General features: G+C 51.5%; 3 protein-coding genes across 6 annotated transcripts; 1 reads left to right on the top strand and 2 right to left on the bottom strand.

Moving 5' to 3' along the window:
• Positions 1–27,206: 27,206 nt before the first annotated feature.
• RAB3C (RAB3C, member RAS oncogene family) lies at positions 27,207–76,418 on the bottom strand. Of its 2 annotated transcripts, none has more exons than XM_080688752.1 (5): positions 76,037–76,418; positions 64,921–65,148; positions 41,639–41,757; positions 31,941–32,065; positions 27,207–27,876 (listed from the first exon to the last, which is right to left on the bottom strand). In XM_080688752.1, the coding sequence occupies exons 1-5, from the start codon at positions 76,052–76,054 to the stop codon at positions 27,689–27,691; spliced, it is 678 nt and encodes a 225-aa protein (XP_080544878.1). In that variant the 5' UTR covers positions 76,055–76,418; the 3' UTR covers positions 27,207–27,688. The 2 variants fall into 2 exon arrangements, with proteins under 2 accessions (XP_080544878.1, XP_080544877.1); XM_080688751.1 differs by lacking the exon at positions 76,037–76,418 and adding an exon at positions 75,017–75,148.
• Positions 76,419–81,731: 5,313 nt separating this feature from the next.
• GAPT (GRB2 binding adaptor protein, transmembrane) lies at positions 81,732–114,767 on the bottom strand. Of its 3 annotated transcripts, XR_013959819.1 has the most exons (3): positions 114,478–114,566; positions 81,979–82,082; positions 81,732–81,857 (listed from the first exon to the last, which is right to left on the bottom strand). XR_013959819.1 is itself a non-coding variant. In XM_080688750.1 (2 exons), the coding sequence occupies exon 2, from the start codon at positions 92,074–92,076 to the stop codon at positions 91,225–91,227; it is 852 nt and encodes a 283-aa protein (XP_080544876.1). In that variant the 5' UTR covers positions 92,077–92,084; positions 94,573–94,623; the 3' UTR covers positions 90,139–91,224. The 3 variants fall into 3 exon arrangements, 2 of the variants coding, with proteins under 2 accessions (XP_080544876.1, XP_080544875.1); XM_080688750.1 differs by lacking the exons at positions 81,732–81,857; positions 81,979–82,082; positions 114,478–114,566 and adding exons at positions 90,139–92,084; positions 94,573–94,623; XM_080688749.1 differs by lacking the exons at positions 81,732–81,857; positions 81,979–82,082 and adding an exon at positions 90,187–92,084 and having other exon boundaries at positions 114,478–114,767.
• A 90-nt stretch (positions 114,768–114,857) lies between these two features.
• On the top strand, positions 114,858–120,172 carry PLK2 (polo like kinase 2). The gene is made up of 14 exons (XM_080688748.1): positions 114,858–115,090; positions 115,293–115,400; positions 115,488–115,604; positions 115,777–115,906; positions 116,140–116,227; positions 116,693–116,788; positions 116,894–117,092; positions 117,176–117,323; positions 117,669–117,766; positions 118,199–118,328; positions 118,569–118,809; positions 118,909–119,038; positions 119,239–119,349; positions 119,456–120,172. The coding sequence occupies exons 1-14, from the start codon at positions 114,872–114,874 to the stop codon at positions 119,645–119,647; spliced, it is 2,007 nt and encodes a 668-aa protein (XP_080544874.1). The 5' UTR covers positions 114,858–114,871; the 3' UTR covers positions 119,648–120,172.
• The last annotated feature ends 22,670 nt before the right edge of the window (positions 120,173–142,842 follow it).

Below are 142,842 nucleotides of genomic sequence, written 5' to 3'. Positions count from 1 at the left end.
TGGAAGTTTGGTATAATAAAAATATCTCCTTAGACCAGTGGAAAATGGTGTTGGAACAACTGAATGAGAAAAAATATTGAAACAAAATCAACTCATTTCACTCATAACTAGTATAAAAAACTGAAAGCTACCTAAAACATAAGGGTACAAAGAGATCAAAAGTGAAAGAATGGAAACAGATATATGAAGCAAACATAAACCAAATAAAATTATATTATAACACACAAATCTTGAAGGCAAAAAGCATGACAATAAATAAAGAAGAGCACTTCAGATCAATAACTTCATTTTACCAGGAAGATGCACATTCACAAGCACTCCATCACATGAAATCAAAGTATACAGAACAGAGCTACAAGGGAAACTAGACAAATTTATAATCATAATACATTTAACACACCTCTCTCACTCAGAGACAGAGCACACCTCTTTCAGAACCAAGAGCCTCCCACAAAGACCTCAGTTGACGGTGTAAGAAACTTCAACAACCTGAGCAGCAAACTATTCACCGTTCAGAGAACCCACTGTACCCAACAACCTTTCCTGCTGAAAGACACGAAGGTGTTATTCCCAAGTTGAACACGAGGTGGCAGCAGAGGAGCACACTGCAAGTATAGTTTATGTGACCATGCGGAACCATGAAGCAAGTTTCAACAAACTGCCAAGAATCGAAATTATATACAGCATGTTTCTTGTTGTCATTTCAGTTAATCTAGAAATCATGAACAGAAGGCACCTAGAAACTCCTAATATTTAAAAGTTATGAAATACACTTGTAAATAACCCCAAAATACATCACAATTCGAGTTAGAAAATAATTTGAACTGAATGATAATAGCACATACCAAAACTTATGATGAAAAAATGTGCACTCATATATGCACATATTAGGAATAAAAGCTGAACATTTACATGCTTTGTATCCGTATCAGGAACCTAGCCTGTCCAGTGTAGCTCAGTGGTTGAGCATTGACATGTGAACCAGGAGGTCACAGTTTGATCCCAGGGCACATGCCAGGGTTGTGGGCTCCATCCCCAGTGGGGGGCATGCAGGAGGCAACCGATCCATCATTCTCTCTCATCATTGATGTTCCTAGCTCTCTCTCTTTCTCCCTTCTTCTCTGAAATCAAGATATGTATATCCCTTAAACAGTAAAATACATGGAGAGAAAACAGAATGAAGGAAATGTGTGCATGTATACATGTCTGAAGGGGGATATACTTAAAACCATAGCAGGTGTTTTTTTTACTCTTGGGATAGAATTTTGAATTAATTTCATTTTTTCTGCATTATTTAAATAAACTGCAACAAACAATCCATTTTCATTTTAGGAAAATATGTTCTAGAGGAAAACATGGGATAATCTATAATAATAAAAGCATAATATGCAAATCTACCAAACGACAGAACAGCAGAACAACCATCCGGACGACCTTCCGGATAACCACACTATGACACGCTCTGGCGCCAGGCCAGGCAAGGCGGGTGCGATGTGATTCATGTGGGAGCCCCATCATCGCCCCACGATCGCCATGCAGAGGGAGGCCCAGGCCACAGACCAGTGGGGTGATTGATGGGATGGGGGGGGAGGGGGGAGGGGGGGCTCCATAATTGCCCCAAAGAGGGAGGCCTAGGCTACCCGGTGGGAGGCGACACTGTGGCAGGTGGGCGGGGCCTCCCTCTGCACAGCAATCAATCTGGGCCCACCCCCCACACACACCCTGCAATCCACTGCCCCACAGAGGGAAGCCCAGGCCACCGGCCAGAGACTCTGTGGCAGGTGTGTGGGCCCGGTCAGTGATGGCCCCTCAGAGGTAGGCCCAGGCCAGCCAAGCCATCGCATCCCAGGCCTGTTGCCTGCAGAGAGAGGCGACCAGTGGGGGACGGGCGGGGGGGGGGGGGGCAGCACCACACAGATGGTAAGCAGTGGCAGCGGCGGGGGGCAGGGCCAGCTGACGGCAACTGGGGGAAGGAAAGCCCCGATAGGCCCTAATCACTGGCCAGGCCTAGGGACCCTACCCAAGGGGTCCCAGATTGCAAGAGGGCACGGACCGGGCTGAGGGACACCCCCCACCCCCCACCCCATGCAAGAATTTCATGCACCAGGCCTCTAGTTTATAAATAATAAGTCTTCCCTTTGCTCCCCAAGCCTGGCCTCTTAGTCTAAAGAGAACAGAAGCTCTTTCTAATTGTTTAGCCCAAAGTGGCTCCTTTCATAATTTGCACTTTTTTGTGTGCAACCCCAGCGGGTCTGAGAGGAACTGCTAAGCGTTGGGTCCCTGGAATTCACCTGAGCCTGGTTCTAACATTTACAAGCGATGTTCTTTTGACCACAGAACAGACCTCTCGGGGTCTCCATTCTGTAAATTCTAAAAGTCACACACACACCCCTTTTTTTGTTAATACTCAACCAAGGATATTTTCCTCAGTGATCTTTCAGAGAGGGAGAGAGGGAGGGAGGGAGGCGGAGAGAGAAACATCCATGTGAAGGAGACACATCGATGGGTTGCCTCCCGTACTCTCAGGGGATCAAACCTGCAACCCAGACACGTGCCCTCGGGAATCAAACCCGAGACCCTTCGGGGTGCGGGCCGACGCTCTAACCCAGCCGTGGGCAAACTACGGCCCGCGGGCCGGATCCAGCCCGTTCGGCTGTTCTATCCGGCCCGCGGAGCCGAAAGAGCGGAGGGTTCTCTTGCTCTCCCCTCCGCTCCTTTACTTTGAATTTCAAACACTCCATCCATGCTTTTGTTCCGGCCCTCCGGTCCAGTTTAAGAACCCATGGTGGCCCTCGAGTCAAAAAGTTTGCCCACCCCTGCCTAACCACTTAGTCACACCAGCCAGGCCGAACCCCCGTTTTATAGCTTTAACATTCGTTGCTGACAGACGGAGCCTCAGCGCCTGGGCTCTGCCTCCGGAGAGACTGCAGGATGGGACCGCGCAGCTCATAGACTGACGGGGAGGCGGCGCTCCAGAAGCTGGTGTTCAGCCGCAGGACGCGCCCGTGAAAAGTGGTCCCACAGGAAAGGCTCCCTGATGTCCACCCGCCTCTGAGTCAGGAAAAACCCTGATGGTCGTCTTTTATCTGCGACCCACTGTTTGCCCCGTGACCCACTGTTTGCCCCGTGTCCCACTGTTTGCCCCGTGTCCCAAAACCAGTGATTTTATGAGGCATGTTGACACAACTGATCTACGGAGACATCTCTATCTTACACAATTTATTGATGGTTGGGGTCATTTACTAACTTTTCTGTGCTGCTCCGTTAATTTACATACACGTTAATGCGAAAAACAATGAGGTAATATTGGAATATACTAGTAAAGGTTTCGGGAAACGGTGAGGCAGGGTGATATTTAGGAAAAGCACAGCGCACTGGGCAGGTTGTTTGTAAGAAAACCCAACCAATGGGACGTGTACGGAGGGGTGGCCGGCAGGCTCCTGTTTGCACCTTAAGGTCTGAAGCGGAGCCATAACGGTCCCTCCTGACCCCAGGCATCGCCATGGAACCCTCTGAGGAAGAAATGGGGACTACAGGTTCTTTCCTACCTTCCTGCCAGTCTAACACCAACCCGCACAGCCACCGCCGTGTCCTCTGCTCCCCCTCCGGACGGTGAGTGACAGCTCCACACCCAGAAGCTAAACCGCAGTCTGTGCGACCTTCCGAGCTCACACCGTCTGCGTGTTCCCCCGTGACCGTCACTGACCTCGGAGGACGCGGGGAGATGGGGAAACCGGACACGGCGGACCTGGGGTCAAAGCCCAACATGGTTGGCTACGGGCCAACCGGTCACGGGGCCATGTTGTTGCGGCTGAAACACAACTTCGTTCCTCAGAGAACGTCCATCACAGCTGCGGGCAGGGACACGCAGGAGCAGCGGTCGGCAAACTCCTTAGTCACAGAGCCAAGCACCAACAGGACAACGACTGACATTTCTCTGTGAGCCGAACACCGACTGCCGCGCACGGGCCACGAAGTCTCAATCGCACTGTACGTGGGCGCCCGCACGTGGTGTTTTGTGGGAGAGCCGCACTCAAGGGGCCAAAGAGCCGCATGTGGCTCGCGAACCACAGTTTGCCGACCGCTGCACAAGAGGAAGCCACAGGAGAGCCTGAGCGGGGACTGTGGCTCCTGAGAAATAAAAGTCACAGCGACAACGGGGAGCCGAGCCTGAGCAGCCTCACCTGTGGGCCCGGCCACTGCGCCACCTCCCGCCTCACACCTGGCGGCCTCTCCTCACCTCCCGCCTCACACCTGGCGGCCTCTCCTCACCTCCCGCCTCACACCTGGCGGCCTCTCCTCACCTCCCGCCTCACACCTGGCGGCCTCTCCTCACCTCCCGCCTCACACCGGAGGCCTCTCCTCACCTCACACGTCACACCCCTCGGCCCCCCTCACCTCCCGCCTCACACCTGGCGGCCTCTCCTCACCTCACACCTCACACCTCACACCTGGCGGCCTCTCCTCACCTCACACGTCACACCTCACACCTGGCGGCCTCCCCTCACCTCACACCTCACACCTCACACCTGGAGGCCTCCCCTCACCTCGCGCCTCACACCCCTCGGCCTCTCCTCACGGCCTCCACGCAGCTCACCTCAGCCTCAGCCTGGCGCCCGCCGGCCTCTCCTTGGGCCGCGCCTCACACCTCAGGACCGGGCCACCCTGCTCCCAGGCCACCACTCCCTCAGGCCCGCCTGTGCCCGCCTCTTACCTGATCCCCGTGTGGCTCCACTTGGGACACCGTCCTCTCCTCAGGTCCACACTCCGCTCCCTCAGGCTCAGCAGCCTCTCGCCTTGGTTCCCGCTCTGCCCGCACCTCACAGCGAGCTGGGTGCACAGCAAGGCCCCGCCCCTAAGCCCCAGACCAGCTCCCGCCTCCAGTCCGCCCCGCCCCCATTCCAACCTGGCCCCGCCCCTAACCCCCAGGCCAGCTCCCGCCTCCAGTCCGCCCCGCCCCCATTCCAACCTGGCCCCGCCCCTAAGCCCCAGACCAGCTCCCGCCTCCAGTCCGCCCCGCCCCCATTCCAACCTGGCCCCGCCCCTAACCCCCAGACCAGCTCCCGCCTCCAGTCCGCCCCGCCCCCATTCCAACCTGGCCCCGCCCCTAAGCCCCAGACCAGCTCCCGCCTCCAGTCCGCCCCGCCCCCATTCCAACCTGGCCCCGCCCCAAAGCCCCAGACCAGCTCCCGCCTCAGGTCCGCCCCGCCCCCATTCCAACCTGGCCCCGCCCCTCCATCAGGAAAAAGCTTCGTGGCTTAGCCGTTTTTTAGTTGTTAATCCTCAGGGGAGGATGTTTGCATTGGTTTTTTACAGAGAGTGGGAGGGAGAGGAGGGGACAGGCACATCCATGGGTGCCTCCCACCTGCAGCCCACCAGGCGGGGAATGGCGCCCTTGAACAGAACTGAACCAGTGATCCTTCAGTCCCGGGGCCGACGCTCTAACCACTGAGCAACACGCTAGGGCTGCAGCCGGACTTGTATCTGTGACCTGCTGCTGGCCTCACGTCCCACCACCATTTATTATGTAACGCACATTTTTCCTATTGACCTGAGGAGACATGTTTATCATACAAAATGTATCTTTGTATTTAAGTCTATTACTACACCTTCTATTCTGTTTCATTAATTTGTCCATTTAGTCCAGCCGGTATGGCTCAGTGGATGAGCATCGACCTATGAACCAGGAGGTCACCATTCGATTCCCGGTCAGGGCACGTGCCCAGGTTGCGGGCTCAATCCCCAGTAGGGGTTGTGCATGAGGCAGCTGATTGATGACTCTCTCTCATTGATGCTTCTGTCTCTCTATCCCTCTCCCTTCCTCTCTCCCTAGAAATCAATAACTCATGTCTATTTTGAAATGTGTCTGTTGGGAAGCAGTGCACTCCTGAACCCTGTCTGGAGGAGGTGGACCAGGAAGGCCTCTCCCCAGGAAACTGGTCCTGAGGAAGCGCTGACTTGGAAACAGCGGGAGAAACTGCTCACAGACTCCAGCTGGCTGCAGGGCACCCCACCCCAGGCACCCCCTCTGGTTCTCAAACACTCGCTGGAACTCGACCCTTATCTCAGGCACCCCCTCTACCCCCCACACTGCCTGCACCAGGACGGAGACATCGCATCCAGGTCTCTCCTCGCCTGTTTCCGCAGACACCAGCTGCCCATGGAGTCGGGACACATAATTCATCTCAAGGTCTCTACTGGCCCTCATGTCCGCTGGCCCCTTTCCTCATGTCCTCTTTCCCATCACATCCTGGCGAAAGCAGGGATGGAAATTCAGCTCCAGGTCTTTCTCCTTTTGCCAGGCAACCGCTGTAACCACACAGGCCGGCTAGAGCTGTGATACAGGGTTCTGCTCAAGGTCTTTCCTGGCCACGGACCCAACAACCACTGTGCTCTTCACGGCGGCTGAAGCAGGGAGGGAGAATGTGCCTGCAGGTCTCTCCTTGCCCCCTGACCCATGACCCCCTTAAAGGTGTGTGGAAAGGGGAAAAGTAATTCGTCTCCTGTTCTCTCCTCACCCCTTAGCCAAACACCTGCTCTGCCCCTCACATACTGCTCTCAAGGCAGAATGGAAATGTTGCCCCAGGTCTACCTCGTTCTTCCCCAGACCCCTCATCTCCTTCGTAGCTGGTTGGAGCCAGGATAGAAAATCTGCCTCCAGCTCGCTCCTCGTCCCTTACCCCAGGACTCTCTGTGCAACTCACACAGCAGAGGACAGATAGGGATGATAAGAATAAACATCCCACTATAAAGGGCTCCTGATAAATAACTGACTTCAAATTTAGCAACAACAATTAAAAAAAAAAAAAAAAACCAGAGCTTCATATTCATTTCTACACGGGGCTTCTCATACAAACCTCAATTCAGGGAGTGACTGCAAATGTCCTACCACATTACACTGACTGATAAAGTCATCTGAACAGAGCGAAGAGATGCCAGGACCAGAGCAGATCACACAGACTGGAGCAGAGCGGAGCTGAGTTGTGTAGTTTGAAAGGGAATTCACTCAGGGCAGCCTGACCCCAGGGCTCCTCAGGGCATGACAAGGACTCCAGTTGGCATTGAGCTAAAGACAAGGACCATCAGTTACAGATACCAGACAGCACAGCCAGGCTCGGGGCCCCAGAAACAGACCCCGGTCCCCACAGCAGACCACGAACCAAACGGTAAACCTCAGACATAAAGCCAGACCTTGGATCATGAATGCCAGACACCAGGTGCCAGAGAATGACACAGGACACCTTCCATCAGGCCCTCATGTCATAGCTGCACGTGGACCCCACACAGGAACTCAGGAAACCAGCCACACCCAAACAGAACCCAGAACCCAGACAAAGAGCTACACACAATGCACCCCGAGACCAGACACTGCCGTCGGAACTCAGATCTGTGTTTAGGAACCCAGGCCCCTAAGCAGGAACTGGACACCAGACACCAGTTACCAGATGACAGACACAGGAGCTGAACCACAGGCCCCAGGCCTCACACTGTCAGCAGGGATCCAGAACAGGGGCACAATGGTTAGAAAATAATTAGAAGTGAATGATAATAAAAATACTACATTACAAGACTTACAGAAAAATGTGCAGTCTTAAGTGCACATATTAGGAAAAGAGAAAAGCTGAATATTTACAAGTTTTACACCCTTCTTAGAATCTAGAATAGTAAATTAAATCCACAGAAAATAGAAGGAACTGCACATGTAGAGTTGTCTGGAAAGGTATGTACTTAAAACAAAAGCAGTTTTTACCTCTTGTGTCAGGATTTTAAATTAACTATATTTCTGAACACTGTAAGTAAGCTGCAACAAAGCCATTTTCATTTTAGAAAAAAAATACTAGAGGAAAACATGGGATGGTTAAAAAGTGTAAGAACCTGGATTGCTGTGGTGAGAACACCAGAGGCCTTTTCTTTGGGCGCCCAGTTTGGTCTCTTGACAGTCAGAGGGGGGAATTATTCCAAACGTTTTAGACCAAATTCGCTCCTTTTCTCATTTGCACTTCGTGTGTAATTGCAGCAGTTCTGATAGAGGGAATTCTCTAAAATTGATCTGAGCCTGGGTCGGCATTTGCAGGCAACAAATCTCTTACGGGCTTTTTTATTACTAATAATTTTACCATTTTTATACTGTCCACATTCATTGTTGAAAGATCTAAGCTTACTAGTAAGACTTGGCTCTGCTCCTGAGAGCCTGTGTGGTTGGCCCTAGCAATACTCACGTAAACTGGCATCAGAACTTTACTCTCCTAAATCCCATGTCCAGTCTTAGGATGTGCTCACAGAAAGGTAGTCCCACAGGAATTCCTCACTTAAATTGGCACCTGAGACTTGTGCCCCAGAAACAGTCCAGGCACACACTCTGGTCCTCACAGGCTGGCTGTACCTGCTCCTCCGCCCCAGCTCACCTCATGTTTGGTCTCACAATCAGGCCCTCCACTTGCATGGATGCACTTCACCTTATTCCACCTCATTGCTCTCCTGCTGTGTGGACTGAGGACTGTGCGTCCTGGCCCAGCTTCTCATCTCAGGTTCCAGTTGCTGTTGGTGACAATTGGCAGGAAGCAGAATCTCAACAAATTGATGGAGAATGGCAGTTTTTCACCAAGTTCTATAAATTACCAATGAAGGAGTAGATATTAGTGGGTTACATGAAATCCATTGGTGATAGATTAGGAAGGCGGGAGAAAGCAAAGAGTCCTCTGGGGTTGGGTAAAAGTAAAATGATAGACACATGCTCTTTTACTTGGGTGGTGCAGGGGAGTTAACAGCCACCAATTAACAGGATAACAGTAACAATGAGGGAAGTTGTCTCCGCCCTGATGCAGTGGTTGTGCCCTGAGGGGTTCGGAAAAGGGGAAGTTACTACCCTGACCTGCCAAAGGTATGTTATCAGATGCAAAAAAGACAATAGGCTCAATTAAGACCAAAGTTGATCTCTGTCAGGACGTGACTACCCACCATAGACTGCTTTTTTTTTTTTTAATGCATTTTATTAATTTTTTTTACAGAGAGGAAGGGAGAGGGATAGAGAGTTAGAAACATTGATGAGAGAGAAACATCCATCAACTGCCTCCTGCACACCTCCTACTGGGGATGTGCCCGCAGCCAAGGTACATGGCCTTGACCGGAATCGAACCTGGGACCTTTCAGTCTGCAGGCCGACACTCTAGCCACTGAGCCAAACTGGTCAGGGCTGCTTTTTAATATAAAAAAATTTCAGACCATCCTTTGTGATTATGTTAGGTCTCTGAGTTTGCAAGGCCTCCATGCAGACCTTCCCTCAGTTAGGTTAGCATGTGGCCCCTTTTTATCCACAAAACTAAAAAAAAAATAATATTTTTTTAATTTCCATATTTTACAATTTTTAGTGATTCACGTTTTACCATTTCTGGCAATTTTATTTTTATTTATTTATTTTCCAGTTTGGACTTTTTTTTTTTTTTTTAAATATATTTTATTGATTTTTTACAGAGAGTAAGAAAGAGGGATAGAGAGTTAGAAACATCGATGAGAGAGAAACATCGATCAGCTGCCTCCTGCAAACCCCCTACTGGGGACGTGCCCGCAACCAATGTACATGCCCTTGACCGGAATCGAACCTGGGAACTTTCAGTAGGCAGGCTGACGCTCTATCCACTGAGCCAAACCGGTTTCGGCAGTTTGGACTTTTTGTCAGAATATAATAATGTATACTTCACATTGTGTCATGTCAAGAATAATGCAGGCTTTGATTACCTTGATTAGATAGCCCCCACTAGATTTATGCATTATTAAAAATGCTTTTGAGCCCAGCCAGTGTGGTTCAGTGGTTGTGAAACCGGACAATCCATGGGTCTGGGTTGCCTGTCACTACTTGACCCAATCAAGCAGAGACAGGGTTGAATCACTTATGAGCGGTTATGCCAATACTGCCGGCAGCATGGGAGAGCAGCAGGTCATTCACAAACATCTGCTCTGCAGCCCCCCATAAGCCAGCTGTTTATATGGAGTAGGACAGATTACACGGGAAGCAGGAATCTCAAGCATGGGAAAGTAGCCAAGGTAGGGGGTGTGGGGGGGGGGCCTGGGGCAGAACTCCATTAGGCAACAAGGTTGTTAATCCTTCCATGATAATAGACAGTTCTTGAATGGGGATGGGCTGTATTCAAAGGTTGACTTCCAGGTACAAGGTGGACTCCCAGTGTGTGTGTGTGTGTGTGTGTGTGTTGGGGGGGGGGGGTATAACTCCCAGCCAGATTAGAATGTGCTTTCTTTAATTAGAACAAAACAATCACAGTTAGCAGATCATGATTAATATTTCTTACTTTATTTCTTATAAATAATAATTAGTCCCCACTATTCTATTTCTGCCCCTAACAGTTGAATGTTGACCTATGAACCAGGAGGTCACAGCTCCATTCCAGATCAGGGCACATGCCTGGATCCCCAGTGTGGGGCATCAGGAGGCAGCTGATCAATGATTCTCTCTCATCATTGATGTTTCTATCTCTCTTCCTCTCCCTTCCTCTCTGAAATCAATAAAAATATATATATTTTAAATCAATTGTAACCAGGTTGTTTTGGTATTTAAATTCCTCAAAGTTGAATAGTAGGAGCTCCTCAATGACTCCATCAGTCTTTTTTTTTTCTTCTTCTTCTTTATAATCATTACTAGTAGCCCATCTCGCGATATCGCGCACAGGAGCCGGCAGGAACCGCAGCACGCCACCGGGGAGCCGCGCTGCTTCCGTGGGAGGCGAGCCTGCCATCTCCTCTCCGGGCCTGCACTCGGCCACAAAAGCGGCAGGCAGGCCCCCCTGTCCCCAGAGGCCCTCTGCGGCCACAGCCTCGCCCCAGCCCACTCCATGCCCACTGCCCAGAGGCCCTCAGTCGCCGCAGCAATGAACCAAGCATTCCGCCAGGCCGCTCATGCTGCCCGCTCTCAGCGGCAGCCCCCCCAGGACTGGGGAACTCTGGTGAGGCTGAGGGAACCGGGCGCCACCATCTTGTGGCTATGGGCACCGCCACCTTTTGTGACAGAGTGATGATTAATTTGAATATTACCCTTTTATTAAATAGGATTATTTTATTATTGCTTGGATTGCCTGCTCTCCCAGAACTTTACATGAGAACAGAAACACCAATCCCAGCCAGAGAGGATATGAGGGTGAGGAGGCATCTGACCACCATCCCCGGTATGTAAACAAACCAGAAAAGGCCTCTGTGGGCTCGGCCCCGACCCCTTCCTCAACCCTTCAGCTCCCAGTTAACATCTAAGTCCTACTTTCCTTCCTGTCTCTCCAAGAGTTTCAGATGGTTTGCCTAGCACAGAAGGACAAGGCACTTTGCCCATCTGGTCTGCTAAATTTGCCAGATCTGTCCAAAGATCTGACTCTCTAACTGTCTAAGATTCTGCCTATCTCACATGGCCTTTATGTTTTTCCTTGATAAGCACTATTCATTCTATAGGTAAATTATATTGTCCCAGAGAACTCCTGTGGCCATTTCCTGTTCCCTGTCATCCTCTCTTTCCTAGTTCTTCTAGCTACTGTGTTATTTGAAGTGGAGCGAAGGATGGGAAGGTAAAACTTCTTCTTCTCCCATTCCAGTGGGAAACTACCGTGGCCCTCCTGTGGTTTAACCTGTTGTCTCTGCCTTGGAAACAGACAGAAAGCACACAAAACACCACATCAATCAGGCAAAGGAGAGCACAGCCATCTGCTCTGCCTTGTGCCCACCATGGAGACAGTTCTCAGGGTCAGAGTTCCCACAGGAGGCTTAGCACAGGCCACACCGAGATGCATACGAAGAACCAAAGGGTTGGACTGAGGGCCTGGACTTCATCAAGAGACAACAAGTGAGTGGGGTCCAGTAACGTGAAGTGGGGGATGTTCTCCAGAATAAGAACTCCCTAAAGCAGGGGTGTGTGAGTGCTTTTTGTTCCCTGCTAAAGGGAGATCCGGGTCTCTGAGGAGCGCCTGGAGTTGGCTGGGTCTCTTGAGAAAGATAGGCAAGCTTCCTACGCATGCTGTGCCTTTTTGCTGACTGGTCCTGTGCACCTAAAGTCCATGGCAGGGTCCTGGGCCTAGAGAACCTCACCAAAAAGAGGAAGGTATGGGATTCCCAGAGACTGGCTTCCACTGGGATAGGCCAACGCCCAATGGGTGGAGCCAAGATTCCCTCAGTTAATAGCACCCATTCAGGTGGCCTGTGAGCATGAGCTTCAGGTGCTGATGGAGGCGGCTGGAGAAAAGGGCGCCACTGAGCTCTGACAAGGAATGCCTCCCGTCACTGTCACTGAGGGGGTCTCTCCGGGGGCATGGACCTTGCTTGCTGCTCCATTTTTCCATATCCTGGCGGGGGTGGGGGGATGGGGGGGTGGGTGGTGGCGGGGATAGGCAGCCCACCTTAGACTTAGAAACCAAATCTCAGGGCTGGAAGGAGCTTGGAAGCCAAACCTGGGCCACCCGATGTCTCAGCACTTATGCCACCTGCCTCCCGCCTCCTCCTGCCCCACAGGAACCCCAACCTGAAGACCTTCTTGTCTGTGGGAGGATGGAACGTTGGTTCTCAAAGGTAGGACCCCTCCCCAGACAAAGCTGGACTAGGAGTGCAGAGGCATGAGGGTCGCAGGACCCCAGACTGGTTCAGCACAGGAGCCAAAATGGCTGTCAGGGCCCCACCTCGTGTACAACCAAGAGGGACTTGCCAAGAGTCGCACAACAGCTGACAGTGGATCTTATCGTTCCTTTTTACCACCTCAGACCTGAGGCTGGATCGAGGGGGGTGGAAAGAATGGGAAACGGGTGGAGAGCCTGGGAGGACTTCCCGGGGTGGGCGGCGTGGGAGCAGGGTGTACAGAGGGGGCGGGGCGCGGCCACAACAGCTCCCATTTAGTGAGTGGTTACTAAGTGTCAGGCACCCTTTCAGGCCATTGTCACAAGGAATCCTCACAGTGGCACAAGGATAGTATATTTATGCCCATTTTACAGATGAGCTCACTGAGACCCAGGTTACAACCTGTGCGAGTGGCTTGGCTAGTGGGTGACAGAGCCTCCCTTGGAAACCAGGGGTGTCTGGCTCCAAAGCACATGACTGGGTCCCACCGTGGCCGTGTCTCCTGGGGCTGTGGGCTCAGGCTCCTGTTCTTCGGGGCACAGAAACCCCCCAGAGAGGACCGTGCCCAGCGTCTCAGCACTAAGCCCTCTTCCATGGTGATTTCATGCCCAGAGTCACAGGACTTTCATCAAGTCGGTGCCACCGTTCCTTCGGAACCATGGCTTCGACGGGCTGGACCTGGCCTGGCTCCACCCTGGACAAAGGGACAAGCGGCATCTCACCTGTCTGGTTAAGGTGATAGTCTGGTACGGGACAGGGGCAGGTAGGCAGACGGGACCAGGAGGGGTGGATAGAACTGTCTCCCACTGATGTCCTGTGAAGGCAAGGAAGAGGGACTGAGGTCTCCATGCTTCGGGGTCCTGGGACCTGACCCCAGAGGAGGACCCGCAGGCCTGTGTCCAGAGACCCCACAGACCAGGAAAACACTGTGACCACGGTGGGGGAGGAGTGGGGTCAGTAAACAAGCACCCATGTGTCATGCCCACTTAGTGGGTGTTACTGTGCACAGTCTCTATGACGGGAGATACTCAGGCACATCCAGGGAGGGCAGCCCAAGCATCTCCAGGGACCAGGGGAGAGCAACCGTCCAGACAGATTGCCCGCAGCACCAGCCCAGGCACGCTCAGAAGTGACACTTGAAGAAATCATGGCTGAGTGTTTCCAAAAGACATCAAGCCACAGACTCAAGGAGCTCTAAGAACCCTTGACCGCTCACTGCCAAACTGGTGAAAAATGAAAAAGAGAGGATTTTAAAAGTAGCCAGCAGAAAACACACAATTATGTTAAATGGAGCAAGAAGCACAACGCTACAACACCCTTCAGACGGGAACACGAAATAAAGATGTTTTTGGATCACTAAAAGGTGTCAGGTTTCTCACCAACTCACCCACACTCAAAATAAACATTAAAAGCTCATCAGGCAGAGGGAAAACTATCCCAGATGAAGGGAGTCAATAAAGTCAGAATAAAGAGTGCCAAACTAAAAGGTAGATAAAACTAAATCAATATTGACTGTGTTAAATAATGTCTTGTGGGATTTAAAACATATATGCAATAGACATGATTTAAAAAAAAGTTGTCAATGAGAACTTACAAATCTGGAATCCAAAGTCTTATCTGAGACCTTGGGGGGCGGGAGGGGGGTGGGAGGGAGAGCACCTCCCAAAATACTGCTGTGCCTACTGCCACCTAGTGGCAGCAGGGTAAACTAGGACAAAAGATTTACAAGGTGTGGTAACCAAAAACCTAAAGTTATCAGTAAACATGGCAGCCTGGCATCAAGTTGTTCAATCAATATTTGTTGAATGACTAGGTCATTGCTATGTTTTCTTCCTGTATTTCTTTTTAAGAAAAAATCACACTAAAATAAAAACTGGCCTCTGTCCATTATAAAGAATTCAGTCAAACATGCTGACATCCCAGAGATGGCGGTAGAAACACAGCCCCAGTCCCAACAGCCAGAATAACCAATCACATTAGGTGAGTATCATTTTGGACAACTTAATATGCAAATACAAAAAGAGAATCATGGGTAATGAACATATGGGTAGAGATACTTTTATAAAACCATAACCATCATATTTCGGATACAATTTTAAATTTAATTTTACTTGAATTTCACAAAAGAAAGAGAAGGTGTCCTACCCTGTTTGACTCAGTGCATAGAGCATCAGCCTACCGACTGAAAGGTCCCGGTTTGAGGGTTTGATTCCAGTCAAGGGCACATGCCCGGAATGCAGGCTTGACCCCCAGTAGGGGGCGTGCAGGAGGCAGCCGATCAATGATTCTCTCTCATCATTGATGTTTCTATATCTTCCTCTTCCTTCCTCTCTGAAATAAATAAATATATATATACTAAAAGAAAACAAAGAGAAGTTGATGGAATTGAATTCATATAAATATTTCCTCTAGACAATAGATACTTCCCCTAAAATTCCCTTCAAGATTAAAAAAAAAAAACTGTGAGAACATTAAAGGTTGAAGTCATTATGATTTTCTCCAAGGACATATTTTCATTTTTGTGTACAGACTGACTTCTTGCTGTGAAAGGTGAGTTTGTTGGCCCAGCCACACGGGCACGAACACGCAGTTCTGAAGATACTGACGCCCTTCTGTACCGTTAGTCAATGTCACCCCTGGACTCTGCCCAGGGCTCCCCCTCTCTCCTGGCTGCCCCCTCCCACCGCCAGGACCAACCCCAGCCCCCGTCTCCCCAGGACCCAGAGCTACAGGGGAAAGGGGACTCTGGTCCCATCTCCCAGGCGCCTTCAACACCCACCCCTTCGTCGAAGCAGCTGGGTTTCCATCTGTTTTATCTAATGGCCTCAGGCAAGGCTTTGTCTGCAGAAAGTATTCAGGGTGAAAACCATTTGAACACCCTGCTCAAGGTCAGCTTTCAGGCCCCTGCAGGTTTGTGCAGGCGGGATTTCAGGATTTCCGAGAATGGAGGCATTTCTCCCTAACACAACAGCTCCTTAGGAAGCCAAGTGCCCGTCTGCCTCCTGTTGTCATTACCTGGCATCCAAATGGGCAACAGACACAGGCCTGCGGTTATGGAGACGACCCCTGACCCCTGAGCTGGCTCCAAATGGGAGGAGGCAGAAGGTGCTGGAGCCCAGGCTCAGGTGGAGGTGGAGGAAAGGAGTGGGCTTGCTCCGTGCCCAGCCCTGTGCCAGGTGCTCACAGTCCAGATCCGCTCCAATCCCATGAGAGGTGTTTCTTTGCTCCCTTCCCTCCCCACTCCTTCCCTTCCTTCCGGATTTACTGAGCACCTGTCTGTGCCAGGCGCTGAAGCACAAAGGCAAAGCTCGTACCCCAAGACCTCATCGCCCCCTGAGAGCGTCATCCAGAAAACGGCTGTAACTGGCGTGGGTGCAGGGTGCAGGGGGTGCCCCAAGGGACTCGGGGAAGGTTCCCAGGGGAGTTACAGCCGAGCTGGGACCTGAAGGACGAGGAAGGGCATTCACGGTGGAGGGAACTGCATGTGCAAAGGCAGGGAGGCAGGAAACAGCCCGCCTGGTCTGAGAGCTGTGGGAGGGCCATGGAGCCCAGGTCCAGGAAATCTGCTGGGTGAGGTTGGGGTCCCAGAACCCACTACCTGGACCCTCAGCCTCCTCGACCTCCTTTGCCCCCAGCTGCCTGGTCAGGAAGAGCCGCCCCCCCGCCCCCCCTCCCCCCACACACACCCCTCTTACCTGCACAAAGGGAGGCTGTGAAGCTGGAGAGAGGGATGAGGAAGGAGGGGCCAGTCGGTGTGTATTTTGGATGGCTTCTCAGAAATCTCCTCCTCCTCCCCCTCTGACACCATGGCAACCAGGTGGTGCCGGAAACCGATCATTGTCTCACTAATTAGAAAGGTGTGGACAAGGAACCTTGGAAGGCTGGTCAACCTTGAAGCTCTGAAAGGTCAGAGCCAACCACTCCCTATCTAATTGAGACAATGGTAATTGAGGCAACTTCCCCATCTTGTAATCATGTAAATCCTTATTGATATGATAATCTGCTTATTACCTGCTTAAGGGCTATGGGTGTTTCCCAAAGCTGCTTAAGGGTAATGGGTGTATCCCATAGCCTCAATAAAAGGGATAGCAAGGCCAGAGCCTAGCGGTAGTCCTCCCACTAGAGGTGGGCTCCCGCCTGGCCCCCCAATATTTCCAAATTAATACTTTTCTAGTCTCTCTCTTCATTTGTGTGCGGCCTTCTCCAGAAACCGGACCCTGAGTGGGCCCTGAACCACGCGGGACGTGAAAGGGGTTCCCACAAGGTGGCAGCTGGGGGAGCCGCCTGTGAGCTGGGCTGAGTGGAGGGGGAGGTGGGCTGGGGGGTGCGCCCTCTGCTCCCCTCTCTGAGCCTCAGTTTGGCCTCTAGAATATGGCACCACATGGCCCCGCCCCCTTGTGCTCAACCCAGGTGCCCCAGGAAGCGGAGGCCCAGGCTGGACTCAGGAGGGGGAAGGCCCGGAGGGGAGGGCGGGGCTGGGGGGCCTGCACCGTCCTGCAGCTGGGGGCTCGGCCCTGAGCCACGTGGCCTGCGCTTCCCACCCAGCAGCCTGCCTGGTGCGCCCACTGCACGGTCACTGCCCAGGAGCCCGGGGAGCGGGAGGCAGGGCCGAGGCACAGACACAGGGATGGGGCTCCCTGGGAGCCCGGCAGGGAGGTCTAGGGGTCCCCCTGCGGGCACAGGGCTCAGCTGCTCCCAGAACCCGGTCAAAGCCCCAGAAGGAGGGGCAGGGAGGGGTCCGTGTCTTGGGGCTGCTGCTCCCGTGACGACAGACTGGCCTCCACCAACAGGAACACGTGCTCTCCCTTCTGGGCCAGAACCTGAGGTCAGGGTGTCAGGGCTGTGCTCCCTCGGAGGGCTCCAGGGGGTCCTGCCTGCCTCTCAGCTTCTGGGGGCTCCTGGCAGCATCCCTTCCATCTCCACGTGGCCCCGAGCCCTTGTTCACGTGGCCCCACCCCCTTGAGACCTTGGATGGTCTCTGTTTCAATGGTGCCACCTCCCTGGTTGCCTATCTGCCTCTGCTCTCACACCAGTCAACAGTCTCTCTGCCAAAGTCCTTCCAGAAAATTGTCTGCGTGTGCCATCTCTTTCCTGCTGGATTGTGACAGCTGGGATCGAAAAGGGGACAGGAGAGCAGTGGCCCAAAGTCCATGCCAGAGGTCCAGAGGTGCCTATGCAGTCCCTGGAAGGCTGGGGAGGGGAGGGTGGGGAGTGGGGGTGCTGAGTCTGGAGCAGAAACCCCTCAGGGCAAATGGGGCACAGACACAATCACCCCACACTCCTGTGAGGAGCAGCTGTGGCCCCTTGTACAGGTGAGGCTACTGCAGCACAGACAGGGCAGCGACTTCCTGGAGGGCGCACAGCAGTAAAGGGGCAGAGCAAAAAAGGGACCCCAGGGCTGCCCAGCCTGTGTCTCTTTTACCTGTGAATCTGGGTAAGCGGCCCCTCACACTGTGGCCATTTGCTCTGATGGGCTTCACCCTTCACCCCATAACCCCTCCTCCTCCCCCAGTGAACAAGGGTCCAGTCATTGCACAAGAGCCTCTGTGAGGCTGCTCTCTTTGTCCTGCAGTCCTCACCCTCACCCTCACCCTCACCCGACCCTGACTCTGACCCAACCCTGACCCTGAACCTGACACTACCCTACCATGACCCTTTAAACCTAACCCTAACTGCCAAAACTGGTTTGGCTCAGTGGATAGAGCGTCAGCTTGTGGACTGAAAGGTCCCAGGTTCGATTCCGGTCAAGGGCATGTACCTTGGTTGCGGGCACGTCCCCAGTAGGGGGTGTGCAGGAGGCAGCTGATCGATGTTTCTCTCTCATCGATGTTTCTAACTCTCTATCCCTCTCCCTTCCTCTCTGTAAAAAATCAATAAAATATATTAAAAATAAGTAAATAATAAATAAAATAAACCTAACCCTAGACCTAATCCTAACCCCTAACCCAAACCCCTAACCCAGTGGTCGGCAAACTGCGGCTCGCGAGCCACATGTGGCTCGTGAGCCGCGGTTTGCCGCTCTGTTGACTAATATGTTTGCTGACCACTGCCCTAACCCTAACCCTAACCCAAACCCTGAACCCTAACCGCTAACCCCAATCCCAACCCCAACCTCAATCTTAACCCCAATCCCAACCCCAACCTCAATCTTAACCCCAATCTCAACTCCAACCCCAACCCCTAACCCCAACCCTCACCCTCACCCTAAACACTCACCCTCACTCTAACCCTTACCCTGACGCTGACCCATAACTCTGGATTAGGGTCAAGGTCAGGGTCAGTTAAGAGTTATGTACTAGGGGTAGTTTCCTTTTTTAAAAAAGTTGTACATGTAATTTTTATGTTTTAAGAAAAAGCAGGTCTTTTAGATTTGTAAATATATACATTAAAAAACCAAAGAAAAAGCACATCCATGTTTACTGGGACTTCCTCAGTCTTCAGAGGCAATTAGCACCCCTGAGTTTGCCTGTAAACCAGCACTTTTACAGCATGAAGAGCCTGGGTTTCATCTGAGTAAGAAACCTACGAGCTCTTTTTTCCTCCCAATATTTTATCGTCACCATTTCTGTACACACGTCAGAGTGAGTCTCGGTATGCCCACGCTGCGGCATCCACCATTGACATTTGCTAGTTTTGCTTTACCACATGTGTACTCACTGCTCTACTCCATCACTCCAATTTAGTTTTTATACTAGAGGCCTGGTGCACGAAATTCGTGCACGGGGGCAGGGGATGTCCCTCAGCCCAGCCTGCACCCTCTCCAATCTGGGACCCCTCTAGGGATGTCCGACTGCCAGTTTAGGCCCGATCCCGGTGGGATCGGGCCTAAACAGGCAGTCGGACATCCCTCTCACAATCCAGGACTGCTGGCTCCCAACTGCTCGCCTGCCTGCCTTCCTGATTGCCCCTAACCGCTTCTGCCTGCCAGCCTGATCACCCCCTAACCACTCCCTTGCCAGCCTGATTGATGCCTAACTGCTCCCCTCCCAGCCTGTTTGCCCCTAACTGCCCTCCACTGCAGGCCTGGTCACCCCTAACTGCCCTTCCCTGCAGGCTTGATCGCCCCCACCTGCCCTCCCTTGCAGGCCTGGTCCCTCCCAACTGCCCTCCCCTGCTGGCCTGATCGCCCACAACTGTCCTCCCTTGCAGGCCTGGTCCCTCCCAACTGCTCTCCCCTGCTGGCCATCTTGTGGTGGCCATCTTGTGTCCTCATGGGGGCAGCCATCTTGTGTCCACATGGGGGCAGCCATCTTCTGTGTTGGAGTGATGGTCAATTTGCATATTACTCTTTTATTAGATAGGATAGAGGCCTGGTGCACAGGTGGGGGCCAGCTGGTTTGCCCTGAAGGGTGTCCCGAATCAGGGTGAGGGTTCCCTTGGGGTGTGGGGTGGCCTGGGCAAGGAGCCTGTGGTGGTTTGTAGGCCGGCCACACCCCCCGGCGACCCAGGCAGAGGCCCTGGTATCTGGGATTTATTTATCTTCTACAATTCAAACTTTGTATCCTTGAGCAGAGGCCAAGGTAGGCCAGGGTGTGCGGAAAGCTTGGCTTCCTCCATTGCCGGGGAAACCCAAGCCTCCTGCTCGCTCCAGCCATCTTGGTTGGGTTAATTTGCATACTTGCTCCTGATTGGCTGGTGGGCGTGGCTTGTGGGTGTAGCAGATGTACGGTCAATTTGCATATTACTCTTTTATTAGATAGGATTATATAGGATGTGGGATATATTTCTCCTCCTTCATTTTGTGCTGATCCACTTTCTTCTGATCACTTGATGTGTGCGTGTGTACCTGTGAGAATGAGGAGAGAAGCGAGAGGTCAGAGATTTTTGAAAATGGATTTGTGCTTTTTTCTGGCTTTTACATTATGACTTACAAGCGCAAATGAAAAATCTTCAGAGAGACAATGTTATCTAACGAGGTGATGACTTCAGGGATGCTTGGCCTCCTTCAAGTCAGAACAGACAGAAAGTTACCTGACAAAAGGTCACAAGCAACACAGTTAACGCTGATGCCTACGTCCAAATTCAGATGTTGAGAACCCATAGCCCTAAATAAAAATGTATTCACACTCTGTCTCAGGTTTCTCAGCGTTGTGCCTAGACGAGGAATGTCATGAGAAATGGAAATAGGCATCCTAAGATGAAAAATAATACCAATTGAAGGGGGATATACAAATTATCAGACCAAGGCTGGGAAATTCAGGAATATAATCTCTTAAGATATTTATTGTAATCTCCAAAAATTAAAACAAGATAAATCCAAAGAACCAAAACCACTTTCTATACAGAATTCACATACAAATTTAATACCTAATAGAGCACATACCATTTTTACACAATTAATTTCGGTAAAGAGAACTGAAACTTCACAATGTGAATACACTTTATAGCTTTGAACCAGACAGGAGCCCTGTGGACAGGGGGGCTGTGTGCTGAGTAGCAGTTTTCAACCAAACGCCACACCCACTGGAGGGAAGCACGGAGCTGTTGCTAATATTTGCTAATATTTGCTCAGGACACGCTCCACGGTGCCCCAAGGAGCCGGCGCCATCACAGGGGGAGTTTGTCACCCCAACACTCTGGCACAGGGAGCACAGGCACACCTCCGGGCGCCATGGTGCTGTCTGCGGGTGGCGGTGGAGGGAACCACCCTTGTGGTTTGGTGCCTGGGAACAATGTCCACGTTTCTAACGTGACTTCAGAACAATGCGTGTTCCGTGGCCACGTCTGGGGCTGCGCAGCACAGAGCGTGACGCTGCTGTAGCCTGTCTTCCTCGTGGGACAGGAAGAGGCAAACGGGGGCAGGGGGGTTGGATGGGCTCAGAGGCCCGTTTGGCTGCGAGAACGACTTACAGCGGCTGGCTGTCATCTTTCTGTTCATGAAGAACACCCATCCCCGTCCTGCTATGTGTTGGGCACAATCTCCTCATGTCAGAGTCTCTCCAGGGTCACGTCTGATGTCTTCAATGGAGTCACTCCCTCCCATCAGGCAGGACCCACTCCCTGTGCTCCCACTCCTGCCCTAACTTCACATTTAGAGAGCGTCCTGCCCCCCCACCCACCCCTTCAGTCACTAAGCTGAGTGCTGGGCACATGGAACTCAGCAGCTGTGCAATGACAGACTAAACATTAAAACACACTCTTACTATGATTCTGATGTTGGCTACCTGCTTTCATTTTTCTTCCCTTAATTTGGTACAGAACCATCACTAACCACCGACTTCCTCAGTGGGTTTGAGAGCGGAGTACGAGTTTCTGGCTACCCCAGGTAAGCCAGGCTCACATCCCAGTGGGCACCCAGAGCCATCGGATGTAACTGGCAGGTCCTCACGGGCGATGGCCTGGCCGAGGAAGGAGCGGAGGCTTGCAGGAGGTGCCGATGGCCATGCCGTCTAGACACTGCTCTTTGTCCTTCTGCGTGAATGAGTCCTCGCTGTTGGAGGTGTCGTGATGTCCTTTGCTAACTAACTGAGGAGGCAAAGCACGATCTTAAGATGAATCTGTGCCTAAAAACTGGGATGGCAGAGAGGAGTTTAAGGTCGCTGCCCTACGTTAAACGTCACAAACATAAAACAGTCGGAGTGCTCGGAACCAGCCACCAGGCCTCATCGCTGGACTTTGCATCGCAGGGAGCTCCAGGCCACGGCTGTGGGGCTAACAGGTCTGAGGGTGCACATGAGGCTTTGCGACACCAAAGTGATGTAGGAACCCAACTTTTCTGTCTTCACATCCCTGGTGCGGACAATTGAGAACTGAACTGAACGTAACATTAGCTACAACCTAAAAAGATACGACTATTTTAGGATTCCCAGGGTTGACAGTGTTAAATTTGCAAACAAAATACAAGATTGAGTTACAATAACTATACATACAAATACAAGAGTGAAAATTCTTAGTAGACAGAACATGTGATCAACATTTCTGAGAATAAAAATGACTTTTTCTTATGTGCATATATTTTCTTAGGTAGCTAAAATGGCCTCTTAAAAAAGGCTAAAGGAGAATTCTGAATTAACAAGAAAATTGCTATATAAAGTAAACTAACAACCATTCTGTCTTAAAAACAAAACCCACAATTCTAAAAGGCAAAACTGACATACATTTGCAGGTACTAAACGTTTGGTCTCATAGGAAATAAAGAACTTTGAGGTAGCACAGAGGAGCGTCACAAGACACAATAAGGTACTGACTGTATAAAGCACACGCTAGACACACACGGCTACAGGAGATCATTTGAGTAGGTCACACGCCACCCACAGCACTTCGCACATTCATTATAATTCACTTTCACTCATTTATATACACTGAATAAGTCATTAAATATTGCACTTATTGGCCCATGAACCCTCAATTCTGAGGTGTTGAAAATAGAAAAAAAATCTATTTTTGTAACATATTTCATGCAACATTTAAGACATTTCAGTTCCACAAACACCATTAATAGTTGTACATGTGGACAGTCCAACGGCATTACATCACATCTGACATTAAGGACATATTCACAGGAACACGGAGACCTTCCATTCAGCACACATCCTAGGGGCGATGGGACAACACGCGGAAAATCATCCGAACGGTGCAGAAAATGCCCTTCACTTTGATGAGGCGCAAGGAACCCCTGGACGGACACAGGTCATGCTCACCTCCCTGAAAGGCCAGGGGCTTGCAGCTCACACACCACGTGCCATTAGCAGCGCAGTCATGAGCCACAGCGACCCCTGGCCACCAAAAACATGGATATGGAAAATTTTCATTAAGAAATAAAGTCACAGCCAACTCTCAATTGTCCACAGTGAAGGGAAATATGAACTCCGGCCAATGAAATACCAGGTAAAGCCCCACCTCACTTCATCAAGTGACGCCAGGGCAATGTGGATGGGGGGGGGGGCGGGGGGGGGGGACGCGAATGTCACCTCCAACTTGGCCACGCGGTCCTGCGAGGCAGCGCTTTAACACACACAGCGACGCACACCCAGCAGGAGCGAGCTGTACTGAAAGCTGGATTTGCCCACCAGACAGATGGTCTGGCCTCAATACTTGAGCTCTAACATAGTTTCAGAAATAATGTATTTTGTCTAGAATGTTTGCAAAATGTGTTTTCGCTCTATCCTCCTTTTAATGGGAATCAATTATGTGCACAGACACCCAAATCAGTGCGAGAATCTGTTTTACAGACCGATTTAAACAGTTGTAACAGCTAGAGTGTAGCAAAAGCTCCCTTTTTCTGGCACTGAGAAAGCGCCGAATACAGGCATCTCCCTTCATAAAAGGTGTGTGCGTGTGTGTGCATGTGCCTCTACATGTGTCTGTGTGTGTGCATATGCCCATGTGTGTGCACGTGGGAGAGGCAACACTGTGTTTGTGGCCCAAGTGCAAATACTTTCATCTACCAAAGGGAAATAGTATTTGACTGGAGTGTCAAGCATTTCTGTAAAGACTTTCGAGAGAAAACGACTTTTATTGATGAGACACCAACAAGAATGGGTAGATATGTCCTAGGTACGCTCCCCAGACCTGGCTCTGCCCTTAGGGGAGGCTATACTTGTGGCCTCTGGAGCCTTTGGTGACTGCAGGGATACTGATGCTTTTTTCTGCTCATAAACTTCATCTTTTACTCCATTTGTTTTACTTCATTCCAGAACAAAAAGCAGGTGCATGTCTTTGACTGGCTTTGGTCAAAATTCACCTAAAATAGAAAGAACTCTAACAAGCTGACCCTAATGGTCAGCTCAGCAGCAAGACTCCCCGCTGTCCTGGTGTGCTGGGGATACAGGTGCTGCCCTGGTGAGCTGTGGGGTGCAGGTGCTGTCCTGCTCAGCTGTGGGGTGCAGGTGCTGTCCTGGTGAGCTGTGGGGTGCAGGTACTGTCCTGCTGATCTGTGGGGTGCAGCTGTTGTCCTGGTGAGCTGTGGGGTGCAGGTGCTGTCCTGGTGAGGTGTGGGATGCAGGTGCTGTCCTGGTGAGGTGTGGGGTACAGCTATTGTCCTGGTGAGCTGTGGGGTGCAGGTGCTGTCCTGGTGAGCTGTGAGGTGCAGGTGCTGTCCTGGTGAGCTGTGGGGTGCAGGTGCTGTCCTGGTGAGATGGGTGCAGCTGCTGTGCACAGGGGGGCGAAGCTGCCACAGCGGGGGGGCTGCACCTTCCGGGGCCACTGGAAAGGCTCCGAGCACGCTGACAGAGCAAGGGAAAAGTCCTGGAACCACACGTGCAAACTCACGTGGGAAGGATTCTCCAGACACAGGCCAGCTCCCAAAACACCGGGTGGAGCATCTCAATACCATGTGAAACCTGAATAAACACTTAGGCCCAGAAGGGTTTTTCGTCATGACCTCAGAGTTATCTGTTTTCCACATGCAGCTGCTCCCTCAGCCCTGAGACAGCCTGGTCGAGTCTGGACACATTTCTAATGGAGTCCCAGGGCCTGCAGGATGGCACGGCGCTGAGGACATCCCCAGGGCCTGCAGGATGGCACCAGGCAGCAGAGGGACGCGTGGGGACCCTGAGGAGGAACCTGGAGACTCTGAAAGGTCACCGAGGCAGAGGAGCTGCTGGCGGAGCAGCAGCATGAGCTCCTCCGGTCCCGAGTGATCCTTCGCAGTCACCTCAGGACCATGGGGTGATGCCTGGGACTTGCCATTTAGGACTTAAACTTCAGCACCTTCCTCACTCCCCACCGTCCAGAGGCTGAAATGCGGATCCGCTCCATGGACGACTATTTGATAAAACCACCTCAGCCCAATGTTTCCATTACCTTAGGAACGAAGGAAGCATCCCCAAACCAGAGCGCTCAGCAGTATTTACTCAGATCAGTCAAGGTTTGTCTCTAAAAGTAATGGCGGGGGCAGGAGGCGGGGATAGGTGTCAAGAGGAAGAAAAATACAGTTGAAACACTAATTGAACAGCATCAAGGACCAAGATGCATGTCTGGCATTCCCAAGCTAAATGGGATCTATTTCACGGTGTCTTCATCTTTTGAATGCGCACTCAGTGAGGCCATGAGTAAAAATGACCTTTGGTTGTTTAAGCTGCTGGCAGATGGGGAGAAGGTAGGTGTCATGTGTGTGTGCACATGTGTGTGCATGTGCATACATGTGTACATGTTTGTGTGCAGCGGGGGGGGGGGCACACATGGCCAAAGGCTGAAACCCTTGGAACGGCAGTGTGGTACTTTATAAGTCATATAACTTGATGCCATACACAGACGCTCCCTTAGTTAACCCTGGGCTGGATCCTTTTTTGCCAAATTTGACTTTAGAAGGAGGATCCCTTGATGAGGTCAGGAGTGGAGAAGACTCCCCACGCGCATCACAGAAGGCACACCGTGCCCTTCACTCCAGTTCCGTGAGATCCTTCCTACAAACGTCTCCCTCCATGCAACCCACACCAAGTGGCAGTTTCGAAAGGGACTCTCAGCTAGGAAGCTCCGGTTCCCCTGCGGTGGGAAAGTGGAGTTCACAGATGCTCCTTGGCAGGATGCTCAGCCGTGGCCCGGTCACCCTGTGGTCTCCAGCGTCTGAGCTGCGTGCCTGTCCCCGCCCACAGCTATCCAGTGCACTCGCACCAGTACTTTCACAGGAAGATTCTCTACTTTAGAAGAGTGGAAAAACATCTTTAACACGAGCCCCAAAACAGGGGTGAGCCCACCTCAGGTGGCTGTCCTCCTAATCCGGCGCCTTCCTGCCTCCCCACTGTCAGCGCTCTGGGCAGGGATGGGCCACCCAGTGAGTCAGAGCGGCTGCTGGGGTTGCTCATTACCCACAGGACCTCAGGGCGTCTGAGGGAGAAGCGGTGCCGACAGTTTGCCCTCCTTCCTCTCACGTTGCTGGTGGGTCCTGAGTGTCTCCCGGACTCTCAGCATCTGAGTGACGGAGGCAGGTGTGAGGCTCACAGGTGGGGAGACGCTTGAGAAGGATGAACAGCTGATGGAAAAGGGTGGAGAGGAAAGTGGTCTCTTTCCCAACCTGGGGCCATGGGGATACTGTTTAGATAACTTCTGATCAGGTAAAACATGGGCATCAGGGAGCACGAGGCAGTGGCTGGGAAGCTGTGCTCTGCGGGAGGAGGGCTCGAAGGAGCTTCAATGTGTGCCCAGGTCTGCACCCAGAGGGTGTGGTGCTGGTGCCTGTTATGGGGCTACTGTGTGCGATGGGACAGTTGTGTGTAATGGGGGTAGTGCATGTTATGGGGGTAGTGTGTGTTATGGGGGTGATTGCATGTTATGGGGGTAGTGTGTGTTATGGGGTGATTGCATGTTATGGGGGTAGTGCGTGTTATGGGGGTAGTGCATGTTATGGGGGGCTAGCTAGTGAAGTGATGGGGGAGCTCATTCTACAGCCACTCACACCCTTGTTGTCAGCACGCCTGTTGCACAACCTTCAGTGGAGTCCTCCCGGCCAGCCAGTGCCCTCCAATGCCCAGTGTGTTGGGAAGCATCAGTGGAAAGAGCAGTCCTGGGGGGTGCCCCGCATGTAAACATCTAAGCCACGATCAGTTTAGATCAGTTCCAGGCAGGTGAATATCAGTCTCTTAGGAATCTTGCAAGGGCCTTAAACAATATTTCAATTTCTTTACAGTTGGTGGTCTCCCAGCTATTCATAAAGAGACACACTCCTTGTATAGTCACCTGCCCTGAAAACGGTAATTTACTCAGAAAGCACGAGTCCTGTGCCCACTTGATTTTCAATTCAGAGCAAAGCAAACGAGGTATGGCGAGATCTCCCGTCTCCCCTCCCAGCACAGCAACGCCTTGTCTCCACCCCGCCAGTGACCAGCAGGATTCGAACCCGTGGCACAAAGTCAGCAGAAGTGAATTTACAGCCTGAGGTCCCAGCAGTAGCCTAGTCTGAGAAGAAATCTGAAACATAAAGACTCTAGAAGACAAAGAACAAATCACATGCAAATACCAGGTGTGTGTGGGTGGAGTCTCATGGATTTAAGATCACGTATTTGCCCCATTTCCACTCAGGGAGTTGCCCAAGCATTCAGTGCGTGGAACAGCCATCGACACACAGCTCCCCCGTCTCTGAGGCAGTGAGTGCAGGCTGCCGGCCTTCCGTGGATGCTGCTGGCTGGTGGCCAGGCCCCGCTGCCCGTGAGGGTTAGCAGCCACAGCCGGGCTGCGGCGGGGGAGGCGTCTCCTTGAGCCTCGCGCTCTGCTTCGCGGCGGTGGCGGCCTGATCAGTGTCTAGACTCTCTGACATTTTGTCGCAGATGACGTCCACCAGGCGCTCGAATGTCTGCTTGACGTTAATGTTGTCCTTGGCACTTGTTTCAAAAAACTCAAACCCTGCAAGAAACACAGGAAGCAGAGCCTGGTCATTCTGTCCTTCTGCCAGAATGGAACAGACGTGGGTGTGGTTAGAACGGTGACGGTAGGACAGGGGGCGGGGGCCTGGGGTGGGGGGAACGTGCACTGTCGTTTCCACAAACCCTGGGCTCGGTGATGCTCAGGCACTTTTTCTCTATGATTCACCTGTGCTCCCAGCGAGGCTGCACAGCCTGAAGGAGCCCTCGGCCAGGTCAGGAGCCGACACTCAGGATCCTCGACACGGAATTTGTCTCTCCTTCCTTTCCCAACCCTGGCCACCGTGGAACCTGGTGAAATCTTTTCTAGGACTGATGTTATTTGGCATTTTCTTCTTTCCCCATTTTGTATTCTATCAAAATAATTAATTTTCATAGTTTTCCATTCTCGAAGCTTACATTTCCCGTGCAGAGTCTGCTGCACCAACTTGGTCCCGCTCTCAGTCTGTGTCCCCAATGGAGGGTTGGAGGGGGGGTTTGGTGAGTGTCCAGGATCAGAACGGCCACCAGGGGGCGCTACCGTGTCACTGAGTTCCCCGGAGCTGCTGTGCCTTCTGCAGGAAATGCTTGAATGGGATTAGCCTACCAGCCCTCCAGGGCTTTGCCCAGCTTGTGTCCATGGCAATGTTCCCACAGCTCTGCCATCTATCGGCAGCAATGTTCTCACAACATCTAGGGAAGGACCCTGAGAAATTTCAAATGAGCGGCTAGAACGTCAAGTATAAAAACGCAGGGACAGTTTCACACTTCGGACGTGTGGTGGCACCTGGGCCCAGGCGGCTCGGCATGCTGCTCCGGACACTAATCTCTCCCCCTCCCCCCACCGGGCGTGCCAATCAGTGGCCATGGATTGCTCTGGTCATTTGGGGACACTGGTTTAGGGTGCACTGGGTTGAACACAGAAATACTTTCCTCATCTAGTCTGCATTTTACACCCTATAAATCCTCTGTTACATCTGGCCCCATCTCAGAGGAGCCACGGGTTCAGAATGATTAAATCCGTGATTTCACCCCAGCTCCTGGGGCCAAGGGCAAAGAAGGGACTAACATTTTGCATCCATGTCAAAATCCCTCTGGCGCCTCAGAGTCCCTCACTTATTCAATAGCCCTGAAGGGTAGAGAGCAACACCATTCTCATGTGTGAGGATGTCTAACTTGGTGATAATATGTATAGTCAGATGGCTCATCTGAGCTTGAACCACACTGGCTACTCTGTGTCCACTGAAGTCTAAGTGACTAGTGGCAGGACTTGAGCTGAAGGACCTCGAGTAGAGCCAGGTCTGTGAGACGGGCGGTCACTTCAAACCCTCTTTGGCTGGTGCTCCTCTTACATTCTGCACTTCTTTACAGAAAGCGTGGCGAGTGATCTCCTACGTCTGTGCAGCCCACAGGCCCGGATGGTTCGCTGTCAGGTTTGGATTTCGAAGGGCAGTGTGGGCCCGAGAACCACCCCTGGTGGGGAGATGGCAGGTGGACTGGCCTTCGTGGGGGTTCCCAGTGCTCAGGGGCTGCTTCCTGTCACAGATGCCAGGACCCACTCAGGAAGCCAGAGCCCTTGCCTGAGACATTGGAGACAACGATCTCTCAGTTCAGCACACGGTCTCAGCTGCTGGTTCAAGCCTCTCGTCTCTCTGCCCACATGTCCTTTCTTATCAGCATGACTCCGGAGGCACTGACCCCGGTGGCATCCGAAGGATTTGGCCATCAGGACAGCCCGTCCCCACAGTCTGAGTCCGATGTGACTGCTTTTCTCTGCTGCAGGTGCACACTTGGAGGTCAATAGAAGGGGCCTTGGCCCACCAGGCAGAGTGCTCTCGTGCCCTGACCTAATCTAACCTGGAACCCAGGTGGTGAGAGGAGGTGTCCCAGGTGGAGGACGCCCAGGTAGAGAACGCCATACGGTAACAACCCTGCATGTATCCAGCCTGGCTGGGGGGTCGCCCCATGACACGGTCAGAAGGCTGGATTATCAGGCCTGTGCTGTTCGAGGGTCAACTGTAAAAAGTTCTGAAAAGCAGGCTCCCTCTCACTAACCAGAGATGCTACTTGTCATAAAATTAGGTATTCGCGATAACAATCAGCATCACTGTTGTGTCAGCATGTAGTTGGATTCAGGGCCAATGTGTGTGTAACTACAATAGCTCCTCCTCCAGGTGAAATCTGTGCCTTCAGTCAATCCCCGTATCAGGCCACTCACACCCACACCCGTGTGCCCAGGTGCTCCAGCCCCTGCACTAAACCAGAGCCACAGATTCAGACACATCCACCTCTGCTCTTAAGTCATGTTAGGGATGTTACCTCCCAGTCAAATGGCCTTGTTCTTGGAAACCTTTACCTTCCCATCCATATACACCAGCATCACTGGGAAACCAGCACTTCAGTCAATGATGTTCAGGAAACAGAGACTTTTTCATAAAACTTTGAAGAGCCCAGCCGGTGTGGCTCAGCTGGTTGAGTGTGAACCTGGGCACTAGGATGTGGCTGGTTCTGTTCCTGGCTACATGCTCGGGTTTTGGGCTCAATCCCCAGTAGGGGCCGTGCAGGAGACAGCCAATCAATGTTTCTCTCATCAATGTTTCTATCTCTCTCTCCCACTCCCTTCCTCTGTCTCTAAAAGTTAATAAAAACATTTGTAAAATCCATTGCATTTCTATACACCAATAATGAACTATCAGAAAGATAAATTAAGAAAACAATCCTACTTACTGTGGCATGAAGAAGAATAAACTACCTAGGAATAAATTTAACCAGGAGGTGAAAGACCTGTACACTGAAAACTGTAAGACAAAGCAATTAAAGAAGATATAAATAAATGGAAAGAGATGTTGTGCTCATGGATTAGAAGAATTAAAATGTCTATACTACTACTATCCAAAGCAATCTACAGATTTAATGCAATTCCTATTTTAAAAATCCAATGGCATTGTTCACAAAAATATAACAAATGATCCTAAAATTTGTATAGAACCACAAAAATACCCTGAATCGCCAAAGCAACCCTAAGCAAGAACAAAGCTGGAAGCATCACACTCCACGAATTCACACTATTTTACAAAGTTACAGTCATCAAAATAGCATGATATTGGCATAAGAACAGGTACTAGCACATAATCAATGAAACAAAATAGAGAACCCAAAAATTAACCTCTTCATACACGGTCCATTAATGTATGCCAAAGGGGTCAGGAACCCAAGGACACTTCCTCCATAAGTGATGTTGGGTCAATTGGACAGCCATTACAAAGAATGGGACTGGATGCTACCTCAGCCACGAAGGAATGAGCTCCACATGGATGACACGCCTGTGAGACCCAGACCATGACACGCCTGGAGGACACGGGGTAAGCTCCTTGACACTGGCCTTGAAGATGATTGGATTTGATACTAGAATGGAACGCAAAAAGCAAGAACAAAACCAACAAAATCTAAACAGTAATAACAACAAAACAAGTGGGACCACATCAAACTAAAAAGCTCCTGCATAGCAAGAGAACTAATAAAATGAAAAAGCAATCTACTGAATGGAGGCAAATATTTCCAAATATATCTGATAGGTGTTTAATATTCAAAACAGGTAAAGAGCTCATACGACTCAACAGCAAAAAAGCCAATTAAAAATGGACAGGGGGTCTGAACAGACATGTTTCCAAAGAGGACGCACAGTAGGTCCAGGAAAGATGCTCAACACCACTGGTCGCAGGGAAATGCAGTCAAACCCCAGGAGATGCTGCCTCACGGTCGGGTCGGGCAGTGAGCACCACGTCACGGACGAGGAGGAAGAGTCGCGAGGATGTGGGAGAAGGGAGGCCAGTGCAGAGCCTGTTTCTCATGGACTAAGAACGGGGCCCTGTACTGGGTCACAGTCGGGAGGCCCCGTTGGCTTCTGTGAGGGGCTTGCATCCTCATGATGCCCGAGTGTGGGGGGACCCACTCGCCCTGAAGAGTGTGCGGGTTCCCATGGCCGGGCTGACCGTCTCCCCCAGCCCATCACCCCACACAGCTGGCCTCGGGGACTGCCAGCTCCCCTCCTCGTCCGGTGCCACTTACCAAGCTGTTCTCCCAATCGCCGGCCCCTCTCCACCGAGACCACACGCTCGTCCTCCATGTCACACTTGTTCCCCACCAGGATCACCTGCGCATTATCCCAAGAGTAGGTTTTGATCTGAGTTGACCTAAAGAAAAAGAACAAGCAAAAAAGTGATCAGAAGAAAGTGAACAGCACAAAACGAAGGAGGGGAAATATATCCCACACGTGCTGATAACAGTCAAAAAGGCCCAAATTTGGAATTAGTCCAGTAACATGTCACCCATCAGCACTCATCAGGGATAACCAGTCAAAAATGAAAGGACCAGCCCGGCCAGCGTGGCTCTGTGGTTGAGCATTGACCTATGAACCAGGAGGTCAGGGTTCGATTCCCAGTCAGGGCACATGCCCAGGTTGCGGGTTCGATCCCCAGTGTGGGGCATGCAGGAGGCAGCCGATCCATGATTCTCTCTCATCACTGATGTTTCTATTTCTCTCACTCCCTTCCTCTCTGAAATCAATAAAAATAGGTGTTTTTAAAAATGAAAGGACCAAAGATGCTGTGTGAAGGATTCTTCTGCATTTTATGAGCTGATATCACCACTATTCCTTCCTTTTCCCGCACCCACCTTCACAGCGGGAGTGCCCACTGGCCCAATGTGCCCAGACAGCCTCTGTTTTAGGAGAAAAAGTCCCATTTTCTGAGAAACCACTCAGTTCCAGGAAATCCATCACACAGAAGCCTAATTTCCCTTGTTACCGTGACGACTGAACAACCTATCAACTGGGCTAGGAATGGGGAGGTAATGGTAATTTTTAAAATGAATTATAAGAACTAGTAGGCATTTCTCAGAGAAAAATGCCAGGTTGATCAATATCAAAATCATAGTACAATGGGCTGGTGCTTTAATTTACTATAAACAGGGAAACCTAGAATTCAGAATAAATTTCCATGTGACCAACTCTATCTTTTAACTTAGATAATAATTACAACAGGCAATATTTGCAGGTGCTATTCTAACCAGTTTGTATTTGTTACGTTAATTAATCCTTAGAGTAACGCAGGGGGAGACTGTTCCACCCCCGATTCACACCCGAGGAAGAGGCCTGGGTGGGTGAACCATTGTCCGCACCACTCAGGTGAGAGGCAGATCTGGAAACAGACGGGCAGTCGCAGCCTCAGACACCCGCCGCCACGCCGCTTGTTACAGGTGGGCAGGGGTCCTTCAGAGCCTCAGGCATCCCCGGGAAGCGACAGGAGCAGGTCTCCAATCTCCCTTTGTAAGGGGGCGACCTTGCCAGGAACAGGCTCCAGTGGGAGATGGACCTCGCACTGAGTGGTCAGGAGAGAGGGGACACGTCGAAAAGCAAAATACCTGACGCAAGTTCACAGGAAAAGATCTGCAAAGTGTGAAGAAGGCAAGCTTGGGTGTGTCCTTACCAGCAAGTTCCGGATCCTTCTGGATTATTAAATGGAAAATAGCGATGAGCTCCCTCAACTTGCAAAGAGAAGAAAAGCAAACCGCTCCAGCCACGGAGGGAGGTGCCCCAGAAGGATGTGCGAGGGGCGGGCAGGGTTGACTCAGGGCTTCCGGGCCCAGCGCAGCGTTCAGATGAGATGGACCGTCCAGTGAAGGTGATCTTGGCTCCACCTCAGAGGGGCACCAGGTTTTCTCAGAAAAATCCGGGGACGTGAGCTTCCTAATTCTGGTGCCTGAGTGAACGTGCCCCTTTAATGACAGCGAGACGCAGCGCAAGCCCATCCACCAGGAGCAGAGGCAGCGTTCTAAACGGTGCTTTCCTCTCGCTCTGCTGTAAGGATCCAGGGAAACGGTGGATTCCGGTGAACTACGGTGTGAAATAGATCCTGCACACGGGGAGGCCTCAACTTGCAAGTGCTCACATTGTGTTATACAGAAACTCCACGGTTCCTTCCAGGAGCTCAAACGGAAACGGGTGCCTCGGGGATGCTTAAGTTGCCCCCCTAAGTTGCCCCCCTGCTCCCACGGGTCTTCGGAGCCACAGCCTGGCCTGGTGCAGGGAGGCCTGGGTATCCCCGAGTTCCCAGAGAAGGTTCTCCTTGGGCCACAGCAGGGGCCACCGCCAAGGGGGGCAGTCGCCCTGCGTGAGGAGGGGTGGCTGAGGTCAGGGACAGGCTTTCCGGGCTGGAGGACCAGTGCTTGTGCTCATGGATTAGAAGAATCAGCCTCCTCTGACCTCGGAAACCCACCCCGTGCCCGTGATGTCAACACCTCACCAGGTTCGTGGGGTGCTCACTTCTGCCACGAGACCTTCAGCGCCTCGGGGTCCAGGCTCCTGGGAGGACTGCCCAGCGTGCACACGTTCCCCTCCCTCACCCCCGGGAAGGGGGTGAAGATGTGCTCGGCCCGTGAGGAAGAAAACCAACGCGCAGCGACAGGACCTCAGCCTGTTCCTCAGCCTCGGGCCTCACCAGTGAGGCTCCCACCAACCGGGCTCAGGAGGTCACCCCGACTTCCTGACTGGCAAGCATCTCTTCACAGAGTCTCAGTCCCAGGTGAGGCCATTCTTCCTCCCAAACCCAGCTCAACGCATCCTGATCCCCATCATCTAAACAATGATGCGCTTTTCCACTCGAGAAGCTCAAATGCTGTCTCCCGTTCTTATCGTGAGACTGAAGTCCTCCCCGGGGAAATCTCTGCCTGGAGTGGACAGGGTGCCTGCTGGGATGGGAGCGAGTCCTCCTCGCCTGCATGTTTCCACGTGTTCACTGTTTGGATCATTCCCTGTATTTCGTACAACGAGCCTGCATGGGGGAGGCTTTCATTGCCCATCAGGGACCACCTCATTTCTTTGTTGGGCACGGACACACGTGCACAGAAGGTGGCTGCCACCACTTAATGTGCGTGTGAAATGATGATTTATCTCCCAGTCACTGCGGCAGCTCCTTTGGGATTTACTTTAAACTCAGTGAGATTAATGGGATCAGAAGAAAGGTGCTGGTCACCATAGTTACTCAGCAAATGGCAATTAAGGCTGACCCTACTAGGTCCGCTCACAGTCATTAAAAATCTGTTGTCATTTAGCGAAACACAAAACCAAAACAACGCCCTCCAAGTTTACATATTTTCTACGTTTGCGTGTTTTTTCTTTCTCTCTAAACATATAAATTCACACACACACACACACACACACACACACACACACACACACACAGGATTTTTGTTGGGCTGGGTTTGTTTCACATCTCGAGGCAGCAGGGCAGGAGTTTTCATATTGGACGCGGAGATGACGGCCCTCGGCACAGGACGCAATGACGGAAGTCCATTCCTCCTCCCGTGCTGGGTGCAGTCACTCCCGGGAGCCCAGCCTGTGCCCGAGCGCGTCCAGCTGCTCACGAGGCCCAGCCCAGTGCCCACGTGGGCTTTGTGGCCAAGAACTGCTGGCCTCTGCGCCTCCAATGGGACCGCGTGCGGGACATCAGGCACCGGGGAGCTGCCCTCCCGGCCCCGCGCAGGGAACAGGCCTCCTGGGCCGGCCCGTCCTGGGAGCTCGCCGTCCGCACGCCCCCCTCCCTCTCTCTCCAGCACCTCGCTGCTCACTGCTCCGCGGACTCCAGATTCCTGAGGGACTGTCCCAGCCTCCTGCTGCTCCCCACACAGAACTGGCCCCTCAAGTTACGTTTTCAGTCATCCAATCAGTTACTTATTCCCTGTTTCTTAGCCCTTAGAGAGCTCTGAACGGTGCCTCCCACTCAGAACATCCCCTCAGAGCCTCCGGGACCTGATCCCAGGAGTGGAAACAGTCCCGTGTGGTCTGCCTGTGCCCTGGCTGAGACTCGGCACCTCTGCCCCTTCCAGCGGCACCGCCCGTTCCTCACCCGGAGGAAGGAGCCCGGCCCCAGGAGGCAGCTGGCTGGGCGGCAGGTCCTGTCCTTGCTGCTGGGCCCAGGCCGTGGGCCCCGAGTCCTGCTGGCCCTGTTACACACGCTGCGTCTCCCCCTGAGCCACGGGATTTCTCAACCAACTGGGGGACGATGTAGCACCAAGATCCGTCCACAGTAAAAGCACACGGGACCGAGCTGTCCGTCTTCACGGGCTGTTGGTGCAGCTGGGTCATAAAGACCAGTCCGCGAAACCTAAACATGCAAAGCGCCAGCAGCTCCGTGAGGTAAGCCTCCCCAGAGGGTTAAGACAGTGGTCGGCAAACCGCGGCTTGCGAGCCACATGCGGCTCTTTGGCCCCTTGAGTGTGGCTCTTCCACAAAATACCACGGCCTGGGCGAGTCCATTTTGAAGAAGTGGCGTTAGAAGTTTAAGTTTAAAAAATTTGGCTCTCACAAGAAATTTCAATCGTTGTACCATTGATATTTAGCTCTGTTGACTAATGAGTTTGCCGACGACTGGGTTAAGATGAATACGTGAGAGTCCACTTCGGTCCGACGAGACTAGAACAGCCAGGTTAGAGCTCTCGTCGCCCCGAGCTGGTCTCGTCAGGACCCCCGGGCGATGGTTCCAGTCCTGGTGCCGGGCCCAGGGCAGCGATTCGGACGTCAGGCGCTGCTGGGGTCCCACAGTGGAGACCTCCGCCTGGACCCGTCCAGGACAGGCCTCCATGTTCAGACGCCAGGCACACAGACCTCCACGCTGCGCACAGCCACCTGGTCCGCAGCAATCTCTCGCTCCTTAGAGACAGTCAGGTGAGGCGAGCAGATGGGGGAGGGGGTCCCCCAGGTGCCAGTCTGCGTGGGGCTTGCCGCACGCTGAGGCGAGGGCCCTGTTGGGGTGTGAGGCCTAGCAGCCCCACCACCCCGGCCTGGCCGCCTCCTGCCCCTCAGACGACTCCGCCACCATCCAGCCCTTCCTGCCTTTCTCCTCCCTCCCGGGGCCCTGACTCCATTGGTTTCCAATTGAGGTAACTTTTTTAAAGACAACCTTTCCTTCTGGCTTAAGGAAATTTTCCCTAAAATAAACTGTTTTATCCAGCTACATACATTAAGTCAGTGTTGGAACTTTTCAAATCATAAGCTGATGGGCTGTAAAATTCTGTGCTCTAGCAATTTAGAAAGGACTCAGCTCTGGATATAAACTGTGAATACAAAGATTTACATAAATTACCATATTAATATACGTTTTTAAAGTTATCAGTTTATGAAGTACGGAAAGATAAGAAAATAATTTTAATTTCAGCAGAGTGTCCATTTTTCACGTTGCTTAATTATTTGATACGCAATCAGGAGTGCTGGGCTATCCTTCACTCCTGAACGCCAGGTCACAAATCTATCAAAGATGCCACGTTCAGGACAAGCCCGGAGCGACCCAGAGGATGCAGGCTGAGGGTAGGCGTTGGATGAGAGGTGGGGTTAGGGATGGAACCGGAGATAGAAATATTTGCTGTTCTACGACTTGCTCATAAAAAGGAGTGTTCTGACATTTTGACATCTGCATCTGAAGGGCTGTATCTCCAGGACCCTGTCACACTGGCCTCATCTCTACGTTTCACTTCAGGGGCAAGGAAACTGATTTGAATATGTGGGAAGCCAACAGGTGTTGTCACGGCGGGCGTGGCCGTGGCGGGTGAGCACCACTCCGGTCAGCCTTTAGGAACGTTTTCTACAAAGTGCTCTTCCACAAGAAATACAATACTATACTATACTATGTTATTCGAAACTCTACTTATACTCAATGCATCACTTTTAGCTTCTAGTTTTCTGTGTTCTGTAATGTGCATTATAGATTGGCACAATAGTGTGTGCTCGTTATTTATAAGTAAATAAAGGAATGCTTTATAATAAAGAATCTGGTCAGTCTTCATCCCCAGTTCCCAGCAGGTAACCACTAACGCCAAAGTGACTGGAGTGTCTGTTATTCATGATGGCTCTCTAAAGCACACCTGGTGGCTTATGCTAATGAGATGACCCACCTGATGGTTTATGCTAATGAGATGACCCACCTGATGGTTTATGCTAATGAGATGACCCACCTGATGGTTTATGCTAATGAAATCGGAATTGGGGAGGGGTGGTCATGCCAGGAAGACCAACCATGTGACCAGACGGTTGGCACTCTGAGTCCCATGACCCCAGGCTGCCTTCTCAGGAGGAGGTCAGCCTGGGGCAATGGTGCAACCAGTCACCTTCCGTAGTGAAGCCCCGTGAAGGTTGGGCATCAGACCTGGGGGAACCCCCTGGTTGGCAACGTCTCCCTGAGGACCACCGGGCCCCCACCCGGATCCTCCCGATCTCGCCGTCGCCATCGCTCCCTTTGGCTAGTTCTGAGTTGTATCCTTTTGTTATAATAAAACAAACCACAATGATAAGGACAGCACTTTCCTGAATTCTGTAGGTCATCCTCGTGATGATCAAATCTAAAGTGTTCATGGGAAGCTCTGAAGTTATAGCCAGGGGTCAGGAGTGAGGAGGCCCTGGGACTCCCCATGTATAGCTAGTGTCTGAAGTGAGGGGTCAGGCCAGCCCTTGGAGGACCGTGCCTTTCGCCTCCGCTGGCTCTAGGCAGTCGCGTACTTTGTGACTACTCACGTCTTGTGGTTGCTATGAGGACTGAAAACGTGTGGGAACCACCAAGCTAACCACTCAGGCCCTGCGACCTCTCTTCCCTCACTGGCACCCCCTGGTGGTTTCTTTGGGAAGGAAAAGTATCCTAAAAATCTGTGATATTTATAGATCAAAATTAGGTCATAGGGCACAATACACTAAGAGGGAGCAGCGGGGACCGTGGCACTTGTGGGGCTGCGTGGAGTGTGTGACTCGTGCTCCAGGTTTGGAAACGGTGGTACAGGAAGGGACAGCCAAGTGGCACCAGTGAAGTTTTGTCTGAATCTAACAGAGTCCCACGCCGTGCGCCATGACCATCTTCTCTGGCGACAAGAGAGGACCCGCCTGTGACAAATGTGCTATTTTCTAATTTCCTCTTTTGAATAGTTCCCTTTAATGTCTATTTATTTACGTGGGAGGGTGTGCAGGGTGTGGTTTACGACTGGACACTGGATAATTACCTTAACGAACGGAACTGCAAAGGTGCTGTTCCACCCGCGGGGAAGGAACCACGGGGCTCGGAGCCCCACCAGGGCCAGGACCCCACGCTGGGCGGGCGGCGTCTGGTGAGAAACACGAGAGCAGGCTGGGACTGCACCGCGTAGACCTGTGACGCGGCCTCTCTGCTCACTTCCCAGGGCGGCTGCAGAGTGCACCCCCGCGCTGCCCTGCCCGGGTGTGAGAAGGTGGCCCAGCATCTGTGCCGGGACTGACCGCGCTCACTGCGGGGCAGCAGCCTGGACGGAGATCCCATGGACAACGACCTGAACGCGCCCGTGAGGGTCCAGGCAGCCACAATCGAGGGCCCATTTCAAAGCCCAGGCTGTTCTCTAAACTGGATCCTCCTTCCCACAGGCTCGCCTGATGCAACGGCACCACCAAGCCACAGGGAGCCAGCGGAGCACCCAGGGCTTGAGAACGCGCTCTCTTCACAGGGAGTATCAGCACTGCCCCTCAAGACCGATCCCCCCAAAGACAGGCAGCTAACTTAACAGGGAAGAAGGTCTGTTAAAACGGAGACACCCCGAGGGAGTCCCGGGAGAAAATGCCGGTATTTGCAATAAATACTGTGACACAAAACCACACAGACAAAGTCTGTTTCAGAGAGTGGGTGACGCAGAACGAGCAGCAACATATGTAAGAAATGCTTTCATCCGAGAGTCCAGGTCTGCCTCTGACCTTCACGTTCCCCCACGGACTCACAAGGGCGGGCAGAGCCACGGGACGCACTTCCCGCCCTTGCTTCCTGCCTTCAGAGCTCAGCCGGGCAGGAGGCTCCCGCCCTCGGCTCCCCCTTGGACAGCCTGCATGCTAACCCTAACGCCCACTTCACACGTCTCCACACCAAGAGCTAGCTTCTAGTCATCCCCCCGCCCCCCAGAAAAGTCTCCGCGCCTGGGCTCACACGGGGAGAGACCGTGCAGGGCACGCCATGTGCTTCGGCTCTTATTTCCGTTTCTGAAAGGAGCCACGTGTCTTCTCAGCACAAAGGCGAGCGCAGGTTGGCTGTCTGTACAGGGAGCGTGTCCCAACACCCGTCAGAGCAGCCGGCAAGGCTCAGCGGTAGAAACTAGAAAACAGCACCCCGACACCAAGAGGTCGCGGGGCAATTCCTGGTCGGGGCAAAGCCGGGGTTTCGGGCTCTATCCCGCTGGAGGCTGTGCAGGAGGCAGCCAATCAATGTTTCTCTCTCACCAATGTTTCTGTCTCTCTCCCTCTCCCTTAAAAAAAGAAAAAAGAAAAAAAGAAATGTCACCGCTCAGATCCGGGGACAGGAGAGACTCCCCGATGCTCAGGTGGGAGGGGGAACTTGGGGTCACCCCGTCACTGCCCCTCGGAACTGCAGCAGACCCAGATGGGGAGCTGAGAGGACCTTTGACCTTGACCGAGGTCAGGAAACAGTGAGCAAATGCCCACCCCTCTCAGCGGCCCTTAGGCTGAAGGCCTTTCATGTCTGACGGAGGTCTCCTGCATTTCAGTGTGTTATTTACTCTGGGAGAAAAAGGGGAGAAAAGCTGAAGGTGCGCATGTTTGAAGGTGAAGTTCTTCCTAGTTAAGGTGCCCTGAACGGCACAGAGTGGGTTATTAAAACGGCGGGAAGATGGGTCAGACTTCTACCCTTGGTCTGGTGGTTTCTAAAAAACATCAACCTGCCCACCAGGTTTCCTGCCTTAAAACAGCCCTCCTATCGACAGCTCTGCATCGTGCCATCAAGCGCGGCCTGTAGGTGGCTAAGGTGGGCATCAGCCAGCGGCAGTCCGGGCAAATGCAGCCACGGTGGCCTCGCTCTTAGGACGGGAGCTCGGGAGCGCGACCAGCAGGGCTGAAGCAGGTGGAAATGCCCTCGGTGTGGGAGACCCCGAGTCCTAGCGGGGGAGACGCTGAGCCCCAGTGGGGAGACTCCGAGTCCCAGTGGGCGAGAGGCACCTCTGATTGGAGACTCAAGGCGCTGACCCCGGCCTGGCCCACTCGTGTTAATGAACTCAGGGACCTCCTGATGCCCCGAAGCTGGACCTAAACTGGCTCTTCCGCAGAGAATCCGCCCGTCAGCCCTGAGGGCTGGACTCAGGGGCGGGCCACCAGCTGCCCAGTCCTCCCCGGAGCTGGCGACCAGGCAGGGCCATCCTATGCGGAGCCCCGTGCGCACCACGCAGCCACACAGGGTTTCAGACGTGCAATGCGGCTGGGTCAGAACAGGCTCTGGGTTACCTTTCCCTTCGTCCCAGACCTCTGAAACGTTTAAATTTAAAAAAAACCTGCATCAACGTGGGCACGCGGCGCCCGGCAGTAGCGAGCTGCCGTGTGGGGTCCCTCCCCCGGAAGGCCACGGGCCCGGCCGTTCCAATACAGCTTTGCTCGCAAAGCCAGTGGGGCCGGTCTGGGCGCCCAGGCCCGCGAGGCCGAGGTTCAGGCCCCAGCCCCCACGGCAGACAGTGACCGCCCGCCATGCGCTGTTTTAGAATCACAGTGATGGGCCCGGCCCCACAGAGCCAGGGGGACAGGACGCCAGGCACTGAGGGACCACGTGTAGGACACCACCATGATCGGTCCTATCGGGCCCTACATGCCACTCGGGACGCTGCTGGCACATGGCTGCCCTAGAGGACACGTGTGAGAACACGCTACCCCGTGGGCAGCCACTGAGGGGGAGCCGCTGAGGAGGTCTCGCTGAGGGGTGCCAGCCACTCACCAGTCCTGCACGGCGTTGAAGGACTCCCCGTTGGTGATGTCATACATCAGGATGAAGCCCATGGCCCCGCGGTAGTAGGCCGTGGTGATGGTCCGGTACCGCTCCTGGCCCGCCGTGTCCTGGAAAGAATGGGACAAGCTCTGAAAACCAGGCCACGCATGTTTTGGAACGTGATGAATGACCCCAACCGGCCCAACGGGGTCTAGCTATAGCAGCCACGCATAGCTGCTATCTGCCTCGGTCATGTCTTTCTGAGTCATTTTCATGGGTTAGGTCTGCAAATTATGAAAACTGTTTTTTGGCAAAGATCCAGCTCAAAGCACCTTCTACTAGTTCACTCCCACTGGCAGCAGCTCATTATAGAAAATGAAATGAAAAGAAAGATCATACACATCCAATTCCGTGGTGTTCCGTGCAGGTTAAGACAGAAGGTTGTGTTAGCTCAGCCTTGGGCAAACTACTGCCCGCGGGCCGGATCCGGCTGTTCTATCCGGTTCTCTTGCTCTCCCCTCCGCTCCTTTACTTTGAATTTATATTAGTTCACACAAACACTCCATCCATGCTTTTGTTCCAGTCCTCCGGTCCAGTTTAAGAACCCATTGTGGCCCTCGAGTCAAAAAGTTTGCCCACCCCTGTGTTAGCTTCATCCTGTGTGACTGCCAGTGCGTCACTGTGGGGGCTACGCTTATGGGAAGGTCTCCGCGTGCACAAGCAAGCGCTGGCTCTCGGTTTACTCTGCTGTAAAGTGAGGTTAGACCCCTTCTCTATACGGATGTTGGTCTCAGACAGACCTGGAGCTCCTGCCTGTCCCTCGGTCCTGGGGACCCGCGCCTGCAAGCCCAGCTGCTCCGGAGGGTTAAGGACATGGAGCGTGTGGACCTGGCACACACCCAGTGGGAGGCAGACAGCCTCACAGACGTAGAGCCCAGCCACAGGGGAGATGGCCTGGGAGAGCTGAGTCTGGGCGTCTCCGGAATAGCCTGTGTGGGTCACAGGGACTGTGTCCTGTAGCTCGAGGCACTACTGCCCACTCAGCAGCACACAGGGCCTGGGACGCCGTGGTCCCCTTCAGCCCCAGACGGGCCCGGACTCCCTTCACAGACTGGTGCTTCGAACCCAGTTTGTGCAGAGTGTGATCTTCCCCTGCCAGCAGCCTTCTCCCCTTCTCCTTCATTCTCAGTGTGCACCTCAGTTACCCCAACACTCGACAGGCCTGAAGGGAAAGCTAGTGTGTTGGATGCCCCTCAAACAGGTTCCTTATCATAGAGTGAAGCCAGCTCCTCCTGGTCTCCCTGTGGGGATGGCTCGTCTCTCCCCCTCCCGCTGGACACTACCCCGCCCTGGGCGAGCAGCAAGGTCTCAGGGCTGCTCACGACGTCCCCTGATTGGAGTGGTTCAGTCTGAGTTCAGAGAAGGCAGTGGGACCAGACTGAAGAAATCCGAACACGATTTGGGAGAGCATCAGGTGTGAAACGGTAGCGGACGACCAGCTGAGGGAGTGACTTTCACAGCGCCCGCGAGGCCGTGGTGGACAGGGATCAGGCTGCCCTGGTTAGAGGTGCTCATTCGATAATAGCAGGGAAATAAGGCTCCAAAGGTCAGAGGAACACAGCACGGAACCCAAAAGAGCAAAAAGAAAGCAACCCTTTGTGGAGAGCTTTCAGAACCCACCGAGGGCAGGAAGACAAGCACAGATCCCATCACAGGACACTCGGGCAATTCCTCAGATACAGAAAGACCCTACGAGCACAATGGAGTGATCCAATCAAATGACAAGCTGGAAACACATTCGCACTGTACCCGAGACCAAGGGGAATACCTTCAATGTACTAAGTGGTGCTAGCAATCATTACGGATTAGGTTAAATACTCTAATTTTAAAATGTTTTGTAAACAGGCACATAAATAGCTAATTATTTTATAAAAGAGTTGAATCCCAAGTATAATAATAGAAAGACAGCACTAACTGGTTTGGCTTAGTGGATAGAGCATTGGCCTGCGGACTGAAGGGTCCCAGGTTTGATTCTGGTCAAGGACATGTACCTTGGTTTCGGGCATATCCCCAGTAGGGGGTGTGCAGGAGGCAGCTGATTGATGTTTCTCTCTAATCTATGTTTCAAACTCTCTATCCCTCTCCCTTCCTCTCTGTAAAAAAATCAATAAATTTTTAAAAAAAGAAAGACAATACTGCATAGTTTCACACCTATACAGAAGCTACCTAGCCATTATTTAAACATCTTTTGTACTTTTCTTGGTATCCACACTAATAAAAGAGTAAGATGCAAATTGATCATACCTTCGCAATGCCCACCAACCAATCAGGAGTGAGTATGCAAATTAACCCAACAAAGATGGAAGGTTAATTTGCATACACAGGCACCTAGCAGCGGAGGGCTGGGCGGGATGGCGTTCCGCACCGCCCCAGCCACTCTGGGCCTCTGGGCAGTGTGGGAAGGCGGAAAGGCAGCTCTGGCTGGAGCGAAGGCGGTGCCTGCAGCCAGGGGAAGGAAGGCCCATTCTTGTACAAATCTTCGCGCATCAGGCCTCTAGTTTCATATATTAAACATGAATATCATAAACTGCATGTAATTGGGACAAATACACACATTTATTTGGCAGAAAGAAGCCAATCTTGAACAATTCCCCAAAGACTATGTTTGGGAAATAAGCTGTAGTTGGAGACTGGGTGATATATTTTAGCTCATTAGGGAACAGAGCCCCTCATAACAACTCATTCTGTCTTAAAACTCCCACAGTGACTTGAGTTCAGATTTTCCAGAAAATTATCTATAAATTTCCCTTTTTTCTACTGTTAATTAACTTTAAGTGACTTTCTTCTCCGGGTAAAAGATCCTCTGGCAGCAACTAAGCAGCTTCCTTACAGGCGAGGACCCCCACCCCCTCCCGCCCTCTGCAACCGCGCCCCATCCCATTGGAGAAACAGCCGGAAGCAGAGCTGGGGTGCGGTGCCCTCTCTCCCATCAGACATGTCCTCGTCGGGGCCTAGAGTTGTGCAGGGACGATGATGTCCCCTCTGCCTCCTGACCTCTTCCCCATGGCTCCCCTCAAAGACGTTCATTTTGTTTTGACAGTAAAGAACCAGCCCGGTGTCATCCACACACCAATTCCGCAAGGAGCACGCGGAGGCTTTGCAGGGCAAAACCATGACTGAAATATTACAGGAAACCACAGGCTGAGAGCCATCACGTGTCGCAATGAAACACGGGAGAGAGGACCAACACGGCGTTCAGGACCGAACATCGAAGCTTCTAGAAGCTCTGAAGGCCCAGCAGGGGCAGGACCCTCATTGTGTCTTAAACCCAGAAACACCATCTAACTAACCGGAGTCACTGTCACGGGCAAGCTCTCAGGAGCATGGGAAACACACCGAGCGGGGGACTGAGTGTGAAATGCAGAGAGTTCCCTCCCAGGGCAGGAGAGAGGACGAAGCTGGTAGCAGACACACGCCTGGGCTGGTTTTGGTATTGAAACAACTTCAGGATGACAAGCTCATTAGCTTTCCTCTCCTGAGACATCAAGGAGAGAACGAGGTCAGACAGCGCTTCGCCGCCTCGGCCATTTACCGATGAGGATGGAGGTGATATTAGAAAGAGAACAATTCGCACTGGCAACTGCCCCTCCGTAACCACACGTGGCGTGGTAGGCGAGGTCCCCCCCTGCCTTTGCTGGGAGACGGCTCCAAGCCATGGCGCTGCCGCTCCCTGCCCAGCTGACCCTTTAACGGGGCCACCTGCCCGTTTTCTGTGAACACAGGCTCCTGCAATGGAAACCACCTGGACCTCTCCTGCGGAGAAAACAAGGGACAAAGGAGGACAGAAACACAGCTTTCTCCCAGGACTTGTTTTCGTCTCCCTCTTTAAGAAAATAAGTCTCTTCAGTTGGTTTAAATGTTTTGATTCTCAATCAGGTTCTCAGAAGAAATGTTCGGCTTTAATGACAGGTGTGATTAGCAAACACTTGACTATCTGTCAAGAAAAGGACTGTCAAACGGGAAACATTTGCAGCTTGAAACATAGAAGCTGGGAACATTTCCGTTTGGATTTTGGCATTTTTGTCTTTGTCTTGAATTTATTTCTCTGCCACAACGTGCTTTTTCTTTTAAACTCTGTGCTGCATTTTCCATCCCTGCGGAGGTCCTGCGGAGACAAGAGGCAGTTTAATGCCGAGGAGACCGCTGTCATTGTGAGGTCTGGGCTCTCCTGTAATTGTTTTCTGTCTTGGTGGTTCCTTTCCTCTGTATTGGATTACACGGAAAATGGAAGTAGCCATTAGTAAAGAAACATGACTCAAATAATATCACCACAATCAAAACACGTTTATTGAATGTCCAGACAGAGAAAAGTAGATTAAAGGGCAGACAATCCTGTACACGATGAAGTGGGTGATGTTATAGTTGGAGAAACCAAACAAAACACATTGCTGTTGACTGGTCAACAAAAGTAATGAAAATGCGTTAAAGGACGCAGCATGGACCAAGCCCACAAGGAAGGCCACGGCCTGGAGGCTGAGGAGACGGCAGCACAGACCTACTGCGTCTTCAGCCAGTGACTCCAAATGCACAAGCCCTTGGGCATCAGCATTCAAGCAGCAGTGACCCCTTCACCTGGACTTTGCTACATTTTACCCATAGCAATTCTTCTGAATTATCAAAGAAAGATGAAATTACGCTCAGTATCTTGACTATATAATGACTGATTCATTCATTCATTCATTCATTCATTCAATAAACATTTAGTGAATGCCTATTACTAGTTAGGGACTATGCCAGGTACATGCTAATTTCATTTTATCTATTCTAGATATATTTTTGTATATTTTAAACTTCTACACATAAAAGCATTTCATTAATCAGAATGTCACATTCCCTACATGTCTACGAAAGATGAGGTAACTTGTGAAAACATTATTTCTAAAGAACCAGCGAGTATAGCAATTTAAAATGGCAACTGAGCCCTAACCGGTTTGGCTCAGTGGATAGAGCGTCAGCCTGTGGACTGAAGGGTCCCAGGTTCGATTCCGGTCAAGGGCATGTACCTTGGTCGCGGGCACATACCCAGTAGGGAATGTGCAGGAGGCAGCTGATCGATGTTTCTCTCTCATCGATGTTTCTAACTCTCTATCCTTCTCCCTTTCTCTCTGTAAAAAATTAATAAAATATATTTTAAAAAATCCTATCTAATAAAAGAGTAATATGCAAATTAACCATCACTCTGCTATACCCACCAGCCACGCCCACCAGCCAATCAGGAGTGAGTATGCAAATAAACCCAACCAAGATGGCTACAGCTGCCGAAACCGGTTTGGCTCAGTGGATAGAGCGTCGGCCTGCGGACTGAAAGGTCCCAGGTTCGATTCCGGTCAAGGGCATGTACCTTGGTTGCAGGCAAATCCCCAGTGGGGGTTGTGCAGGAGGCAGCTGATCGATGTTTCTCTCTCATCGATGTTTCTAACTCTCTGTCCCTCTCCCTTCCTCTCTGTAAAATATCAATAAAATATATTAAAAAAAAAAAATAAAAAAAAAATAAAGATGGCTACAGCCACAGAGAGCAGGAGGGAGGCCTTAGTTTCCCTGACAATGGAGGAAGCCAAGCTTTCCGCCTGACCTTGCCGGCCTAGGCCTCCACTAAAGGCTACAAAGTTTCAATGATAGAAGATACATAAACCCAAACAGAAATGGCAGCAGCCACGGAGCTGGAAAGAGCAGGAGGCTAGGGTTGCCCCCAGTGATGGAGGAAGCCAAGCTTTCTATACACCCTGGCCGGCCCAGGCCTCGCTTAAGGCTACAAAGTTTCAATTACAGAAGATACATAAATCCCCCCAAAAAATGGCTGCCGCCACAGAGCAACCAGAAGGCTTGGCTCCGCTCCAGGCTACAAAGTTTCAATTGTAGAAGATAAATAAATCGCAGATACCAGGGACTCCGCTTGGGTCACCAGGGGGCGTGGCCGGCCTGCAAACCACCACAGGCCCCTCGCCCAGGCCGCCCCACACCCCAAGGGAACCCCCACCCTGATCCGGAACACCCTTCAGGGCAAACCAGCTGGCCCCGACCCGTGCACCAGGCCTCTATCCTATCTAATAAAAGAGTAATATGCAGATTGACCATCACTCCAACACACAAGAAGGCTGCCCCCATGTGGTCAAAGATCCTGCCCCCATGTGGACACAAAATGGCCACCACAAGATGGCCAGCAAGGGAGGGCAGTTGGGAGGGACCAGGCCTGCAAGGGAGGGAAGTTATGGGCAATCAGGTCAGCAGGGGAGGACAGTTGGGGGCAACCAGGCTGGCAGGGAGGGCAGTTGGGGGTGACCAGGGCAGTTAGGGGCAATCCGGCCGGCAGGGGAGCAGTTAGGCATCGATCAGGCTGGCAGGGGAGTGGTTAGGGGGTGATCAGGCTGGCAGGCAGAAGCGGTTAGGGGCAATCAGGAAGGCAGGCAGGTGAGCAGTTGGGAGCCAGCAGTCCTGGATTGTGAGAGGGATCGGTGGGATTGGGCCTAAACGGGCAGTCGGACATCCCTCGAGGGTCCCAGATTGGAGAGGGTGCAGGCTGGGCTGAGAGACACCACCCCCCCCCCCTGCACGAATTTCGTGCACCGGGCCTCTAGTATATATATAAAATAAAATGGCAACCGAGACCACACCATCGGCTCAGTGGGGAGCTGTCCATCACAGCCACTGCCAGGGGTTCTGTTAGGAAACTGTGACTGTGACCTCATTTGGGAATAGGGTCTTTGCAGGTGGAGCAAGTTGAGTTCCCATGGAGGAGGGTGGCCCTGATCCTCTGACATAGCCCTTTAAGAAGAGGAAACAGACACAGCCCCACGGGGCACATGATGGCAGAGGCAGAGTCCAAAGGTGCAGCCACAAGCCAGGGACACCAAGGCACAGCTTGACCAAGCCTGGAGCCAGTTCCGCCCGCGCCTGACAGAACCGGCCCTGCCGACACCTTCATAAAGGTTCGTAGCTTCAGAACCACGAGTCAACAAAAGTCTGCAGCTTTAAGGCACCCAGTTGGGACTTCATTACGGCACCCTAGGACCCTAGGACCCCGGTTTGCAATCTTCATGATCAGGGCAAAAGCAATATAAATGTCACATCTTCCCACACACCCACTCACTGCGTAACAGAAGAGAAAATATAGAAAATTAGCAGTAATTTGTGAAGTAGCTTAACATAGTTTCCCGGTGTGAATTCATGTAGTTATGCTAAAATGTATTAATATATTCTGTTTATGTAAAAGAAATTCTGGTCAGAAAAAGGTGAGGTGATATATCTTATTGTCTTAAGACCCTGCCCAGTGTGGCTCAGTTGGCTGAGCATGGTCCCATACAGCCAAAGATTGCCAGTTCAATTCTGGTCAGGCACATGCCCGGGGTGTGGGCTGGATCCTGGCGGGGGGTGGGGGGGGTGGGCAGGAGGCTGCTGATCGGTGTTCTGCTCTAACACTGATGTTTCCCTCTCCCTCTTCCTTCCTCGCTCTCTAAAAATCCATAAAAAATAAAGAGTAGATCTTCCCATCTCAGCACGTATGTGCAGATGTTAGAGCAACACTGTGGCACGTGGCAGAGGGACACGCTGCTCCCTCTGGGTCCCCCGAATCTGCATTTACTTTTCCATTTCCATAAAGAGGCAGGCACAGGGCAGCGTGGACCAGTCTTGAAAAACAGGGAGGGAAACAGGTGCTTAAATATTTTATGCTTTCCTGGTGAACATTTATTTTTGGAATGAAATAAAAACGTTTTCCCTTACCTCAGGCAGTTAATCTTCTGTGAAAACCTACAAACCCTGCTTCCCTGCTGACCTTGTGCAAAGTCAGGTTGACTTCATTTACCCGCTCTCGGATGCTCAGGCACCGGAAAGCAAGCCCGTGCTTCAGAATAGAGGAAAAAACGGGCTGTCAGGTAGGCCTCCCTGCCCACCGTCCCCGACTGACCTTCCCACCAGCGGTTCTAGGTCTTCACTTACAACGGCATCCACTTCTGACTAAAACCTACTAGACTGAGCCCAAGGCAGAAGGACAGAACTTGACCTATTATTTCTGGAAGTGTTTCCATGGCAACCGTCCTCCTTGGGGGCGGGGGGGGGGGGAGAGCTCTGACCACAGCGGTGAGACCCCCACAGCTGGCTTCTGCTCAGGGAAGCTGGGGACCTTTTCAGTAAAATCACCTAAGTCTCAGAGAACGCTTCCGGATCCGAATAAAATGCACAAACCGAGTAAAGGCGTCTTCACCCATGAGGCGCTTGGTGAGAACGATGAACACAAAGGCAGAGAAAGTCACCATTGTGCATCTTTATGGCTAATCTTTGGGACACACACCCCCGTGGGGTTTCCATGGGGCTCAACATTGTCAGAACCCGGGGTGCAGACACCTCGGCGCAGGCAGCTCAGAGCTTCCCTCAACGCTGGTGACTGTTTTCTCACGGATGCAACTCAAAATGCTCCCCATCAGGTGCTCTGCTTAGAGGACAGGACTTTTCCTGCTGCCCCAGAACAGGCAGCAAAGGCTCCAACCAGACCCTCCCAGGGCTGGGTGGCTGCAGGGCTGACAGGCGGTGATGTGCCCCCTGCGCTTGTGCAGGGGTGTCTGTGACCAGAGAGGCGGGCGGGGGGGGGGGGGGGGATGTTCCCGTTTCTTCAGAGCAGGATCCATAGCTGACACAGTAGACGCAAATGCAATCCAGGGCCCAGGACCAGCTGGCCGAGTGATTAAACCCTCCCAATGATCACCTTCTAGCTAAAACAAGGACAATAATGTCTACCTTCTCGAGGCTGTGGTAAGGATTAGGCTTCTTGCACACACAATAAATGGGACTTCCTGTTTTTTTCTTTCGGTTTGTTTTCCTTTTCCAAAGCAGCAATGTGTGGGCAACAGCAGCTCTGAGACTCACATGCTGTGTGGCTTCAGAAATATCACCTAACCGCTCCGAGCATCAGCTTACAGATTTCCACAATGGAATCAATAGCTAATGCCCAGCTGAAGTGTAAGCTGCCAGTGAGAAAAGGTCCCAGAGAAAGTGGCTGTTACTATGCAACTGGATAGCTCAGCAGAACATCAGTCCTTACCACCCACAGGAGCAGAGGGGTGACGATACCTGTCCTTCAGAACCACCCAGTTCACACCCTCTCCACAGCCCTCACCTTACACAACGATCCTATCGTGGTTACGCCTGACCCTGCCTCCTGATTTCACATCCTTGTTTTTAAGTTTTTGTTGGACCCTCAGAGACAAAGGGCCTACAGGATCCCACTGTTTCCAGGCTAAGCCGGGATTCCTCCCGGTAGTGGACGAGAATCACGTGACACTGAGTGCTATGTCCATGCTCACAGGGGATGGGAATTGAAAACGTGGAAGCAGGTGCTAGAGACAGAGGTCGGCAGCATCTCCCAGGGGCTCTGGGATGGCGGGCTGTGCACCCGCCCGGGCAAGAGCGTAAGTGCTCCTCTGACCCTGGGGAGGCTTGCAAAGCCTGGAAATGCAAGCACTTCTCCTTCCAGGTGGTCTAGGCGAATTCGTTTTTAAATAAACAGCCTCAACTTAATAGTTTCAAAAAGATCATGAGAGAGCACAGGCAAATGGACATTTAACCCCGGAGGCAATTCTGGGCTGCTGAGTACTGTCAGTGGGAAAATATGAAGCCACAGCCTGGCTCTCAGGAGCCAGGGACACACGGCTGTCACAACCTGGGGAGCCTCCATGGGTGACCCTGTGACCCCACATTTATGCATGGACTATACAGTGTTTCACGTAAAGTCGACCAGGGCCTCCTCAGGGCAGCTCACTGCACAGAGGCTCCCAGATCCCAGCCCAGCAGATGACAGACGGGCTGCTGCCTCCATTTTCTGGTTCTGCTGCATCTACAGACCAACGGCTTCCACGGCTACTGCAGCGATTCTCTCTTCCCCGGGCCCAGGGCAGCTGTTTGCTTTGCAATCTTACAAAATGAGGACATCAGCATTCCCTACGTGATGTGTAGTTATTTCATTAGTTGTTTTTTTTAATCTAAAAGTACTTTGAGGGCAGACATTCCCTGAAGAAATAATTTTCACCCAACATGAGGTCCAGTAACCAGATAGATAAACACTGAAGACCACAGGAACGCGAAGGGTATCACTGTAAAAGGATACGATTGCAGAAGACGCTGGTCCTGAATACGACGCTGCTGCTCACTGGGCACGACCACCCATGAATGGGCACAAGGAGACTCGATGGCCAACCCCTGCCTGCGTCTGACCTGGCACCACGGGAGCCTGTGGCAATCAGCAAGCACACGCTGCCTGACAGACGCACCTGCCTGGGCTGAGCAGGGGCCACACTCCTACTCAGACGGACGGAGTGTCACCTGGAGAGGGTCCAGCACGAGGGCGGGAGAGCCCCCTTAGGCGCCTGAGCCACGCAACCCACTGACCCAGACAAAGTGAGGTCCCTGTGCGCGCAGCATAGCTCCTCTGTGGCTGCAGCTCGGGGACGAAGATTCCAGCCGAGATCCCTTGTGCAGTTCCCTGGGACACCCTTTTGCTTGTTTTTATCTAGTTTCTCAGGTGCTTAGTGTTCGTAATGCGTGCTGCTGTGTATGACTGCTGTGCTGTGCGTGAGACCCCAGAGCCCACGCATCTCCCAGGGCAGGTCTGCCCCTCACCCAGCTCTCTCACCCCCTCCGGCTCTCGGAAGCCACCGTCTTGCCCTGTTCCTACCAGTTGGTTAGTTTAGGCCCACGAGTAAGTGAGATCGCACAGCGTGTCCACACGGCTCCCGTGTCTTTACCGAGGAGCCGGGGGCTCTGCAGGGCTCCGTGGTGGGTTATACTCAGCTGCTTGGATGACAAAGAAGAATGTCCTCCCTGGAGACAGACCCACACTGCAGGTTCCCCTGGGGGAGCCCTTCCGTGGGGGCTGCCGCTTCCTCTTATCTGAGAGCCCAGCAGGCAGGTGGGGACGCGGCACACGCCGTTAGCAGGGATGGCACCGCTGGGCAGCTTCCTGATTACGTTACAGCCGCGTTTCTCTTTAAACAACAAAGTGTGTTTTTATAGAGACTGGCCTCCGGGTGTGCCATTAGAGAGTGAATGGCAAGGACTGACATGCCATCTGCTTGGTGAGCCTGGGGCTCGAGTGAGCCCCTCCCATCTGCTTGGTGAGCCCCTCCCGCAAGCGCGCCCCGACCTGAGAAGGGGTGCACCTGCAGTCAGCGTTCTGCCGAGAACAGGGGGTGCCCTGTCTTCCTCGGACTCACCCGCACCTCGGGGAGCTCCCTCATCTCCCCAGTTTCCTCAGGCGTTCAGTGCCGAGACGGAATCGCACAGCGTTAAGGTCTCTTTCAGCTCTAAGGCTCCTGAGGCGAAGCTTTCTACAGAAGTTTATTTCCGGGGCAAAGTTACATTAACACACACTGCAGGCCCCAAAGGCTGTCTGGTACGTGGATTTTTAAAAAGTTTATGAATTTCAGTGCAGTGACTCTCAAACTTTTTATGCAGCCAAACTAGTTAACGTGAAAGATCCTGCCCCCTATCAGGGACGGATCCGGGGCACAGGGTGCAGAGCCCGCCAGGGATTCCGGGGCGGCCCGCCAGCACTTCGCCGAGATGCGCTCCTGACTCAGAAGAAACAAAGAGATTCCTTCAGATCCTGGCTTTAATCCCTGGAACAAGTGCTCAGCTGGACATTACGATGCAACCACGCCGCGTCAAGACGTGCCCCCGGGAAAGTGATTGTGAAGAATACACTCCGTGCTGCTCACCCGGGGAGGGTAGCTCTAGCTGCCTCAGGCAGGACCTGCGCACCCGTCTCCTGTTACTGAAGGCCCTTACATCTCCCTCCCGGGAAGCCACTGCACTTCCCAACAGGTGACATGTGGTTCCCGCATGGCTGCCCTGGAGTTCCTGCGAAGGCTCCTGGCTCCGACCTACACTCACTAACCAGGTCCATGTCCAGACTGTTCCCAGCAGGTGACAGAGTTCTTCCGTTTGACCTAGTCTTTAAGAACTAAGTGTGTAGCTCTAGAGATCAAAAGACGATGAACTAAAAATGTGTAAACATTTGCAGTTATCTCTGGAGGGTTTAGAGTGGGTTTTATTTTCTGCTTATTCTCCTGTATTTTCGTTTTTTACAAAGGACTTTTATCTTTTATAATGTTTCCTTTTGTCCTGGCTGGTGTGGTTCAGTTGGTTGGGTATTGTCCTGTGCACCAAAAAGCCAACAGGTGGATCGATTCCTGGTCAGGGCACATGCCTGGGGTTGCGGGCTCCATCCCCAGTAGGGGGCGTGCAGGAGGCAGCCAACGGCTGTTTCTCTCTCACATCAATGTGTGTCTCTCTCCCCTCTCCCTTCCTCTCTAAAGTTAATAAAGATAGATAAATAAATAAAGCCTATCATGTTTCCTTTAGAAAGGAAAGGAGGAAAGGAGGGAGAAGGAAGTGGAGATGGCATGTGTGCAGGAGAGGGACAGAGAGCCTCCTGGCGAGTGCTATCGCAGACGTCGAGCTGGAATGCAGAGCTTTCTAGCTGCCACAGGTGTGGTGCCAACGGCGTGGAGGGCATCAAGAGAGGCTTCTAGGAGGCCATGCTGTGGGCTGAGCTGGCAGACGGAGAGCATTAGCCATGCAGGAAGAGGCAGCCTCAGTGCAGAGGGCGGGGGCCGGCCTGTTCTGTCCGGGTCTGCAGGTCGTTTGCAGGACGAGCACACAGCCTACGTGGCAGTGACTGTCGAGCGTCACTAGGGGCCAGAAAGCGCATGAAGTGGGCCGTGACCAGCAGCTGAAGGTTCACAGGGGTCAGAGGAAATAACCAGGCGCAGCCACAGTGCCGAGTGCAGACTCCAGGGTGTCTACGGGTGTGGGAACTGGGTCACGAGGGAAATGCATTCTGTACCGAGGGCTGTGGTCACAGAGCCTTTGAGCCCCATGAGGACAATGACAGAACCTCACGCTCGGCAAAGCACCCTTGTTATCCTCCGGTACAGGTTTGAATATTGATTTACACGTGTGTAAGACGCAGTGCATGTGATTCTATACACAATGTGACATACATAATGGCCAAGGGGAGTCTCAGGACACTGGTGACAGAAGGAGACCGCCTGGGGTTTGCTCCCTTCCATCGAACGGAATGTCACTGTCACCTCCACAATGAAAATGGACCGTGTCTGCTGCCACCAGCTGCTCCTTCACTGCCGTGTGTCCGGTGGTGCTGCTAACGTCATGCTCGACCCAAAATGAAGTCCCAACTGCTGGCGAGAGACAGCGCCCCCTGAGCTTACACTCCGTTCCCAAATATCACCTCAGCAGCTTCCTTTTCCCTGAACGTGACTTTCTAACTAGTATATATTTTCTAAATACACACCCATTCCCGATAAATGGCACATCAATTCATTTATTTTTTTTGACAAATACATTAGCTAAACATTTAAGCACACATAAATATTCTACTACCTAAGCTTGGAGTATAGAAAACACTGCAATAAAAAGGGAAATGCCTATATCTGGGGATGTACTGACATTGTAAACAACCCGACTCTCTCGTTACTGTGCTGCACACGCTTTGTGTTTTTAAGTGTCCACCCACCAGGAACTGTCTTCATGCTCTAACACATGACTATTTAGTAGGAACAGGGCAGGCCTGCTTGCCCATGGTGCTCTGACCTTGAAAAGGTCACTGTTTGGTTCGGGTGAGTCTAGACTGATCCCCCCAGTCCAAGAGTGCCTGCATCCATCCCCCAGTCCAAGAGCGCCTGCGTTCATCAGAACACAACCTCATGGTATAAAGAGAAGAGAGAGTGACTCATTTATGGCTAAAGAACAAGATGGCCAGTTCCTCACACTAATCCAATCAGGGGCAAATGGGTTTATCTGACGTGTTTCTCCAGTGATTTCATAGGTGAGCAGAGAGTAGAGAAAATCTAGTTCAAAAAAACATTAGGAAAAAAATATAAATGCCCATTTTGGGATCGCACCCCAACGTGTTAGCATCATTGGGCTGTGTCCCAGGTGGGAGAAGAGTCCACCCGTTACTTATAAATCTGTTTCCAGAGAGGTATTGATAAAAGTCCCCTTCTCTTGCCCATGTGAAAAGGAGAGCACCCTAAGAATTAAACTGCATTTGTGTGCTGGGGGGTGGGTTGGAGGGTAGGGGGTTGGGGTGAGGAGGGAGGATGAGAATCAGAAACAAAACAAAGAAAGACAGACACAAACAGCCATAGAACTCACAGGTCGTCAGAGGAGTAGCTGCTAAAACTTCTGTAATTGGCCCTGAAAAGGAGACCATTGAGGACACCTGCCGATGGTTACCCACTGCAGTCTGTGTCTGCCGGACACTATGTGCACATACACACGCGGTGCACACGCAGAGACGGCCAGACCTGAGGCCTGGGCAGCACCGCAGTTCTCCTGGCCTCACACGGTGACCGCCTGGTTCCCTAGACCTTCCATGTCCAGATAGAGACCCAGTGAGTGAGTGCCGAGGGCTAAGTCCTCCAGCAGAACCGCCCAGGACTGCCACCTCTGGGACGGACACAGACACGGCGACGAAGACACCTGCGCACTGTGCTCCGTTCCAGCGACAGTCACTGATCACCTGCAACCTGCCCAGCAGCTGCTGGTCCAGAGGAGAGGCCCAAACCCACCCGGCCCTTACGGGGTTCGCAGACGGGCTGCCGAGGGGAACCAGTCCCTGCGTGACCTGACAGAAGCTGGCAGGTCCTGCTTCCTCCTTTTCCCTGCCCTTGTTCTGAGAACTTCTTTAACCTTTTTTTTTTTTAATATACTTCAGAGAGGGACAGAGAGATTGAAACATCAATGATGAGAGAGAATCATTGATCGGCTGCCTCTTGCACATCCCCTACTGGGGATCGAGCCTGAAACCCGGGCATGTGCCCTGACCTGGAATCAAAACTGTGACCTCTCAGTGGATGCCCAACCAACCGAGCCACACCATCCAGGCCCCATTCACCCCCTTTTCTTCATTTATGTAGCTCCTCGGGTCCCTCTCCCTCCTTCCCTTAGACATTTCCTCCCACAACCTGCCACGTCCCAGCCACTTCCCTCCTCCCCCTTATCTCGCCGGGGTGATTCTTGCAGCCCCGAGAGGCCCTGTGATAAGGCAGCATGAGAACTGATAACTGGAAAATCTAATTTGTAGTGTCAGCACTGCTGGTAACATCTCTGTAGCCCCGGCCAGCCACCAACTCTGCCCACACCCTCGGGCCTCTGCCTGTCACAGCCTGGGGTCTGAGACTACTGCAGCCATGTGGGTCCTGCAGGCTGGTGTGGGTCCTGAAGCCTGTGCGGGTCCTGCAGCCGGTGTGGGTCCTGCAGGCTGGTGTGGGTCCTGCAGGCTGGTGCGGGTCCTGCAGCCGGTGTGGGCCCTGCGGCCGGTGTGGGTCCTGAAGCCTGTGTGGGCCCTGCAGCCGGTGTGGGCCCTGCAGCCGGTGTGGGTCCCGCAGCCAGTGTGGGCCCTGCAGGCTGTGTGGGTCCTGCAGGCTGGTGTGGGTCCTGCGGCCGGTGTGGGCCCTGCAGGCTGGTGTGGGTCCTGAAGCCTGGTGTGGGCCCTGCGGCCGGTGTGGGTCCTGAAGCCTGTGTGGGCCCTGCGGCCGGTGTGGGTCCTGCAGCCATGTGGGTCCTGCAGGCTGGTGTGGGTCCTGCAGCCGGTGTGGGTCCTGCGGCCAGTGTGGGCCCTGCGGCCGGTGTGGGTCCTGAAGCCTGTGTGGGCCCTGCAGCTGGTGTGGGTCCTGCAGGCTGGTGTGGGTCCTACGGCCAGTGTGGGTCCCGCAGCCTGGTGTGGGTCCCGCAGCCTGGTGTGGGTCCCACAGCCTGGTGTGGGTCCTGCAGGCTGGTGTGGGTCCTGCAGGCTGTGTGGGTCCTGCAGGCTGTGTGGGTCCTGCAGGCTGTGTGGGTCCTGCAGGCTGTGTGGGTCCTGCAGGCTGTGTGGGTCCTGCAGGCTGTGTGGGCCCTGCAGGCAGGTGTGGGCTCAGGTGCTCCCCATGTGAGGTTGACCCACTCACTTTAGTTCTTGGTGCGGATGGGTTACTAGTGTGAAGCTGGCCCTGCTGACAGGTTTTCCTCAGGAAACCTCATGAATAACAGTTTTCCTTGAAACTCATGGGAAGGGCTAACTCATATTCTTAGGGTCATTGTTTCAATATTTTCAAATCGGCGATGGAGAAGAGAATCACTGTTTACGTTATTGACGCTGTGAGGCTTCTGGGGCCTCCCTGACCGGCGCTGGGGGGTTCGTGGGGGGTGGTGACTGAGCACAGGCCGTCAGGGTCCCATTTCGGCTCTGCCTGCGACCCGAGGATCACCGCTGGGATCCGTGTCCCTCAGCTTCCCTCTACGAAATGGGAACAGCACGGTGATGCTGAATAACAGGGCTGCTGTTGAGCCGGGCACCTGCTCCAGCCCAACGTGCGTTTCCACAGCGATGCCAGCCATTTGCTTGATGGGAAGCTCTGGCTGCCACCCTAGCACTGCCTCTACCCTGCTGACCTGCTGGGCCTGCACGTGACTAAGTCACAGACACCAGACCTCCAAGGGGCCTGGCACCCAGCCTCAGGCTCTAGCTCAGCGGAGGACAAGACAGCACTCACAGGCAGCACCCGGCAGCTCCAGGTGGCACCCAGGGCTCCAGGCTGCCGTTCCACCTGCAGGGCTCCTGGCCCTTAGACTTCCTGACACGGCTGCCTCTTTTGAACTGGGGTTTAACTGCCCTTCCCACACTCACTCTGGCGGCTGCTTTAACCGAGTTAAGTCTAGTCATCAGCCACACTGTGCCCACGAGGGTATGATACGCAGCCCGTCAAATTCAAGGCATGGCGAGCAGGAGGAGGACAGCAGGCGCCGCTCCTGCGTCACACACTCTCCTGTGGAGGAAGCCGCGCTCCGCTCAGGGGTACACTTACGGAGGAGCCCAGGAAAGCAGTGCGTGGAGGGACCAGCGTCCTCCACCCTCGTGGTGCTGTGCTCTTGACAACCAAGGACACCGTCAACGCCAGTATTGACTTCACTGTTCTCGTCCCACAGGAAACTCGCTCTGGTGTCTGCGACGCCCCAGGGAGCAAACACGAGGCAGCGTGGGTGTGAACCCAAGAGGGAATGAACGGAGCGGGAAGCCTTTCAGGAGCCAGGTCACAAATGGGCGGTTAGGCAGGGCTCTTAGGAGGCCCCTGCAATGCCTGGAAGCTGGGGAATCACAACGTTCAACCCTGCGCCCACCTGGAGCCCAATCAGGCACTAGAATGCATGTTTTCTCCTGGGAGCAATTGGCCTAATTTGCAAACGGAAATGTGGCAGGTTGGCCAACAGTCCGTCTGACCAGCTAATGACCAATTACATACGAGTGGGACCTGCCGCCTGCTGCGTTGAAACCTTAGATTCCCAGGTACGGGCGAGGGGAGGGTCCGCTAGCAGGTGATGGAGTCCTGGCCTCGAGACCACTGTGCTGTGAAACCCGTGTGATTCCCACACGGAGGCCTTCCCGTGGCCTCAGGGTGCAGGACACCCCATCCGGTGCTGCCCGGCCAGCTCGGCCCTCTGCTGCTAGTGATGCCTATGGCTGTTTTTAGGGCCCAAGTAAAGTCTAATCTTTTTCTCTTTCCACGTTGTCTTCAGGAATTGTTCTTCTATTTAATTATTTCATAAAAATTGGAATGCAAGTTGCATTGGCTACAATGTTACCAAATTGTGAAGGCTGGATGCAGATTATGAAGTTAATTAAGACAACAACCATCAACTGTCACCTACATCGAAGTGTTCCCACTGACAAAGCAAGACTCTTATTTCCCACAAATCCATGCTCCCCTGTGAAGTGGTAAGTGTGGGGTAACAGGACACGTTGTGAGAAGCTGAGTCAGACAGTAGCCTCGGGGCGTGAGCTGATGATGTGTGACCTGGAGTCGAACCCAGGGTCGTGATGAGGAGGGGATAGTGGACCTTCAGAGCATGGAGAGGTGGGAGATGAGCTCACAAGTCATCGGATGCAGTCGGAGCTACGCGAACACTTTCCCGCCTGTCAGACTTGACCTCCTCTCTCACTGACACGGGAAAAATAGGAAAAGCCCTGCTAATTCCAGTGCGAGGAGCCCAGGAAATGTTATGAGAAACAGCGATCTGTCTGGACAACACAAGGGGCGGGGGGAGAGCACCCTAACTGGTCACCTCGGTGTCCACATGCAGGGTTCCGCAGCCCAGGGACTGACAGCACCCATTGCCTCCTCTCCTTCACGCCGAAATCCCCAGAGAACTCCCCTGCTCTTCTCTTCCATGCAGTCTCTTCTTAAGAATGGGCAGACTTCAGGTATTAACTTCTGTATTATCATTCAGAATTCAGAACACACTTTCCTACTAAAAAATGTTATGATTGCCGAAACCGGTTTGGCTCAGTGGATAGAGCGTCGGCCTGCGGACTGAAGGGTCCCGGGTTCGATTCCGGTCAAGGGCATGTACCTGGGTTGCGGGCACATCCTCAGTGGGAGGTGTGCAGGAGGCAGCTGATCGATGTTTCCCTCTCATCGATGTTTCTAGCTTTCTATCCCTCTCCCTTCCTCTCTGTAAAATATCAATAAAATATATTTTTAAAAAAAATGTTATGAAGAATGGTCAGTGGAGCTACAAAGCCAACATAATTCATAAGTTTGCAAAACTACTGTATTTTTTCTTAAAAGATGAAGACAGGCCTGTTGGCTAAAATGCAACCACATGCCTTTATATCTCCCCTGAAGGCACTCCTCTCCCGCCTCCTCTCCGTCTCTGACAAACAAACGCAGTGATGGTGGCCGACCCCTTCTGGGCCGTGCTGGGCAGACCCTGCCTCTGCTCCCCGCCCACACCTGCATCTCTGCCACCTGTCCAGTAGGTACCAGACAGGAAGCTTCCCCCACTGGGGTTCACTTCTCAAATGCAAACCCCCAATCCAGCGCCCATGCCCCCGCCCCTCCCTCACCGGGCGCTCCCCTCTGGCCCCATCCACCTGCCCGCATCACCCGGGGCAGCACCGTCAGCCACGACCCCGTGCCCAGGGCCTGCTGAGACATGCAACCAGCCAGTCCCAGTCCTGCCCGCAGCCTCCCCCTCCTCCAGACACTGCCAGAGGGGCTCCTGCCACAGGCTGTCTCTCCCTCTGCTCCTGACCATCCCGGGGATTGGCTTGGGATCCGTGAGTACAACACAACGTGTGGGTGGCAGTTGTCTGCTGACCTGTCAGCCTGACCACCCTTAAGTAACGCCAGAGCCTCTATTTTAAATCACCCTCTTCCCCTTGGTTCATGTCCCCCTCCTGCACCTGACGGTGACACAGCTTCTGCGGATCGTGTGGTGGGGGAGCTGGTGGCCAGGAGCACATGATGGACAAGCAGATGGCACCTCTGGGACAACAGACCAGCACAGCTCAGCCCAGGCCCTGTGGGTGGCAGCCCTGGCCCTGACCACCCGAGGACACGCTCCTATGAGCTCAGCCAGAGCTCAGGAGTGAAGGCAGGAAGGGTGCCGGTGAGGAAAAGAGACACAACAGTGAGAAAATGCTCGTGATGACTCTTAAGGACACATAATCCTGCTGCCTACCTGCTCCATGCACATCACCCTGTGAGCTCTAAGCCAGCCTCCCATTAGTCAGAGCCAGCAGCAACTTCTGTGAACAATGCAGACCTGTGCTTTCCTGGGCGAAGGGAGCTACGCAGCATAGTCACCTGCACACAGTGTGGCCACCTGCACACAGTGTGGCCACCTGCACACAGTGTGGCCACATGCACACAGTGTGGCCACCTGCACACAGTGTGGCTGCCCGCACACATGGCTGCCCGCACAAGCCCGGGCAGGAATGGCCAGACTCTACTGCCGGCTTCTCTAAGCTCAGGGCTCCCATAGCGGTCTCCCAGACGCTGACAATAAACACAGGAGAGATGCTCAGTGTAGGATGCTGCATTATTTGTGATCTTCTCACTGGGGAGAAATCCACTCCACATGGCCATTCTCGAGGCCTAACTACTTTTTAAGTTAGAAGCAAAAGATTACAGGCCCCAGCTGTGAGGTATTTCTCCATAATTACAGTGAAAAACCACACTGAATCTCTCCCAGTGTGTTCATAGCAGCATTCAATAGATGCAAAGTAATAAAGGAACCAGCCTGAACACTTGGAGTCTCTGAGATCTTGAAAACTGATTGGAGTCTCATAAAAATGATGTGAAACGGAAGCTGACAGGAACGCTAAGGCAGTGACGACAGCGGGAGTGCACGTGCACTGACAGGCACGCGCCTGTGACTCGGGCAAGCGAACGGCGACGTTCTCTAGACAGGCTCGCGTCCAGGCGGTGATGGACGCCAATAGGAAGGACACGTCGGGAAGAAACGTCACGTTTCCGTGGCTGTAACAACGCTGTACTTGGCTGTGGGCTGTGGAAAACCCAGCTGTCCAGGGTGTAGGTGGGGAGACCCCACGCAGCACACCAGGGAGCAGAAACCGGGAGCCGCCAGCTCTGCCTCCTGACAGAATCCCCCCTGAGGTCTGGCCTCGGGCTGGAGCTCCGGGGCCTGTGGGTGCCTGACACAGCACAACGGCCCTGGCACAGCCCTGGTCTGCGGAGCCTGGAGGGTCAGCACCAGACGGCCGACCCCGTGGACTGGACTTGAGACCCTGCGCTGCCTCGTCTCAGCCTCTCTACACTGTGGTTTCCTCTCCTGACGGTAACTCTCCTGTGGGCAATTTAAAATCGGGAGAGTGAACAGAATTACATCGACATCTGCAGCCGTTTGGTGCGTTGGACCAATCGCGATGGTTTTCGTTTCTGTGAAACCGCTTTGGTCTCCCGCTTTGAAAGGGATGATGGGCTGAGATATGGCCACAGAGTCGGAGACGCAGGTCTGCTCTCCTGGCTCCTGGCGCAGGGCTCCTGAGACCCTGGGGCCCATCCTTGGTGACTACTCACATCAGCCCTCCCTCCACCCAGGTCTCGCCCACGAGGTGGCCCCTGGCAGCCCCTCCAAGGCCTCAGGACCAAGACTGTCTGCAAAAGAGCAAACCATGGGATCGAAGGGCTGGAACTTCCCCCACCCCCACCCCCGCCTACTGGGGGACAGTTGCTGAAACCCAGGTGATCAGCAATGGCCAGTGATTTTAATCCACTGGGGCCTGGAATGGAAGGTCCCACACATCCTGAGGAGGAAGAATGCGAGCGTCTGGGGGAGAGCGCACCATCGTGCGGTGACACGCCCAGAGGGGACACGGAAGCAGCACCTCATCCCTCCCCATCCTCTGTCCTCTTCTCTTTTCTGTTCCTGCGCTGTATCCTTTGTAATAAACCAGGAGCCGTGAGAACACTGTTTTCCTGAGTTTTGCGCGCTGTTACAGCAAATTATCAACCAGGACGGGCGGGTGTGGGACAACTGGTCTCTGAAGGGAAATCTGTGGAACTCAGGTGTTTACCTGTGAGTCTCTGCCCATCCTGGCGTCAGTGTCAGAACAATGAAACGAAAGACAGCAGAGAACTAGGGAACTGCTGGTGTGCCAACCCACACGTGTGGTGTCGTGTTGGGAGGAATGAGGGTACACAGGCCAAGACGACCGCACATCTCGACAGTGTGTTTGCACGTTGGTAGAAGTCCATGGGAATACCATGACCCGGGAAGAGCAGCCGGGCGGTGACGGAAATGCAATGAGACGGCACACCGCCACCGTCAAACACAATCCCAAATAAATGATTCCCGAAGCCAACAGACAGTGGGAACTGTGCACACCTCACTGTTTTCCCGGTGCTCGCACACAGCAGCACGCAGACCCCGACTGCTGTGGGGACCACACCAGGGCACGCCCTGTTACTCCTCGCACCTCCTCGCGCCTCCGCTCACTGCTGCTCAGCCCCTTCAAAGACACTTTCCTCGGCACCTGGAACACGCCCTGTACGAGGGCCACCACACAGCCACACACGCCTGCGAGGAGACTTCTCATGACAAAGCCACGGGCACAGCACTGCCCCACGCTCACCGATTGCAGCTGGGCTGGGAAGACCCGTCAGACACGTGGAAGAGAGGAACGACTGCAGACACCTGGGAGGACACCGGTCCGCGCACCGAGCCGAGCTGTGGAAGGGCACCCAGTGTCACCGACATGTGCATTAGGGCGCTCTGCCGCGGCCTGTCTCTCAGCTCCATGCGAGCAGCGAGGCTCACCCTGGGTCGGGGCCAGCCCGGCACCTGCACCAGGTGGTGTCAGAACCGGCTCAGAAGAAACCTCCCTCGTGGGAAAAGCCTGTTTGCAGCTCAAATTGACATCCGCAGCCGAAAATCATGGACAGGAAAAGGGGCCTGAACTCACGGGAATAATCGACCGGTGGCCTACACTTGACCTCGTAGACGTGAATGCGAGGCTGTTCTCTCCTGTGCAGCACGCTCCTGGTCTCTCATCTCCCATCTGACCTTGACCCCGCTGTCCACCTGCATTTCTTCTGTCTCTCACTGGCCACTCTGATTTACCCCAGCAGTTTGGTGACGAATCCCTGGTCTATCATGGAGAGCAGGGAGGCCAGCTGGTCTCTAAGCTGATGGAGCACCTGGTGCTCAGGGAAACCTTGTTTAAATAAACGTTTATTCCACTTGCTTTGTTTTCTTTGTGTGGATAAACATAGCTATTGGGGCTGAGCACACAGAGTCTGTGAAGTGTAAATCGACCTCCTCTGAGGTTGTAGCTGGGCTTTTTGAAGGGACAGACTTCTTTTCCCTGCATTTGGCTGTTGGCCTGCGTCCTGTGGCATCAAAGGTGAGACCCACTTTACTGGGCTGTGGGTTAGAAAGGTGGTGAGGAAGGATTCAGGTGCTCAAGGTCACATGGGTCATGAGGCCGAGCAGACCGACCGCTCCTCCCACCAACACAGTGGCCTTACGTTTCCCTTTTCTGGGTGCTCGTGAGAAGCACGACTTGACCACAGGCACCGTTTCCAAGATTTAAAGAGGCTTCGCTCCCGCCCTGAAACAGTGCCCACAGCACAGCACTGCAACAGGGCCACGGCGCAGAGATGACAGGAGCCTTCCCCGCACACGTGTGCCACACACCCAGGACCGAGCACACGTGTGCCGCACGCCCAGGACCGAGCACACGTGTGCCGCACGCCCAGGACCGAGCACACGTGTACCGCACGCCCAGGACCGAGCACACGTGTGCCGCACGCCCAGGACCAGAGCACACGTGTGCCGCACGCCCAGGACCAGAGCACACGTGTGCCGCACGCCCAGGACCAGAGCACACGTGTACCGCCCACCCAGGACCGAGCACACTCGGCACAGCCACTTACCCAGATCTGAAGCTTGATTCTCTTCTCGTTCTTGAACACAGTCTTCACTTTGAAGTCGATGCCCACGGTGCTGACGAAGGCGGACGTGAAGGAGTCGTCGGCGTAGCGGAACAGGAAGGAGGTCTTGCCCACGCTGCTGTTGCCGATGATGAGCAGCTTGAACATGTAATCAAAGTTCTGGTCGGAGGAGTCTTTCTGGCCAGACCGGGCATCCTGAGCGGTGGCCATCTGTGGGGGAACAAGGAGGGGTCAGCCCACCGTGGACAGCCGCAGCGCCCACTTGCATGGTCCGTGAGATGTCAGACCCTGGGGACGGGCAGTGGCTCTGTCCCTGAGGCGTGTCCAGGGCCATCAGTCCCCTGCAAGGTGGGGCAGGCCCACAGCTGCCCAGCTGCGCTGGCGCTGGTCCCGCGCGGCACTCAGCCGACCCGAGCACCAAGGGGACGCCCATGGGCGACATGAAAAGCAAAGATGTGAGGGCGGCTGGGCACGTGGGCTCCAACACCCCTCCCCCCACTCTCCGCCCTCCCCCCGCGAAGGCAGCACCATGGTCCAAGCGGCAGGAGATGCTTCCCGAGGATCAATGACTAGAGGCTCCCGTCTCCTGGACAAGCACACCCCAGGCATCTCTGTTTCATCTATTCCTGTCGCGTTACAACAGTGGCCGAACACACGGCAGCTCTCCCAAATCGAGAACAATGACGATGGCAAGTACATACGGTTCACACAGCGTGCGGGGAGCCCATCATTCCTTTACCCTCACAACTGCCCAGGGGGCGGGGCCTCGTTATCTCCACGTTAAAAGGAGAACACGAGGCTCAGCAGCATGGAGCAGTGCGCTGTTTCCCTGACTCGTCCCGGAGGCGTGCGGCAGGCCCTCCGTCCTGTCTCCAGCGTGGACAGGACTGTCACCTGGGAAAGACAGAAGGGGAGGCTATGTTCTGGGAGGGGCATCAACGAGGAACCCCACCTGGATCAGGCCTCGCCGCTCCCCCCCTCCCCCACCCCGCGTGCTTCTGTTTGTTATTGTAAGTCTGCACCTCACTTCCCTCTCTCACGTGAAATGGAAGAAATTGTGATCTCATTTGGGACACGTGGGAAAGTCACGCTCGTATAGAGCAGACGTGCAGAGCACCAGCCCAGCACGGAGAATGCTCTGTAGTTAATCACAGGTGCCTTACTCAGAGGCTGTTACTTCTCTTTTTTTTTATGATCGTCCTAACATCCACGGAAACCAAGCAGCCTTCCTTCCCAGAGCCATCTGGCTCACACAGAAGAGGCATGTGGAACGCTGAGTCACATACTTTTTCCTGCCCCTTTTCTGACGCGACGAATTCTCCAGCGATCACCACTGGTCACCGGCGCCTTTTCTACGTCATTGAAATGGAATGAAATAAGCATCCAGTGCCTCCGCCACACGTCACAGGCACTCATGGTCACTGCACTGGACAGGCGGGCACCAGCATGGTCCTCAAGGCAGAGAGTCCTCAGGGCAGAGCGAGGCCACACCGTCCTTTCCATTTCCCACAGAATCAGATCAACATTACAGCTTCCTCGGGGTGGGGAGAGGGGGAAGAGGGTCGGCAAAGAGAGAGGCCAGTGGAGAGGGCGCAGACGCTAGAAACAGAACAAAGTGCTCAGCCTCTCCCACGCCAAGGTTGTTGAGGTCAGGTGTACGTGTGTGTGTGTGTGTGCATCCATGTGTGCATGCGCGTGTGTGCATGCATGTGTGTGTGTGCATGTGCATATGTGTGTGTATGTGTGTGTGCTTATAGACAGCTGAGGGCCACGGAGAAAGGGAGACGGTAAGATAACATATTTCCTTTCGACAAATACTGCCAGTGCAGTAAGAGAACACAATTGCGTGTGTGAGGATAAGGACGAGAGAAGCCAGTGGACACATAGAATGCTGATGGCGCTCCCACTTCCTTGCTAAGTGCTCGCGTAGGCATTTCTCTTTTTAAGCCAAGTAACCACACCGAGGCCTCCAGTCACTGTGACGTGCACAGTGCTGGCCAGAGGGAGGCCTGGCCGCTGACGGGCAGGTGCCCCCACTGCTCTTCCTGGCTCAGGGCAAACCCCCCTGAGTTCCAGCCAGGACAGACCCCGGGACGTAACCCTGACGTCAGGTGAGCCATGGGGTCTGGCTCTGAGGCCGCTGGCACCCAGACCACATGGTGGCTGTGTTGCCAGGCACATTCCTGCCGATGTCGTCCTCTCCGCGGGGAAGTCTCACCTCATGCCGCTGCAGAGCTCAGCCAGCGTGCCAATGCCTTTGTTGGGATCCTGTCACCATCTTTTATGGAAACCAGCCCAGATTCTGGTTCTGGGTTGGCCACGTGCAGTCAGGCACAGTGAGAACATACTCCACAGGCCCAGGCTGCTCACTGCTCAGCCTGACAGCGACCAGTGAGGGGGGTTGCACCTGAGCCCCGTTCCTCAAAAAAAATGTGATAAATTCTCTGCTGCTGTTACTCCCGAATCTTATTCCAAAACTGAATGCTTGCAAACCTGCAGAAAGAGAGACCTCCTCAATGCACAGACTTCAACTATAACTGTGCAGGTTTGGGTGGAGAGAATCACAGTGCAGCTTTCCCCCGGACAGGAACTGTGCATGTTCATCCTTGTGGCTGCTAATCCTCTGTGCTGGGAGCAGAGAGGAGGGTGGCACAGAGGGTGGGTGGGCACAGAGGGATCGGGCGAGGGAGGCAGAGCTGCGGGGATGGGGACCCAGGGCCTCTGAAGGGTTAATGAGAGGAGTTTGCTAACCACTATTCTGGAGGATTTTTGTTACTATTTCCTGATTTATATCCCCAATAAGACTCACAGAGAGCCAAGAAGATGTGCATGAGAATGCATGTGTGTTATTAAACTTCAGAATAAAGTAAATCCTGGCTCAGAGGGTGGACAGAGGCCGGCGCCTTGCTGAGAACAGAGACGAGGCAGATTGACAGGAACGTAGGGAGAATCACAGGTGCTCACTGAGCGAGTTTACTGACGCCCTACACACCAACTCATGCGGACATTTTCCACATTTTCGTGGAAAAATAGAGCTAAAATCTGGAAACATGAATAGGCATGAAGTAACCTCCAACAGAGCAAAGCAGATTTCATAAAAGATATAGAGACGATAACTCTTAAATTCCATTAATCTGGAATTAATTTCCAACAGAGCACCGCAGAGTAAAACGAGTCTTGAGGGCAGTGCCACCTCCCCCACCCCGGCCCCAGTGCCGCCTCCCCCACCCCGGCCCCCTTCCCAGCACCCAGGCTCTGGAGACGGCCCTGCCCTTCCCACGAGGGGCAGGCGGGAGCCAGGTTCTGAAGCACCTGTGTCATGGCTGAACAACGGCAACGCTACACATTCCTTTCTTGGATTTCAGTGAAAATTCCCTCCTGTAGCTTCTGCCCGTGTGTTCTAGATTCTGCCGGGGGTTCCTCTCCCATCGGAGGGCCCCTGGTGTCTCAGGGACCAAGCACGGCCCCAAAGCGTCATCTTCTCCTGCTGGGTGGTCCCAGCTGCGAGGCTCACAAGGACATCTCTCCGGGGTCAAAGCCCCGCGTGTGGTCGGCACAGGGGAAAGTGTGCTGTTATGTCCTAACACGCGTGACTGATTGTAAAGATTCCTGAAAGGCTCAGTACTTTTTCACATAAATTGTCACACACACAGGTCTCCCCCATCCCAGCCCATCCTTGGGCAATTTATTTTTAATGGAAATGTCAATCTTTATATTGACCCTATTATGTTTTCTTTTGTTTGCTTCAATCTGTGATTTAATTCAGATCTGATCATTTTATGTCCTTTCATAAAAAATAGTAGTTATCCATTCCATATTTGTGTCATTTATAAGTTTGATCAATACAAATTTAATATATTCATTGAAGACCCTGATCAAAATGCAAATCAGAGAGAATACAAAAAAATGAATTTGTTACGGTGTTGAATCTATACATCCATGCATGCGACCTCTACAGTGGAGGTCTTCTCTGAGGAATTGGCCATCTTGGCGCAAATCCTTCACCCTGGGTGCTGAGCTTTGCAAAGGGTCTGCACACTGGATGCTGGCTGCCCAGCAAGCTGAGTTCTGGAAACTCCCCCTCCCCCTCGCCCCGCCCCGCCGGGGGAGAGGCGGGGCCCTCTGCGGGCTCGGCTGTGGTGTGACCCCTTGTAACTCCCTGTCAGACATGAGCAGGTCCACCTAGTAAGAAGAAGGCACTGTGTCCTTCCTTTTTTTTTTTTTAATTGATTTCAGAGAGGAAGGGAGAGGGAGAGAGAGAGAGGAACATCAATGATGAGAGAGAATCATTGATCAGCTGCCTCCTGCACACCCCCTACTGGGGATCGAGTCTGTAACCCGGGCATGTGCCCTTGACTAGAATCAAACCCGGGACCCTTTTGTCCACAGGCTGATGCTCTATCCGCTGAGCCACACCAGCTAGGGCAGGCAGCATGTCCTCAGAGCAGAGCCAGTTTCTGCTCAGCCAGGTGTGGAAGGTGGCCTTGACCTTCTCCTCCAGCCATTTTGAAAATAACACAGCTGTACTCTGCTTCCCTCGCGCCATGAGAAAGCACCGGAGCTGCAGGTGCTGCATCCACACTGGAACTGTGAGATGAAGAATGTCTCTCGCAAGAGTCCCTTCCCGACAACAAAGTAAGAATGAGACATAATGGACACACCCAGCACTATTCATATAAGGAAAACCTCTCTCAAAAACACCTAGTGAAATACTCTAAAAATTCCCACTGAGGGGAAACCAAATTTTAATATTAGTGTATGTGTTTCCCAAGAAATAGTCATCATTCAATACTTTAAAAATATTAAATGTTATTTTTAAATATTTAAGCTCTCAAAAAATGCCTCCAGAGATTTGCTATAAAGATTCCTTCCAAGATTTGACTTTGGGTGGTAAACTCATCCAAATATATTAGGAGTATGAATATTCAAGCTACACACTGGCAGAAAATATTTTAAATATACTTAAAGAACTAATTTCAAAATTATAAAGCTCTCCTGCAACTAAACAATAAAAAGACAGCCCCGACATGGACAAAAGGCTGAACAGACACGTCAGAAAGGGAGACACACTGATGGTCAGGAAACAGATGGAAATATGCAAAGCGTCACTCGTCACCCAGAAAATGCAAATTCATGTCACAGGGGACACCACAGAACACCATGAGGGGGCCGACATTAGAAAGGCCACTGACACTGTCAACACTGTTGAGGCTGTGGGGCCGCCGGAATATTCACGTTGCTGGTGGGAAGGTCTAACGGGAAGGTCAAGTGGGAAGGTCAAGCTGGAAGGTCAAGATCAACGGGGCTCCAGGTTTCACTGTTCCTTATACGGTTGAACATGCACTTGCCCTTGACACCAGCAATTCCACTTCTAGGCATTTACCCAAGATATATGAAAACCTCGTGTTACAGAAAGACCGATGCAATAATGTTTAGTCTTCATCATAATAGCATCAAATGGGAAATTACCTCAAGTCCATCAACGGAATGGATTTAAAGAGTATGGCAGATTGATACAACCATATAATACACATCAATGGAACGGAGTGAATTATTGATAAATGCAACAACATTGGATCCTCGAGACTCTATTGTGAGCAAAATAAGCTGGATTTGAGAGTACCTGCTGTATGCTGTGCAGTATTTTGATATTACATGTTTTATAGAACTACATAAAGTTCTAGAATAGAACTGATTTAAGTGAAAAAAGTTAAGACTATTGTGTTAGTGGATTAACTGGAAAAAGAACATGAATGAAGACAGTTTGGGGGTTGATTGGAGATGTTCTGTATCTTTAGAGTGGTGTGTATTACCAAGGTGTATCCATTTACCTAAGTTCATCAAAGTGCTCATGAAAGATTTTTGCATTTCAATGTATATGAGTATCTCAAAAAAATATAAATGAACAAATGAGAAATGCTGAAGATCTATGTCATTCCAAATAAATCTAAAAGGTGTAATCTTCACAGTCACAGCATCCTTGGCAGTAAACGGTGACCCACTACAATGGTGCCTGTAGCCCAGGAGTGGGGTACCTTCCTTCTGCCAAGGGCCAATCGGATATTTATAACATCATTCACGGGCCATATAGAATCATCAACTTAAAATTAGCTGCTATAGCTGGTCAAACATTTAATTAACTCACCCCTAATGCCTTGGCAGGGCCAGACCAAGAGTTCACGGGCCTCATATGGCCTGTGGGCCGGACATTCCCCACCCCTGCTCTGGAACCTCGGAACCCAGTTAACAAATGAAAAGGGGGAAATGTTTAACCCCCACAGCATTTATTTCAGGTGGCACAACTGTTCATACACAGTAAGCTGAGTGTCCTTGGTATCAGAAAAATCACAGGAAAACCCATCCCTGAGCATGAAAATATCGTTCCTTCCTGGAATATGATGGTGAGGAAAGAATTTCTAGTTCCAGTATAAGCTTAAAATGGCAGGGAAGTTGTGGTTACGCATGTAATGAACCCATACCTTCTTGGACTGAAATGTGGAACTGGAAAATCATTTTCACGCCATAGAGGTTTATTTTTGCTATAGGTTAACTCCCCTTTCTATCCTCACAGAGGAAAGGTGGGCACTTCAGAAATTTGCTCAAATGGACGAGGAACGTTTCTCACATGTCAACAAGGCTTTTCTCCGTTTCTGTAAGAGATGGGAACTAAATTTCCACTTCTTATAAAGATAAAGGGATCATCACTGAGGCTAGACAGGGTCAGAAGTTCAACAGTAATGAACTACAAGAGTGCTATGTACTTTTCATGGTCAAATGAAACAATGACAGTTTGTTCATCAGTTTTTCTATACAGGATGACCGTATTTAATAGCAAGTATGGCTTTTCACCTCAACTTCATCTTCAGCCTGTATCTATATTCTTTCTTCAATCCTCCTCAGTTTTAGCCAAACAACCTCTTTTATTTTTATTTTGTTTTAACACCCTGCTTCATACATTGGGTAGATGTTTTCCTTTGAAATTTGCCAAATAGTCAGAAGGCTCTGCATTGATGAGATGACCTAAAAAGCTTGTGGATAACAAAACTAAAGACTAAGCATTTAATGAGAGACAATGGATTCATCCCACTTGGTCCTGTGAGAGAGTAAGCAAACCTGCAGGAAATTAAAATCCAGGAAGCAAAAGCCAGCCATTTTTACAACACTGGTCCTTCTGAAATGTTTGGTTTACTTCACACATGTTTGTTTTATAAACAGAACATAGAGACAATTTTTCTTTCTTCTGAACCGAATGAAGGGATTAATTTACATCAATAGAGCCCTCACTCTGCACAATCCTCTTCCGTGTCTTCTTGGGCAGCCCAAAATCACAAAAGGAAGAACCTGGGCTTTCTAGACAGAGATCTGGCAGAGTCTCAAACCTGCCAGGTTGGGAAAGTTCTTTATTCTTAATAAGCTGCAGTATTGTGGCTGTAATGAGAAAAGGTGACCTATAGGACTGCTTTATATTTACACACACACACACACAACACACACACACACACACACACGGCGCGATCTGAATGCAAGGCACAGTGGTGCTTGGTGCAGACAGAGCACTAAATGAACTGGAATTTGTTCAGTCGGCTCCTAAATCAAATGACAGTTTGTCCATCAGTCTCTTCCTCGTGTCATGAGCACTGCTCCTGCCCAGTTCACTCGGCCTCCGGACTGATGCAGGCACTGAAGCAGTAGGCACACACTGGCCATCTCCTGCACTAACATGTGAGCCCATCACTTGGAACACTGACCCAGTGCAACTCCTGGTTATCTAGTTATGAAGGAAACACAGGTACCAAATGTTATCACTGTACATTATTTGAATAGTCACTATAAAAAGCAATTATTACCCATCACTTTGCATCAACTCTAAGAGCAATAATTTTTTTTAAAAAAAACGTATGTCAAAAACAACTACCTTGAACAGACCACCTTTAAAAGACCTTATATAATTTTCCAAGGCTTCTTTTATTTAAGAAAATAAGCAAGTAAAATAGGAAATCAACAATTAAAGAGCTCATTTTATTTCACATCAATAAATGAACTAAATATTTTTAAGTGGTGAAAAGAATCTCAAGATAATGTAACTATCGAATGAGATTTTGCTTGTTACTCATATTCCAGAAACCTAAATGAAATTTGGGACATATATTTAAAATAATGATGTAGTTCATTCAGTTTTAAACGGAAAGAAAAAGAAATGTCAACTACTTATCTCGTTGCATTTTCATATGTCAGTCTCCCGGAATGGGATCGTGCTTCAGAAGTATGGGTGCTGAGATGTTATTGGCACTTAAGAAATATAAAGCATGTTTATAGGTTTTATTCTTCCTATCATCATGTTTGAAAACCTGATTATAATGAAGAGTGGGTCACCCAAACAACAATTTACTTGTTAAATTAAATCAATTAATGTGCTTTAAATAAATATACGACAGAAAATTAGTTTTTGATTTCTTAAAATGTACATATTATTCATGATAGTTTGGGGGCATTTAAATATTTAAATCTCAAAAATCTAGTTCAATGAATAAAGTATACCATAAATATGAAAATAACTGCATTCTTAAACAAATTTATTTCATCGCCTATTTTTATATTAATTCTTCATTTAAGTGCCTACTATATAGTTATATGAAATAATTTAAAATATTTCCTAAGGCATTAATTTCATTTAATTTTGTAACATTTTAGTGACCCTCTAAAGATTCTAAGCAACTCTTGTACAAAAATAAAAATCAAGATGCAGTGTGCTGACTTTTTTCATAATTAATTTTGACTTCAGTGCATATGGGGGTTGACTTAACTACTACCAATTTACTTGCAAACTCTATTGTCAGTGTTTACTTCTAATCAAATACAACTAATTGAGCCAGTTAGCTCCTGGCAGGATCTCCAGCAATGGCAGATTATCATTAGCCAATACATCCTGATTGCCACCGCCTGTCCCTTTATTGTCTGTCCAGATTGTTTTCACATCAGTTCATAATGAAAAGCCAAGTCACAAGCAGAGGGACAGGAAACACACAATGGGGCTCCCGTTCTCAGGAACAAATCAGGTTTTCAGTAACTCACAAGGCAATTGGAGGGCTTCCATCGCATAGCCCTTCAACAAAGAGATCCCACCGATTTGATTTTCCATTAACAACCCAATCAGTGTCTACCTTACTGCACAGAGCCTATAAGATAGATGAAAGGCAAACAGCGGCATATGCTCCACGCCCTTGATTCATGAAGAATATCACTGGAAAACGTTTAAGCAGGAATTACGGTCAAATATTTATCCTGTTGGATTTGGCAGCAGAGGTGGTTCTCGGGAGAGACACCCGTCGCAAATGGAGAGCCCCACTCTCCTGCGAACGCCGTCCCCCAGGCCTCTCCGCTGCGCGCGGCTCGGAAACAAGCTGATGCCCAGCGTTCACGCGTCTTCACTTGAAAACAAAATGCAATCACGATGCTCAGGCGCCTGAGTCCAGGGAAGCAACCCCAGGGGGAGTGACGGGGCCGAGCGCACAGCTAGGGGCCAGCGCTGGGGGGAAGCAGGGTCTTGGGGGGCAGGAGGGAACCTCTGGGGTCAGAGGTGAAAGGCAGGGTTGAACCGGGTCAGAGGTGAAGGGCAGGGGTGAGCCAGCCGGGGTCAGAGGGCAAGGGCCTCTCGGTGCGCCAAGCCCTAAGCGCCCCCCTCTCCCCCCCCCCCCGCCCCCGTGCTCGGACGCTGTGCGGGCCCTGACCGAGGACGGGCCGTGGGGACCATCACACCCCCTCCCCTTCTCCTTCCCACTCCCGGAGGCGCTCGGTCGTCCTGACCCGAGGACCGCTGGACGCCCGCTGGTCCGTCGCCCGTGCGCGCCCCGCGGCCACAGACCCGAGGAGACGATGACACACGACCCCGCGCCCTGTACTGCGGTTCACCGGCTCACGGGCGCGCTCAGGTCCCCGCGGAGCCCCTCATCCCGGCACAGCCCGCGGCGCGGGGACCCTCTGTCCGCGGACCGAGTCGGAGCCGGCTCCGCACGGTGGTCGCCTGGCCCGAGCACCCCCGTCAGTCCCTCCCGAGGCCGCCCGCTCCGCACAGACCCACCTGCACGGGAGCTTCGTGCCTCATTGTTCTCGGTCCTCGCTCGCGGGGACGACGGCGCTGGCCGGGCACGCGCTCCCCGCTCCGCTCCGGGTCCGCCGACCCGCCCGAGATCAGCACCGGCGCTGTCCCCTCCTGGGGCGCATGCGCATTCCCGCCCGGCGCGCGCGCTCCTGGGAGTTGTAGTCCGAGCCCCGGACGAGTCCGGCGAGCCTGCGAGCTGGGAACTACGACTCCCGGCGATTCAGCGGCCGCTCGGCCCGTTATTTCTGCAGGGACCGCGCTCAGCCCCGCCGTCCGCCCCCTCCCCGGGCGCAGCCCCGCCGCCCGCCTCTCCCCCGGTGCGGGCGAACGTGACCCCAGCTCGGCTCACTGCAGGTTTCTGGTTCCCACTGTATTGCCCGGTAGGAAGCGCTGCCCGGTGCTAAAGACCAACAGAAACCCCCAGGATCGCTGGACGTCTGCGCGGGTCCCACTCTCCGCCCGGCACCTGCCGCCCCGAACCCAGAAAGTTTATTCCACAGGCAAGGGGGCTGGTGTCATATTGTCACCCCAAAACGCGGGGAGAAAACGACGGGCAGCACACACACGAGCCAAGTGGGTGCCCGCACAATCGCGTTAGGCGCGCGCGCGCACACACACACACACACACACACCCGCTCACACGCACTCACGTTGGCAAACGCACACGCTCACACGGACACACCCTCACACGCTGTACACTGACGCGCGAACACACACACACCCGCTCACACGCACTCACATTGACACACGCACGCGCGCACACGCTCACAGGGACACACCCTCACACGCCTTACACTGACGCGCGCGTGCACACACAGGCACACACACGCGCGCTCACACACAACCACTCACACGCACACACGCGCGCGCGCACACTGTCACATGCACGCACACAACGCTCACGCGTACACACACACACACACACACACACACACACACACACACACGCACACTGGTCCGGAGGCGCTGTCCCGCGGAACCCAGGCCGCCCTCGCTCACCTTCCCATACAGCTCCATGGCGGGCGCGGCCCCTTCTCCCAGTCAGGCTCCTGCCTCCGGAGGCGCGGTCTCCGCAGGAGGCGCAGATACACGCGCAGCACAAAGACTAGGTGGGGGAGGATGACGGAGGGAGAAAGGGACGTGGGCGCCCGGCTGACGCGGACAGAAGGCTCGTTCCCTGGGAGGCGCGTGCAGTCCAGGCTCCACGCAGAGAACGGGCTCCCAGGAGCCGCGCCTGGGGCGCACCGAGCGGGCAGCTCCTCCCAGCCCGGGGCGCAGCGTTGTTCACCAAGCCGGTCCTACAAAGGGAGCACGCGCATCGCTGGAGCCAGAGCCCGCTCGGGAGGGCAGCCTGGTCCTTCATCACATGCAGTCACTCCTCCCACAGCTCACATGGTTTCACTCTATTGCAGCCCCCTTTCCTCTTGGTTGGCTAACATGTGTGACCGCCCATGTTCCCTGCACCGCCTACAGGCAGGTCTGTCCCATAGGGTCATGATGCTGAGGTCCAAAGGGATTGCTATTGGAGGCGGGTGGGGAAGGAATGAACTTGATGTAGTCCTTATTCTGGGTGAGCAGGTGCCCAGGGAACCTCAGGAATTCTGTCACAGAAGAAGGGAAGAATGTTGGAAGGCAGCGTAGTGTGCAATGTGACTGAAATGGAAAAGCCTGCGTAAACATTCACCGTTCCCACGGATCTCTGAGACTGAACAGCAATCACAGCCTCCGAATCAAGGAATTGCCCCAAAGTTAGAACATTCCAGCTCCTGTTGAGAAAACAGGGAGAGAGCTTTGGGAGCCTTCTCCACTTTCAGAGGAATCTGGGGCTAGTTGATAGGAAAAAGGTTTTAAAGGAAAACTGTGGTTAATAGAACACAAAGGGGCCACCGTGAATGTCAGTCTGCAACGTGGGCCTCGCTATTGACCCAGAGCAGACTCAGGTCCTGAGGTCACACCTCAGAGGCGTGGCTGAGACTCTTCAGTCTCTGTCTTTTCTCTCAGTTTTCTCCTCTTTTCCCACATCACTATTCATTATAAATTGGCTTTTTGCTACCCTGTGTTTATTGGACATTTACTAATATTCACTTTGATTATTGTATTTATCTAGTTTTTCTATATCTAGATCAATACAATACAGAGCCAAGAACAAAGACCGTTAATTTGGTGTTAATTAGTGGTAATGTGGCTGGTTAATAAAAAATAGAAATAGATGCTTTGTTTCCGTCACTGTTACCACCTCTCTGTTGGGATTTACACTGAAATGTAAACGCCTGGGACTTGGTGTAAGGGGCCTCACGGACACCCTCGGGCAGGCCCTGCGCAGGCACAGAGCCCAATAGCAGGTGTCTACCCTAGATGCCGCCGCGGCCATTTTCACTCAAGCGCCCTCTTTGACTCTGCCCTGGCTTTGATTCCAACTCTGTGCCTCCCTCGAATTAAAAATGCTATTGATTGTGTCCTGTTCCCTTTGGAAGAAATCAAACATCCCATCATGTCATTGATTTATTCTTAATGAAAAGGAAAAACCATATTAACTCACTCCTGCTCGTGATGTTTCCAACCCACACATAATCAATATAAAAGGGGTTTTTAAATAATAAATACATGCACCCCAATTTTCTTTTTAAACACAAATATGAGTCTATTAATGATAGTTACCTTTCCTTCATCTCTTTTTGTGGGAGGCATTTTGTATATGTTATTCCTAATATTTGTATATGTATATCTAATCCAGGATAATATTTCAGGGTCATGTCATCAACCTTATTTTACAAAGAAGAAAACTGACTGACAGGTAAGTATTTTGCTCCAGACACCTCACTAGTAAGGGACTGGGCCAGCACTTGAAGCTGGGTCATCTGGTTCCAAAGCTCTGACTCCTGCCCATAGTGTTTTCTCAGAAAAGGTGCTTTAATAATATGCCTTATGATCTCTTACAAAGAACTTTTATCCCACAAACATACTGAGTACTATTCAGCTACACGTGTTACAAGTTTGGGTAAAGGTTATGTGACTCTCATCTTTATTAAGGTATACTTCTAAAAAATAGATATTATCTTTAAAAAAACAAAACACCAGCACTCTTATAAACTTGCTACAAATTTTGAAAACAATGTTATAATCAAGGCTCAGTTTAGATATAAGCTTTTTACCTCTAAGTTTCTGACCAGAACAGAATAGAGGGTGGCTCTAAACAGAGTCCATTATAGGACTTGCAAAGTGTGGGGCATGTGTGTATATGGAGTGCATGGAGTGTGTGTGTGTGTATGGGTAGCACACGTGTGTGAACCGTCTGTGTGATTTGGAGGTGGGGGCGAGAGGCTGGAGGGCTGAGGTAGACGTCATGCTGCTGGCACTCAGCCAGAGCACCTGAGACAGCCTGCCCACCTCCCATCCTCACCCACTGCTCTAAGCTACGCTCACGTCTCAGAGCCAAGTCCAGCTCCAAACAGGGTTCATGACAAACATTCCTGTCCTGAACTTGCAGAGCATGTACGACATGACGGATCTGCCCGTGGAGAAGCACTCTCACAGATCACCCAGCTCGATCCTTCCACTTTGTGGATAAGAAACTAGGTCCCACCCTGGCCGGCATGGCTCAGTGGTTGAGCATCAACCTATGAACCAGGAGGTCACGGTTCGATTCCTGGTCAGGGCACATGCCCGGGTTGCAGGCTCGATCCCCAGCAGGGGGCATGCAGGAGGCAGCCCACCCATGATTCTCTCTCATCATGGATGTTTCTCTCTCCCTCCCTTCCTCTCTGAAATCAATAAAAAGATATTTTAAAAAGGAGTTAGGTCCCGGAAAAGTGAAAGGAGCTGCCGAAGCCCCACATTTCGCCTGATGCTGTGGGGCTCCGACACGCCCTGGGAAAAGGCTGTTCTGAAAGCATAATCGTTAATGTAATCAACTCTGTGTGTATAAATAATTCCCATGGAGTTATTTTTAGGTTTACATATTGTAGTTAGAATGGAGAGTCAAAAGGGACTCTGTCTTCATCCTCCAGGGGGCTCCAAATTGGTTCCGGAGGCCAGACCCAGAAACAGGTAACCGCAACCGGACACCAGGGGCTAGGCGGCACGGAGCAGGCCCGGCAGCGCCCACTCTCAGCTATGTTCCCGGGGTTCATCCGAGAGCCACTGGTCAGGGCAGGTCTGCGGAGAGTAGCTGGTGCCTCCGGATGAGACGGCCCCCAACTGCCAATGTGGAGTGAGAGGCAGACTCAGAGGCCTTCAAAGGAACTGAAAGGTAATGTAGTTCTTTCTGAGTTTGCAGATTAAAAAAACCCAAGGCTCAAAGACCAATAAGGACTCAGCCAACATCCCATGAGTAACACAGCCAGGACTAATATGCCACTCACACCCATCAAGACCAAAGTTCTTTGTAAATATACCGTTCAACTGTCACCAGTTGCTATCTTAAAACTCGACCAAATCCTGCAATTACCACACTGAAAATCAGAAGGCAAAAGCCTCTTCCCGAAAGAGAGGGGTCTGAGGGTGACCTCGCCTGTGCTGGCTGCACTGCAGGGCGCACGGTCTAAGGAGAGCTGAGTATAATACTTGCTTCTTCAAATGAGGGCTTGGAAAATATTTTCCATTTCATTATTTTTAAAATGTGACAGTAATTTAGCTGCAGAACCAGTGTCACATTTTGCTAATTAAACGTGACCCAAGTCCCCACATATTCAGAAGGTTACATAGTTCAGTACCCAATGGCTTGACCGAATGGGGGCAAGGGTTTCTCCTTCCTTCCTCCTCTGATTACACAAGAACCCGGGACAGGCAGGACAGTCAAGTGGCAGGTGCTGGGCATCTCCAACGGGCACGGTGCCTCTCTTCCAGGTCAGCATGGCCCTCTGCAGGCAAGCCAAGCCCACCCTCAGAAATACCGGTCCAAACCCCAGGTCACAGCACACAGTGCATTGGTGAGCTTTGCTGTGTAACAAACAACTTCCGAGGTTAGTGGTGTGACAGCCATCACCGCGGGTTCACGATTTTGTGGGTGATGGCTGGGTTCACTGAGCCAGGGCTGTGGAGGGTCTCCGTCCCAGTCGGGCACACACACCTGTGCGGCAGATCAGCAGAGGGGCGTGCTGCTCGGGTTGATGGGCTACTGATGGGCGATGGGAGAGGGCCCGGCTGTGTGTCCACCACCGCGTAGGCCACCTGTGTGTCTGCCACCTCGAGTCTGCACCCAGAGCGGCTCTCCAGGGTTCTAAGAGAAGGAGCAGAAACACCAGGCCTCTAGGGGCCGATTCTGAACAGGCCTAGATTCCTTCAGCCAGAAGTCATATTTAGCTCAGAGGCAAGACGTAGAGAAATAAACTTGATTTCCGGTGAGGGGAGCTACAAAGTCACGTTTCGAAAGCACTCACATGCCGGGAGGTGGAGAACGTGGCGCTGTTAGGACCACGGCACGGGCCCGCACTGCGTGAGGCGTGAAGCCCGAGCCCGGCCCTGCTCCCGAACAGGACCTCATCGCCTTCCCGCTGCAGGGTCTGTCACCCCCTGGGCCCCCTTCAGCCCTCAGCCACGCATTGCCACGGATTAACCTTCCACTTGACAAATCCAGCGTCATTATTCACAGGGACCGAATCCTTCCATAACCAGGATGTGCCCAGGCAACTCCTCCAGCTCAGCCACCCAGCTGTTTACCCCTCAGGACACACACCACCTGGCGGCAGGCGAGTGAGGATTCCTGGACAGAACTCACCGGCCTGTCTCGACCAAAGAGACATGCTGCTCATCCTCAAGCTGCATTTACAGAGACCATGTCAAAGGAATGGGCGACAGCTCCCCACGGTTACAGTATGAACTTGGGGACACAATCAATCAGTTCATAGCAGGCACTTAACTTAAAAACGTTAGGCCTTACTATTTATAGGGGATGGAATAAAATGGTAACGCATGTTATTTTATGTGGCAATTGTAAGCGATAGAAAGCACACCTGTGAGTGCAGACAGGAGAGATTTTGTCCAAGTGAGATGACATTGCATCGACCATATGAAAAGCCAGTAAATTGTGGTCCAAGCATAGTATTAAGAAATGCAACAGTATTTACAAAAAGGTCTAAAATCTGCAGAAGTGGTTGCCAGTGGAGAGGTGAATTAGGGCTGGTAACATTTAGGCCCAATTGGTTCTGTCTCTGTACTATAACATCTTCTATATTCTTTGATTTCTAAAAAAAAAAAAAAAAAAAAAAAAAGACTTTGCATGTATTATTTGGATAAAGCAGGTGTTTCAAAGAAATAAAAAATACTGTAATTCAGTTTATTTTCTCTGCCCAATGTCCTAGCTATATTTTAAGCCTAGACAATCTGGAGGTTAAGAGATACAGAAATAGATGGAGCAGGACTGCATGTGGTTAGTAGCGGTTATTTCAGAAAATGTCAGAAAACATATGCCCAGGCGGAGGACCTCTGGTGGCAGGAAAATCTGTGTACAAAGAAGGGCAGCAAGAGGAAGACGCAGCGAGCAACCTGGAACACAAAAGACAGGGTATTGCACTGCGTTGCTATGTGGTTGCTCGTGCATTCAGAACCCTGTTATTGAACACCGACGCTGCAGGCTGTACTTAACGATCACAGTTGAATATTTAGGTTTGTGCCAGGCAGGCTGTGGGATAGCTCAGGACAAGTGCAGGAGGGATTCATGCCTTGGGCTATGATTACACAGAACGAAGTCACCTCCCAGGTGCCTGAGGTCACAGGTGCTTCTGCTTCTGCTTTGCTCCGGCTTCTGGTCTCCTCCCCCACAGCAGTGGCCAGGCCAAGCAGGAGGCGGTGGCCGGGCCAAGCGAGAAAGTGGCAGCTGTCACTGAGATCAGGTTCAGGGAAGAGAAAGGGGAATAAGTGACAATGAAATGAGCCATCCTGTTACCACAGAAAACAGATAAATGGGGGAGAGGGGATGGAATTAAAGATCAGAAAGGACTTACTCTGCCAGCGTTTCCCTGGAAGTGTCAGCTGAGCCTTAGAGGGCAGGGGTCTCAGGCCCGTGGTGAAGTGAGTGGCAGCTGCTACTCCCCTCCCAGTGGCTGTCCTGCTGGCGGATTGGAAACAGGTGGAAATCGTGTGAGAGTCATACTCTTACATCATAACTAGCAACAGCCTCATGTGATGAAGCCTCTTGCTTCCATACCACTTACATCACAGAAAAAGCAGCCTAGAGATGCATAGAAATGCAGATTCCTCTGCTCCACTCCAAAGGTCTGGGTTGCAGAGTACAATAACCGAAGTGAAGAATGCATTATAGAGAATCAACAGTAGAGAAGCAGATGATCAAACCGCAATTTGGAAGATAAGAAAGCAGAAAGCACCCAATCAGAACAGCAAAAAAAAAAAAAAAAAAAAGCATTTTAGAAAATGAGGATAGTGTAAGGAGCCTTTGGGGCAACTTCAAGCACCAACATTCTCATCAGGGGGGTGCCAGGAGATGAGAGGGTACAAGATATTGAAAATCTATTTGAAAGAATGACAGAAAACTTCTCTTACCTGGTGAAGGAAATAGACATACAAGCCCAAGAAGCACAGAGAGTCTCAAACAAGAGGAACCCAAAGAGGCCCTACGACACTTCATAATTAAAATGTGAAAAATTACAGACAAAGAAAATCTTAAAAGCATCAAGAGAAAAGCATTTAGTTACCTATAAGGGAGCGCCCATATGACTGCCAGCTGATTTCTCAACAGAAACTTTGCAAGCCAGAAGGGAGTGGCAAGAAATATTCCAAGTGATGAACAGCAAGGACCTATAGCCAAGATTACTCTACCCAGCAAAGCTCCCATTTAGAACTGAAGGTCAGATAAAGAGCTTCACAGACAAGGAGGAAAAGCTAAAAGAGTTCATCACAGTCAAACCAGTATCACAGGAAATGTTAAAGGGTCTTCCTTAACAAGAAGAAAAAGATTCAAACTATGAATAATAAAATGTCAATAAATACATACCTATCATCCATATATTCATTGCAGTATTATTTACAATAGTCAAGATATGGAAGCAACCTGAGTGTCCATCAACAGATGAATGGATAGAGAAGTGGTGCATGTATACAACGGAAAATGACGGCCATAAAACGAAGGAAATCTTGCATCTGCAACAACATGGATGAACCTAGAGGGTATCATGCTGACTGAAATAATGCCATGTGGTTTCACTTAAATGTGGAATCTAAAAAACAAGATAAATGATCAAGCAGAACAGAAACAGACCCAAAAAAAACGGAGAACAGACTGATGCTTGCCAGAAGGGAGGGGTTGGGGAACTGGGTGAAAAGGTGGAGGGATTGAGAAGTACAGATTGGTGGTTCCAAAGCAGTCACAGGGATGTAAAGCACAGCAGAGGGAATACAGTCAATAACATTGTAATAGCTATGTGTGGGGTCAGGTGGGCACTAGATTAATGGGGTGATCACGTCATAAGTTATATAAATGTCTAATCACTGGGCTGTACACCTGAAACTAGGCTAATCTTGTACATCAACTCTAATTGAAAAATAAAAAATACATATTAAAAAAAAAACAAAAATAGACCCCTCCTCCCTCACACACACACACACACACACACACACACACACACACACAAATAGATAAAGCAGTGGAATGGATGGCGGGCAATTCTGTTTTCGTTTTGTTTTTTGTTTGTAATTTGAAAATATATCAAGTCGGTTGTGAAGATGCTGATCATAAGTTCTGATTGGTAGTTACAATGTGAGATTGTTGGCAATTCCAAAAGAAATAATTATATAATAAATGACGTTTATTTTGAGAAAAATACTTCAAAGCACAGTCTTTGAAGAAGGAAACCATGAGCCGTCCTCCCTGCAGAAAAGCCCAACACAACGCAGGCAGCGTCACTGAGGCAGGTGGCACAGAGGCTGAGGTCTGTGCACCGCAGGCTGGCACAACCGTAACGTTGAAGATTTCACCTATTATCTCATCCCATTTTCACAACAGCCTTGTGGGGTTTTTAAGTCTTTCAGCTGCGGGTTTTCTGGCTCAGAGACATATTAGCAAGGCCACATGCTAATACTTATCACAGCTGACAAGAGTGTAGGTCTGCTATAGGTTTCAGCCTTTATTTTCTACGATGAATTACACGCCTGAAAATACTTTTGTGCCCCAGACCTGTGTAGACGGAAAGCTCTATGAATTTCTCTCAACCACTATTTTTATGTTTCTTTGTAATTATTTTTAATAGCAGTTTACAAACCCTTCACAGCAATTTGAGATTTCACCTTTCAGCAAACGAGCTGTAGCACAAACGGTAATGTTCGGTAATAAGGCCTGCTCTGCAGAAACACGGTCATTAATTCCTGTTTTCTTCCCAGGTAAACTCTGCTATGCACTTAGTCCATTAGTGACCCAGGGTAGCAGCGTGCCCGACTCAGTAAGTCAGGTTCAAGATCTTCTATGGAAGCTTTAATATCACTGTGTTTCTTTCCTTCATAGCATTTATTTATATTTCTAATTATGCATTTATTGGGGTGGGGTTATTTTGTATTTCATCTAGACTGTAGGCATCATATGTTTTTATTCACCATTGAGTCCTGGGTCTTTAAGTAATAGGCCCTCAATAAGTACCTGTTGAATAAAAGTGGGTGGCTGCATGTCTATATATATATAAAAGCGTCCCTCCAACTGGTCGCTATGACATGCACTGACTACCAGGGGGCAGACGCTCAATGCAGGAGCTGCCATGACGCGCACTGGCCATTTACAAAGAAATGGCACCATGGACCTGGCTCCCACAAGGCAACACTCGGCTTCCCCCAAGTGGGACACAGGCCCCACCACCACCCCAGAGCGACACCCCACCAAATCACAGCCGACGCTGCCAAGACCCCATGGCGCAAAATGTGGACCACAGCCAGCCCAGCCTGGAAACAGTCACTGTGGGCGCCGGGTAATGACATCACGTAGCAACGCCCGGCTCCCTCTCCCTAGCGACTAGCCTCCTTGCAGTTTCTTCAGCCCAGGAACATGACTTGCTTTATAGCCAGGTGCAAACATTTTACACTTTAACCAAACGTCTGTGAAGTGTTCTCCCATGCCTCATCTCACTTGATCCTCACAGAAGTCCTGGAGTAGGTAGATAAGGAGACTCGGTAGAATCCTATTTTCTTTTCATTAGCTGGAAAACGGAGATTTAGAAAGTTTAGAAACTTGACCCGACTGAACAGAAGAAATGGTGGACCTTAAAAATGACTTCAGGTTTTCTCACTGCACAGAATATAGTCAAACACTGCTGCAGTTAAATATTTTACCCCTTGTTCTCCCTGCGTGATCTACAATAATAATCTGCTTTGTGTTGATATTTACTGCTGTGTTGCTGACAATTACTTGAAAGAGAAGTTGGGGTGCTTCACTGGGCTGGAAAAAGTTTAGCTACATCAGAAAGCAGGTCTACTTAAGCAAGTTTATTCTATATAAAGGGCTAAGTTGACTAGCGCATGTGCAATACATATAAAGCTCTCACTGGTGCCAGTTGCATGCGTGTGTTTCGATCTGTCACTGTCGATCATGAATGTGGTTGACAATCCATTATAGAGAAAGAGCGAATAGCGATATTGAAATATTTCTTCTAATTAATTTCCTTTCAATGTGCACAAATCCGTGCACTGGGCCACTAGTGTACATATAAATGGGTAGATGAATAGACAAAGGAGGAAGTCAGGAAATGGGTCGGTCATTTTGTACGGCTAGAATTGAAGAAGGCTTCATACGTGACCTGGGATTTAACCTGGGCTTTGGAAAGGAGGCAAGAGCAGGGTCTCAGCCCACATGTTGCAATGCACAGCCTTCATTACAGCTTTGATTTCCTGTTGAGTGCATTCCAGGAGATGCATTCTAAATTGAGCCTTGCAGCTTTCTTCTTCAACACCTGTGCGTAAAGAAGGCATTGCTATGTTAAGCAACAGAGCTAATGAAAAGAGGAAATGAAAACCATTCTTAAATGAATAGAGTCCCACTTCCTCTCTAGCTTCCTTTAATATGATGTATCCTTGTACAAAAAAATGTTTCACTAGAAAGGACTTTTTTTCTAAAAGGCAAAATTAAGCCATATTCACCTTTCCCACAGACCTGCAGGATGCATGAGAAACAGTGGGAACGGGTGACTTGGGGCTGAGGAATAAATTGTTTGCTGCTCTGCAGAACGTCCAGAAATGCGATGCAACTCAGGCAGTGTTTCTCCTGCTCAACTCAAGAACCCAGGCCTTTGGCGCCCTAATTCACGACAATATGTTCCCTGCCTCACCTTGCAGATGGCGGAGTTTTCAACTTCTTACAAGACTCTCTCTCTTTTGATGGTGACCGAGGGGATTACATGACTCCAACAAGGCTTCCTCTTTGTGCATGTCTTCATCCTCCTTTTTCTAAGTTCTCTCCCCCATGCACTCCCTCCCCTCTTCCAAATGTTTGCTCTGAAATTTAATTTGTTGATCTAGCACATGAAAAAGTAATTATCCTTTGCATTTGCTTTTACATCTTTTGGTTTCAGAAGGAGACTGTCCCTTAATGGCATGTCAGGTTTCTCCTTACTCGGGACGTCCCAATAGTCTTCTTGATCCTCCCCAGGACAAAGACGGACCTGGCCCCAAGGCCGTCCCTGCAGCCCAGAGCAGGTGTCTGTGTGCACTACCTTGACGAGTCTCCCATCTCCTGATGTGAGATTTTAAAAATCCTTTGCTAACAGGTCAGACCTCATTCATTGTGTTCCTCCCCCTGAGCTCTGAGCAGCACATTGTTGTCCGTCTGGTACACAGGGACGCTGGGCAGGTGGTCTCAGGTACCAGCTGGGCTCTAGGCAGCTTCCGGGCCCCTGGGGACTCATGGCAGCCCCGCTAGCCCTTGCCTCCGCCACCAGCAGGGACTTAGGATCCGAGAGGTGATGGATCGCCCAGCTTCCATGATTTGCAGCCGTAACTACTCAGGAAAGCCAATCTGTCCTTAAAAAAGGGAAACACCGCAGGACCAGGGAGCATTGGTTTCCATGGCAACGGCATGGGTCAATCCACAGTCACACCTTCCGCAGCCTTGATCGCATCTGCAACTACCACCTCCTGCACTTCCTTTTGTGTGAGCCTCTCTCCGTCGCTCAGTTCCCATATCTGCTGGGAGAATCTCAAACTGCGAAACTACAGGAGCTGAATTTAAAGTAAAAGCTGCAGGAGCCTTAATAAGACTCCGCAGCTGGGCCTGCATGGCTCAGTGGTTGAGCATCAACCTATGAACCAGAAGGTCAAGGTTCAATTCCAGGTCAGGGCACATGCCCGGGTTGCAGGCTCGGTCCCCAGTAGGGGGCATGAAGGAGGCAGCCCATTAATGATTCTCTCTCATAATTGGTGCTTCTCTCTCTCTCTCCCTTTCCCTCCCTCTCAGAAATCAATAAAAATATATATGATTTTAGACACCACAGAGCTCTGTTTATTTGGAAACTCAGACACATGCTCGCTGAAATCCAGGCCTGTATCCTGACCCTCAGAACCTTTCTTCCCACCTTCTGTCCCAGCTTGGAAATTCGTGACTCACAATACCCAATGGCTTTGGAAAAGTCCATGTCATTCTGCCTTCCAAGGCCATGTGCATCGTGGACACCAGCTTTGTTAGGGCAAAGCCCCCACCCTCCAGCTGTGGCAGACGCCCTGTCCATGGACCTTTGCTTAGGGGACTCCCTGCTCTTGCTTTTCTCGTCCACACTCTACAGGTACGTGGTGTGTATCTCCTTCAGGTTCTTGAACACACCCCGTACTCTGGGCTCCACACGGCTGTCCCTCTTTCTGGAACATTGTTCCCTTGGCCTCTGCCTGTCTGGCAGGCGTCTTGTGGCGGGAGAGCTAAGTGGGATGAGCTCACTAGCTGGGCGTCTGGGAGAAGAGCTTCCGGCTGCCAGGCTGCCATGTCCCCCAGTTCAGGCAGGTGGGAAGCCTGGCAGGGAGGTCAGAGACCAATACACTCCCTGACTAGGGCACAGTTTTCAAGGATTTACTAGCAACCAGCTGGTGTCTGCATTCAACCGGGTTATACACGCAAACCACTTCGCTCTTCTTCTTACAGCTGACGTACTAGCAGTGATGGGGGCGGAGAACAATGGAAATTGTGTCCAGTTCCTCTTTTCGGCACATCCTCCATTCTTGTCCTCTCCCATTTCCTATTCTCTTTTGTCCTTCTCTCGTTTTCACCCCCTTGTCAGTCTCCTCCTCCCTCTTCTTCCTGGCACCCCTTCAATTTCGGTCTCCTATCTGCACCCTTTATTGCATTACTCTGCCTTCTTAAAGTCTCAAGAGTCAAGCTGTCCCTGCGAGATAAAGATAAGAAAGTCTGTCCACATCCATTGAGAATAGCCGTTGGGATTTGCGTTGTGTTACTAGCAAAAGTGACCACATTACCACGATGATGAGGAAGGATGTCGGGGGCGGGAGAGGAGACAGCGAGTGTGGCTTGCCGAGTAAAGCGCGGGCTCATCTGGCCTGTGACACAGATCTGGGCTCTGAGACCACGGCCAACGACAACGGCACCTGCTCTCAGCCTGTGACCTGAACACCCCTCCTCTCTGCCTTACACTCAGTGCAGAGGCGACGGCAACGCACCGCCCTATCCTGGGCTCTGCCTCAACCACAGAAACCTTGCACTACAGCCTCCCTTACTGCTCAGACCAGACACTCCCAGAGCTTCTCCAGGGCCTGCCTCTCCGGTCACTGCCCCAGCCCCCTGTCCCTCCCCCCCCCACACACACACACATCAGGACTCTGAGCCTGCTGCCCGCCCGGATCCCTGTCCTTCCGGCCCCTCCCGAGCACAGGCACTGGTGGTGTTTGGAGGCTATCCCCCGTCACAGCGCTGTGGAGGCATGGGGAGTGGTTACGCTAGCAAAAGGCGTCCTCCTGAGCCTTGAACATGGCCATGTGCTCCGTCCAGGGAGCGCTGTAACCTTTCCTCTCGAGAAGGCGAAAGGAGCCATTTCTAACCTTTATGCGTTTTCATCACGAATTTCCACCTGGCCCCTTGCCAGTCATTCCTCAGGCATGTCTCCGTTCAAAACGTAACTGTCATCACATCCCTGCTCTGCTGGCCTCTGAGCCACACACCAGCCCTGCAAGCAGCTGCGTCTCCACATCCTCCTGCACCCCCACCAGGTGTCACCCCCACCCGGTGCTACCACAGGCCCCACTACATTCCAGCTACACTGCTGTCTTAGGCCCCCAGAGCACCCCAATCTTTCATGCCTCAGATCCTCTCCCCAAGCTGGCCCCATCCTGCCCATCACATTTACACGGATAATTCATTTCTTCCTTGTCTCAGCTCAAGTCCGTCCTCAGAGAGGCCTCCTTTGAACTTCTTAAACCCAAACCTTCTTCCCGTCCAAACTCCATGGCTCTCAAAAGCAGAACACATTTTTTTTTCTTTAAAGCACCTGCTATACATTTTCTTTGTACCATTAGGGGTCCACTTGGGGGGAAAACAACGTATCAGGTCGTTTTAACAGGGAGAATCAAATATAGAAAATTGGCCAAAAAGGAACCGAGGGATGGAAAAGTCCGGAATTAGAGACGGAGGCAGGCGGGCAGGCGGGCAGGAAGCAGCCCGAGCAGAGGGCTGGGGACCATCAGGACCAGAAGGGGGCGCCTGCAGGGCCGGACCAGACCTGGGAGGGGCTCTGGAGAGTGGCTCTCAGCCCAGGGGGTGGGAGGGTGCCGCCTGGCAGGTGCTGGCATTGCTGACTGACAGGTGGAGGGACTGGTGGCAGGAGGGCTGGAAGGAACTGGAATCTGCAGCCAGCAGTGATGCTGGGTCAGTCACAGGGTGGCAGGACACGAGAACAGGTCCCGACAGGTCTCCCTCGAGCCCACCTAGTCAGAACCCAATACGGGTCCGCCTGTCGGAGGAACAGCGCCTGCAGAGGACAGCCCCAGGCCAGCGGGTGTGGAGATGAGGTGTCAGCTCACTCGCCAGCACAGCTACTGTTGGTTTTTATTGCATTTTCTTTCCTACTATACTCTGCGGTCCGGGACCCAGGCCTCCCCTCCCCACCCCCCGCAACCCCACACCCCGCCAATGGCCCAGCTCAGTGAGAAGTAGACAGAGGTACTCAGTACATATTCCTTGGGTGGACGCATTAGTTTAAAAACAAAACAAACAACAACTGCTTAGCAAAATGTACAATTCATTCTTGTCCCCTGAACAGTAATGAGTGCCTTGGACGGTGATCCAGACTCTGGGCTGATTCTGAGCGTGAGGCACTTTGCATTCATTAGCAAGGAGTTCAAGGCGTTCTCCTGGGGCATACGTACATACTAACATGCCACAGCACAGGTCGTGTGTTTAAATGCTCAGAGGGCAACAGGCAGCAGAATCCGGAGGTCAGGACAGGAGGACAACGTCCTGGGCTGACAGCCCTGCAGAGGCTCTGACCAGAGGCAGGTGAGAGCGACCAGGAAGGCGGGGCAGGGACGGCCAGGTGTGGCCTGTTCCCGGTGGTTGTGATGGAAGCAGAGACGTCACCGGGAAAGGAAATGGAAACCAGCTGTGGGAAGCCATGAATTCCGAGTTAGAAGTGTATCAGGTCTTTTGCAAAAGGTTACAGCAGGGGTCCTCAAACTGCGGCTGGCCCGCTGGGTGCCGCTGCCTGTCCTGCTTAGCAGCCGACTCGTCCTGGGCTCGCAGTGCGCATAGGAATTTGTTCATAGTTTTTTTTTTAAACTCTAGTCCGGCCCTCCAACGGTCTGAGGGACAGTGAACTGGCCCCCTGTTTAAAAAGTTTGAGGCAAAGGAGTGATGTGGCCCTTGAAGACGTTTTCTGGGGAGAAATTGGCAGCGTCCTGGGGAACTGTGGGTGCGCAGCAACCACATGACTATTAACCTGAGCAGAGAACGATGGGGAGAGCGGAATAAAGGCAAAGGTAACAGGTAACTTTAGGGGGAGGATCAATGCACCTCTCGCAGAAGGAATCAGGACAGGCGGGAGAGAAGAGGCAGGGAGTGGGGGGGTGCAGGCAGGGGAAGGGGGTGCAGGTGGGGAGGGGGGCGCAGGTGGGGAGGGGCTCGTGCGCACGCAGGGAGGGGGCGGGAGCTGAGGCTCCTCCGCGGGGCGCCCATGGAGACTCAGGCAGGACTGAGTGGCGTTCCATGGGAAGCCCGAGCGGCAATGACGTCGGCCCAGGGTCCGGGTGACTGCCGGGCACGCAGATCAGCACGCGTCCGGGAGGATGTATATGTCCTCGTCCTGCGGGCTCGCGGGGGCCCCGGGCGCGTGGAAGTTGTAATAGTCGCCCGAGGCCTCGTTCCCGTAGACGTGTTCCTGGCAGGGGTCCCGCCCCGCGTTCTCGTACAGCCCCGCGGCGCCGGGGCCCCCCGCGGGCAGGTTCTCGTAGTGGTCCTGGGGGTCCGCCTCCCCTGCTCCGGGGTGGGGGGCGGGGGCCTTGGAGCTGACGCCTTGGGGGCCCGCGGAGAGCGTCTTGGAATAGTCCCTCCGCTGGCGCCTCCCCCGCAGGAACCCCGGGAGGGCAAGGGGGGCCCGGCCCCGGCATTTCCAGTGCCAGACGCACCCAACCCCGCCGGCGACCGCCAGCAGCAGCAGGGAGAGCCCCACGGCCACGGCCACGGCCACGGCCCCGCTGCCGCCGCCGCAGCCCTGCAGCATCGCGGCGCAGGCGGTGCTGTTCGGGGGGACGCGGAGGCCCCGGAGGAACTCACAGGCACAGCCCTCGGTGAGGGCGCGGGGGGTGTGGTTCTGGTTCTGGTTCGAGACCAACTCGGGGAGCTCCTCCAGGCATCGCCCTCTCAGACCAGAGAGGACGGGGTCGGGCAGCGTCCCGAAGCAGTCGGAGGCGGAGGCGAGGCGGAGGAAGCGCGGTCCCGGGAGCCGGTTCTCGTGGCTGCGGTCTCTCACCTCCTGCCCATTAGGGAGCAGCTGCACCGTGTCGGGGGGCGCCTGACCCCCCGGTCCTCTGGGGGCTGAGTGCTGAGGCGAGGCAGCAGCGCAGGGAGGGCAACAGCAGAGCAGAAAACTCAAGGACAGGAAGGTGGGGCGGCCTGCCATCCAGAGACCTGCCGTGAAGAAGAGCACAGGAATGCGCGTTTGTGACCTCGACCATCAACCCGGTTTCCCACCGATGGCGACCAGCTGCGTGAGGACAGACCGTCTGCGAGGCGGAGGGTTAGCGCGGGCCTTCAGGTTCGGCAGGCGGGGTATCTCCACGAAGGAAGGGGGTGCCCCAACCGTGCGCGCCACCCCTCCTCGGCCCGCCCACACCCACGAGCGCACTGCACTCCCCACGCAGCGTGGTCACTAACCACCGGGAGTGGAAACTGAGGCCCATGCATTTTTATGTCCCAGAGAGCAGCAGAACCTGGCCAGAGGAGGCAAAGGGATTCCCGAATGAACGATGACCACACAGCCGGCTCCAAACCTCAGCACGAACTGCTTAAATCGACACTAAACCACAAGGGTGCCAGTGCAATGGCGCATCCCAGGCTGCGGCCCCACCCCAGGAGGGGGAGCGCAGGAGGCCGCCAATGGTTGTTCCGGTCTCACGTCAATGTTTCTCTCTCTCTCTCTCCCTTCTTCTATCTAAAAATCAATTTTAAAAAACCTTTAAAAATATACCTAAAGGTATGTCTTCTACAGGAGGGTATAGTTTATGCTTAAGAGCTATGTGACATAAAACAAAATATTTTTGAAAGCCGTCCTAGCACCATTCTGAAAACTTCCAGCCAACAACGTCCATTCAATTAAGATAATGTTAGAGTGTTTTCTTCAATGTTTTAAAATAGCAAAGAGAAACAGAAAGGACTGTACTGAATGTTCTGGTTTGATTTGATTTTATCAACAAAATATTACAGTTTTCCAATTATACAGAGAAATAGTTACATCCAGTAGTTGTTTTTTGTTTTATTGATATAATTGACATGATACTGGATATGTTTAAGATGTGCAACATGATTTGACAGATGTGTATATTGTGAAATGATTGCTACATTAAGTTTAGTTAACATGCATCCCCTCCCATAGTTACAATTATTTTCTTGTGGTGAGAAATTTTAAGATCTGTTCTCTTAGCCACTTTCAAATATGCAATATTGTTAACAGTACAGTCATCCAATATTGTTCATTGTGCTTGTGAAAGGGTTATCGTCTTTAATTAATTAATCGTTAGTGCAGAGTTTACTTTGGGTCACCTTCTAACACCTTTCCCTGGATTGCTATCTCCTTCAACCCTGTGGCTGCCACACGAAGCAGACACTACTGTAATCTCCACATTACAAATGAGAAAAGACAAGATTAAAGCAGTTAAGTAACTTCTTTAACAACCAAGAAGCTACTGAATCAACATTCAAGTAAACCTTCCCCCCACATATTATTCTCACCCAGATTCCTGTACACAGTTGTCCAGCACAGCTGTCGCTGTGAATCGAGGGCTGGGAGCTTATCTAATTCACCTGTGACCAGCACGGCTAGGTTATTAAGTATTGGTTAATGAATGAGCAGCCTGCCTTAGGTAACGTAGAACCGTAAACAGGAAAAAGGAAGCCCACAACTTGGGCCTGGCTTTCTGTGACTAGTCAAGTCCAACAGTGACCTGTCCAAGCTACTCCTGGTTACAGTACATCAGGTGGAAACACCACACGGATAGGAGATGCATTCATCTATGTGTCTGATACAACCACAGGGATGATAACCCCGGCCGAGACGTGTCTGACTCTCCGGCACTTTTGTGAGTCCCTCCTCCACAAGCCAGACTCCGAGGACAAAGGTTTGGCATTTCCCTTATAACACAGATGAGAGCTGATCACACTTGTTCTATTTTACAGCATACGTACTTCCTTCAGCAATGACTTGCTCGCATGTGAGCTGAATTTTAAACCCTGATTGAAATGCATCAGCTCTTTAGAAGGCGCCAGGCGGGCTCCCACCGGGGAGGACTCTTGGCGCTGCCGAGGGCCATGAGTTACCCCTCAGCTCCCAGGAGGAGGCTGTGTTTGACCATCTATGCTGCTCTGAGCAGAAGAGATGCTGCACGACATCCCAGTGTTACAACCGCTTGTCAGAGACGTGTCACTTAGACAGAGAGAGGACTTTCTACAGGAAAATAAATGCACCCTTTCTTTCCTTCAAAGTAAGTTAACAGGAAAACCCGTAATACATACACAAGGACCTGGTAGAATGAAAACATGGTAAACAAAAGCCTTTCACATAGTCTCACCCTAAATAAGCTTCTCTTTGCTCAATCTGGAAGAAGACTTTTTGGGGTTTTTTGGAAAGTAGTTCCAAAAGGTCACCCAACCATTCTTCATTTGTCTTAAAATCACAATTTGTTGATAAGCTTCTGGATTTTCAAAGTCAGACGCTGCCCTTCTGTTTGGAAACAACGCAACAGCCAAGCAAACCTCACGTTTGTGAGCAGACACACCTGCACAGAACCAGCAACACACCCACCCCACCCAGGCCGCCACAGACACTGCCCGATACGGCAAAAGCCACCAATGATTAAACCGAGCTCATCTCCTTCCAGCAGCACAGGAGGTTCCCGCTTACCTCGATGGCACGCCGGGCACCCCACTGTTCTCTGGGTTCGTTTTAACCTGCTTTTGTGGCGCCTGTTCCCCTTTTCACTTGGCCAGCACTTCCTCCTTCCCCGCCTTCCGATGACTTCGTGCTTGCAGAGCTTCCTGGCTTGGGGGAAGTTCCTGTCAGATGCACAGGTGTCTGAGCAGGGAAATCCAGCCTTCATCTTTATCACGACATAATTCTCCCGCTTTATCGGAAACGATGCACAAAGCACGATGGTCTCTTCTTCGAGCAGTATTTGCAGTCCTCACGTCAGACTCCATCCAATAGCACTTCAGTGACACTTCAGTTTTTAAAAAGAAATTTTTTAAATGAACAGGTCTTGGCTATTTACTTGTTTCCTCCCCGATGGCTGGGACAGATCTCATCATGCACAGTATGTTCCGGTGCCCAGGTAGCTCCACAGTGTGTCCCGATGCCCAGGTGCCTCCACACTGTGTCCCGATGCCCAGGTACATCACACTGTGTCCCGGTGCCCAGGTGCCTCCACACTGTGTCCCGATGCCCAGGTGCATCACACTGTGTCCCAGTGCCCAGGTACCTCCACACTGTGTCCCGATGCCCAGGTGCATCACACTGTGTCCCAGTGCCCAGGTACCTCCACACTGTGTCCCGGTGCCCAGGTGCCTCACACTGTGTCCCGATGCCCAGGTGCCTCCACACTGTGTCCCGGTGCCCAGGTGCCTCCACACTGTGTCCCGGTGCCCAGGTGCCTCCACACTGTGTCCCGGTGCCCAGGTGCCTCCACACTGTGTCCCGATGCCCAGGTGCCTCCACAGTGTGTCCCGATGCCCAGGTGCCTCCACACTGTGTCCCGGTGCCCAGGTGCCTCCACACTGTGTCCCGATGCCCAGGTGCCTCCACACTGTGTCCCAGTGCCCAGGTGCATCACACTATGTCTGTAGCATCTCTAAGACCTGCTCCCTGAGCACTAAATGGGAAGTGGTGAGGTGGGCAGAGGAGAGGATAGAGATGGGGTTCTGCCCGTCATGCACTGGTGGCTCCTCAGCTGCAGGGTGAACAAGGGGGATCAGAAGACGAACTTCCTGAAGTGCATAGCGGGCTCAGCAAGAGGAAGGCACGCCCTGCAGCCTTCCCACTGACCATTTCAGACCCAGGAGCTGAGGGCTAAGAGCACATCACGCACAGGGGCTGTGGGAGCAGAGAGGCACCTTTAGGGTGTCCCGCAGAGCACGGACTGGTCGGGTGCAGCAGGGGGTCCTGGCGGGTCCCAGGGTGACTGCACCTCAGCCCTCCCTCCACACGGGCACACACAGTCTGCATGCAACGTAACAGACACAGGTTTATGCAGAACCACACAAGCTCCTCTGCAAGTCAGGATGGCGGCACGCGCACCCAGGTTTCCCTTTAAAACTGGGGACGTCACTGAGCCTTACACTCCAGATTTCCTACAGATAAATAGGGTGCAGGGGTCCTGCCTGGCCCCTCGCTCCAGAGAGGAACTTTTTAAAGTAATAGAATCATTCTCTGAGATGACAGAAGCCATGCCATGTATATTCAAAACAGAAGGGCTGTGGAATTGTCTCGTAGGGGTCAGGTATTCCAGCCTGAGGTCCGTGTTTCCTGTTTCCTGTCTTTGGCCGGGAAACACATTTTTATTGTCTTCTTATGTCACTTTCTGTCACAGGGATCCAGCCTGGGTTCCTTCTCTGGTTTGGGTGGTTTTGGTAGCACGGGGTCTGGGAGGTGATTTCTGTCCTGCAGTCATTGGGTCTGGAGAGTTTGTATCAAATAAACCTCCTTCTCCGTCACTGATTAACAACCACTTCATTTAATTGAAATTCAGATTCCCAGCACTTACTTTTGTGTCAATTAACGTATTCATTTTAACCACGTTTTTATTTTTTTCAGATACTTGGACGAGTACCTTGGTCAGCGTGGAGGTGTCTGTTCCGCAGACTTTAGCTGGACGCTGCTGACTAAAGCGCCTTCCCGCTCGCTCTGAGAGGAGCCCGCACTGTAGCCAGGTGTCAGGAGCCTCACGGGACCGGACCCGTCGACACAAGGCAGGGTGTTCCCTGGGAAGGCGGGATGCATGTTAGTCAGCAGGTTCATCCACACTGATGGGTTCATGGGATTAACCAAAAAGCTTTAATGGAATGAGTCACTGCCTCCCAACTATGTGGGGCAAGGAGTTCAGGAAAACTTTACGGTGAGGGAAGGGAGCAGCTGAAGACAGGAGAGAAGGCGTGTGAACAAGAAGAGTCACTTCAGTTCACAGAGGCCCGTCCTGTTGGCCGCTGGCAAACTAAACCCTATAATGTTGGGAGGGCGGTGGGGGGGGGGGGGGGCGGTTAGCAGATTTTACTGAAAGGGATCTCAGGTATTATGTAGCCAAGGAGTTCATTCCCAAACCTGAAAGTCTATCACAATCACTTATGAAGCTTTTTTTTTTTTTTTTTTTTAATACGAATTCCTAGGGCCCTGGAGATTCTGCTTCATGAAGTCTGGAGTGGGGCCCAGGGATCTTTTAATCTAGAATTAAACACCCCAAGGACTTCCTGGAGTGTAAGGACTACTTTTCATTTTACCCTCTCTCATACTATAGGACTTTTCCCATGAATATGCACTACTTCTAAAACAAAACAAACACTGAAACTTCCCAGACGATGCTGGTTTGTGGCCAGGTCTGAAAGACATGAACGCACCGCCAGGGGAGTTACGTGAGGTGCGCTTTGGGCCACGGAGCAGAGGGGAGCGGGCTGTGTCCGATTCGGCTCCCCAGTCTGTCAGGCGCCTTCATGTCCGATTCCCTCTGCTCCCGCCCCCCCTTTACTACGACCCAGCCACCTCCCCAAACACTAGGGATGCTGCCCTGCTCCGGGGCTGGTGACGGTGGATCTCCACGCAGCCATTCCTCAGGCTGCCCATCGAGGCTCCTGTGCTATAACTAACTAGCGTCTTCATCAAAAAAGGAACGGGTGGAGGGCAGGACAGTTACTTTAAAAGCCACGAAAGGTTGAGGCCATCAGATAGGACAGGCTTTTGATTCGTTCGGATTACCATCTTCTTTGTAAATGGTCTTCTGGTTCGAGTAGAGGAGTCCTCCGTGACATGGGAGGGAGACTGAGCTGGGCATTGGAACTTCTCTGGAGCCGCCAAGCCTGGGGCTGGTGAGACTGGTGGAAGAGAGGCCTCGGGACTGAACCTTGAGGGCCACCGTCACGGCAGGGTTTCTGCTTTCTAAGACTAGGGCCCTGGCTTACGTAAGAGGCGTTGCTCAAAGTCCCGTTTGCCCTGAAACCCAGGTGCAGAGCAATCGTACCTAAAGGAAACAGTTCTGGCCTCTTGGGCAAGGGACACGGGTTCCCAGTCTTGCTTTCTTCACGGACAGAGTGCACTACGGCATGCACGGGGGGAGCCCCGCGTCCTTCAGGAGCTACCAAGGCCGAGCGGCTGTCCGTCAGGGAGGGTGTTCAAAGCGGTTTTCGTGATTAGCATCCACTTCCTTTTAGTGCAACTACCTCTTTTCATCACAGGTCTTTCCTCACTGCAGCCCAGGCCAGATAACAAGCCTGGTCGCTTGCTTCACCCCCAGTTACCCTCGCGCCCCATTCTTTCCCTGTCATCGCTTTATAATAGAAAATAAGGGACACTGGGAAAATGGTTACTCAACGTGAGAACATTTTACTTCTTGTGAATACAAGTGAAAGCTGCATAATTAGCGTGCCCATAGCAGAACATCCTAGACTGTGAACACAATTCACAAGCCAGAGAACTGATAAATTACGTCAACAGGTCTTGTTGGTCACTGGAGGAGGCGCGTGCTTTCACTAGGATTAATAACAGACATCCACCTGGACAACGTCTGTCTCTGCCAACTTCCTCAGTAATGCTGAGAGGTGCGCTGGAGACTAGGCCTCGGTGGCCAACACCTTCTCCCCAGACCAGAAATGGCCGGTACCATTACCATTTCAAACCGTGGTCTCCCAGGCGGGGCTGCCTCACGGGGAAGCTCCGGATCCTGGGGAGAGTTGATGAGGCCTCAGGAAGAAGCTGGCTGCCATCTTTTCTGGCTTTGGAAGTGGCGTGGACCACTCTCCTGAGGAGCTTTTAGACGTACGCATGCTTGCGTTCCAGGCCACAAACATTTTCAAAAAGTTCCCGAGGGTCTAATTGAACATTTGTAGTGTCAAAGGTCACCAGCGAGCCAATACTGACTTCTGGGGTCTTTCTGAGCTGGCACCCCCTCTCTGCTGTCTGATCTTGAGCAAACCAGTTTTCTTCCGAGTAAAACGGGAAGTGCAGAGTGTTGCAAGAAAAAGAAATAGTCTGCAAAGTGCTCCAGGTTCACCTCTTTCCAGACCTCCCATCCTCGTGCACACACTGCTCAGAGCTGGCAGGGATGGCTTCAACACACATCGGACCCCATTAGCCCTCTGCTCTGCGTAAGATCCACGGCTCCCTGGAGTTCAACTTGACTCCAAACCAAACTCCGGTGGGACGGCTTTCGATGGGCGCCGCCCTTTGCAGCCACCCCCTCAGGCCTCTTCCCTGTCAGTGGCCCTCTGGCTGATCCCTCCTGGCTTGTCCCCCTTCAGAGAGAATTCCTCACGCCCTCTGACCCAGGTTATGCCTCCGCATGGTCCCACGCCTGCCTCACGTCATTCAGCCTTCCTCCTCAGTGTCTCCTCAGGGAGGCTTTCTATTGCCCCGGACACGCTGTCCGTCACTGCCCCCCCCCCCCACTGTCACACACAGTCACTGTCCCCCCGACAGTCACTGTCCCCCCGACACACAGTCACTGTCCCCCACACACACAGTCACTGTCCCCCCCACACACACAGTCACTGTCCCCCACACACACTGTCACTGTCCCCCACACACACAGTCACTGTCCCCCACACACACTGTCACTGTCCCCCACACACACAGTCACTGTCCCCCTGACAGTCACTGTCCCCCCGACACACAGTCACTGTCCCCCCCCCACACACAGTCACTGTCCCCCACACACACTGTCACTGTCCCCCACACACACAGTCACTGTCCCCCACACACACTGTCACTGTCCCCCACACACACAGTCACTGTCCCCCACACACACAGTCACTGTCCCCCACACACAGTCACTGTCCCCCCTACACACACAGTCACTGTCCCCCACACACACTGTCACTGTCCCCCACACACACAGTCACTGTCCCCCACACACACTGTCACTGTCCCCCCACACACACTGTCACTGTCCCCCCACACACACTGTCACTGTCCCCCACACACACTGTCACTGTCCCCCACACACAGTCACTGTCCCCCCCACACACAGTCACTGTCCCCCTGACAGTCACTGTCCCCCCGACACACAGTCACTGTCCCCCACACAGTCACTGTCCCCCACACACACAGTCACTGTCCCCCCCACACACACAGTCACTGTCCCCCACACACACAGTCACTGTCCCCCACACACACAGTCACTGTCCCCCCCACACACACAGTCACTGTCCCCCTGACACACAGTCACTGTCCCCCACACACACTGTCACTGTCCCCCACAGTCACTGTCCCCCACACACACAGTCACTGTCCCCCACACACACAGTCACTGTCCCCCCCACACACACAGTCACTGTCCCCCACACACACGGTCACTGTCCCCCACACACACACAGTCACTGTCCCCCCCCCACACAGTCACTGTCCCCCACACACACACAGTCACTGTCCCCCCCCACACAGTCACTGTCCCCCACACACACAGTCACTGTCCCCCCCACACACACAGTCACTGTCCCCCACACACACAGTCACTGTCCCCCACACACACTGTCACTGTCCCCCACACACACAGTCACTGTCCCCCCCACACACACAGTCACTGTCCCCCACACACACACAGTCACTGTCCCCCACACACACAGTCACTGTCCCCCACACACACTGTCACTGTCCCCCACACACACAGTCACTGTCCCCCCCCCACACACAGTCACTGTCCCCCACACACACAGTCACTGTCCCCCACACACACAGTCACTGTCCCCCCCACACACACAGTCACTGTCCCCCTGACACACAGTCACTGTCCCCCACACACACTGTCACTGTCCCCCACACACACAGTCACTGTCCCCCACACACACAGTCACTGTCCCCCCCACACACAGTCACTGTGCCCCCCACACACACAGTCACTGTCCCCCACACACACAGTCACTGTCCCCCACACACACAGTCACTGTCCCCCCCCCACACAGTCACTGTCCCCCACACACACAGTCACTGTCCCACACACACACACAGTCACTGTCCCCCCCACACAGTCACTGTCCCCCACACACACACAGTCACTGTCCCCCCCCCACACAGTCACTGTCCCCCACACACACAGTCACTGTCCCCCACACACACACAGTCACTGTCCCCCACACACACACAGTCACTGTCCCCCCCCCACACAGTCACTGTCCCCCACACACACAGTCACTGTCCCCCCCCCACACACAGTCACTGTCCCCCACACACACAGTCACTGTCCCCCCGGAGGCAATGGCCGCCCACATGCAGTTCTTCCTCCTCTCCCTTCCCACGTCCCAAGTCAAAAGCGACCAGAAAGCCAACGAGACACGGAGCTCGTGTGCTCCCTCCTCCGTCAGCTCCGCTCAGGGTTGGTCAGAGGGTGGAGCAGGGCCTCTCCGTCCTGGGTCAGCCCTCCTGGCCGTCCTGCCCGTCCTGACTCTGAGCAGCCCCGACACTGACCTCCTCCGTGCCAGGCTCTGCACAAGCACATGCTGGGCCCTGGCTCCCTTTTCCCAGCCTCACGCGCGCTGTCACCCCACCGACACTGTCACCCCACGCGGCGCTGTCACCCCACCGACACTGTCACCCCACGCGATGCTGTCACCCCACGCGCGCTGTCACCCCACGCAACACTGTCACCCCACGCGGCACTGTCACCCCACCGACACTGTCACCCCACGCAACACTGTCACCCAGCGCGGCGCTGTCACCCCACCGACACTGTCACCCCACGTGCACTGTCACCCCACGTGCACTGTCACCCCACCGACGCTGTCACCCTACACGACACTGTCACCCCACCGACACTGTCACCCCACCGACACTGTCACCCCACGCGTGCTGTCACCCTACACAACACTGTCACCCCATGCGCGCTGTCACCCCATGCGACGCTATCACCCCACGCGACGCTGTCACCCCACCGACACTGTCACCCCATGCGTGCTGTCACCCTACACGACACTGTCACCCCACGCACGCTGTCACCCCACCGACACTGTCACCCTACACACTGTCACCCCACCGACACTGTCACCCCACGCACGCTGTCACCCCACCGACACTGTCACCCTACACGACACTGTCACCCCACGCACGCTGTCACCCCACCAACACTGTCACCCTACACGACACTGTCACCCCACCGACACTGTCACCCCACGCGACAGCAGTGGGCGTGAGGCCCAGAGCACGTCAGTGACTGCGAGGACCAAATCCAGGATGCATCTAGTCTCCTGTACAGTTTCACTTACAAATCTGTTTGTCCGAGAAACAATGCACCTCCTGCTGTACTGTGTGCCACGCACACGCTCCATACGGGGGTACAGCACCCAAGAAGCCACGTGCTGTCCTCGCGAGGCCTCATCCCTGAGGGGAGACAACGAACAGCCGAGAAACAATACGAAGCGAGGCGCTGGGCAACCGGGCCGGATGGCAGACAACACGGGGAGGGCGGCCCGGCCCCAGAGCTGACCTGCCATTGAGAATCACTTTATGTGCATTTTGATTTATGTGCATTTTTAAAACCTATAAAAAGTGATCAAAGAAGTTAATAACCCACCTGCAAAACATAGTGCATAAACAAGTAAAGAAACGATTCCTATTAGTCTCCTGTGACCCTCCCACAATGCTGTGCTTTACGCACACTGAAGACTGAAACAGCCATTAGTTCCGTCCTTCGTGGTTTCCAGGAAACATGCCCTCCTGACCACACAGCCCCTGTGCTTCTCAGCAGGTGCTTTGGAGGTCTCTCCACACGAACGCCTAACGCTCTGCCCTGTTTGTACGACGCCTGGACGTTCACCGAGTGAACACACAGCATTCGAAACCGCCCGCTAGTATCTCCTCCCCTTCAGCTGCTGCAGACACAGCCTCACCCCCAGGCGGCCAACTGCTCCGAGGTCGTCTCCGTTGTGCCTGCTAGAAGCTGCAGGTACAGGCAGCACCTGCCCGCCCTGCGCCCGCGCGCCCCCCCCGCCCCCCCCCCCCCCCAGCAACCGGGCCTGGCGCCCCTACAAGAAAACCTCACTTAACAAGTAGACACTGGGGTTTGTGTGCTAATGTCTTCCTGTAAAATGTCCACGGGGCACATGCCCAGGTTGCAGGCTCGATCCCCAGTGTGAGGCGTGATGTTTCCATCTCTCTCTCCCGCTTCCTTCCTCTCTGAAATCAATAAAAATATATTTAAAAAAATAAATTCTAAGTTTCTATTTTATTCTATGACCTAGAACAGCTTAAAAAGTATTGGAATTATTGAACTTTATAGTGATACAGAGTTGCCCCATGAAACCAGCTAGGCCTGAGGGCTTTTTAGAGGGCAGTTTTTGACAAATTTCTCCACTTCTGTGCAAATTGGTCTTGCTAAATTTTTTAATATTTCTGGCATCAGATTTGATAAATATTTTCTTAGGAAAGTGTCTATCTCATCATAGACTTAGGCTATTTACGTGGACTAAGTATCTCCAATTATTCCTTAAATTTCCTCTCTGGTTATTTTAAGTACATTTTCTGTCTCTCTGTTGCCCTCTTTTCTGAGGGAAAGGGAAGACAGATTCTGGGCTAGCTAACAACTTGTGTTTTATTACTTCTTTATAAAAAATGTTTTTATTGACTTTAGAGAGAGAGCAGCACTGATATGAGAAACACCCGTCAGCTGCCTCCCCTCCGCGCCCTGACCAGGGCCTCCAGCGACCTTCCAGCGCCCGGATGACATGCAGCCAGCTGAGCGGCACTGGCAGGGCCACCTATTACTTTTTAAATAGATTTGTTCTCATTCCTCTTCGTCTAGTGATGTAAACACTGCAGCTATGACTTTGCCTCCGAGCATTATGTAGCTCAGAGTTCCTTCCTGTGCAGGCCTGCCTTGCACATCCCTGGCCTCCCCCTCCCAGAAGCCAGCAGCCCGCCTCCCCACTCGGGACACCTGATGCCTTTGGACATTGCCGAAGGTCCCCTCGTGGGAGGCCAACGGTCCCAGTCCAGAAACAGCTGTATTCCGTGAGGCCTGATGGCTAGTGTTTCCTCATTTTCCTACACATTCTAAGATTTAGGTTTGCATTTTTTATGTGACGCAGTTGTTTTTCAGGATTGACTGTGACATACCTTACAAACGCTTTGGAATCTTTCCCCCTGGTCCTGAGAGGGATGGAGAAAACGTCAAGGCCACCTCTCGGACAGAGCAAGCCCAGGGGTGAACACTGCTAACTGGCTGCTCCAGAGCTCCAGCAGCGGGAGGGGCTGTGGGAGAGCAGGAGGCCAGGACAGAGAACAGCGCCGGGCCTGTCCGTCCGTCCGTCCGTCTGTCCGTCCGCCTGCCTGCCTGCCTTCTGAGGACACGGAGACCCTCCCGGGGGAGAAGGCCCTTTGTCGTTGCTGTAAACACCCTTGTTCGCATCGAGCTGCTCAGGACTCTACAGGCACAAGGTGAAGGCCTTTTCTCTCTCCTGCAGCAGGAGCAGTGTTTCAGAACGGCTCTAAGGAGCTTCCTTGTGTCTGCTGTGCTGAAAGCTCTGGGGGGAGCTAAAACTCACCGAGTTAGATCTCCTGCCTGGTTTTTATTTCCCACCTGCAGTGCCCAGAGATCTCCCAATTTAATAAATGTCAAGGTGAATGAACAGGAAGGGACCAGTTTCTTCAAATAGTTTTAAAAATAGTAAAACTGGATCTCGTAAGGCATTGGCATTAAAATAGGATGACAAAAGAGGGTCTTCGCTCCCAAGAAAAGTTTTTAAGGGGCTATAGGGTGATGCTGGTCCACACACAACATTCCACGTGAGTGGGTTTTCTGGTGAAGTTTGTGGCGAGCTCCCCGCTGTCTGAACTCCAGTGGACTGGAAGGTCTGAGGGAAGGGTGCCCCTCCGTCGTTGCTTTCTAAGGAACAGAAGTTCAGACCTGCATGCGTGAGGAGATGCAAACTGCAAGACACAAACGTTCCAAAGGGGAGGACAGAGAGATGTTCTCTACAAGTTTTATAGGACGCCAATAAGACAGGTTTTTCATAATACTTACAGAAGGTTTTCATTTCCAAGAATGAGGAAAAGCTAAAACACCGTGAGCTTATTTTTGTTATATTCTCTTAATAAGTTTTTTTTTTTATTTATAAGACTTTAAATAAATTGATTTTAGAAAAAAAGTGTGCCCTTTAAGACAGATGCAAAAGTGAGGTGACTTCCAGGTGGGCATGACTTGACAGCACTGCGTTGCATTACCACTTTGTACCAGCAGAGGGAGCGCTAAGTCCACTGCAATGACAGCTGTGCTTTGTGCAACAGTGAATGGGGTTGGGGTGCTCTTGAAGGGAAGCGACTGGCCCCCACAATATGCCTTTTGGAATATTGATTTTAAGCTGGTTATTAAGGAACAAAAGACTCAGGGGAAAGCCTGTGAACTCCCCTAACTGCCTAAAACAGGGGTGGGCAAACTTTTTGACGCGAGGACCACAATGGGTTCTTAAACTGGACCGGAGGGCCAGAACAAAAGCATGGATGGAGTGTTTGTGTGAACTAATATAAATTCAAAGTAAAGGAGCGGAGGGGAGAGCAAGAGAACCCTCTGCTCTTTCGGCTCCGCAGGCCGGATAGAACAGCCGAATGGGCCAGATCCGGCCCGCGGGCCGTAGTTTGCCCACGGCTGGCCTAAAAGAACGTTAGACAGAGGGCCTGTTCCCGGAAGGAGACACCCTCCGTGTCCTGCAGTTTAATGTGAGCTCCTTGACGCGCAGGAGGAGCGTGAGGCCCTTTGTCAGTGCTCACCATGTCCCGTGGTCCAAGAGGCAGCAAACAGTCTTTCCCCAAACACTGGCTTTTCCATTCCACTGAGTGTCTTCCTGACCTTTGAAGGCCCAATCACACATGGATACAACCCTCGACTGCCCGTGCTTCGTTGGGGCTCTATGCTCATGGCAGCCCCGAATGTGTGTTCATAAAATAAACTGAGGGCATTTTCTCCTGTTAATCTGTCTCTTTAATTTGATTGTTAGCCCAGCTAGAAAAACTTAGACGGTGGAAGGAAAAGTTCTTTCTTTAGCCCTCACACTCTCAAATACTGTTATTATTACCATGTCCTGAAAACTGACAGATGAATGGTAGGTAGGTAGGTAGGTAGGTAGATAAACAGACAGATGAATAAATAAAAGTTTTTGGTCAAATACTTTAACCAATGTATGTACAATATAAACTTCACCAAAGATTACTGACAGGATTTGCTAGTGAGTGTTATTCATTTGCAAAATGCCGATATGTCAAAATAACCACAACATAAAGCATATGTAATATGCAATCCTATATAATCCTATATAATAAAAGCCTAATATGCTAAGTAGTCAGTGGTCCGTTCAACCAACCAAAGCATAATATGCTAATGATATGCTAAGGCCGCTCAACCGCTTGCTATGACACGCACTGACCACCAGGGGGCAGATGCTCAGACAGGTAGCTTAGCTTGCTGCTGGAGTCCAGCCAATCAGGACTGAGAAAGACGGGCCGGACACACCCTGGAGCCCTCCCACAGTCCCTCCCCAGTTGGCCAACCTCAGGGACCCTTCGGGGGATGTCAGAGAGCCAGTTTCCGCCCGATCCTGTGGGCCAGGCCAAGGGACCCCACTGGTGCACGATTTTGTGCACCAGACCTCTAGTATACTTAATATTTAAATACTAAATGTAACCTTTTATTTTATATTCATTGTTACATATTAAACCCAAATATCCAATCAAATATATTGTGATGGACATAAAATGAGGTTTGGGCTCTCTTCACCTAAATTAAAGCCTTGTGCCTGGGATAGTTAGCAGACGCAGCACGCCCTGCTGAGTCCTGCAGCCTCCTGACAGCACATTCCCATGCCACACTGTTCTCCTTGCTTTACTTCCCTCACACCATTACACTCATCAGAATTTTTTTTAAATATATTTTTATTGCTTTCAGGGAGGAAGGAAGAGGGAGAGAGGAATAGAAACATCCATGATGAGAGAGAATCATGGATCGGCTGCCTCCTGCACGCCCCCTATTGGGGATGGAGCCCACAACCCAGGCATGTGCCCTGACCACGAATCGAACCATGATCTCCTGATTCATAGATTGACGCTCAACCACTGAAGCATGCCGGCCAGGTTCATCAGATCTTTTTAAACCCCAATTTAAGGTTCTCATAATGGGACTAACCCTACTCCTTGGCTCATGGCATAGTTATCATTGATCTCCGCATGCATGCTGCTTTTTAGTTTCTGTAATCCACCTCAAGAACAAAATCACTGACAATAATTTACACAAACCCACATGTCGTGGTCTCTCCTATATCCCTGCCTCATTCGTGCAAGGTAACCATTATCTGAAATTTTGTGTTTAACATCTCTTTGTTTTTTAAAATAGTTTTTTGAGATTTTGTGTTTTTAACATTTGCTTATTTTTTAAAAGAAAAATATGTATGTATGAACATAATATTTAGATTTAGCTCTTGAATTTTATAAAAGAGTCACCTTAAATTTTCCATTTTTAAACACAACATTAAGATTTATTCATGCTGATATGGATGTCTATAATTCATTGATTTTCATATAATATCCCAGATGGGTATATACTACACCTCCTGTCTAATGGGCATTTGGTTTGAGTCTCTTTTAGGGTTGTGATGTTGGGTTTTTTGCTTTCATTAAGGTGTTGTCATGACTATGTTTCAATGTGTCCTTTGGTGCACAGCATGACTACTTCGCTGGGTTGTAAGGCACAGAATGATCACTTCGCTGCTCTCCCAGAGTAATTATGTAAGTGAACTAAGGGCCTGGTGCACAGGATTCAAGCACTGGTGGGGGGCCTGCAGGGATCGGCCTACTGTGGGAACAGCCGCTCATCCTGGTCAGCTGAGTGGCTGTGGACCTCCCCTCTGAGCGGCTGCTCCCTCTATGGGAGCACACTGACCACCAGGGGGCAGCTCCTGCATTGAGTGTCTACCCCCTGGTGGTCAGTGTGCATCATAGCGACTGGTTGACTGGTTGTTCTGTTTCGCCATTTGTTCGCTGGCTTTTATATAGATAGATTGTTGCTCTACATCTTCTCCAACAATTGAGAGTTTTAGGCTTCCTAATTAGTACTTGTTAAGTAATTTTAAATGGTCCTAATTGACATTTTTCTGATTATTAATGACTTTGAGAATCTCATCTTGCCTTTGAGCATCTCATCTTGTTTATTGGATAGAAGTACTAGTAGTTCCTTTTCTACAAAATGCTTGCTTGTGTCTTCCCCTCATTTTTCTGTTGGGTTGTTTTTATCATTTTGTAGGAGCCCTTTATATACCCTTTTACTAATGTTTTGTTATATGTATGCAGATATCTCTACCAATTTATAGCCTTTCTTTTTACTTTAAGGTATCTTTTGATGAATCAAACTTATTTAATTTAACCAAATTTACCAATCTTTTGTTATAGAGTTAATGCTTTTTGCATGTTAAAAAATTGTTTCCCTTTAGTAAAGAAACCATCTATTCCCCATGTATATTCTCGTATACACACATAAAGTATAGTCTTCCAATAAATGGTGTTGGGACAACTGGACAGCCACATGGAAGAGAATGAAACTGGGCCACTATCTTTAGGCCAGGCAGAAAAATCAACTCAAAATAGATTAAAGACTTGAATAAAAGACCTACTACAATAAAACTAATAGAAGAAAACCGGGGGCAAGCATCTTGTTTTTGTTTGTTTGTTTGTTTTAGGGGTTAAGCTTCTTGACGTCAGTATGGCAATGATTTTTTTGATTTGGCAACAAAAGCGAAAATAAGTGGGGCCACATCAAATTAAAAATCTCTGCACAGCAACAGAAATAACCAACAGAATGAAAAGGCAGCCTACAAAACAAGGAAAACCATTTCCAAATCCTGCATCTGATAAAGAACTAGTATCCAAAATATATGAAGAACTTACACAATTCAATAGAAAAAAGAAAAACAATTTTATTTTAAAATGGACAGAGGACTTGAATAGACATTCTCCCAAGAAGACATATACATGGTCAACAGGTACATGAGAAGATTCTCAACATCCCTAGTCATCAGGGAAATACAAATCAAAACCACAAAATACCACCTCATAACCTCCAGAATGACTATTATCAAAAAGATGAGAAGTGTTGGCGAGGATGTTGGTGAAAATGTAAATTGGTGCAGCCACTGCGGAAAGCAGTATGGAGGTTCCTCAAAAAATTAAAAATAGAACTACCACACAATCCAGCAATTCCTGGCCTGGATATATAGCCAGAGGAAACAAAATCACAATCTCCACGAGAAAAATACACTCCTATGTTCACTGCCGCATGACTCATAGTCGACCAGGTATGGAGTGCCCCTCAATGCATCACTGAATAAAAAAATTGTGGTACATACATATATTGGAACATTATCCAGCCTTAAAAAAGAAGGAAATCCTGCCATTTGAGACAACATAGACAGACCTTGAGGGCATTATGCTAACTGAAATAAGTCAGAGAGACAAATACATACTGTATGTTCCCACTGTTAGCGTAAAAAACATTCAAACCTGTAAAGAATTTTTGTGAGTTTATTTGAGCCAAACTGTCGACAATTGCCAGGAAGCAGAATCTCAACAGATTGGGATAGTGCTCCGGAGAATGGCGGTTTTTCACCTATTTTCATACACTGCAATCAAAGGAGGAGCCGTAAGTGGGTTCATGAAATCCAGGGGTGATCGGTTAGGGAGGCGGGAGACAGCAAAGTGGGGTGGTTGGGGGGGAGGACTCTGGGACTGAATAAAAAGTGAAATGATAGACACATAATTCTTTTACTTGGGTGCGTACAGGAGAGTTAATGGTCAACAATTAACATAACAATAACAATGAAGGGATTTGTGGTCTCTGTCCTGGGGACCAGGGCATTTGGTTGTGCCCTGAGGGGTCCAGAAAAAAGGGAAGTTACATGTTATCCTGACATTTCAAGGAAATGCTATCATAGATGCAAAAAGACAGCAGGCTCAGTTAAGGTAAAGATTGACCTCGTCAGGGAAGATACCAGCCTGGGAGGTGACTACCCACCATCACTGCTTTTAGTTTTAATTTCAGACCATCCTGTGGTTCCTTTAGGGCTCTGAGTTTGCAAGACCGCCATGCAGGCCTCCCCGAGCTGGTCAGGTCAGCATGTGGCCCCTTTCGTCCACACCACTTATATGTGGAATCCAGAGACCAGACTGGTGGGTGCCAGAGATAGGGTGGGGTGAGCAAAATGGGAGCCGGTTGCCAAGCTTCCGGTTAAAGATTAACTAGTCCTGGAATGTAAGATACAGGAGGGTGACTGTAATGAACAGCGCCTATTGCGTATTTGAAAGTTGCTAACAGTAGATCTTAGTTCTCATCACAAGAAAAAAAATTTATAACTATAAAACTTACATGGCGGTGTAAACTTACTGTGTTAATCAGTTCACAATATATACAAACATCAAACCATTATGTCGTAAAACTAGTAAAATGTTATATGACTATTATATCTCAACTAGAGGCCCGGTGCACAAAATTCGTGCATGGGTGGGGGGTCCCCTCAGTCCAGCTGCACCCTCTCCAATCCGGGACCCTTTGGGGGATGTCTGACTGCCAGTTTAGGGATCGGGCCTAAACCGGCAGTCGGACATCCCTCTCACAATCTGGGACCACTGGTTCCTAACTGCTTGCCTGCTTGATCATCCCTAACTGCCCCTCTGCTGGCCTGGTTGCCCCCAACTGCCCCCCCCCCCCCCGCAGGCCTGGTCGCCCCTTACTGCACCCCCTGCTGGCTTGTTCACCCCCCAACTGCCCCGACCCCGCCAGCCTGGCGCCCCTCACTGTCCCCCTCTGCCGGCCTGGTTGCCCCACGCAGCCTGCTGTTCGGTCCTTTGGTCATCCCTCACTAACCCCCCTGCTGGCCTGGTCGCCCCACACAGCCTGTTTGGTCGTCCGTTCGGTTGTTTCGGTTGGGATGGTCACCTAGCATTTCATAAATATAGACTGAAAGTCCCTACTCTATGCTCAAAGAATTGGCTTCCTACATTTTCTACTAATCTGTTGTTTTGTTCTTGATCTTTCTGTCCATACTTTGTCTGGAGAAGGTATTTTGTACCTGGTATGGGTGTTATGAGCTGAACAGGGTCCCCTCCCAATTCATATGCAGCCCTAACCCCAGAATGTGACTGTATTTGGACACAAGGCCTTTAAAGAGGTAACTGAGGTGACGTGAGGTCACATGGGCGGATTCTAATCCAATCTAATTCCTGTTCTTCTACCAGGAAAGGTGGGCACACACAGGGACACCAGTGATGCTTGGCCCAGAGCAACCGCCTGTGAGGAGGCACCCTCTGCAGCCGGGGAGGGGTCTCAGGAGAAACCAACCGCCTGCACTGGGGTCTTGGCCTTCAGCTGCAGGACTGTGAGAAAATCCGTTTCTGTTGGTTAAGGACCAGTCTGGGGTACTCTGCAATGGCAGCCTAGAGAAGTAACACAGTGTAAAGCATGGATTTAATTTTGTAGACGAAAAAAAGGCCACATGCTAACCCAGCCGTGGGCAAACTACGGCCCAAGGGCCGGATCCAGCCCATTCGGCTGTTCTATCCGGCCCGCGGAGCCAAAAGAGCGGTTCTCTTGCTCTCCCCTCCACTCCTTTACTTTGAATTTATATTAGTTCACACAAACACTCCATCCATGCTTTTGTTCCAGCCCTCCGGTCCAGTTTAAGAACCCATTGTGGCCCTCGAGTCAAAAAGTTTGCCCACCCCTGTGCTAACCTGACCAACTCAGGGGAGGCCTGCGTGGCAGCCTTGCAGACTCAGAGACGTAAAGTAGCCACAGAGGATGGTCTGAAATTAAAACCTTTCATTAAAAAGCAGCTTATGGTGGGTAGTCATGTCCCAGGCCAGGATCTTCCCTGACAAAGATCAGCTTCGATCTGCACTGAGCCTCTCGTCTTTCTGCCTCTACGATAACCTGCCTGAGGAACGTCAGGGTAACTTGTAGCTTCCCTTTATCTGGACCCTCAGGGCCCAACCCATGGGCCAGGGCACCAGGGCAGAGACGACAGATTCCCACGTGGTTAGCTATCTTGTTAATTGTTGGCTGTTAACTATCCTGAACCCACCGGTGTAAGAGGATGTGTCTATCGTTTTACTTTTTATCCAATCCCAGAGGTTCCCCCCCTTTGCTCACTCCCGCCTTCCTAATCTCTCACCAATGGAGTTCATGTGCCCCACTATGCCTCCTCCTTTGTAATGTGTAAAGCAAGGTGAGAAACCACCATTCTCCGTAGCGTTATGTCAAGACATTGAGGTTCTGCTTCCCGGCAATTGTCCACAGTTTGGCTCCAATAAACTCACAAAAATTCTTTACAGGTTTGAATGTTTTTTATGTTAACAACTAGAGGCCCAGTGCACGAAATTTGTGCACAGGAGGGGGGGCAGGGGGGGGGGGGCGTCCCCTCAGCCCAGCCTGCACCCTCTCCAATCTGGGACCCCTTGGGGGATGTCTGACTGCCGGTTTAGGCCCGGTCAGGCCTAAACCAGTAGTCGGACATCCCTCTCACAATCTGGGACCACTGGCTCCTAACTGCTCACCTGCCTGCCTGCCTGATCACCCCTAACTGCCCCCCCTGCTGGCCTGGTCACCCCAAATGCCTCCCCTGCTGGCCTGGTCACCCCCAACTGCCCCCCCTGCCGCCCTGGTCACCCCTAACTGCCTCCCCCACTGGCCTAATTGCCCCTTACTGCCCCCCCCTGCTGGCCTGGTTGCCCCCAACTGCCCCCCACGCCAACCTGGTTGCCCCTCACTGCTCCCCTCTGCCAGTCTGGTCGCCCCTCATTGCACCCCCACCACTGGCCTGGTGGCCCCCAACTGTCCCCCCTGCTGGCCTGGTCGCCCCACGCAACCTGCTGTTCAGTCGTTTGGTCGCCCCTTACTGCCCCCCCTGCCGGCATGGTCACCCCACACAGCCCACTGCTCAGTCATTTGGTTGTCCCTCACTAACCCCCCTGCCAGCCTGGTCACCCCCAACTGCCCCCCCTGCTGACCTGTTCGGTCATCCATTCGGTTGTTTCGGTTGCGATGGTCGCTTAGGCTTTTATATATAGATTTTTTAAATATGGAAAACCATTTGCTTCCTGTGCCATTTACTGACTAGTCCCTCCATCCTGGGCACCTCCCTCATTTCTCAACATCCCACATAGATGTGGGTCTATTTCCAGGCTCTCTACTCTAGTCCACTGGAAGTCGGCTCCTGCAAGAGGACCAAACTCTCCTGACAGCTACAGCTTCATGACAGTCATGATGGCTGGGAAAGAAAGGCCCCTTTAATTCTCCTTTAAAGTGACCTTGCTTGTTTTGATCACTTACACTTTCATGTAAAGTTCAAAAATAAGCTTGTCAAGTTTCAATGAAAAATCCTATTGGGATTTTTAACTGCATTTGCATTACATCTACAGAACTAAAGAGAAATGGTTTGCAATTAAAGATTTGTCTCCATTGGAAAGTACATTTTCTTTTTTGCTCTATGGACTGCAGTTTTGGTTCTGTCCACATGATGGCACCACCAACCAAAAAAATCAAATTTCACAGCTGACCCCATAACACACATACAGTGTTAATATTGTACTAAATGCCCAAGGGTTTGGGAGGGGAGACCTACATTTCACATGAAACGTTCAATAGCCTATCAAATTCTTAGTACATTCGGTAAAAATGTATCAAGTAGTGTGTGATAATCAAATAAATGAAATAAAGAAAAACATGACAATCTATTCTTCACAGTCCTTTTACCTTAGAAAACCACAACCAATTATAGATTGAAAATTCATTACCGAACAATAGGACAAAGACACGGTGTGAAATAGGTCTGGAAAGGAAGGCTGTATTTCCTAAACCAGCGAGCCCAGGACAGGCGGGGAGCAAAGGTCCCCCAGCTTGAGGCCAGAAGGGCGGGGTCACGTGACCTGGTTCCCGTCTGGCCCCGCCCCTCACGCCCTGGGGTCGGGGAAGGTCTTCTTTCCCTGGACGTGCCTGAGCTTGCCCGGCCGCTCCCACAACCCCATTCCTTCCTGTCTGGGAGCCCCCCTCCTGCACCACGTCGCGGGTATCCAGACAGGTCTTAGAAAACGTGTCCACGCCACGCAAACCTGCATCTGAGATAACACAGGTGCGCTGCGGGCAGCCCTCTGTCTAGGCACCTCCCGGGCCAGGAAGGGGGATGTCCCTGGCAATGGCGTCAGCGTTCACATCTGAGCCCGGCGGGCCCGTCGGGTCAGCGCCGGGCAAACACCTGTGTGCAGCTCGGCGCCTCACCTGGATGCTCTGAAACACGGAGAGAGCGACCTAAACTGTCGGCCCCGTGTCCTCGTCTGTGAAACGGCAGTGCCCACCCGGGATTAAGTCAGGCTCCTCAAACCCTGCCCGCGGCGCCTCGCCCCGAGGGCTCAGAGTGGCACCCGCTGCAGGAGCAGGAACCGCGGTGCCCTGGTGACACCTGGGAGTGGGAAGCCCGAGGGGCCTCGGGGTGACGCCCCTACACCGGCGCCGTGAGCATCCCCCCCCCCCCCGGAGCACGTGACAGCGACATCCCTGCAAACCCGCACTGGGCGCGGCACCTGCCCACTCACCTTGCGGGCGGTCCACGTGCCACCGTCGCGCGCCCATTGCGCTTCAGCAACGTCCCGCAAGGGGGCGCCCTTGCCCCGCGCTCGACTGCCTGCGAGGCGGAGGCCACGCGGGGCGCGTCACCCCGAACACGAGCTGTCGGGCTGCGGGGGTGTTCGCGGGCGCGGGGCCGGGACGGAGGGCCTCGGGGCCATGCCTCGACCCCCGAGGCGACGACAGCCCGGAGGGCGGGGCCGCGGCCCCGGGGGTGCGGGAATCTCGGCCGCCCCTCGCCCCAGCTGCGCTCCGCCCCGCGCGACCAGTGGGCGTGGCGACGTCGTGACGTTCCCGGCGTGGCCGCGGCCCCCGTATAAGAGGCCGCGCGGCTCTCGCATTCGCACAAGTGGCGGCGGCGACATGGAGCTGCTCCGTACTATCGCCGCGCAGCCGGCGGGCGCCAAGGCCGGCGAGCAGCCGGGCAGGGCGGGCGGGGACCCGAAGCGCAGGCGGCCGTCTCCCGCCGAGGAGCCGCCGGCCGCCCCGCAGCCCCGCCACCACGCGGGCGCCGAGGTGTCACGGGTCGTCGTGGACCCCACGACGGGGAGGCGCTACTGCCGCGGCCGGGTGTTGGGCAAGGTGAGGGCGCCGCCCCCGCCGCCGGGGTCTCCCTCGGGGGGACCGGGCGCTTTCCGTCGGGAAGGAGCTTGGGGAGCAGCCTGCGCCCCCGCCCTACCCCCCAGCCTCTGCCTTTCTTGCTTATTTTTGCTTGTTTTTCGACCATCCCCGCCGCCCACCGCTCTGCCAGGCTCAGTTCCGTCTCGGCTTTGTTTCCTTGCAGGGAGGCTTCGCCAAATGTTACGAGATGACGGATTTGACGAACAACAAAGTCTACGCGGCCAAGATCATCCCTCACAGCCGGGTGGCCAAACCCCACCAGCGGGAGAAGGTGTGTGCGGTGGGGCGCTCTCGGCGGGGCCGCGGGTGGGAACCGCCTGCCGCGCGGCCGGCGGGGCTGAGCCTGTGCCTCCCGCAGATCGACAAGGAGATCGAGCTGCACCGGCTCCTGCACCACAAGCACGTCGTCCAGTTCCACCACCACTTCGAGGACCAGGAGAACATCTACATCCTGCTGGAGTACTGCAGCCGGCGGGTGCGTGCGCGCTGCGGGGCTGGGGCTGGGGTGCGTGCGCGCCCTGGGCGCCGCGGGGGCTGGGGCTGGGGGGCCGCGGGCGCCAGGGTCCGTGTGGGGGGGTAGGGAACCCCACGTCCTGAAGCTGATGTCCCTGCCTGACAGCGCCTCCCCTCCCCTCCCCTCCCCCCAGTCCATGGCTCACATCCTGAAAGCAAGGAAGGTGCTGACGGAGCCCGAAGTTCGATACTACCTCCGGCAGATCGTGTCGGGACTGAAGTACCTTCACGAGCAGGAAATCCTGCACAGGGATCTCAAACTCGGTGAGTCCTTCACTCGGACACTGGCTTGTGGAGAGGGCCCCTCTTCTGTCTCGCTCCCTGACTCATGCATGCCCCTCCCTGGGATCCAGCCTTCCATCTTGCTGAGGAATGGGGGCGGGGCGGGGGAGGGGGTGAACAGTCAGCAGCTGGCCGCTTCCCCCAAAGCCGTGTGTGTGCACTTGGTCGAGTCCAGGGCCTTCAAAGGACTCAGGCGCGTGTTGTTTGTCCCCCAGGGAACTTTTTTATTAATGAGGCCATGGAGCTGAAAGTCGGGGACTTCGGTTTGGCAGCCAGGCTGGAGCCCTTGGAGCACAGAAGGAGGTGAGAGCCAGAAAGACCCCCTCCTCCTGGGGTCTGTGCAGGCCAAAGGCGCCCCATTATTTCCCAGGTGACGTGGCAGAGAAGGTCAGTGGATGCTCAACCTAAAAACCACAACAGTGTGAACGTGGGGAAGCATCTACTAAGTGTCCACTCTGGCCTGGTCCGAGTGCCTCATGTCTGCACGTTGAATATGAAATAAACCCGTCCTAAGTTTGCCTGCTGTGCATACAAAGGCCTGGTCCCAGTTGGTTCAAACACTTTGTCCGTGTGGGCGGAGGAAACGGCATGCCTTAAAAAAAAATACCAAGAATCACTTGGTCAGATGCCAGCTGTTCAAGTGCCAAAACCAAAAGTCAAATGTTTCCAAATAGAAACTCAACACAGTGCTTTCAAGGTTTTATCGAGGGAGCCAAATGCAAACAATGGAACAGTCCCTAACGAGCTCTTTCTATTTTGTCTTTGCAGAACAATATGTGGTACCCCAAACTATCTCTCCCCCGAAGTCCTCAACAAGCAAGGACACGGCTGCGAATCGGACATCTGGGCGTTAGGCTGTGTCATGTAAGTGACTGCACCATAGCGAGCACAAAGCAGGTGTGGGCTTAGATCTCGTATTGGAAAAGCGTTGCTTCATGACCATTCATGAAGACGTTTCCTTCCACCCAGGTACACAATGCTACTAGGAAGACCCCCATTTGAAACCACGAACCTGAAAGAAACGTACAGGTGCATAAGAGAAGCACGGTACACCATGCCGTCCTCCTTGCTGGCCCCTGCTAAGCACTTGATAGCGAGCATGTTGTCCAAAAACCCAGAGGACCGGCCCCGTTTGGATGACATCATTCGACATGAGTTCTTTTTGCAGGTTGGTGTGTGTCTTGGATCTCTCGATGACATGCTGTTGATGCCAGTCCCAGCAGGTTACTGACAGCCTTTCTCGCTCCACAGGGCTTCACTCCCGACAGGCTTTCTTCCAGCTGCTGCCACACGGTCCCAGATTTCCACCTGTCCAGCCCCGCAAAGAATTTCTTTAGGAAAGCCGCTGCTGCTCTTTTTGGTGGCAAAAAAGACAAAGCAAGATACATTGACACACACAGTAAGTTTGAAGACCTCTCCCTGTTCTGCATCCAGTGTTATGTTTAAGTTGGATCCGTTAGTTAAAAGAGGCTTTTGCAGTAGCGTAGCGTAGCCCGTATGTTTGTACACTCTTGCACTTTTTATGGCGTAATAAACCTGCACTGCAAATGGGATTGGTGGCTTTCTGTGGCATAGGCAGTGAAGTGTGCTTCTTGCGTAATTGAGGCTAATGGCAGCGATGAAAATGCTGTTTTTGCCCTGGGTGCTCAGAGCTAGTTACTAATGCAAAGTGAGGAACTATGCTAGCTCTGTTCCTCCTGGTGAGGATAGAGTAACGCTCGAAATCCTTGTCCTCGATTTGCAGATAGAGCGTCTAAAGAAGATGAAGACATTTACAAGCTCAGGCACGATTTGAAAAAGGCTTCAATAACACAGCAACCCAACAAACACAGGACAGACGAGGTGGATACTGACGCTCTATGTCATCTCACTCTGTTAACTGTCGCTTGCTCTGGGATTGTCATAGCTCGAGCATGTCAGTGTTTGTTTTTCTCCCATCCCTTTACCCTTTGAAAGGAAAGGTTTTTGTCTTTCAGTTGACAATGCGTGCAATTGAGCTGCTGCAGTAGCTCTAACCTGGCCGTGTCCACGGCTCTAACCTGGCCGTGTCCACGGCTCTAACCTGGCCGTGTCCACTGCTCTAACCTGGCCGTGTCCACGGCTCTAACCTGGCCGTGTCCATTGCTCTAACCTGGCCGTGTCCACTGCTCTAACCTGCTGTGTCCACTTCTTTGAGGAGTTTTCCCAGGAGTGGCCACGGTCTCCTCTGAACCTGGATTTCTCAGGCCTAAGTGACTTTCAGGTGCTGGACTCACTGTGTGGTTCTCCTCCCAGGAGCTCCAGCCGCCTCCCGCCACAGTGGCCGGGTCAGGAACAGTCGGGGTGGAAAACAGGCAGCAGGTTGGGGACGTGATTCGGATGATCGTCCGAGGGACCCTTGGCAGCTGCAGCAGCAGCAGTGAATGTAAGTGATGCCAACAACGCTTCCGACGGTGAAACGTCGGTGCCAGGGCTCAGCACTGGGTAACAGGCCCTTCCGCCTGCACAGAACTAACGTACCATCGAAGGAGCAAGCAGAGGACCTGGGAGACGTCTGGGAGGAGTTTTGAGTTCATGTCCTTAGGAGAATCAGTGGAGGGAAACGTGGCTTCTGCCAAAGCCGAGGCGTTTGTTAATTATTCCATCACTTCCTCTGACTTTCCAGGCCTGGAGGACAGCACCATGGGGAGCGTGGCGGACACGGTGGCCAGAGTCCTCCGCGGGTGCCTGGAGAACATGCCGGAGGCCGACTGCATCCCCAGGGAGCAGCTCAGCACCTCCTTCCAGTGGGTCACCAAGTGGGTCGATTACTCGAACAAGTACGGCTTCGGGTACCAGCTCTCCGACCACACGGTGGGCGTCCTCTTCAACAACGGGGCCCACATGAGCCTCCTTCCAGACAAACGGTGAGTCTGGCACGTGCAGTCCTGCGGCACCCGGTCTCGCACTGAGACGTGGAAACAGCCATTGACCGCGTCTGTCCTCTCCCGCCACCCCGCCCACAGGACCGTCCACTACTATGCGGAGCTCGGCCAGTGCTCTGTCTTCACAGCGACAGCTGCCCCTGAGCAGTTCATCAGCCAAGTGACGGTGCTGAAGTACTTCTCCCACTACATGGAGGAGAACCTGATGGACGTACGTGCTGGGCTCAGGGCAGATGCTGGGAGGGGGGTCCGGCCGGGGCGACTGAGTGGCCTCAGGGCTGCGGGGGGCAGCTCGGGGGAGGGGCGGGGATCCTGGGCCACCGGACATCTGCTTCCTTTGGAGAGGCACCTGCCTCGAGGAATGGAGTGCACACTGCAGTCTCTACAGGCACCTCTGCCAATCTCTTCCAGGGTGGAGACCTGCCCAGCGTCACTGACACCCGGAGGCCTCGGCTCTACCTCCTTCAGTGGCTCAAGTCCGACAAGGCCTTAATGATGCTCTTCAACGACGGCACCTTCCAGGTGAGCAGCCCAGGGAAGGGCAGGTGGAGGTCCCGAAGAGTTACTTGCCGTCTAGCTCGTGACCCATGCATATTCAGAGACCTAATGTCTTGGTTTACTCTCGAAGGTGAATTTCTACCACGACCACACGAAGGTGATCATCTGCAGCCAGGACGAGGAGTACCTGCTCACCTACATCAATGAGGACCGGCTCTCCACCACCTTCCGGCTGACCACGCTGCTGGTGTCTGGCTGCGCACCGGAGCTGAAGCAGCGGATGGAGTACGCGCTGAACATGCTCTTGCAGAGGTGCAACTAGCGGACTGGGACGGAGGCCGCAGCTCCTCCCACAGAGCCATGCGGGCACAGGGGAAGGTTCCGCACGTTGAGGCGGGCAGCGGTGGTACGAAGGCCGTCCTTCTGGCTACGGGACTGTCTGAGGATGCCGCTCTTGACCTGGACAGTCCGAGTGGGAACCCGAATGCAGTGACCTGTTGTAAAAGTTTTTTCGGACAATTCCAGAGAAAGGTGCATTGACTCTGACTCCTGTTGAGCGTTTCAGGCGGAGGACTGGGGCTGTGACCGTCCTTCCCGGAGGGGAGGAGCCACGTGGAGAAGGCTGTGACTGGGCAGCGGGGCAGCGCTCGACTGCTTAACTGTGAACTGTGGCCATCTACAATGTTTTGGTTACTTTTTAAGACACTTGTGGCTGGAAAAGTGCATTCCTTGTTAATAAACTTTTTATTTATTACAGCCAAAGAGCAGTATTTATTATCAGATGTTCTTTTTTTTTATGTTGACCATTTTAAACTGTTGGCAATAAAGCTCATGGAAAAGCAGCAACACGTCTTGTCCAGTGGTCTGTCTGTCACGGTGCATCGCTGGGTGCAGCCTTCTTCAGTCTGGACTCGGCATGCGTGGGGCATGGACCTTTGCTTTTAGATCTTTGCTTTTCTACTAGTTTCCAGGCAGGCAGGGTAGATCTCGCTTGACAAGAGCATAACGAAAAGACTGCTCTCACTGCAAATACAGGCCTCCTCCTGACTGCAAACCAGTTTCTCTCCGGAGGGTTCAGCTTGGAGCTGAAGCTGTTGCGATCTGTGTAAACAGACTCTGTTATTAGTGTCAGGAGGTGCAGGAAGTTTATCTTAATATGGACAAAATGCTATGCTGTATGTGCCCGCACCTCCAAGTGTATTACTCACCCGAACCTGCCCCAACGCCTCCCGCGCCACCGGCAGGACCAGCGCCCTCTCCGATGGGGGAAGGGCTGCCTACACAGTCGTTCTGTTTTCCTCCCGGTGCGCGGTGGCGAGGATGGCATGGGAACCAGCTCTGCTTTCAACGATCGAGTCATCCCAGAGCAGGCCAAGCTTCTCTCCGTGGGACCTGCCCTGGGCAGGCCCGGAAAGCCGCCCGGCCTGTCCCTGAACTTGCAGTGACCGGTCCGAGCGGCAGTGCCTTGTGCTGGGTGGTGACCTGCTGTGAGGAAGGTGCTGTCCTGAGGAGTCGGCGTCTCCCATCAGGGCGAGGGCCGCGTTGGGATCCTGCACTATGGTGCCAAGGTGGAGGTGTGATTGTCCAAGTCTCTAAAACCATCGCCAACTGCTCCTGACTTACTTTATTACTAAAAGTCAGATCTGGAGGATTAGCCTTGGATATTCCACAGGTCCTAGATGGCTGGAATGCTCCAGCCATGTATACAATGTGTGTCTGTTAAATGGCTTAGAGCAGTGGTCGGCAAACGGCGGCTCGCCGCTCTGTTGACTAATGAGTTTGCTGACCACTGGCTTAGAGTAATAGCTGAAAAAAAAAATTATACTCATCGCTGGCTGTGCAAAAGTAGAATCTGTTCTTTTAGGCAAAGAAGAAAAAAGCGGGAGTTGGCAAATGGTAGGAAATGTTCTTTCATTTTGAGTTGCACAGTGTAAGCTACATATTACTTTGCAGCTTGAAAACCTGTGCTTGTCCATCTTGTGTGTGTTGAGGGTCCCGGGCTGGAGATGTGGAGTAAACCCACACCCCTCCCTGCCCACAAGGAAGTCCCGGCCGAGTGGAGGAGACAGTGCATTTACTTAGGAGTCTGATACATGCCGTGATGTTATGACCCAGGTATGCGCTGGGTGTTCTGGGAACCCGCCGAGACTAGGAATCATGAGGAAGGAGCCCCAGGCGTGGGGTGGGCGCAGAGGCTAAATTCCAGAGGAGGAAATTCTCGTTCACTGGGCTTTAAAGACGACAGGGTTAAGGAGAAGAATGCGGCAGGGAAGGTGTTCTCAGCAGTAGGAATTATGTGCCGGTGCCTGAGGACGAGGTTCGCAGTGCCAGTGGGTGTGTCGGCCTGGCAGGCAGAGGCTGGAAGGAGCAGACGGCAGGCCTTCCGCGTGCCGCCCACCCGGGCGTGTGGGCTGCACCGAAGGTTATGCTGGTCACAAGGTTTTGAGGAGGAAAGGGACCTTGTATGTCAGTTTTAGAAAATTCATTCTGGGGCAAATGGACTGGGGAAGAAGGTGGAGAAAGACACCGAGCTGCACGGCCTTCATGCTCTGATCCAGGTGAGAAGGGACCGAAGGACGAGGAGGAGCGGAGTTAGACGCAGCATCTCCTTGCCCACTGGCTCATGGCCGTCTCCTACAGCTGGGTGCCAGGCCTGGCGGAAGGCGGCCAAATACTGAGCGAATCAGCGAACGACAGACAGTAGGCTGGGGAGGGATTTGGAAATCGGACTTGCAGAGCGTTCAGCTGATGGACTGTGAAGCCTGAGCAAGAGGGTGGGGCTCAGGATGATCGGCTGGAGCAGTCCCTGGGGGGAGCGGGTGTTGTGCGGGGCCGGGGACGGAAATAGATGAGGAATACAGAAGGAAGAGCCGGATTCAGGGAAGGATGGTGAGTTCAGGACATGCTGAATCAGACCTGTGTGAGGATGCCCAAACAGGTCCGGAGAGCAGTGGAGTATACATGTCCATGTCTTGAGAGAGCAAGACTGGGGAGCAGCCAGGTTTGGGCAACATCATAGGAGGGCAAGAGAGCACAGAGGATGGGTCCCTGTCACCCAGCCGCGTTCCTACGGTGCTGAGGGCAGCCACCGAGGACACAGCAACGCCGTGGAAGTGGGGGGAGGAGGCTAAAACATTCCCCAGTACATTCTGCTCTTCCGAACCAAGGGAGCCTGCGGTCCATAGAAACACCAACACGGCCGCTGTGCTTCATGAGCACCTCGGGCCTCGAGAATGTTTCTCAGCCGCCTCGGATCCTGGAGGCGGATGGGCTGAGGGAAGAGGCGATGTCGGAAGGCGTCCTGACTTCCACGCATCCTCACGATAGGAAAGGGAAGGTGAAATCGACGTGAAGGCTCAGGCACTTTCAGAGCCAGATGGGGAATTGGCCAGCAGACGCTTGGTTGGAGTCCATTGTCAAATAATTGTCATCATTGAACCATTGGGAGCTTTCTGACAAAAATGAGCATTTCCAACTCCTTTTGAAAAATGTCAAGATCAGGCAAAATTGGGTTTGCATTTCTGCTTAAGGCCTGTCAGCTGGAGCCTAGAAGCACCCGCCCCTGAGGGAGGGACAAGCCCTCCCCAGGGTTCTCACCTGGCCCCTCCCCTCACCTGGCCCCTCTGGACCTGTGAACGGGAGCCTTTCTTAGAGCCAGGTGAGATTGAGAAAACCTATCTTCAAATTCTGGTGACAAAAGCTGGTTTCATGTCTATAAATTTCTTGTCATTCAAAAGAATAACAAGGGAGACATGACAATGTAAGTTTTCTCCTCTACTTTAATATTGTCTTTATTAATAATTCCCTGTGCCAATTACCTCTTCGTTTCATATTTCGGATGACTTGGGGGAAAGTGTGGATGGGGTGTTGAAGGTCAGGAGGAGCTGAAGGGAAATGAAGCAGTAAGTCCTGACACAGACAAGTGAAGACCTACCAAGCCTTCCGACGCTGTGGGTTTCACCGGAATGCGCTTGACTTCTGTTCATCAGGGTTTCTACCTAACCAGCAGAAGGTGGTTACGTCCATCTCACATAATTCATGATGAAATCCAGGGGGAAGGTGAGTTTGGAGGTTTTGTAGATGAGGAACAGGAGATCGTTCCTCATCTGACTTGCGCGGCTGTTTCGAATATAAATCTTGTTAGCAGGTACCATAACCCATCCCGCTCCCTTCTGTTGACCTGCTAGACCCGGCTGCTGACTCCGAGATGCCTGAGCTGTGGGCTGTCGGCTGATTGTCACTCCCTCCCACCTGGGCAGAGGGGAGGCAGGGCATCGAGGTGGGCTCTGCAGCAGCGGCCCCTGCCCACCTGGGCTTGACCTTGGGTCTCCTGTTTCCATCCGCTGCCCTGCAGGCCTGCCGCTCGGCCACAGGGATTAGGACTAAACTCAGGAATGTTCTCCACGGGGATCAGTCACAGGGCAGGGCGAGTGACTAAACTTGCCCAAGACCAACACTAGGCTTTTGGTTTTATCTCAATAATACACTCTGAGCTGAAGCAGTTAAATCTTCCTCCAAATACAACGTTTGTACCTAGACTATTAACAAACAGAATAACCTCTGACCTTTGTGCAACCTGACATATTGTTCACAGGTTCACCCCTCCCCCAGCAAATGTTCGCCTTGCGTTGCTCAAGTTAAAACGATGTACTGGACAGTACAGAACTGGTGTTTACTTTAACACAATAATTTAAAAACTGCGTTAGAAAATATCATTGCAAGTAGACTTTGATAAATGCATTCAGAAATAGCAAAGAAAACATGGTTGTTCATCTGAACATAAGAATGTAAAGTAATACATTTCCAAAGCCCTAAAGTGTGAAAAAACTATAGTTTACCTCAAAGAAAATATGCAAGTTAAAACTTACGGCAAAAACAAAACCAGTTCCCCAAATATGAAACATTGGTGGCTGAAACAAAAAGCAAGCAAATCGTGGAAACAGATGATGTAGCAGGAGAAGCTTAGACTTTCCACCAGGGCTCAGGCCGATGCAGCCGGGCAGTGCTGCTGGGTGACCTGACGTTGCTCCGCTGCGAAGCAATGATAACGATAAAAAAAAAACTGTGTCAGAATCTACTAGGTCGAACAATGTCATGCTGCCAATATCTGACCATTTTTTACCTGGAACAAACGCTGTTTCTGATCATTGAGAAGAGGAGAAATGACCACGTCCAGTTCTCCCCCATTTTAACCTTGTCTGTATTACTATTTCCCTACGCCCATTCCTGTGTGTCATGTGGACCTCAGTGGTTAGCTATATCCCACAGCACGTTGCATCGTCGTCCTTCAGGAAAGAGCACAACTTAACAACCGTTCTCAGCACTTTTCATCTGCAATTGCCATTTCGTCATGCTCCTGGGAACCGCCATTTCCTTCCTATGACTGACAGCCGTGCAGGCCGGTCACGCCAACATTCCCCACGTGCTGCGTTTGCCTTTGAGACTTTTACAGTCCCCTCGCCTCCTTTCAAAACATATTCCCCCGTTTTCTAAGGAACAAACCTTCTTTCATGTCAAAACACCCCCTGTGAGACCAATCTGTGGCACGTGGTTTTGGGAAATAGTGACGTGAACGTGGAGAGATCTCAAGTCAGGACTGGGGGAGCTTTCATACGCCGAGTCTGCCCCGTGGGTCTCCCCGGGAGGAATGGGCTTTTCCACACTTGCTGGCTGTGCAGTTTCTCTTGGATTCACTTTTAAATCACAGGGAATGTTCCTTGGAATATAGTTTGTCTGTGATGTCATGATCGTACTTGGTAGCCCAGCGTCACTTTTAACAGATCTCAAACCTGCCAGATGGGTTGGGTTGAACACCCAGATCCTTACAGCAGGAGGATATTCAGGTGAATAGGAACTTTACCACCATCTCTGACATCACGGTTCCAGCCCCTTAGATAGCTCATCCGTGACCTCATCCGTGAAGATAATTCCCTCTGGAAGGAGAAATCCATGGCCCTAAAATAAACTCAGGGGCGAGGGCGCGAGGCTGACTTTTCATGCAGACACCTCACCCCCAGGTGATGAAGGGTGGTCTACCATGGACGTTTCCTTGTGATGAGAGAGTTGAGATGCTTTAAAACAACGTTTTGCCCGCGGTCACCGTTGGGTTTGGAAGAGAGCACGTTGGTGGTGCTCACTCTGAACGCACGGTACCAGCTGCTGAGAGCCCTCCCCACCTGCCCCGTGAGACCCCACCGCGGAGAGGAGCCGCTGCATCATATGGTACATCAGGGCACGATGTTAACCAACGTTCAATTCGAGACTGCCGGAGGAGCCAGTTTTAGCTGGGTCACGTGAACGGCACCGAGGAACGGGTTATGCGTTCCAAACAGACAGACGCTCCGTCAGTGCAGAGTCAGGAGACCGGAGATGACGATCACACGGCTCCCGAAGCAGGCTCTCTAGTCCACCGAAGGGGAGAGGTCCGTCCAGGTCCACCGCGTGGTTTGGAACCAGTCCTGCAGGCTCCCGATGAAGTCCTCGTCTCAGTCGGCTCTTCCTCTCTGTTCCTGAGCGGCTGTGACCTGCCAACAGCACAGTGCGTGTGTGCAGCAGGCGATAACACGATGCAGTTTATCTGAGGAAGGACTGGCCATGTCCTGTCCCAAACACGTCTGGGTTTGGAGGATACATACATGGCTGCCTATGAAATTTTCCTTGTCATTCATGTGAGTTTCATGCAGCTGAAATGCATCTAGTGTGAGTCCCGTGTTACCCGCATTTGGCTCCAACGCCCTCTCCCAGGAAGGGCTGCGGCTGTCTGTGGTTTATTTTTATCTCCATTGAGCAGAGCAGCAGAAAAGCAAGTCCACGCTGTTCAAACCCACTCAGATCCACGACACACGATGTGCGTCGTACTTCATCCACGTGCTAAGACTGGCGACAATGGTGGTAAAAAACGTTGATGACAGCCAATGGTTCAGGTACCGCCGGGTAAAGGAGAATGAAAGAAACGTATTTGGGCAGAAAATGGTTTCTCTAATCCCTCATCTTCTACAGACGCTGATTCAGAATCAGCTGCTTGTCATTTCAACTTAGAGGCATATGGTTGCGTTAAACAGGGACATAATTTCATCTGGCTTCAAAGAGGAAGGCCTCAAATAGGAATACCCAGTCCTGGTCCCAGATGCAAGCGATTTCCTTCGCTTCAGGTGAATTTGCAACGTCCTCTGAGAAGAATGCATCGCACTGATTTTTTAAAAATATTAAAATATTCTGTGGACTGTGGCAATGCTCTTATGGAGATAAGAGCTTAAATATACCCACACTATTTTTTTTTTGTTGTCAATTATTAGCTTAAATGCCAATATTACGTCTACCCAGATGTCACAATTATTTTTCCAGGAAAGGAAGTTAGAAAATAATATTCTCCTAAGTTCCTAGATACACCAACAAATTCTTCCTTGCCCTTGGTGCATTGTGACTTACGGGAGCATTTAGAACTGCATGGGCTCCACTAAGAACTAAACATAAGAATGCCTTCGTGTCGGGCATGTTACTGCGCGTTGGCTGTCATGAGGGAGATGATACACTGAACATACCGTGTAGTGATTTGAGTTTCTCTGGAGGGTTTGCCAGATCCCAAGTGGCCTTCCTTGTAGCATCTGTGGTACCAGAGGGACGTGTCACGGTCCCTGCAGCTGGCCTTTTATTTTAATGGGGAGAAGGATAAAAAAGGAAGAAAGATTAGGAGTCATAATTTTAAAGAGAGACTTTTATCACATGCATTTAATAATTTCCAATAATTAATAGTCAAGAGAAAGATTTTTTTAATCTCTGGGCTAAATCAATTTTTTTTGTTTGAACCTGAAAGTTCGTGATTAAAAAAATGCAGCTACCACAGGGCACATTACAACAATCCTCATTCTTGTGAAGAGGGGGACTTGGGATCTTCTTCCACTCTGTTAGCTCAGCACTCACATGGCTGAGTCACGTATTTTGTGTTAAATGTCACTGATTTTAGTTACACGGAGAAGTCGTCATGCGTCCAGGTGTTTTGGCGACTTCTTTTCAGTGAAATGCCGTGGCCTTTTTAGAAGAGTGTTAAACATATGATATTATTTCAGCCTCATATTCACACACAACGGGTGTCTGTCGGGCAGGTTTCCTGCCCAGGTGAAGGGAGTTGGGGTCAACAAAGCCGCAGAATCTCCATTTGGTTGATTTCCGGTTTTCAGACTCTGTTTTACAAAGTTGCGAGATGCGCGAAAGTCGGTATCCTGACCAACGAATGGTAGAACACCGCTCGCTTTACATAGTAAAGCAAAACCAACCAAAAGCACATCCCTCTCCGGAGAGTCCACAATATAAGGCGGGTCCTGTGGAAGCCTGATGTGTTGGACCGCTGTGAGCCAGGCCTCCCTGCGTTTAAGAAAACGAGCAAATAACTATTGGGAGATGAAGGATGCAGTTTGCTCCATGTCCGGCCCTTTCTCATGTGCACAGGGAGCCTGTGAGCTGAGGTCGGAGGTGGTGGGGGAGGTAGAAGAGGGCCAAGAGTTATTTTGTTTTTCTGGATTTCATGCCGCATCTTCGCAAAGGGAAACGTATGAAATAAAAACAAAACCCAAGCTTCAAAAATTAAACTTCATCTTTTTTTTTCACGTAGGTTCTTTGAAGCATTAACGTCCCATTTCCCAAAGGCGCCCCCCGCAGAGGGAGGTTTGGGTTGAAGAAACAGACCCTTGTGTTGTGAAGTCCTCAGAGGGTTTCATTGCACGGGCATCCTTTACTGATGAGGAATCGGTGCCAAAACTTATTTCACAGTGTGAGGTGAATAAACTGCTGGAAACCCTGCTCTCTCCACGAGGAACCGAATTCCTTACAGACAGCACCAGCTCACCATCAGTGTGAACACGGGACCCACTGGGTTGTTGGGGGCGTTCTCAACCTCATTGCACCAACAAGACCGCACAGAACCAGGTTGTTACAGACACATTTGCACAAGGTCAATTCTCCCTCCACTGTGTCAGCTGACACCCTTGGATGGTACTAGTATTGGCCAATAGCTAAAATTCAGACTATTTTATATTTTTTCTGTCCTTTCCTAGAGAGGGGGTCCTGGGATTTTAAGATCTAAAGTCGTTAGCTGTACACAATTACTGGAAATCACTGGGTGAAGGTGCAATTCTATGCGAAGGGATGAAATCCAGCCGTATCTCTACTTAACCAGATAAGATGCAGAGACGCTGCTAGAAACAGTGAAGGGTTTGAATAATAAACACAATACTGCCAAAGCAAGGGTTTCACAATGCATCTTATAACAGGGAGCATTTACTTATTGGGATAAATAACAACTAAAATAAATTTTACTTATTTGCTACTTGCAAAAATTACATCATTATCAAAATAACACCACATTATTGATAAAATGGTATAGGTTTTACATTATTTTATTTTTTACTGTGGGTTTTAGGTTCAATCTATGCTTCTAAACTATCAAATCTTAACATTTCAAAATTGAGCTTCAAAAATCAGCTTGCATCAAACAATCAGATCCAGGGCTCAAATACCAGGCTGTAGGAAACATGTGCATTGTCCGTTATTGGCGTGAACCGGCAGTTCCACAAATTTTAAGGGATTCTAGCCGTTACTGTGAAGTAACAAAGGAGAGATGGCTTTTGTTTGTGGGTGGTTTTAACAGTGATAAGAAAATGTACTTAGATGAGTTGAGTCAGACTGTGCCTTTTTTGCTAAAATGGGTATTTAACATTTCCAAAATTAAAGACCAAAAATATCTTCATCACAATCAATCACTGTGCTCAGAGTCCTCACTCTGTCACAGCTCCGAGCACTGAGGGTGACATTCATTGTGGGGGCTTGCTGTTCTCGGTGCTCAACTCATTTGAAAAGCAATGATACTATTTTCAGAAGGCAATTAACGTTAAACTCCCAAACAGAGCACAGCCATGGATCTGCGTTCACAGCATTCACATGAGCATTGTGAATCATCTCTTTAAAATCCCATCCCGTGCAGAAGGGTGCTTCCGGGTACACTTGCTTCTCTTTAGAAAGTGAGGCTACATCCTGGAGAGTCAATGATGGGTTTTCTCTTTCCTGGTTAGTTTCGTGGTCAAACAACCAGGATGTTTGACTTCATTAGCACAAAATAAATTTATTTTTAAAGACAGAACAAAACAAACCAAAACAAACCCCAAACCGGACTGAATTTAGCTCTCCTTGCTCATTGAGACAGCATTTTTGGAAATGAGGCATTTCTTAAAGGAAAGATACTTTATATGGAGGCTTCCTCTGTAAAACCGGTGTTGGGTGTTGGGGTATTGGGGTGCTGGCATGTTGGGGGGTTGAGGGTTGGGGTGCTGGTGTGTTGGGGTGCTGGCATGTTGGGGGGTTGGGGGTTGGGTGCTGGCATGTTGGGGTGCTGGGGTGTTGGGTATTGGGGTGCTGGCGTGTTGGGGTGTTGGGTGTTGGGGTGCTGGCGTGTTGGGGTGCTGGGTGTTGGGGTGCTGGGTGTTGGGATGCTGGCGTGTTGGGTGTTGGGATGCTGGGGGTTGGGTGTTGGGTGCTGGCGTGTTGGGGTCCTGGGTGTTGGGGTGCTGGCGTGTTGGGGTGCTGGCATGTTGGGGTGCTGGGTGTTGGAGGGCTGGGTGTTGGGGTGCTGGTGTGTTGAAGGATTGGGGGCTGGGTGTTGGGGTGCTGGCATGTTGGGGTGCTGGTGTGTTGGGGTGCTGGTGTGTTGGGGTGCTGAGGAGGGTGCCTGTGCCTTTGCTCTGGACTACTTCTGAATCAGGCACCTTTCATTTTACAAAGTGGAGGACGTTTTACACCCTTTGCTCCCATCGGCAGCTGCAGGGAAGGGTGTTGTTCAGCAGGGTGGTCTGGCCGGGAAGGAGTCAGACCCGTGTCAGGTGGGCCCAGGATCTGCATCTGTAACAAACGTCCAGGGTTCTGAGCTGCTGACCCTCAGTCACATCTGAGACCATGAGGCAGGATCACGTGGGTCATTTGGAAAAATGCTCTATATGTTCAAGAAAAATGAAAAAAGAATCACAGATCCTTCCTACAAACGGGGATTTCCCGTGAGGAAGCAGGTGCTGGGTTCACCGACATACGTGGGAGGGAGACGAGCTGCCTCTCCAAACGAAATCTTCTCCCCTTTGAGGCTAAAAGTCCTCACTGAGGCAGCGGTTAGTCTTCAAGTTCTGCCGGCTGGAGAGAGTCTGTCTATGGAGGGTCTGTTTGGGAACGTTGAGAACGACACTAGCTAGAACTGACATTCTCCGCCATGAACTTACTGTGCTCTCGTGTTGGATCATGGAAAACTGGGTGGTTGGGAGTTAATTGACGGCTGTGAGCTGCACATGTTACCCGTTTCTATCTGTGGAACGCCCACTCTTTCAAAGGCCACTGTACAAGGTCCTCACTATTTCCGACTGACACTTGTGGCTCTGGAGATGAAGAAAATGGGTAGGGCCATGTGAGGGATCGCCAATGATGAGCCGCGTGGGCCAGGTGGACAGGATGTTTCCTTAACAGCACAGTGGCCTGCTGTCAGTAATGCTGGTTGAAGGCAAAATTGTGAAGCCGTCTCGGTAACCCTCGGTCCTTGGTGCCCTTGCCCTCCCTCTCAGGTGTCCCATGTTCTATCCCTCTCAGAGGACCTATGACGTTTATCTCTCAATCTTTTATAATCTGCTCATAGAAAACAACCCAACAGCATACATTTTCACCCAAATTCGTGACCTCTTTCAGTCTACTTTAGAATGGACATGTATCCCATGGGAGAGAACTTCCGGCTTCCACGGCCACGTGAACATGGTGTCTGAGGGGACGGCATACTCACCTATGCAGCATGGAACCTGCACAGGTGGCATGTTCGGTGCGAGGGCGTGGCCTCACCTTTGAAGGGTGCTACGGCCGTGAGGGTGTCATACAAATGGGCATTGTAATAGAACGTTACTTTACTCAGGTACTTTTTGTAAATTAAAATATATACATTCCTACAAGTTAAAAATGTAAAATAAGATCAATACATTTACTTTAATGAACTCTTATACATGGAAAGGTTGCAATTTAAGGGTGCATGAATATATGAATTTGTAAAACGTGTGATATTGAAAGCCATTATGACAAGGTTCCTTAGACTGCAGGACAGACAGGTAAGGCAATTTTGCCTCAGTCTTCAAAAACACACTGCCCCAGAACCCAGCCCTGCCATGCTGACCCAAAGAATGCAAAATCTTCCTTTTGAGGTCTTTTAGTTCAGAATTGCTAATCTGGAGGTAGAATTATGACCTAATTATGAGTTATATACAAAAATATATTAAAGAAAGACTGCCTTTACACCCCTTGTTAATGTAATCTGCCGAAATACAGTCTATTTGCAAAGTGGAAACCTGAATTAACAAGGCATCATTCATACAGAGATGACATATAAACCTCTATTTTGCTTCTGGGCTTCTACATACATTCTGAATTTCCCCAATCAGGTTTCATTGCTCATACCACTGAATTAGCTTAGTACATTTTCAAAGGATCTGGTATAGGGTGAGTGAATTATCATCATCTCCATCATCATCATCCTGGTGAAAACACACATACATATCCATAAATATATTGATAACATAGCCAAATAGTAAAATGCTTAAAGAATAATATTCCCTGGATCTGAATGGTTTTTGTATTTGAATATTAATTCCCTCACTGTGGGTAAGCTTAGGGTCCACAGCATTGGGAACAAAAACCGAGCTTCACTAGTTTGTGAAATTGGCCAAGATTACATCCTTATGTGAGAACCACCCACGGCAGCTGGAACCTGAGCCTCTTTCACACACAAACACGAGGGAAGCCAAAGAAGCCACACTCAAACATAAAGATAAAAAAATTATGATCGGAACATCTATAATAATAAAGGGTAATATGCTAATTAGACCGGACATCTTCCGGACGTCATTCCAGACATCCTTCCTGACTAAGCTGGGGCTGGAGGGAAAACAGCCTGGGTCCCGGTGCCTGTGGGCAGCCCGAGGGAAGCCAGCCCGAGTCCCATGTGCCAGAGGGAAGCCGGTGAGGCAGCCTGGGTCCCGGGTGCTAGCACGGAGGGAAGCCGGTGCCAGCAGCCAGGGGAAGGAAGGCCTACTCTTGCACAAATTTTCGTGCATCAGGCCTCTAGTATTAAAATTTTCAAAACCCAATGGCAGAACAGGGCCTTTTTCGTATTTAAAAGTACAGTCTAATGTTTTTCCTATTTCTTTTGATGATGAAAAAGATTCGTGTAGTAACTAAAGGTCTTTGAAAACTTTGACCTTTGTTAAATATCTAGATGAGCACAGTTTTCAAAGATATTATAAATACACATACTATCCTATAGAATAAAAGCCTAATATGCAAATTGTTCCCTTGACAAGGATTTTGACCGGGAGTTTGACCACTCGCTATGACATGTGCTGACCTCCAGGGGGCAGTGCGGAACATGGCGGGTGTCAGCGACATGGCACTTGCAGTGGGTGGCAGTGGAGACGCTGCCGGCCTGTTGGGCCCTGACAAGAGCAAGACCCCGGTGGGATGGTGGAGCAGGTGAGTGGGCAGCGCCAGTCCAAGGCTGGTGCGAGTGGGGGCCTGATCACCCCACTGATCGCCCCGCAGATGGTGACCAGCGGTGGCTCTGACACCTCCGTTACAGAGAAAAGGCAAATAACAATATTAAAATATTTCTCCTAATTATTTTCCTTTCAATGTGCACAAATCCGTGCACCAGGCCACTAGTTGTTATAATAACATTTCACAGATAAGAAAACGGAGTCTCAAAAAAGCAAAATGAACTTTACTCAAAGTCAAGAGCAGAAAAATGACAGAATTAGACTCAAACCCCTGTCTCCGAACATCACATGAAGTCTTTATAAGGTACATCCCATTCTGAACAGGATAATTCCTTTGCTTGCCCTGCCTGCCCTGCCATTCCCTGACCTTCCCCATTCTCGCTCGCTCCTGTCAACACGTTAAATGCCTACATTTTTCTTTCAGTGGCTGGGTTTGTGCCCCCACTTTCAAGGAACTAATAGAAAAATGACAAGTGAACAGATAAGTACAAAAAGAATCTAACACGTGATAGAATTAGTCACAGGCTGCTAGAATGGGGGCAATAGGTGGGAGGGCAAAAAAATAGTAAAAGAAATTGAAAGGCCAAGAAAGATCTTGTTGACTTTTAACAAATAACAATATGTCTCTCCAGGAAAATGGGTTTATTGGAGGTAAGAGTAAGAGTTGCAATGGAATACGTGTGGTCTGACGGTGAACCAAGACCAAGTCCAGAGGCACAAAAGGACCGGAACCTCTTTTATGAATTTGGGAGGCGATTGTAAGCAGACGCCATTGGAGGACAGAGATATCTCATTGGCTGAGCTCTGGTAGCCTCCTATTGGTTGAGCTGTTACTGAGGCCAAAATATAGAGACTTGTCATTGGCTGAGTTCAGGCAGGCTCCCATTGGCTGAGCTGTTACTGGGTGAGGCGGACGAAGCACAGAGACTTCTCATTGGCTGAATCTGACAAGCAGCTCTCGGGAAGAAGGGACCCCGGGGTGCTTAGAGGTTTGCTGACGGACTTCCTTCCTGTTGTAGGTGCGCCGGTGAAGGAACAAACCAATACCTGCCGAAGCGCCCCGGATGGGAACAACGAAACCGTTCCCACCTGGGCAGGTGCACGGAGCGCTGTCATGGGAACGAGAAACCTGCGGAGCCGGAGCCCTGCGTGGCGGTGGGGCCAGCTGAGTCCCAGGTAGGGTCGCAGGGCCGCGCTGAAGTGCACAGCAGGCGGAGGCAGGGTGGTGGGCGCTGCTCCCACCAAAGTGGTTCACACCAGACCCGACCTGAGGGCGGAGAGCCGACAGCACACCTGTCTGCCAGGCCCTGAGCTGGGGGCGGGGAGCGGCAGGGACTGACGGGGCAGGAGGCAGCACCAAGAGTGAGGGGTGGGGCGGGGTGAGAGCCAGTAATTAAAGCGGGAGAATAAATGTTTTGTCCCAAGACCCCGACACTTCGGGAACACAAGTATTTTAAATGCGGATGTTGAACGATTGGCCCCAGTGATGACGCGGCAGCCTCAGCAACATCTTGGCTGTTTCTTGGACGGCAGCTCCCTGGGCCCGTAAGCGGAGGTTTGTGCGCGCACCGAGGCCAGCAGGAAGGACAGCGAGGGCTGCCTCCTGGCTTCGGTCCCTTAGGATTCTTCGGCCATTTGCACAAACATGTCACAGAAGCAAGCGAACCCTGGACCTGACCCCATCGAAATGGGAACTTGCCCTTGACCCTAAAAAAGGTGAATAAAGCCAAAGACTCAAGGTTCAGAGGTCAAGGTCAAGACAAAAGGCATCGGTGTGCATTTGCCCACCTGGAGAAGTGTATGTAGAACGCGCTACCGGAAGGTGAACGCTAAATTAAATGATAGGTTAAAAATTCCTTTTTATAGCTTGGGACGTGGATGTGGACTTGGAAATTTTCCAAGAAGTTTATTCCTTTGACATTGACTCCAGTCTAGCCTGGAGGAAGCCTTCAAAGTTGCTTACCTTGTTTTTGAACGAATAACTGGTATTAGCAGTCTGTTTGCCAGCTTCCCAGCGGCTCAGTGTAGGAGATCTTCAAAGCCCTTCTGCTTGGTGCCTGTCCTTTCGTGGGTAGATTAGTTTCCGGGGTTTCCAACTACACTGAGAATTAAGCTGGGTGTGGGAGAAGGAGTGTTCGATATTAGTTCTTTTCAGGTTTTCTGGTTTTTGGAGCATGGGGCATGCATATCACAGTTCCAAAAGGGAGCGGACAGGAGATGAATGGGTAGGACTCCCTGTTCTATTCGCTCAGGCCACAATCTTAAAACCATAATAAGAGAGAAAATAAGACTTCTTTGACTTCTTGCAAAATGTAAGAGTAGCGTCTCGGTCAGGTTTATCTACACTCCCCTCCCGGCAGAGCACAGGTGTCCCTTCTAATATGTGGGGGTTGGGATTTCCCAAAGTTGAAATTTGAAGTTAAAGGCACAGTATTGAATAGCTCTTTGGGGATCATTGCATTTGAGTTTCTCGACATCGTTTACAACAAGGGGTCTAAGAACATGTATGTCTGCACTTGGCTCATACAATCAAAGGGTTTTTGAGAGAAAAGCCATTTCGCCTTGCCTCACGGGTCTAGACTGCATCCCATGTTATGCGCATGGACCAGGCCTGCCCTTCCCTTCCCAATTCTGCAATTCAAACCACCTGAAAAGATGAAAAGATTATGTAACTCACTTGGTGACAAAACCTCACTGGGTCTGAATTATTTGCCAAAAAGTTGACATAAATTGACACAAACCTGTTTAGAGTGTTTATTCACTCTTCTTTGGAGGCTTAATATATTTTACTGCAGGAATGTGGTCATTCTAAGGGTGTACCTCAGACTTATGATGAATTCTACCCTATGTAACATACACTATGTATTCAAGAATTCCACAAAACTATATATTACAAAGGTATCTGGCTTCAGCATTGTCAGACTACCAGCATGTCAGGTGCCAGAGTGTAGAGTTGGGCTTCTTTCTCATAGGAAAATGAAAATGCTCCTAGTTTTGTTCTTTTCTTATCTTTATTAAAACTGCTTAACATAATAGATGCTCAGTGAATATTGTTGACTTATAATAATTTGTTGGTATGTAATAGAGCTGAAGGCAAAGACAAGGAGGCATAAATGAATAAATGAAAATGTGTGAGAGACACAACCAATTTTCCAGGTGAGTCAGGTTGGAGGAGGTAGAATTTAAAGAGCTGAGGCTTCCAAATATAAAGCCTTGAAACAATACTTTTTTCCATAGAAAACTAAAATTGATTTTTTTCTATCTTGTGCTTACTATTAGTTCAGGATGTCGGTAATTTCTTAAACACTCTGCTTTCCTTACGGATTAAAGAACTGAGACAATAATAAATTGAGTTTATAAAGCAGACATCAATAATTTAAATAGTGTATTGAGCTTAGCAGACCAACTGAGCGCTATACAGTCATAATTTACTTTTTTTAATATTTTATTTATTTTTTACAGAGAGGAAGGGAGAGGGATAGAGAGCTAGAAACATCGATAAGAGAGAAGCATCTATCAGCTGCCTCCTGCACATACTGGGGATGTGCTAACAACCAGGGCAGATGCCCCCGACCGGAATCGAACCTGGGACCCCTCAGTCCATAGGCCAGTGCTCTATCCACTAAGCCAAACCAGTCAGGGCAGTTATAATTTACTTTAATCCTCAAAAATCATAGGAGGTAGGAGCATTGTTTTCCCATTTTACAAAATTTCTAGCTAAATCAGATAACTCGTCCAACATCATAAATAAAAGGGGCAGAGCCAGAGGGTCCAGGCCTCGCCGAGCCCTGTCCCCGGTGCTTGCCCTGTAACCCAGGGAAGTTCCTGGTGACAAGGAAAAGTGGGCAGCCCTTTGGCTACCCACAAGCCATTGCACAGCATATGGTGGGCTTCACTCTGCCTGAGGGCTCAGTGGGGGGTTCTCCAAAAGGCTCTCCTGGACATGAGCCGAGTCCTTAGGGAGGCATTAGGTCCAACAACGGTGCTTTAACAAACGGGCATCGTCTTTCTCCAGGGAGGCTGTGCTCAGCAGCGTCAGCGGATGAAGGGTGTTAGGTTCAAAGTCTTTAAGGTGTTTTTGGCTTTTCTCCCATACTCCCAAGTTGTTTGCAGCCATTCCTGTTTGCATGTCCCCATTCAAGACAGGAAGCAGGAGGGGGAAGATGAATCAGCTATGGTGGGTCTTTTATCAGAGAAATTGCAGTTTCCCCCAAATGTCCCAGCCGTTGTCTAGTCCTATGATGCCATGGACACTCCAGGGGGAAGTGAAGAACAGCGTGACCAGGGTCAGGCTGATGGTGGCCCTTCACCAGGCAGGGCGGCCCACGTTTCCTGTAAAGGGCCACATGCTAAGTATCGTAGGCTTTGCAGCCCAGCTGGGGGGCTGTTCTGGTGGAAAGCACCCACAGACCACACATAAATGGGCTCCTCTGTGTGCTCCAGCAGAACTTTATTTACATGTGGGCAGTGGGACCCATTTGGCTGGAGGCTGTGGTTTATTGAGCCCTCACTGGAACTTGGGGCGTTGTTTCCAAGACAAATTGGTGTGTTATTACCAGTAAGGAAGCGGGGAGGGGTCATTAGTGGAAACGAGCAACATCTGCAGGGGAGGACAGACACATTCTCTTAGCTTGCTCTTTCTTCGCTGTGGGGCTGTCAGGGATGCCGCGTGGCCTCGCAGCGCCTCAGGAGAGCCTGCGGGGAGGTGGTTGACTGCTTTTGGCAATGGCCACGACTCAGGTGGGCACTAGGTGGTGGACAGCTCTGCTACCTGCTCCTTCCACTCGCTTCCTTCTTCCTTGTTGTTCTGGTGCCGTGAGACAGGGCGGAGGTCTAGACGGAACGCTCCTTAGGTGGCAGCTCCCCTTGGCAGGAGCCCTGCCCTCCTCTGTCCCCTTTGCCCTCCTGCAGCCACAGTGCAACAAGCCTGGGGGAAGCACCTGGGCACGTGCCTGACCCCAGGTGGGAGGAGCAGGTATGATGACCTTGGGGAGCTCTGCCTGAGCTGCCGCTCGTGTGGAGCTCCTGTGGTCAGTGCGTCCAGGGCAGAGGCCCAGGAGCCTGGGCTAAGGGGGAAAGGAGCGGCTCTCCTCCACCCCGGGGTCGGGGACCACAGGGCTCCCCACTATCTGCTTCTGACTCGGTGCTAACTTTGGAAGGTTCATAGTCAGGGTTCATCTCCAGCTGTTTTAATGCCTTTTTGCTGAGATTGGCGCCGTGGGTCCCATTACAGAGGACACGCGGTGAGGTGAGGTGGCATCTGGATCCTGATTTTCCACTTTGGTTCCCACCACACCTTATTTGTTTATTAGGTCACAGGTGTTTCTTCCATCAATTCACACAGGTTAGTTACTGGGACTGCTCTCCTCAGCTCAACTGTTGAATGTATTTTGAATGTCAAGCAAATACATTCACTACAGAGTTCATAATATTTCGATTGACATACAGTTTGGTTACATATTTTCTCCATAAAAATAATTTGAATTCCACCATGCAGAGATTCCCATTGTTAGCATTTAATAGCAGTGCCTCCTGGAGACAGACAAACCATATATTGCACACACTCACCTGCCTGAAGTCTTGATGCCCACTCAGCTGTGTGTCTGCTGGTTTCTCACATTATATAGTGGACTACTCTCTGGTCTCCCTATATCATATAGTTTTTAAAACGTGATTTTTTAAATTACTGCATAATATTGCATCATATTACAAACTGTATTTTATTTATTATCATTATTATTATTTTTTTGTTAATCCTTATCCAAGGATATTTTTTCATTGATTATAGGCAGAGTGGAAGAGGGAATGGGGGGAGATAGAGGAGATAGAAATATAGAAACACTGATGTGAGAAAGACACATTGATTGGTTGCCTCCTACAACCCCGGTACGTTCCCTTGACTGGGAGTCAAACCTGAGACCCTTTGGTCCTTGGGCCAATGCTCTAACCATTGAGCCACTAAGCCAGGGCCAAACTATATTTTATTTTTAAAACTCACTATAGGTGAATGTTTTAGTTGTTTTTTTAATATTTGGCCACCATAAACAATACTGTAATGAACAATCTTATATGGACATTTTGTACTTTTGTATTTTCTTAGGATAGATTACTAGAAATGAAACTTATGGATCAAAGAGTCACAGTTATTTTTATATTTTGCCAAATGGCCCTTTAGAATAAGTGGTACTGAGTTCTGATTCCATCAGCAGTGCGTGTGTAGCTTTCTCTGTTTGTGCTCCTTCCACACTGTCATATAACTTTAGCCAAATTAAACCAAGTTTGAAGTTAGTCTCATGGGGAAAAGTCTTTAAATCTCACACGTGTCTAATGAGTGAGACTGAGTATCCACCTCATATGCTAATTTGGCTATTCTTTATTTCTCTTGTGAATTGTTTGGACATGAGCATTTTACTTATTTTAATTACTTATATATTAACTAGAGGCCTAGTGCATGAAATTTGTGCATGGGGGCAGCGGGGGGGAGGTTCACATCAGCCCAGCCTGCCCCCTCTCCAATCCGGGACCCCCTCAGGGGATGTCTGACTGCCAGTTTAGGCCTGGGGATCGGGGATCAGACCTAAACCAGCAGTTGGACATCCCTCTCACAATCCGGAACCACTGGTTCCTAAATGCCCACCTGCCTGCCTGCCTGGTCACCCCTAACTGCTCTCCTTGCCAGCCTTATCACTCCTAACCGCTTCTGCCTGCCAACCTGGTTGCCCCCAACTGCCGCCCCATGCTGGCCTGGTTGCCCCTCACTGCCCCCCTGCAGGCCTGGTTGCCACCAACTGCCCCCCCCTGCTGGCCTGGTCGCCTTTCACTGCCCGCCCCCCCACACCCCTGCTGGCCTGGTTGCCCCATGCAGCCTGCTGTTCAGTTTTTTGGTCGTCCCTCACTAACCCTCCTGCCAGCCTGGTCGCCCCACGCAGCCTGATGTTCGGTCGTTACTGTGAGGGCATCCTGACCAATTTGCATATTACCCTTTTATTAGTATAGATGATAGAAGTTTCCCTTCTCTGTGTTTATGAAAAATGTGTTCCTGGTATGGATTACTGACATTTCCTGAATGTGACATAGCTGGTCTTTCTATGATTCTTCTATGAAGATTGTAAATAGTAAACTCTGTGCAATGCAGCAGGAAGCCTTGGCACTTCGTGTTCTAGGCTGGCGTTGGAGGATGCTCTATTCCTGACATTGACATTCTAAACAGCAAATGCATCTTTGCTCCTTGTTTTCACAACTTGCAGCACTCAGGGTGTGGGTGGGGGGGAGGGGATGGTGGTGGGGGAGCTGTTTTCTAAAAAAAAATACATTTTTTATTGATTTCAGAGAGGAAGGGAGTGGGAAAGAGAGATAGAAACATCAATGATAAGAGAGAGAATCATTGATTGGCTGCCTCATGCATGCCCCATATTGTGAATCGAGCCAACAACCTGGCATGTGCCCTTGACCAGAATCAAACCCGGGACCCTTCAGTGTGCAGGCCGACACTCTATCCACTGAGCCAAATCTGCTAAGGCGGGGCTGTTTTCTCTTAAGTCCTGTGCACTGGGAACAGTGACCTTGAACTGTCTTTGTCCCTCAATGTAGCATCTTTTGTCTTTGAACTGCAGCTCTGTGGCCCCTCAACAATGTTTCCCGGATCCTTAACCCTGAAATCATGTTACATTGAATGTTTGACACCACTTTTTGAAATTCAAATATTTGTATCTCTTTTCTTTAGCTACTTTGAAAGTTATACCATTTATTTAGAAATGTTCACAGATAGGAATTAGGAATTTTTCTAAACCTGTTTGACAACCTTACTTTTCTTTCTTTCTTTCTTTCTTTCTTTCTTTCTTTCTTTCTTTCTTTCTTTCTTTTTCAGAGAGGAAGGGAGAGGGAGAGAGAGATAGAAACATCAATGATGAGAGAGAATCATTGATCGACTGCCTCCTGCACGCCCCCTACTAGGGATTGAGCCCACAACCTGGGTATGTGCCCTTAACCAGAATCAAACCCAGGACCCTTCAGTTTGCAGGCCGAAGATCTATCCACTGAGCCAAACAGCTTGGGCACAATCTTACTTTTCTTAAACTGAAACAAAGTCTTACATGGGACATGGTCTTCAACATTTTTATTTTAATAACATATTATAAATTAGATAACTCTCAAATACCTTGCTCTTGAACCACTTTAATCACCCCCTTTGGTCTCACAAAAAGATTCTGGAATTCCTGGAAAGCTTATTTCAAATTGATATTTTTTAAAAGTAACTGTTCTTCAGAGTTTAACATTTTTAAATGCTGAAGAAGTTGCCTCATTCTCCCCTGACTATGGAGTGAGACGCGGCGTTGTGAAACCAGAAACTGATGATGTCATGTCTAAGAATTTCATTGTGTAGCAGTTACAGTGGGAAGGAAAGTACTTTTTTTCTTCCTCTCTGAATGAAACACTGTATTATTTCTCACTCTTGCCTAAAATACATGTATTCTTTGCCTGATTGTTACTGTACGACTACTATGAGCCAGTTCTCTAACCTGCCCGACAACTAAGTCAGTTATTATGTTTCATAATTAAAGTAAGGGATAGATTCTACTTTAAAGGAAGATTCCTGTTTTCAAAGCTTGAATAAGGCCCACCACATCAAGGGATTTTTTTGACTAGTCCCTGTCTGGTTGAGTGCTGTGTGTCCATCCATTCACAGGCCCAAGTCCTTGGTGGCTCATCTGTTCTGAGACCATCTCTTTGAGGCAGTCACTCGTTAGGTTCAGCAATACGAGTTATAATGACTAGGATTTATCCAGCTGGTGCCATGTCCCAGCATAGCCTGCACTGGCCCACACAGGGCCTTCACATGACTTAGAAAGTAGCCCTCTGTCTGGCGGCATGAGGCTGACAAGCCAGAGCACCTTTGTGAGAGCAGACAAGGTGCTGCCTCACCCTCGAGGCTGACCCAGCCCCAGGCCAGGCCGGGGAATGGAGCGTGGACTGGATTTTAGTCCCCATTGCTTCCTCAGCATGACAGCTTGTTTGTGGTGCTACCTGCACCCCCACACGGTGCCAAGGGCTTTGTGTGGGTTAACTCATTTGGTGGTGAGGATAAGACCATACGGTTGGAGAGCTATGACTAAAAACACAGTGAACTGAAGTGACCTGGGGGAAGGGGGAAGGCCCGGGGACTTCATGGCTTCCTGGCCCTCGAGGACTAGAGCGTGGCCGCAATAGAGGAAACTGTGTCCCTCCGTCAGTTAGAAACCTTGGGGCTTACGTGTAGCCTGGAAGCGCCCCGGGGAGGGAAGGAGCAGGCTGTGACACACTGGGCCAGCAGGCTGAGAAAGGAAGAGTAGGGACAGTTGCTGAAGCCACAACGAGGGCGCCCACAGGCTACACAGGTTGCGTCACTCGGACTCATCTCTCCTTTAGATGAATCGATGCTCCTGGACCGGAGAAGAAATAGTCATGTCCTTGGTCACCCTGGACTGCACAGTTCCCCGGGTGACTTCGTGCCGTCAGATGCGGCCGTGAGCAAGGGGCAGAGTGGGCAGGGACGCTGAGGCCATGCTGGGAGGGTGTGTGATGGCAGCTCAGGGTCCACGAAGGGTGGTTAGGAGGAGGATGAGTGACGTGTTTCGAGGTGGCAAAGCCAGGGGCCAGCACAGAGGTGACATGGTCCCAGCCAGGAGACTGTGACTCCCACAGTCCCCGGTCAGGGAGGGGTGCTTGGAGGTTCAGAGCCAAAGACAAGACCATTTCCACCTGCTACTGTGAAGACCCCTTTCCCTCCTGGACAGCAGAGGGAAGAACAGAGGCGACACACACTAGGAATCAGAGAATTTGTACAAACAGAGAGAAAGGGGACGGGCATCGTCAGGGTCGGGGACACCCCCAGTGTGACTGAGAGCAGTGTGTCCGTGGGTCAGGGAGTCGATTCCAGCCGGGGATGGACACTTTCTGAGCCTCTTCTGCTTGCCGGACA

The sequence above is a fragment of the Plecotus auritus genome (genome assembly GCF_963455305.1).
Source record: "Plecotus auritus genome assembly, contig: SCAFFOLD_38, whole genome shotgun sequence".
NCBI lineage: Eukaryota > Metazoa > Chordata > Mammalia > Chiroptera > Vespertilionidae > Plecotus > Plecotus auritus.
This window is presented reverse-complemented; position numbering and strand designations above follow the sequence as displayed.

Coding starts and splice junctions, on each gene's coding strand:
- PLK2 (XM_080688748.1), top strand. CDS start 114,872: ATGGAGCTGCTCCGTACTATCGCCGCGCAGCCGGCGGGCGCCAAGGCC. Junction 115,605..115,776: donor TGGAGTACTGCAGCCGGCGG/GTGCGTGCGCGC, acceptor CCCTCCCCCCAG/TCCATGGCTCACATCCTGAA. Junction 116,789..116,893: donor TGGGCGTTAGGCTGTGTCAT/GTAAGTGACTGC, acceptor CCTTCCACCCAG/GTACACAATGCTACTAGGAA.
- GAPT (XM_080688749.1), bottom strand. CDS start 114,514: ATGGGCGCGCGACGGTGGCACGTGGACCGCCCGCAAG. Junction 92,085..114,477: donor GCACGTGGACCGCCCGCAAG/GTGAGTGGGCAG, acceptor TCTTCACGGCAG/GTCTCTGGATGGCAGGCCGC.
- RAB3C (XM_080688751.1), bottom strand. CDS start 75,040: ATGAGGCACGAAGCTCCCGTGCAG. Junction 65,149..75,016: donor GGCACGAAGCTCCCGTGCAG/GTGGGTCTGTGC, acceptor GTTCCCCCACAG/ATGGCCACCGCTCAGGATGC. Junction 32,066..41,638: donor TTCAACGCCGTGCAGGACTG/GTGAGTGGCTGG, acceptor CTTTTTCTTTAG/GTCAACTCAGATCAAAACCT.